General features: G+C 48.2%; 4 protein-coding genes across 5 annotated transcripts in view; 2 read left to right on the forward strand and 2 right to left on the reverse strand.

Annotated features, from left to right (window-relative positions):
* The first annotated feature begins 6,985 nt into the window (after window positions 1-6,985).
* Window positions 6,986-32,774, forward strand: LOC144941605 (signal-induced proliferation-associated 1-like protein 2). The gene is made up of 7 exons (XM_078867926.1): window positions 6,986-7,871; window positions 9,527-9,681; window positions 13,137-13,337; window positions 15,524-15,698; window positions 21,194-21,297; window positions 22,560-22,720; window positions 32,034-32,774. The coding sequence occupies exons 1-7, from the start codon at window positions 6,986-6,988 to the stop codon at window positions 32,719-32,721; spliced, it is 2,370 nt and encodes a 789-aa protein (XP_078724052.1). The 3' UTR covers window positions 32,722-32,774.
* An 8,500-nt stretch (window positions 32,775-41,274) lies between these two features.
* Window positions 41,275-55,601, forward strand: DUSP11 (dual specificity phosphatase 11). The gene is made up of 9 exons (XM_078868006.1): window positions 41,275-41,490; window positions 43,976-44,065; window positions 45,004-45,079; window positions 47,389-47,523; window positions 48,314-48,440; window positions 49,732-49,792; window positions 50,242-50,288; window positions 52,705-52,780; window positions 53,748-55,601. The coding sequence occupies exons 1-9, from the start codon at window positions 41,357-41,359 to the stop codon at window positions 54,163-54,165; spliced, it is 1,164 nt and encodes a 387-aa protein (XP_078724132.1). The 5' UTR covers window positions 41,275-41,356; the 3' UTR covers window positions 54,166-55,601.
* Window positions 55,602-59,158: 3,557 nt separating this feature from the next.
* On the reverse strand, window positions 59,159-114,499 carry LOC144941657 (cyclin-dependent kinase-like 1). Its single transcript, XM_078868015.1, has 10 exons — window positions 114,405-114,499; window positions 107,570-107,768; window positions 92,502-92,623; window positions 84,162-84,234; window positions 79,678-79,768; window positions 76,171-76,371; window positions 70,286-70,368; window positions 68,705-68,761; window positions 60,243-60,398; window positions 59,159-59,299 (listed from the first exon to the last, which is right to left on the reverse strand). Exons 2-10 carry the CDS (start codon window positions 107,735-107,737, stop codon window positions 59,159-59,161), a joined length of 1,092 nt encoding a protein of 363 aa, XP_078724141.1. The 5' UTR covers window positions 107,738-107,768; window positions 114,405-114,499.
* An 11,701-nt stretch (window positions 114,500-126,200) lies between these two features.
* Window positions 126,201-144,179, reverse strand: part of LOC144941653 (delta(14)-sterol reductase LBR-like) — a 26,835-nt gene continuing 8,856 nt past the window's right edge. Inside the window, exons 3-11 of one of the 2 annotated variants that reach the window (XM_078868008.1) lie at window positions 142,353-142,549; window positions 139,845-139,899; window positions 138,625-138,819; window positions 135,905-136,008; window positions 134,632-134,751; window positions 134,208-134,376; window positions 132,467-132,547; window positions 130,470-130,592; window positions 126,201-126,904 (exon numbers count right to left, since the gene is read on the reverse strand). In XM_078868008.1, coding sequence (XP_078724134.1) covers window positions 126,744-126,904; window positions 130,470-130,592; window positions 132,467-132,547; window positions 134,208-134,376; window positions 134,632-134,751; window positions 135,905-136,008; window positions 138,625-138,819; window positions 139,845-139,899; window positions 142,353-142,549 — 1,205 coding nt within the window. In that variant the 3' untranslated portion in view covers window positions 126,201-126,743. The remainder of the gene's footprint in view (window positions 126,905-130,469; window positions 130,593-132,466; window positions 132,548-134,207; window positions 134,377-134,631; window positions 134,752-135,904; window positions 136,009-138,624; window positions 138,820-139,844; window positions 139,900-142,352; window positions 142,550-144,179) is intronic. The other variant, XM_078868007.1, reaches the window with a different exon arrangement.

Here is a 144,179-nt window from a genome sequence, read left to right on the forward strand (position 1 = left end):
TGGCGGAACAGCGTGGGAAGAAGAAGAAGTGAATATCTCGATTTAAAGCTTTCCTGACTGCAGGGATTCATCTTCTTGGTTCTTTCAGCAAAAGTCACGTAGAATGGAAATAATAAAATAATAAAAATAAAACATAGTCAAATTATTATTTAATTATGTGTTAATAATTATTTTATTGTGTTTTATTATTATTTTATTATTTCCATTCTACGTGACTTTACCGAAAGAACCAAGAAGAAGTGAATATCTGTCGTGATGATGTCCGACACTGCTTAGGACTCAGCCACTCGCCCCGGGTCCATCAGCTGCGGGTTGGATGCCTCGAGCGCATGGAGGCATCTCACGAGGGCATAATGTGGTGAAGGGGTTTCTGTAAAGACGATAATTCTAATCGCCACGTGCCAGTGGGAGAGCGAGCGACCCGTAGTTGGAACGCTGCGAGTTCAAATCCGAGCTGTTGGGGGGTTGACTCAGCTCATCCCTCCTTCCCTCCGGGGTCGATAAAACAGGCACCACTTTATGGGGAAGTCAACAGTGGTTGTCCCTCAGATAGACTCGCCCCATCATAGGAATGTGGAATTACCACCGCTGGCTCTGCAGGGCTGTGAGCAGGTGATGAGCACCAATGCCCCAATGCTCATTCGAGCAGGGAATCACCAATTTTGACCGAATTTTTGTTTGTGAGAGTAACTCGCATTTTAAATACTCAAGTCTGTGTGTGTGTGTTAATTGCTTTGCATATTCATTTCACGCGTCACATGCCGCGTACGATGTCAGCTATCCTGGTGAACCACACAGGTTAGTAGGCATTGCATCACCCCGCATAGAATCCCAAAAAAGAATCAACTGATACGTGACGTCACCCGAGGAGTGACAAACACACGCAGCCGTCGCGTTTCATGAGCATTGTAACATTTGACAGTTATTGGAAGTGCCCAAAGCACCGCCACAGTAGACACGCGTTGAACAACATCCCGTCCCCCCCCCGTGGCACAATATGCCCGTGCGTGGACTTCCTCGTTGCGCAACGGCGAGCAGGGCATCTGTTCCCTGCAGGCCACGGTCGATCCATTCACGCCCTGTGGGGGGGTGGGGGGTGCAATAACACACGAGAGGCTGCACAGGAGGGCAACCTTGGCTCGGACAGAGGGCACCGTCAACGCACGCGTGGAGGGACGCTGAAAACGTGCGTATTCGCAGGACCACTCACTAATGCGTTCAGCACAGGGGGGGGGGGGGGTCTAGGGGGGGGGGCTCTTGAAGGAAGCGGCTTCCTCTTCGTGACGCTCTTGAGGACTAACCGCCGTCTCGCGTTCGCCCACAGTGCATTGCGGCTCTTGAAATATTGAGGGGGTTTTTTGAAAATGTTATTGAACCGAATAGGGTGAAAGAATACAAATGATCTTTCTTGTTATTCTGGTTACCGGCAGCCCCCCCCTCACCCCCTGCATTAGGCCCATCGGCTCACATGTCTGGCCACAATGTAGGAGCCAGCCGTGTTCACAGCCACGCATCCAATTGGACCCTCTCAACACACCAATAACAGCCCTGCACACCCCCCATGAACTGTGCTGCGAATAATAAATTAAAGATTGACACATTGGTGACCCATATACTCACATAGAGACCCAGAGACTCACACAGAGACCCAGAGATTGACAGGGTCAGACTCACACAGAGACTCACAGAGACAGACTCACACAGAGACCCAGAGACTCACAGAGACACTCACACAGAGACCCAGAGACTCACAGAGACACTCACACAGAGACCCAGAGACTCACAGAGACAGACTCACACAAAGACCCAGATACTCACAGAGTCAGACTCACACAGAAACCCAGAGACTCACAGAGACAGACTCACATAGAGACCCAGAGACTCACAGAGACTGACTCACATAGAGACCCAGAGACTCACAGAGTCAGACTCACACAGAGACCCAGAGACTCACAGAGTCAGACTCACACAGAGACCCAGAGACTTACAGAGACAGACTCACATAGACACCCAGAGACTCACAGAGACAGACTCACACAGAGACCCAGAGACTCACATAGAGACCCAGAGACTCACAGAGACTGACTCACACAGAGACCCAGACTTACAAAGAGACACATAGACTCGCGTTGAGTCAACACTCACATAGAGACAAATAGGCTTACAATCGAATTATTGATGTTTGTTAAACGTGTAGATACTGTGCATATGATGATCGTGTGTTGTGTTGTTTTGCGTTCAGTGCTAACAAGCGGTGTTAATTCTTTCGCCCCTTCTCCCCCACCAAACTCTTAGAATAATAACAACTCTGCTCAATTCAAGAAACGTGTTGTGACTCGTATCGGTTTCAACTTTGATAATAGTGCTGCTTGCGGCTGCCCGCTCGACGTTTTGGGCCACTTGGGCTTGTGCTCAGCGACTGTGTTGAAAATAAATAAAAAATATACGAGATATTTATTTAATATAAAGTGCTGTACCATGGTGTTGCATGCTGTAGATATAATTTGTCTATTGATGCCAAATGAATGAGTGACCGTGACATGCATGGGACGGCACAGTAAACCACTCCAGGCCGCCTTTGTCTCCCCCTGTGTTGATGTTTACGCACACCTCGCCAGGTACCCGTTTAAGGCTGAGCCGACGTTAACGAGGCCCAGGACCGGCTCAAATATCCTCCAGGCGTTATCGGTGGTGAGCGGGAACCGGACCCGGGTGGTCGGGCTTCCGTTGCAGTGCGCTAACCACTTACGCCACCGCCCCCCTAGGCGCGCACATCATCTGTGCGCGCACCTGGGCAAATGTTTTCTTAATTTGTACTGCAGTCCCTCGGGTGGTGAACAAAAAGCATCATCGCTGGGCGCGCGAGAGTGCATCGCTTAAAGCAGTGGTTCTAAACCTTCACTGCAGCCTTTGCTACCCCATTTTTTTCTCAATCGTAAAAGAAAATATATCTATGTGTATGTAAGTCCATATGTGTGTGCGTGTAAGTCGATGTCTGTCTGTATGAGTCCATATGTGTGTGTGTGTGTAAGTTGATGTCTGTCTGTGTGAGTCCATATGTATGTGTGTGCGTGTAAGTTGATGTCTGTCTGTGTAAGTCCATGTGTGTGTGTGCGTGTGCGTGTAAGTCGATGTCTGTCTGTGTGAGTCCATATGTGTGTGTGCGTGTGTAAGTCGATGTCTGTCTGTGTGAGTCCATATGTGTGTGTGTGTGCGTGTAAGTTGATGTCTGTCTGTGTGAGTCCATATGTGTGTGTGTGCGTGTAAGTCGATGTGTTTCTGTGTGTGGGTCGATGTCTGTGTGTAAGTCGATGTGTGTGTCTGTATTTTTCGCCCGGGCAATGCCGGGTACTTACCGCTAGTTGCTGATAAATACGTGGGGTTTGATGAAACTAAGTAAGTTGTATTCGCGTGCCCGTGCGTAATTTGTGTTTTCGATGATTTACCTTCTGAAGAAAATCTGCCCACGTCTCGCACCCCTCCAGAAAGGGCATCTCACGCCCCCAGGTGAAGAAGCACTGCTGCCTAATCGATACACGGCCAGATGGCTTAGAGGTCAGAGCACAGGTGCTAAGATGTTCGTAATCCAAATTTAAACCTTTTGCATGGAATCAGGTCTGCATTCACCACACACAGTACTTGTAGTGAACATCAACGCCGTAGCCATGGAGTCAACATTGGGGGGGACCAAAACCCAGAAAAATATCTAAATTTGAAAAGTCAATTTCCTGCCTAAAATATAAAAAAATCACTAACACATGGGATGGACTTTTTTTTTTACAACAATGTCTAATAGTATATTATATTACATTGCTGTTTTTACTTTTTTTTACCATTTCTTGTTTCACTGTATGTAATGGCAGAGATTAGGGATTCATAAAGTACAACCATAACCACAATCATATAAACAGAAATCTACGCATTAATTTATATGAAGACAAGTTCAGATATTGTGGCCAAGGTTTAGCAAATTGTTGTTTTTATTTACATAGCATAGCAATTTCGATTTAAAGCTTTCGTGACTGCAGGGATTCATCTTCTTGGTTCTTTCGGTAAAGTCACGTAGAAGGGAAATAATAAAATAATAAAAATAAAACGTAATAAAATACAATTCTCACGACGTTTCGGCCACAATGCAAGCAGCCGTCCTCAGGTGAAGAACAGGTCTGTCGAAAAGACAGCGTCTGAATGAAAAAGCATAGCAATTATTTTTATAGCAATATATTGGGGGGGGGGAGAGGGGACATTTTGACCAATATATATTATAATTACGGCCTTGGTGGAGATGCAAAGAGAACACAAATTGTCTTGGACCGTGATCGGCCGTCACCGTGCGCAGCCAACCGTGTTCATCGGGGGAAAGACAACAAACTAAACACACAAGAAGGTCCCGTGAGGGGCCGTCCATAAATGACGTCATGCACCTGGGGGGGGGGGGGTCAGACATTTGTGACGATGTGTGACGATGGGGGGGGTTGAGAAATGTGACGTCACGTCAAAATGCGCAACTTTAAATAATATAGACGACACGTTCTGCTTAATTAAATATACTTTTTATAAATGTTTTCTCCTACAACATCAGAGTGCAGCGCCACATTAAATACGCACTACAATGACAATAGTTTAAAGCGATTTGAAGCATGTTTTATTTTCAAAATAAAAATATGGTTTTCGGGGGGGGTGGGCAGAGCTTTGTGACGTCATATTTGAGGGGGGGTCTGACTTTTTGTCACGCCGTGTAACGAGAGTGGGGGGGGGTCAAAAATCGTCCAAAATCGCGTGACGTCATTTATGGACGTCCCCGATGATGCAGCTGCTCCCCCGAGCTCTAAATGCTCTGTCACGTGGCATTGCCCTGGTGCTGTTCGTCTTGTGGCGTTCTCTGGTGTAGGCCAATCAGCTTCAAATACAAAGCCACTTATTATCACGGCATGTTTGTGTTTGCATGTCCAGCACGCGTGCGTGTGGTTAATGCGGACATGGTTCCTTGCAAGAGGAATCTATTTGGTGTTTGAACATCTTAACACCCGTTTCATTGCCAGAGAGGGTAAATCTTGATTTCAAGCTTTCGTGACTGCAGGTTCTTTCGCTAAAGTGTCTGTGTTTGTCTCACCTGATGACAGTTGCTTGCAGAGCCGGCCCAGCCACTAAGCGACCCTTGCAATTGCAAAGGGCCCCGTGGCCAGCAGAGGGCCCCCTAGAGTCACTGCTAGCTAGTGGGTAAAAAAAATCATACGTCAAAGGAGCCTCAAACCAAATTTTGCTTAGGGCCCCCAAAGGTCTAGGGCCGGCTCTGGTTGCTTGCGTTGCGATCGAAACGTCGTGATCTATTGATTTTCTATCTACTTTACTGAAAGAACCGAAAAGTGGAGAGAGGGTAACATCTCTTTTTATCATTGGCTTGACTTGACATGGGAGAATATATTGGCAGAGTGTAGGAAGATGAACGCCCAACTGTCTACAGGGGTCAAAAGGTCACTTGAAGGAGGTCCCGTGAAACATCTTTGACAGCCATTCTCCGATACAGCGCCTTGCCACGTAATTCTTTCATCAACAAAGCAACTTTGGGGTGCGTGTCAGAGGTAGGTCCGCCCACCCGCGATCGCAGATTTATTTTCCGTTCCGGATTAAGTTCAGTCACAGAGTTAGAAGCGAGCCGCTTCTCCACCGAGCCGCACTTGAACTCCGAGAGCCACGCGCGACTCGTGAGCCACGGTCTGGCCACCTCTGCCCGATACGCCAACAAGCGTGCCAACGTCGCAGCAACGTTGGCATGTGATTGGAACCGATGGGCCAACGGTATCCCAACGTTGGCCCAGCGATTCTGTGTTTAAACTTGATTTGAAGCTTTCGTGACTGCAGGAATTAATCTGTGGTTCTTTCGGTAAAGTCGCGTAGGTAGAAATAGAATAATATAAAACAAAGCATGACGTTTCGATCGCAACACAAGCAATCTTCATCAGGTGGGGACACCACAGCAAGAAGAAAAATGTTGAAGTGGGCGAGAGAGCTGCCGTGGCAAGAGGTGCGTCATTACTTTCTGGAGCGTGGTATATTCTGGTGTACCGACGGTCAAATATTCCTCGGGGATATTTTACCTTCAGTATTTTCTTTCTTGCGACCTATTCAAACACTGATATTCAGTCAATTGCATATGTGGGCTTTCACGATCAATATCATGTTTCCTTATTAGTTTGTTTTTGGTTCGATAGACCATCGTGTAGAGTATGATGTATTTATTTTTTACTATAACCCTCCACCACCTTCCCCCACACCTCCGATTAGCATGGTTGGCTACCTAGAAATTCAACATACGTTCAGAACCAATCAAATCAAGCTGGCACGTATGTCCCAAAGCGGTCGTATTTTTCAACAAATAACGCAACTTTGAAAAGCAATAAAAATCGTGTATTGTTCTTCACCTACCGACCCGATCGAACACAACAGAAGCGAGTTCCACGGATCCTCTCTGCAGTTAACTTTAACGCTGACCGTGCGATCTCGTCCCTTGTAGAGGCGCGCAAAGCGAGGTGACGACGCAGGGAGAATCGACACCCGGAGTGAGAGATCGTCACGGCGGGCGCCAGGTCGTGCCAACCCGCAGCAGCAGCAGCAGGAGCTACTGGCAGCAGCAGCACCAGCAGCAGCAGGAGCTACTGGCAGCAGGGTCGCCGCCGCCGCCGCCGAGGACTGGCATCACAAGCTTCTCAATCTCCCGCGATACCATCCAGCAGCGAGAGACGTGGCCACAGGCCTCGATTGCAAACGGAATATTCGTTTCGGACAAAGTCATCCACGGCTTTTGTTCGTCAATTACGGCTTTCGAAACCGCGACAGAAAATCGAGGGCAAGCCTGAAAATGTATCCTGCAATATTATAGTCTACGTGTCTGAAAAGCCTTGTTTGGGACACTATCTCTGTCCGTTATAGCGCTTGCTGTTTTATCGTCGATTATGACTGTACATCGCCTCTTAAGACTCCCAAGATGAATGAACACGCTCCGCTCAAGAGCTCCTCTCCCGCCAAGAAGGGGCTGCACCTCGGGCGATCGCTCAAAGGAAGCCTTGCCCAGGCTGCGTGCCCTCGCGACGCACCCGACGGCGCTCAGCACTCGGCGATCGCCTTCCCCGAACCGCAGAGTCCCAAAGCGCGCTCCAGCCTCTCCGCGTGGCCTCCGGGCAAGGAGCCGCGGGCGAACGATAAATCGACAAAGACTCGCCTGAGCAAGTACAACTCGGACCCGAGCCACAATGCGGCCTTTCGGACAAAGCACATGCAGATCTCGCTCAAGAAAAAGGCCCACGACTGCGGCTCCAAGTCGACGGAGAGCTCGCACAGGTCGGGCGCCGTCGAGTGCCAGGGGTCGGCCTCCGACGACAGGGTCGGAGTCTCGCCCGGAGCCTCCGGGCGATGCTTTGCCCACTACGACGTGCAGAGCATCCTGTTCAGGGCGGACGAGGACGCGGACATGTCGTTCGGCCTGGCGGCGAGTCAGAACGTGACGACGGGAGCCTCGGCGGCATCTCAGCCGAGTAGCCCGCTCCTCAACAACAGGGAGCCCAACGCCACGTTCCCCCCCGCCGAGGAGGACGATGGCGGTGACGGCAAGAGCAACGACCTCCTCCTGAGCTGCACGAATTTTCTCAACGAGATCGGCCCCGAGGAGGAGAGGTGCGTTCATCTGTGCGGCGGCGGCGATGCGTCGTCGACGGCGCATCGCCCCGGGTCGTGGCGCACGAACGCGAGCGTGGCGGTGCTGGAGCCCGAGACGCGGTCCGGTCAGGAGCCCGAGCCAGAGCCGGAGTTGTCGTTCTGCATCGAGCACGAGGACGTGGGCGCCCGCTATTACAGGAAGTTCTTCTACCAAAAAGGTGCCGCCGGGGAGGGCAGTTTTCTCGGCTTTTTTTGTGTTACTCGCTTTTACTTAACTCACTCTGTCTGCTGTTGTTGTTGTCGTTGTTGTCGTTGTGTATCCTCAAATCTTGTAACTCAATTTTAACCCACTTCCCAATGTGGTATCGACTGCAAACTTGGTATACTTATGTCATACTGATGACAATTCCATATTCTATCATAAAAAATAAAAATAATATTTTTTAACAATCTTTTTTTACACGCTTTCTATTAACTCACTCTGTCTGTTGTTGTTGCCGTATCCTCAAAATCTTGTAGCTCAATTTTAACCCACTTCCCAATATGGTATCGACTGCAAACTTGGTTTAATTATGTCACACTGATGACAATACTATATTCTTTCATTAAAAATGGAAAAATATGTTTAGCCTTGAGTATGAGTATGGATTCCTGCAGTCACGAAAGCTTCAAATCAAGATTACTTATTTTGTTATCGGATTCGTGACGACCTTCTCCCATCCCGAGCAATTCACCGCCAGGTGGATTTGTCTTGGGCTCTGTTGCTCCAGGCGGACGTAAACAAAGCAAAACCACAATAGATGATGGGTTTTTTTTGGGGGGGTGGGGGTGGGTTAAATCGCGTAAATATATAAATGTGTCGTTAAACCCGCCACCACCCGACACGGCCAATTAGTAAGGTTTGTCACGTAAACAGAACGTGCCAATTCGTCACTAGTTGAGCACTAACCGGTCGTGTGCTAGAGAGTAAACCCACTCCAACATTGACAATTCGAGTGCCGTGACGTCTCACTGGGCATTCCCAACCAGCCTCATCGGGCGACGGCCAGATGTGTGGGGACATCCTCCTGCTTCGGAGGATTCGCTTTGCTCACGTGACAACCCTGACTAGTTGGCCGTAGTGGCGGGTTCTAACGGCACGTCGCATATCTACGCAAATAAACCCCTCACTTGCGGACAATATTGGTCGCGAAAGCCTCCTGCTACGACGTGTTACATCAACACGTTGAGAGCCCCATGCAGCTCAAGGGGGACATGGATTCATGACCAAAAAACCCACTAAAGGAGTCCACCAAATATCATCTCGGTCTATAATTCCCCCCCAAAAACAACCACGTGGTGCCCCGCTCACGCTTCTGGGCAGTGTGAAGTCGTTCTCATTGTAATCAGCCAGTGCGCTTAAGCCTCGTAGAGTTGGCAGGGACACGAACTGCGCACATTGCTGACCTCCTCCAGGAGCAATAAAGACACCGTCTCTGCGCGTCTCGAACTGAGACGCGCTTCTGCGGCCGTCGGGAACGTTCTGCTATCCGATATTAGTCAGCCGCTGAGAGCTGCGCGCTTTGAAATCGTCACCTCGATTGAAAACTCATTTGTACCGAACTGATTTGTGTGTGTGTAGTTTGTTGGCCTTACCCCCCCCGCCCACCTCCGATCATCACGTTTGGCTACGTACGGCGCCAAAGAAGTTCACTGTCAATACGGGGGGGGGGGGCAGATCTCGCACAGTTGACAAGCGTGTTGGTGACACTGAGCCTCCGTGATGTCTCACAGCCACGCACGTCAAACGCCACGCATTGCCCCCGTGTAGCCTCGCTGTCTGACACTTGTGCTGATGCCCCCCCCCCCGCCCCACGTGTTGTGGGTCCTTCAGAGCACCAGAACTACGTGGGGCTCACCGATCGCCTGGGCCCCGTGGTCGTGAGTCTGCTGCGTGAGCTGCGTGAGGCTCACGGCAGCGGGGAGGATGCGAGCAGCGGGCAGGCGACAGCGCAGTTCCTCTACCGCGTCATCGTCAGGAGGAGCCAGGTGAGGTCGCCGTGCGGTTATACCTTCGTGTGTGTGTGTAGCAGAGGTGGGACAAAGTCATTGTTATGCAAGTCCAAGTCGAGTCGCAAGTCATCAAATTCATGACTCGAGTCTGACTCGAGTCCAAGTCACATGACTCGAGTCCACATCTCATAGGTGGGACAAAGTCATTGTTATGCAAGTCCAAGTCGAGTCGCAAGTCATCAAATTCATGACTCGAGTCTGACTCGAGTCCAAGTCACATGACTCGAGTCCACACCTCTGGTGTGTAGTGTGTGTGTAGTGTGTGTGTGTGGTGTGTGTGGTGTGTGTGTAGTGTGTGTGTGGTGTGTGTGTGTAGTGTGTGTGTGTAGTGTGTGTGTGGTGTGTGTGTGTAGTGTGTGTGTGTGTATAGTGTGTGTGTAGTGTGTGTGTGGTGTGTGTGTGTAGTGTGTGTGTGTGTAGTGTGTGTGTAGTGTGTGTGCATAGTGTGTGTGTAGTGTGTGTGTGTATAGTGTGTGTGTGTGTAGTGTGTGTGTGTAGTGTGTGTGTAGTGTGTGTGTGTATAGTGTGTGTGTGTAGTGTGTGTGTATAGTGTGTGTGTAGTGTGTGTGTGTGGTGTGTGTGCATAGTGTGTGTGTAGTGTGTGTGTGTAGTGTGTGTAGTGTGTGTGTGTAGTGTGTGTGTGTAGTGTGTGTGTGTAGTGTGTGTGTAGTGTGTGTGTGTATAGTGTGTGTGTGTAGTGTGTATGTATAGTGTGTGTGTAGTGTGTGTGTGTAGTGTGTGTGTGTGTAGTGTGTGTGTATAGTGTGTGTGTATAGTGTGTGTGTAGTGTGTGTGCATAGTGTGTGTATAGTGTGTGTGTGTTCATAGTGTGTGTAGTGTGTGTGTAGTGTGTGTGCGCATAGTGTGTGTGTGCATAGTGTGTGTGTGCGTAGTATGTGTGTGCATAGTGTGTGTGTGTATAGTGTGTGTGTGCATAGTGTGTGTGTAGTGTGTGTGTGTATAGTGTGTGTGTGTGGTGTGTGTGTGTAGTGTGTGTGTAGTGTGTGTGTGTATAGTGTGTGTGTGTAGTGTGTGTGTATAGTGTGTGTGTAGTGTGTGTGTGTAGTGTGTGTGCATAGTGTGTGTGTAGTGTGTGTGTGTAGTGTGTGTAGTGTGTGTGTGTAGTGTGTGTGTGTAGTGTGTGTGTGTAGTGTGTGTGTAGTGTGTGTGTATAGTGTGTGTGTGTAGTGTGTATGTATAGTGTGTGTGTAGTGTGTGTGTGTAGTGTGTGTGTGTGTAGTGTGTGTGTATAGTGTGTGTGTATAGTGTGTGTGTAGTGTGTGTGCATAGTGTGTGTATAGTGTGTGTGCGTTCATAGTGTGTGTAGTGTGTGTGTAGTGTGTGTGCGCATAGTGTGTGTGTGCATAGTGTGTGTGTGCGTAGTATGTGTGTGCATAGTGTGTGTGTGTATAGTGTGTGTGTGTATAGTGTGTGTGTATAGTGTGTGTGTAGTGTGTGTGTGTAGTGTGTGTGCATAGTGTGTGTGTAGTGTGTGTGTGTATAGTGTGTGTGTGTAGTGTGTGTGTGTAGTGTGTGTGTGTGTAGTGTGTGTGTAGTGTGTGTGTGTATAGTGTGTGTGTGTAGTGTGTGTGTATAGTGTGTGTGTGTAGTGTGTGTAGTGTGTGTGTGTGTAGTGTGTGTGTATAGTGTGTGTATAGTGTGTGTGCATAGTGTGTGTGCATAGTGTGTGTATAGTGTGTGTGTGTTCATAGTGTGTGTAGTGTGTGTGTAGTGTGTGTGCGCATAGTGTGTGTGTGCATAGTGTGTGTGTGCGTAGTATGTGTGTGCATAGTGTGTGTGTATAGTGTGTGTATAGTGTGTGTGTATAGTGTGTGTGTGTAGTGTGTGTGTGTTCATAGTGTGTGTGTGCATATTGTGTGTGGTTGCATAGTGTGTGTGTGCATATTGTGTGTGTGTTCATAGTGTGTATGTGTTCATAGTGTGTGTGAATAGTGTGTGTGTGCATAGTGTGTGTGTGTGCATAGTGTGTGCATAGTGTGTGTATAGTGTGTGTGTGTAGTGTGTGTGCATAGTGTGTGTGTGCATAGTGTGTGTGTGTGTGCATAGTGTGTGTGTGCATAGTGTATGTGTATAGTGTGTGTGTATAGTGTATGTGTGCATAGTGTGTGTGTATATAGTGTGTGTGTGTATAGTGTGTGTGCATAGTGTGTGTGTGTATAGTGTGTGTGTGTGCATAGTGTGTGTGTGCATATAGTGTGTGTGTATAGTGTGTGTATAGTGTGTGTGTAAAATCAATGAAAATGGGGTATGCCGATAGCATAAAATGAGATGTGATAGAGCAAATCTGAGATCAGATTTGGAATCAGCACCCTGAAATTAGTCTAAAACAGCTGCAAAAGTACAGGGCAGAAAAAAAAAATTGTTGACCAGTGTAATTGGTTTTTTACCCTTTTTTCTGGCAACAAAACTGACACCTTTTTTACAAGGAGTCATGTTTGCATAGACCACAATACCTGCAGTCGAAATGCAAACAAAAAACACAACTCTGATAACACTGGTCAACAAAAAAAAAAATTTCTGGCCTGGACTTTTGCAGCTGTTTTAGACTAATTTCAGGGTGCTGATTCCAAATCTGATCTCAGATTTGCTCTATCACATCATTTTTATGCTATCGGCATACCCCATTTTCATTGATTTTACCCGAAATTAACTCTGTCACTTATGATTGTAAGTTGTTGCGAGTCAGTGACTGCTTTAGTGTTAAAATATGGTGCTGTATTTTTAGGATAGGGTGTTTATAATATAGTTTTATGTAGATATCCACATTTATTTAATATTTTTCTTCTGCAGTTTTTATTGAAAATGCAATATTTGATATCTCAAAAACCTGATGTGATAGACAAAAACTGATGCCAGATTTGGAATCAGCACCACAAAATTACCTTAAAACCATTGGAATACCTTATGCCAGAAAAAGTGTGTTGACCAGTGTAATGTATGCACTGTTCTTGAAGTTGATTGGTCCACACCCGAGACAGCTTTCCTTAGAGCCTAGTCTCACATGGTGTTGGACCAGATGACGCCAAAAGGCACACAACTCAAAGACAATGCACCATCAGAGTATGAGAGCTCCGGGTAAGCATTTACACCATTAGAACCTCATTTGCCAGTAGCAAAATATGAGTTGTGCGCCTTTTGGCGTCATCTGGTCCAACACCATGTGAGACTAGGCTCTAAGAAAAGCTGTCTCGGGTGTCGACCAATCAATTTCAAGGACAGTGCATAAATTATCAGAGTTATGTTTTTTGTTTGCATTACGACTGCAGGTATTGCGGTCAATGCAAACATGACTCCTTGTAAAAAAGGTGTCAGTTTTGTTGCCAGATTAAAGGGTAAAAAACCAATTATCATATTTTTCTACTGCCAAATGAGGTTCCAAAGACGCACTAATTGCCCCCCCCCCCCCCCAGCTGCACACGCTGCGCGGCTCGGTGATGGAGGAGGCGGTGGCCAGCGCTGCGCGGCACGGCACGGCACGCGGACTGCCCGGCCGCGATGTCCTCGAGGCGGCGCTGCCCGAGCTGCAGGCCCAGCAAGGCCTGCGGGGCCTCAAGCTCGCGGCCAACACGCACAAGCTGGCCGACAGCCTGCTGCGCATCGACGAGCAGGAGGTGAGTTACAGGGCGAGGAAGGTGGCCCTGGAGGGGAAACGTCCGACCAGCAGCGTGGGCATCTTCTGCGCTCTGGTCGGAGCCCCCAGGGTGTGTGGGCTGGAGTTCCGCCATGCGCGGCTGACCCACGCCGTGCCGGCCTTCAAGGAGCAGTGGGCGATGGAGGAGGCCGTGTGCTCGGTGGCAGATGACGGGGAGCTCTGCATGCAGTTATGAGCTACCCGTCGGAGGCCGTTGGACTGCGATAAGGGCTGCGTGCAGAACGAGAGAGAGTGAGCGAGAGAGTGAGCGAGAAGTGGGGGTTTACATAAAGCAAAGTTATTTAAAAAACATTTTACGAAATGATGAACGAAGCAAAGTGCCGACTATACCGAGCATCTTCTTGTTTCCACTGATCGTAAAAAAAAAGAGAGAGGTGGGGTGGTGGGAATGGTCTCTCTCGCTGTGTGTGTCCTCGCTCTATGATTTCATGCATTCACGAAAGCTCCAAATCTCTCATTGGCATGCTGATTTCTCTACCCTCCCCCCCTCTCTCTCTCTCTGTCCCCTTCTCTCTCTATTCAAGGCATCGACACAGAGGCGTTTTTTTCTCTGTGTGCCTATGTGTGTGTCTCTCTCTGTGTGTCTCTGTGTTTTTGTTATATTTGCTGGTTTATTCCAGGATGTTTGTGTTGTGCGTCGTCGCTTTGTAATGTTCTGTGTTCATATTTTGTTAGTTGCGGTTGCACCCGACTTAAGAGCCGCATGGCTCACAGGGCTATACCTAAGAAATGAAACTTGAAACTTGTGTTATCTCTATCTGTGTCTGTCTATGTGTCTCCGTGTCTGTGTTTTGTCTCTCTCACATTTAGCAATCTTTGGAAGAACGTAATCAACCAGGTGGGGTGTTGACTGTTGTGTTAGCCGACTCTCTGTGTTGTTTTGCATTATATTTCTAAATTTACTAGGTTAGTTTTCTCTTTCATTTGTACCTGATGATGGTTGCTTGTGTTGCGATCGAAACGTCGTATGACATTATTTAATTTATTTTTTCTTTCTACGTGACTTTAACGAAAGAGCCAAAGAGTAAGACTCAAAGCTACGAACTGTTTTGGGGTGATGGAACATCACTACATCATGGGACCTCCTTTGCCACAGTACCAAAATATGAGAATAAGTTTTCCCCTTTTATCTGGCAACAAAACAGGGGTTAAGATGTTAAAACACCAAACTGAAACCTTTAACAAGGAATCATGTCTGCATTAACCACAATGCTTGTGGCAGGAACCCTACTAGTTTGGCTGCGTCTGGCGGTGGCGGGTTTGACGACACATTTATAGTCACGCGATCTAACCTAACGAAAAAATACCTGTATTGTGAATATTGGTCGCGAAAGCCTCCGTGTCTAAACTTAAAACTAAAGGAGTTTCACACGAAGTAGGCTTTGGTGACCAATATTATATATGATGGAGAGGTTTTTTTGCGGAGTTAGATCGCGTAAATATACAATGTGCCATAAAACCCGCCACAACGGCCAATTAGCAGAGGTGTGGACTCGAGTCATGTGACTTGGACTCGAGTCAGACTCGAGTCATGAATTTGATGACTTGCGACTCGACTTGGACTTGCATAACAATGACTTTGTCCCACCTATGAGATGTGGACTCGAGTCATGTGACTTGGACTCGAGTCAGACTCGAGTCATGAATTTGATGACTTGCGACTCGACTTGGACTTGCATAACAATGACTTTGTCCCACCTCTGCCAATTAGTAAGGGTTGTCGGAGCTACATATGTAGTAGCTACATATGTAGTAGCTACTTATGTAGTAGCTACTACTTATGTAGCTGCTACATATGTAGCTACTACATATGTAGTAGCTACATATGTAGTAGCTACATATGTAAATGCTTTCAAGCTATCAATTCCGGTTCGGTGATTCTGCACTTGCTCTATTACTATAGTACTATACCGCCTTCAACTTTCATGAACAATTGGGTGTTTAAGGTTAGCGATTTGTCGTATTAACTGGCTGAAAAGCAAATGAAACAATACAATTACTTTACTATGCAAGTAAACAATGTGTGTTTTAATATTTACGTGTTGTTTTTATTTAGGGCCCCTTTATAACAAACGCTACAGGCCCCACACTAGCCCAGTCCGGCACTGCGCGTGTGGTCACCTTCGCTCTTTCGTCTTCACCCAGCTGTGCTCGCAGCTCAAGGTGGGCATCATGTACTGCCGGGCCGGGCAGAGCAGCGAGGACGAGATGTACAACAACGAGGAGGCCGGCCCCGCGCTCACCGAGTTCCTGCACCTGCTGGGGGACCACGTCCGTCTCAAGGGCTTCGCCAAGTTCCGAGCCCAGCTCGACAACAAGAGTAAGACGGACGGGCGGACGGACAGAGACACCTTACAAGAATAGGCGTTACCCTCTCTAAAAATAAAACAGGAGGTGTGAAGTACGCCTTTTGGCGTCCTCTGGTCTAACATCGTTTGAGACGAGGCTCAAAAGAAAGCTGTCTCTGGTGTGGACCAATCAGTTTGAAGGGCAATGCCTATGTTATCAGAGTATTTTTTGGTTTGCATTCTGACCACAAGCATTGTGGTTAATACAGACATGATTCCTTGCAAAAAGGTTTCAGTTTTGCTGCCAGAAAAAAGGGGAAAACTTATTCTTATAGGTGGTAAGATGTTAAAACACCAAATAGAAACCTTTTTGCGAGGAATCATGTCTGCATTAACCGCACATACTTTGTGGTGAACATGCAAACAAAAACATGCCGTGATAATAAGTGGCATTGTATTTGAAACTGATTGGTCCACACCAGAGACAGCTTTCTTTAGAGCCGAGTCTCAAACGGTGTTAGACCAGAGGACGCCAACAGGCGTACAGCACAATGACAATGCCACTATCAGGGCATTTTTCGCTCGGGGTGAGCCGCTACATCATGGGACCAATTATTATATTTTGATACTGGCAAGAACGGTCCCATGAGAGACGCCTTAACGCGCACAACGAATTTTTTTTAGACGGATGACGTTACGAACCCAAACGTCATCGACTCCTCTTGTTCTCTCTCTCTGGATCGCGTTGTCTTAAGTGAAGTGCACGTCGTACGTTTTCATTGCTGTATTTTGGTGAATGACACACGTTCATTAGCACCGCATTCATGCGATCTGAGCCAAACAAAAAGAAATCAATCGCGTGACTCGCGGGTGGAGACGCGTGCCTTTGCCTGCAGCGTCGTTACGGCGCCACTCAGTAAAAAAAAAGGTCCTGTGATCTGTGTCAATATCAAGTCAATACTCATGCCTCCATCACCTCCCGAATCGATCCGCGCAGCACACACGCTCGGCTCACCGCCACTCCTCTTACCCGCTTACGGTGATCCTCGTAACGGCAGCTCTGGTCAAAACCCTCGCAGCGGCAGCGAGCGGCTTGTGGCTGGCCATCGAACAAAGGTGGTCATCGCATCGCGCGCTTTCAGATGCGCTTCTGCGGCCGTCTGGAACGCTCCTCCTTCTCGTAATAAGGAAGCTACTGGAACTGTGCACTTTTTAATAATCTAGATTGAAAACATTTCTGTAGAACTGCTTTTAGTTATTTTAGTTTGTTGTCCTTCCCTCGCACCTCCGATCAGCCCAGCTGGCTACGTATGGTGCGAAAGAAGTTCAACTTACACACGACGAGTCCTGCTGTCGTCCGTGTCAAAAATGCCAACGAGTCGCCCAGAGGTGGCAGAAAAGACATCGTGTTCGTGTGCCATAGACAAATAACGGGGTCGAGTGGAAAATAAATCTGATTTTTTATTTGTGTTACACCGTGGATACTGGTGATGTTGTAGCTGACAAGGGTGTTTATGATGATGGTTGCCATCATACTGTTGCTGCTGCTGCTGCACGTAGGGGATGACAGTACAGCAAGTTGGTTTTGTAGCCCGTTAAGTAATAATCTCCGTAGTTACGCTAAATGGGAGATGGCCCACAGTGGTCATCGTATGGGTAGAGGAGGCCGTGCCGTTGGTAATGTGGACATCCGTGGCGGACTGTTAATGTGTACACAACTCTTGTCTCAATGCGGTGGCTTCCTGAAAAGTCTGAGTGAGGCTCTCCTGGAATACATTATTGTCAGCACTCGTGGTCATCACCATCATTCGCATCATCATCAGCAACCTTATTATCTAAATAATCATGGGACCTTTTTTTGGCAGTATCAAAGTGTGAAAAATAAGAATCGGTTTTCCCTTTTCTGACAATAAAACAGGAGGTGTTAAGATGGTCAAACACAAAATAGAAACTTTATTCGAGTAATCAAGTCCACATTAACCACACGTACTTGTGGTGAACGTGCGAACAAACATGATCTGATAATACATGTGTAGTGGGTTGAATAACTAGAAGAGAGCTTCTCTGAGGCAACACCGTTTTTATTTAACAATGGTTCCTTCACACAGAGGGGTAGCGGCCCCTCACACCGGATACACTAAGGAGGTAGTCCCTTCAGACTAATACTCCTCTCGCTGGCTAATCTACGAGTCCTCCTTGAGTGAAGCTTGGGTCTTCACTGGTTATCGCTAGAGCCAGGTCTAGCCAGGGATACGGCTCTGCCCTTGGGGCAATTCTCTTCAGGCGGCTTCTTGTCTTTAGCTGGACGATGACTGCCTGGGACCGTTCAGAGGTCCGGCTTTTACCCAGGGCCGTGGCTCGCTCCGCCCCGGCCCCGCCTTCCTTCCAGAACCTTCTAGCAGGGCCTGGAGGTGATGTCATTCCCCAGCCCCCTCCTGGGGTCTGGGGTCTGTGTACCGTTCCATAGGGGTGACCGTTGAGCCCTGTGGGCCATAGTCCTTGAACACTGGGGCCCAGCCCCTCTTCTGCCCCCTATTGGCACGTGACCGGTACTACTGGCTAACTGCATGAGATAGCGCATCTACGTCTTATAATACCTATACACATGCATTGTCTTTGCAACTGATTGGCCTGCGCCAGAGACAGCCATTCACAGCGATTCTCACAACACTGCTCATAAACGCCATCATCATCATCATCGTCGTCGCTGTCCAAGTCACTTCCGCCGTCGGCATTTTCAATCTCCCGTCGTACGGGACACCGCCTTGCCGCATTTGACCCCTGACCCCTTACCCCCCCAAATGTTCTGCGAGCTAAAATATTCTGAAAAACGCTCGGCGAATATATTCCAGGAATCATACTCTTAGGTTTTTTCGGTAAAGTCACGTTGGTAAAAAATAAAATTAAAATTAATAAAAGTAATAATATAAATAAAATAAAATAATAAACCACGACGTTTCGGAGGCAACACAAGCTTCCGTCTTCAGGTGGAACAGTCACAGCACGGGACAGTCACAGCACGATTGCTGTATCAAGTACAGCAATCGTGCTGTGACTGTTCCACCTGAAGACGGAAGCTTGTGTTGCCTCCGAAACGTCGTGGTTAATTATTTTATTTTATTTCTATTATTACTTTTATTAATTTTAATTTAATTTTTTACCTACGTGACTTTACCGAAAAAACCTAAGAGTATGAATCCTTGCAGTCACGAAAGCTTCAAATCTAGAATATTCCAGGAAGCCAGCGGAAAATCTGCAGGCCACGGGGCAAAGCCGCAGCAGCCTCGTCGCTCAGCTTCGGGCCACAGGAGAAGCCCGATTCATCGTAAAAAATGTTTTAGTTAGAACCACGTAACGCCGAAAGACCCCCAAAAAACTAAAATCTATTTATTTCTAATAATTGGCTGCGGGAAGAAAAAAAAACCGAAGTCGAGGTACCGTTCCTGGGGTGATCGGGCTTCTGTCAGTGCAGCTCCAAGACTATGGAACGTGTTGACCTCCGACAATCAGCCCCTGGAAACTCACCTTTCTAAAGTGACCTTCCCTCCCCTACCCCCCATTGATTCGGTCGTCTTACCGCTGACTCTGTCTTTTTTCCCTGTGTTCCATACACGGCGCCATCGGAATCCTTGGATTGAAATGCGCCTTACGAACGTAAATCATTATTCTGATGGCGAGGAGAGTCTGTCTATCTTGCACAAAGGCGGGAGCTCAGTTACCACCACGGCTACTGCTACACGATGGCTTGTGTGGTGCACGATGGAGTCGGCTCCGTTTTAGTCGATGGTGTCCCGGCACGATCAGCACGGTTGGCCACTGCGTACGGTGCGAAAGAAGTTCAACATACATAGACGCGGGGCAAGATGCACAGAGTGAACACGGCGAGTTTAAAAAATACACGAGATAATCAGTTATACATTTCAAATTGTGACGTGCCACAGAGTATCCGCTCGCTCTCGTAGAGAGAGAGAGAGAATGACTGATAGGCATGAGGAGGAGTCACCGATAACAAGCCGCGTGGGGTGAGGATCGATTTTAAACTCTGTAATGGTGACCGGTAGCCAAGAGATGGGATTCAAAGAGAATCAGCAGGATTTGTCTACCGTTTACACACACCCACACACACACACAAACTGCTTATCCATCGCAATTTACAAATATTGTTTTGGCAATAACATCCCACCAAAACATGTATTATTCTTCCGTGCATTGCGTGTTACATTAGCCCAACATGAAGTTATAATTCTCAGTTCCTGTTGTGGAGACTCCCCATGAACTATCGGCGTGTTCCTGGAAGTCGCGCGGGACAGGAAATGACTCTAACGTGTAGCACTTTTTATAGAGCGTGTGTGTGTGTGGGGCCTGCAGAGGCGAGGGTGCCACCCTCTTCATCTGCAAGAGGAAAAAAACCATCTCGTGACGTGTCACTGGCCTAATATTGCACACGAAACAAGTAGAATTGTTTTCATCGCATTGTAAATAGGAGTTCAAACAGGAGGATGTCTGCACAAATCTGGCTGTTGCCTGATGAAGCTGGTTGTAATTACTGACAAAACGTCGTACTCAGATTGTAAATGTTGTGGCTTGGCTCTCCAACACACCGGTGTGCTGTACTAGCGACGAATTGGCACGTTCTGTTTACGTGACAAACCCTTACTCATTGGCCGTGTCGGGTGGTGACGGGTTTAACGTCACATTTATATATTTATGCGATCTAACCCAAAAAAAGCCTCTAATATGGAGGAGTTAAAAGCATGGTTACGTTTGAATTTTAGCATCATTTACAAACTCAGTCACATGCTCTTCTGCAGCATGTGTCGTGTTAGCTGGACAGTGGTGGCTATGCACGTGGCCTGCAATCCAACACTGTGGAGGCGAGGGTTGGTGGATCACGCGAATGTTGTGAAACTCCCTTGTCATTGGCGTCGAGCAAGGGTCGTAGAAGGCTGCTTCTGGTGTAGGCCAATTAGTCTCAAAGACAGTGCGTCTATTATCAGAGCGCGTTTTGTGTTCATGTTCACCGCAAGTGCTGTGTGTGGTTAATGCAGCCTTGATTCCTTGGTGTTTGAACGTCTTAACATGTTTTATTGCCAGAAAGGATAACACCTATTATTATTTTTCATAATGTCATTCCCTGGCTCGTCAGGAGATGGCCGTACAGCAAACGATGTGGACTCCACCTGTTTCGTCTGTCCGGGATAGAGTGTTTCCCCCTCGCACGCATGAGTTTTCTCCAGGTGCTCCGGTTTCGACCCACGTGTGACCACTCTTCAATTGGCCGATAACATCTCAATGTATAGAGGACCGCAGATCTTGGGCAATTGTTGGTGCCTGCTCACCGCGCGACCGCTGCTGCCTTCCCGCTCGTCTGCGGTGCCTCCTCGCGCCTCCGAGTCGTTCTCTCTCTACGACAGCGAGCGAGCGCTTCGCGGCGCATTGCAAGTTGAACTTTGTTCGCTGTTATCTCGACGGGATTTACTTAACAGCGTGTTCTCTTTTTCACTCCGTGCATCTTGTCCTCGTTCAGTGGACTCGACGGGAACGCACTCGCTCTACACCGCCTTCCAGGGCTACGAGATCATGTTCCACGTGTCCACCATGCTGCCGTACATGCCCAACGACCGTCAGCAGGTACGGGGAACGAGAGACGCGCAGAGACAGTGGGCAGCAGTTGTGCCACTTGGGGTTGCCGCAACTTTAATCGGTTTTACGACACGAAATCGAGTTTCACGAATATGACGATTAACGCGATGTCAGTGTCACGATGTAATCTCCGGCGAAACGTGGCGCAAAATTGGCAACATTTTGCATGAATTTCAGCACTCTGGTGTGCTGATAAACCAAATCAATTGGCATATTTCCCCACGTGACAAATGGATTTGATTGGCACTGTCGGATGCTGGAGGGTTATTATAAAAAAAAAATGTGTTTATGCCTACACGACCTAACCCCCAAGAAATTAATTATGAATCATGTATTTTTCGATTTAAAGCTTTCGTGACTGCAGGGATTCATATTCTTGGTTTTTTCGGTAAAGTCACGTAGAAGGGAAGTAATAAAATAATAAAAATAAAACATAATAAAATAATTCTCACGACGTTTCGGCTACAACGCAAGCAGCCGTCTTCAGGTGAAGAATGAGACACTGCCAAGCTAGGAGCTTATATATAAGCTGAGTTGGGGGTGTAAGAAGAGCGCCTTAACAAAATAATCTTGTGTTCTCCACAGGGAATGCATTATTTGCTCCGCTGCGGGTCTCCTGCCACCGCTCTCCCATTCACATGTTTCATTGCTTCTACAAACTATTAACATTCCCTCCCTTTGTTAATGCTACCCCCTGCCCCCTCCCTTTGGTGCTTTTGGTCCTGCATAATGCATGGGCATAGTATGACTTTGAAACCCCCCCGCCCACCTCCTACGCATTTCCCATGAATATGCTAAATTCCTCTTGATATGCACATTCTTTTGTTAAGGCGCTCTTCTTACACCCCCAACTCAGCTTATATATAAGCTCCTAGCTTGGCAGTGTCTCATTCTTCACCTGAAGACGGCTGCTTGCGTTGTAGCCGAAACGTCGTGAGAATTATTTTATTATGTTTTATTTTTATTATTTTATTACTTCCCTTCTACGTGACTTTACCGAAAAAACCAAGAAGATGAATCATGTATTTCACACTTTTATATTATTATTATTGCGCGCTTTGCTGTATGTTCGATATGACAAAAAAACAAAATGACATCAGAGTTCTTCAACCGCAAGTCACTGGAGCCGGCCACACTAAAGTGCCGCTGTAAAACGACGTCCTCCAGAAAGCCCCTTGAGCCCGATCGCCGCGCTTGAGCGTTGCCCGCCAATCTCGCCTGACGACGATCGCTGTTCGGCCCGCACGCAGGTGCTCAGGAAGCGGCACATCGGCAACGACATCGTCACCGTCATCTTCCAGGAGCCCGGCTCCCTGCCCTTCACGGCGCGCTGCGTCCGCTCCCAGTTCCAGCACGTGTTCATCGTGGTGCGAGTCGTGGCGGAGCCCGGCGAGCCGGCCGTCTCGTACAGGTGCTGCCTCCCACACCATCCCCACCACCACCACCATGACCACCACCATCACCACCACCATCACCATCACCACCATGACTATCACCACCATCACCACCACCAACACAACCACCATCACCACCACCATCATCACCACCACCATCACCACCACCATCACCACCCTCACCACCACCACCATCACCACCACCATCACCAACATCATGACTACCACCATGACTACCACCATCACCACCATCGTCACCACCACCATCACCACCACCATCACCATCACCAGCACCATCACCACCACCATCACCACCACCACCATGACTATCACCACCATCACCACCACCAACACAACCACCATCACCACCACCATCATCACCACCACCATCACCACCACCATCACCACCATCACCACCACCACCATCACCACCATCACCACCACCATCACCAACATCATGACTACCACCATGACTACCACCATCACCACCATCGTCACCACCACCATCACCACCACCATCACCACCATCACCACCATGACTACCACCATCACCACCATCACCACCACCATCACCACCATCATCACCACCATCACCACCAACACCACCACCACCATGACTACCACCATCACCACCACCATCACCACCATCACCACCACCATCACCACCACCATCACCACCATCACCACCACCACCACCACCATCACCACCACCATCACCACCATCACCACCACCATCACCAACAACAACAACAACCGCCATTCGCCACTAAGTGGCGGTGACGTCACCACGACGCTTGTGCCAGGCCATGTGCACCCTGAGGCCACGTGAAGTGTCGAACGCCCGCTGGCAGGAGGTCACGGGGCAGACCCAGGTGCCACGGGTCGACTGACCGAGATGACCGAGATGACTGGCTGATGCACCACCTGTGCCCCCTACTGTGCCGACTTGCTGTGCTTTAGCCACCCGGCGCTCCGCTCGTTGTAGTGAGCGTCGCTCCTCCGCCCTCCGTTGTTGTTGGAGGGCGACTGCCTCCAACTGCCCAGTAGCGTCCTTCACGAGCCTCCTCCACTGAGGCCGATCTTGACACCGCTGGTACCAGTCATCGGCAAGTCCACTCAGCTCCACGTCCTCCTGTACCACATCACTCCATCTCTTCTCTAGCCCGTGCCGCGCCCGTTTAGCCCCCTCGATCCGGCCAAACAAAAGCTGTTTAGGCATGCGGTGGCTGGGCATGCGGGCTACATGACCCAGCCAACGCAGCCTTGCCTGCCGGAGGAGCTCACTGATGGGACTTTGCCCAGATCTTTCAAGGACTTGTGAGCTCCTCACACAATCCAGCCTGGTTAAACCCAGGATGGATCGTAGGCAGGCCAGCCTAAATGTTTCCAACCGGCGAAGATGCTCCACTAGGGGGGTCCATGTTTCGCAAGCGTAGAGAAGGGAGGGAATGACCGTGGCCGAGAAGACCTGAAGCTTCGTGCGGAGCGACAGACCAGGTAGCTTCCACACAGCGTTACGCAACCGATGAAAAGATATTGCCGCTCGACTGATTCGGAGTGAGACCTCTGCTGATAAACTGGAGCCGGTCATGAGCACACTGCCCAGGTATGGGAAACTCTCCACTCTCTCCACAACTGCCCCATCACCGATTGGGAGTTGTGGGGGTGGAGTGCCCGATGGTACAAAATACCCAGGCAGGTGCTTAGTTTTGGTGGGGCTGATGGTAAGGCCCCACCTCTTAGTGGCACGCTCCAGTCTCAGCAGCAGCGTCTCCAACTCCTCTTCTGAATGAGCAGCTATTACCAAATCATCGGCATACATAACGTGGTTGACCAATAGGGAGCCATCCCTTGATCGCACCCGGGCGTCGATCAGCCTCCCATTATATCTGTACCAAATGGTAATTCCCCCAGTACAGCTATTGAAGGCTTCACGAACTACGCAGTCGAAATAGATGTTAAATAATGTGGGAGCCAGAGGACATCCCTGTCGCACCCCAAGGTGTACAGGGAAAGGCTCCGACTCCCGGCCACGTAGTTTTACCCGGGCCCGCTCACCATCATGAAGGTCCTTAATGATCGTGAGCAGAGGGTCAGGGACTCCGAAAGCACGAAGAACAACCCAGAGCCCAGTCCTACTGATGGTATCATAGGCCTTGACCAGGTCAATAAAGCAGAGATGTAGGTCTTTTTGGAATTCCCTACACCTCTGCTGGAGCAGACGGACAGAAAATATGGCATCTGTGCAGGACCGCCCTTTCCTGAAACCGCATTGGGGCTCCGCAAGCCTCTCCTCAGCATGCCTAGCAAGGCGATGTTGAATAATCCTTGCCAGGACCTTACCCGGCACATTGAGGAGTGAGATGCCCCTGTAGTTGTTACAGTCGGTACGGTCCCCCTTCTTAAAGAGGGGGACCACCAGGGCATCCTTCCAGTCCTGCGGAACCCGTCCAGTGGTCCAGACTGTTGTTATGATGTCATATAGGGCAGTCTGTGCACAAACGCCACCCTCCCTCAGCATTTCGCTTGGGAGATCATCTCTGCCCGGTGCCTTCCCTGGTCTCAGACTCCAGATCGCCCTCAGTACTTCCTCAACAGCTGGCACCTCAGCCAGCCACTCACAGGGGGTGACCTCTTCCAATATTTGAGGCACCGCAGCCTCAGCAGGGTTATCCCCACTTTGTGCCATGATGTTTTCCTGGCTGAGAGATTTTCCCTCCCCCAGGACCTCGCAGAAATGCTCAGCAAATCTGCAAACTTGTTCCTGGGGGTCGGAGATTGGATCACCGTTTTTTCCTCTAATGATGGTAATAGGTGTGGCGCTGCAGGTTACTTTTTTGATGGAATTAAATAGTGATTTGTGATCGCGGGCCACTGAGGCAGACTCCATCTCCTCAGCAACCTGCGACCACCACCTATCCTTACAGCGCCTTACGGCTCTCCGAACCTCCGAGCGAAGGCTGCGGTAAACCTCCTCATTCTCCGACGTGGGATGCTGTAGGCGATGAGAGTGGGCCTGTCGCTTTTTCTCAATTAACCTGAACACCTCCTCTGTCAGCCAGGGTTTCTGGGGAGGTCTGGACCGCGTACCCAAAGCAGCCATTGCAGCTGCATGAGTCACAGTCTTAAACCTCGCCCATTTACCCTCGACATCAGGTGGAGTGGGGGACGATGCCAACCCCAGCTGCAAGCGATGATGAAATTCTCGCTTGCAACTTTCATCAGCTAACTTAGACCAGGCCACTTTTGGTTGGAATGGGATCCTGGGTGTACACCCACCACCGGAGTGGAAGAATGGCAGGCGCATCTTACAGATGACTAGTCGATGGTCAGAGGGCAGATCAGCTCCACGGTAGGTCCTGGTGTCAAGGACATGGGCTCGCATCCGCTGGTCCGTCACTACGTAGTCCAGCAGATGTTCTTGCTTGGACCCGGCATGCATCCATGATGTTGTGTGGATGCGCCGATGCCGGAAGAGCGTGTTGGTAATTACAAGCCCATGGGCTGCACAGAAATCTAGCAGCCTCCTACCGTTATTATTGAGCTGATCTGGCCCATGCCTTCCAATCACTCCAGACCAGGTGCCACCATCACCACCACCACCATCACCACCACCACCATCACCACCACCATGACTACCACCACCACCATCACCACCACCACCATCACCACCACCACCATCACCACCACCATCACCACCACCACCATCACCACCATCACCACCACTATCACCACCACCACCATCACCACCATCACCACCACCACCATCACCACTACCATCATCACCACCACCACCATCACCATCACCACCACCACCACCACCATCACCACCACCACCACCATCACCAACACCATCACCACCACCACCACCACCATCACTACCACCACCACCATCACCACCATCACCACCACCACCATCACCACCACCATCACCACCACCATCACCACCATCACCACCACCATGACTACCACCACCACCATCACCATCACCACCACCATCACCAACATCACCACCACCATCACCACCATCACCACCACCACCATCACCACCACCACCATCAATATCACCACCACCACCATCACCACCACCATCACAACCACCACCATGACTACCACCACCACCATCACCACCACCATCACCACCACCATCACCACCACCATTACCACCATCACCACCACCATCACCACCACCACCACCATCACCACCATCACCACCACCACCATCACCACCACCACCATCACCACCACCATCACCATCACCACCATCACCACCACCATCACCACCACCATCACCATCACCACCACCACCATCACCACCACCATCACCATCACCACCACCATCACCACCACCACCATCACCACCACCACCACCACCACCACCATCACCACCACCACCATCATCACCACCACCACCATCACCACCACCACCATCACCACCATCACCACCATCACCACCATCACCACCATTAGCACGACCATCACCACCACCACCATCACCACCACCACCATCACCACCACCACCATCACCACCACCATGACTAGCACCACCACCACCATCACCACCATCACCACCACCATCGCCACCATCGCCACCACCGCCACCACCGCCATCACCACCACCATCACCATCACCACCACCATCACCACCACCATCACCACCACCATCACCACCACCAACACCACCACCACCATCACCATCACCACCACCATCACCATCACCACTACCATCACCACCACCATCACCACCACCACTACCATCACCACCACCACCACCACCATCAATATCACCACCACCACCTTCACCACCACCATCAATATCACCACCACCACCATCACCACCACCATCACAACCACCACCATGACTACCACCACCACCATCACCACCACCATCACCACCACCATCACCACCACCATTACCACCATCACCACCACCATCACCACCACCATCACCACCATCACCACCACCACCATCACCACCACCACCATCACCACCACCATCACCACCACCACCATCACCACCACCATCACCACCACCATCACCATCACCACCACCACCATCACCACCACCATCACCATCACCACCACCATCACCACCACCACCATCACCACCACCACCACCACCACCACCACCATCATCACCACCACCACCATCACCACCACCACCATCACCACCATCACCACCACCACCACCATCACCACCATCACCACCATTAGCACGACCATCACCACCACCACCATCACCACCACCACCATCACCACCACCACCATCACCACCACCATGACTACCACCACCATCACCACCATCACCACCACCATCGCCACCATCGCCACCACCGCCACCACCGCCATCACCACCACCACCATCACCACCACCATCACCACCACCATCACCACCACCATCACCACCACCAACACCACCACCACCATCACCATCACCACCACCATCACCATCACCACTACCATCACCACCACCATCACCACCACCACTACCATCACCACCACCACCATGACTATCACCACCATCACCACCACCAACATAACCACCATCACCACCACCATCATCACCACCACCATCACCACCACCATCACCACCATCACCACCACCACCATCACCACCATCACCACCACCACCACCAACATCACCACCACCATCACCATCACCACCACCATCACCACCACCATCACCACCACCATCACCATCACCACCACCACCATCACCATCACCACCACCATCACCATCACCACCACCACCACCATCACCACCACCACTACCATCACCACCATCATCACCACCACCATCACCACCACCACCATCACCACCACCACCACCATCACCACCACCACCATCATCACCACCATCACCACCACCATCACCATCACCACCACCATCACCACCATCACCACGACCATCACCACCACCACCATCACCACCACCACCATCACCACCACCATGACTACCACCACCATCACCACCACCATGACTACCACCACCACCATCACCACCACCATCACCACCATCACCACCACCATCACCACCATCACCACCATCACCACCACCATCACCACCACCACCATCACCACCACCATCACCACCACCATCACCACCACCATCACCATCACCACCACCATCACCACCACCATCACCACCACCACCACCACCATCACCACCACCATCACCACCACCACCATCACCACCACCAACACCACCACCATCACCACCATCACCACCACCACCATCACCACCATCACCACCATCACCACGACCATCACCACCACCATCACCACCACCACCACCATCACCACCACCATGACTACCACCACCACCATCACCACCACCATGACTACCACCACCACCATCACCACCACCATCACCGCCATCACCACCACCATCACCATCACCACCATCGCCACCACCGCCACCACCGCCATCACCACCACCACCACCATCACCATCACCACCACCACCATCACCACCACCATGACTACCACCACCACCATCACCACCACCATCACCACCATCACCACCACCATCACCACCATCACCACCATCACCACCACCATCACCACCACCACCACCATCACCACCACCATCACCACCACCATCACCACCACCATCACCATCACCACCACCACCACCATCACCACCACCACCACCATCACCACCACCATCACCACCACCACCATCACCACGACCATCACCACCACCATCACCACCACCACCATCACCACCACCATGACTACCACCACCACCATCACCACCACCATGACTACCACCACCACCATCACCACCACCATCACCGCCATCACCACCACCATCACCATCACCACCATCGCCACCACCGCCACCACCGCCATCACCACCACCATCACCATCACCACCATCACCACCACCACTACCATCACCACCACCATCACCACCACCACCATCACCACCACTACCATCACCACCACCATCACCACCACCATCACCATCACCACCACCACCATCACTACCACCATCACCATCACCACCACCACCACCATCACCACCACCATCACCACCACCACCATCACCACCACCACCATCATCACCACCACCATCACCACCACCATCACCACCACCATCACCATCACCACCACCATCACCATCACCACCACCATCACCATCATCACCACCATCACCACGACCATCACCACCACCATCACCACCACCACCACCACCATCACCACCACCACCATCACCACCACCATGACTACCACCACCATCATCACCACCACCATGACTACCACCACCACCATCACCACCACCATCACCACCATCACCACCACCATCACCACCATCACCACCACCACCACCATCACCACCACCACCACCACCATCACCACCATCACCACCATCACCACCACCACCATCACCACCACCATCACCACCATCACCATCACCACCACCACCATCACCACCACCATCACCATCACCACCACCATCACCACCACCACATTCACCACCACCACCACCATCACCACCACCATCACCACCACCACCACCATCACCACCACCATCACCACCATCACCACCACCACCAACACCACCACCATCACCACCATCACCACCACCACCATCACCACCATCACCACCATCACCACGACCATCACCACCACCACCATCACCACCATCACCACCACCACCATCACCACCACCATGACTACCACCACCACCATCACCACCACCATGACTACCACCATCACCATCACCACCACCATCACCACCATCACCACCACCATCACCACCACCATCGCCACCATCGCCACCACCGCCACCACCGCCACCACCGCCACCACCGCCATCACCACCACCATCACCACCACCACCATCACCACCACCACCATCACCACCATCACCACCACCATCACCACCACCAACACCACCACCACCATCACCATCACCACCACCATCACCATCACCGCCACCGCCACCGCCACCGCCACCATCACCATCACCACCACCACCACCATCACCACCACCACCATCACCATCACCACCACCATCACCACCACCATCACCACCACCATCACCATCACCACCACCACCATCACCACCACCACCATCACCACCACCACCATCACCATCACCACCACCATCACCACCACCATCACCATCACCACCACCACCACCACCACTACCATCACCACCACCATCACCACCACCATCACCATCACCACCACCACCACCACCATCACCACCACCATCACCATCACCACCACCACCACCACTACCATCACCACCACCATCACCACCACCATCACCACCACCACCACCATCACCACCATCACCACCACCATCACCACCATCACCATCACCACCACCATCACCACCACCATCACCACCACCACCACCATCACTACTACCACCACCATCACCACCACCATCACCATCACCACCACCACCATCACCACTACCACCACCACCACCACCACCACCATCACCACCACCATCACCACCACCATCACCATCACCACCACCACCATCACCACCACCATCACCATCACCACCACCATCACCATCACCACCACCATCACCACCACCACTACCATCACTATCATCACCATCACCACCACCATCACCACCACCATCACCACCACCACCATCATCACCACCATCACCACCACCATCACCATCACCACCACCACCATCACCACCACCATCACCATCACCACCACCACCACCAACACCACGACCATCACCACCACCATCACCACCATCACCACCACCATCACCACCACCATGACTACCACCACCACCATCACCACCACCATGACTACCACCACCACCCCCATCACCACCACCATCACCACCACCACCATCACCACCATCACCACCACCACCATCACCACCATCACCACCACCATCACCACCACCACCATCACCATCACCACCACCACCACCACCATCACCACCACCATCACCACCACCACCGCCACCATCACCACCACCACACGTTTATTGTTCATTCCTGGCTAGCGTTGTGGAATGCATTATTTAATTGAACCTAACATTATTACATGGCGAAAGAGTTAGCGTTCGTTGCGAAAGCACGGTTTTCATAAAATCTGCGCGATGGCAAAAAATGTCTTTCCTCCCAACCCAGTTGGAACCTCCCACCCCGAACTTCAGTGGCAACCACCAAGGCCTGGAACACCGCAGCGTCCTGCATTCCCCAGCCACTGAAACCTCGAACCCTCGCTCCGGCGGGGAAATCCCACGATTGGGTTACCGTCGAAAGCTATACCGCTCTCTCTCTCCTCTCCCCTCTCTCTCTGCGTCGCTCGTTACCCACCCCCCCCCCCCCTCAGGGTCGCCGTCTCCCGCTCGAAGGGCGTCCCCGCGTTCGGTCCGCAGCTGCCCCGCGACGGCTCGTTCCGCGACCCGTCCGCCTTCCGCGCCTTCCTCCTCACCAAGATCGTCAACGCGGAGAAGGCGGCGCACAAGTGCGACAAGTTCCACGCCATGGCGACGCGCGCCCGGCACGAGAGCCTTCGCGAGCTGGCCGAGAAGTCGGTGACGACGACGGCGCTGGACGCCAACACTCGCTTCGCCTTCCCGCTCAACCCGTGGCGCAAAGAGAAGCTGGTGCCCAGGCCCCGTGCCGAGCTGCTCAGCAGAGGGGCCCTGGTGTGGGACGTCCTCGCGCGAGATTTCTGCTCCTCGTCCGCCGCCGCCGACGACGCCGCCGACGACGACGACGACACCGACGACGGCAATGCCGACACCGACGTGCCGTGCTTCCTGGCACTGTCCGCCTCGAGCCTGGTGCTGGTGGAGAAGGCGTCCGGGCTGGTGGTGTTCCACCGTGCCATCGACCAAGTGCTGGGTTGGACCCCTGGCCGGCGCTCGCTCAGGATCGAGTTCGAGGAAGGGGGGTCTCTGTGCTTGACCGGCTCGCAGAAGTACTGCGATGAGATGCCGGGAATCGTTCAAAGGCTGGAGGTTTGGTGCACTCCCCTGAGGTCCCACGGCAACCAGTCCGTACAGCAAGGGTGAATGAACGATGCGGATTCGTGCGGCTACTCAGTTACTCGGTTCACCTGCTCATAACCAATTCCCCCTCCCCCCCATATTAAATCACATTTTTACATCGCATTTTAAAATACATGTTGCATATTCCACAACTATTTTTGTCGTAATAATAATCACAATTTCAAAGCTGTGCACAGTGATAACCGTACAGGGATTAAACCTTCGAAACGGTGCTTTGCGTTTGCTTTGGTAATGTGTAGAGGAGCTCTGGACAGTGAAACTCAACAGGCACAGGAGCCGAGTGTAGCTGATGAACGTCGCTCCGTTCTAGAGTTCCAAATGCAATGTCACGATCGGTACATTTCTCAACCGCCTACGATGGCTTATGCATCCTGAATGAGTGGTTAAAGTAAACGTTTGTAATTGTATTTATCAGAAAGATATTGTGCAGCCTAACCCGACAATACTGTATTTTTTTGTATAACAATATAATTTTGGGAGAATATGTATCGCCGTCTATTTAACCCATTTACGCCTCGCAATTTATAACGTCCCTATGTCAGGGGAACTCTTCTGGTGAATAAAGCAATTTTATCAAAGCGTGCACAGTAAAATTCCATTACTCCGCAAACTCCCGTACAAGAAGCGTGCATGTGCAATTGCAACATCGGTAACTTTGTAACACGTCGGCTTTCGCGACCAACGTTATGATTCACGATTGATTATTGGGTCAGATAGTCCGCACCCAATTGTTAAAGTGGCTCTCCAATAGGACGGCGTGCGTAACAATCATAAAACGGCACGTTTGTTCACGCGGCGACTTTATTTATTTGACCGTGTCGGGCGGAGGAGGGCGTACGACACACATCGGCGTGTCACTCGCGCGGCGGTCTGCCCCGACAATGTGTGTGTGCGTTGAACTTCTTTCGCATCGCTCGCAGCCAACGGCGCTCATCGGAGGTGCGGGGGAAGGGCAGCAAACTAAACGCGCAAAAAAAGATGCGAGTGCCTTGGTCAGAGGTCGCAAACGGGTTTTGATTCCTTACCCGTACCCGGCCGCACCAGGGTCGCAAATGGGTACCCGTACCCGGCGTACCCGTTCCCTACCCGTACCCGTACCCTACCCGAAATGAGTGACAAACGGTTACTCACCAGTGACTCACGGCCTACCCGTACCCGGCCGCACCAGGGTCGCAAACGGCTACCCGTACCCGGCGGGGTACGGGTAGCCGGGTATCGGGTAGGGTACGGGTATCGGGTAGGGTACGGGTATCGGGTACCCGGTTGCGACCTCTGGCCTTGGTGTCGTTGGCTGCAGCACGGCGCAGCAGAGATGCCCGGGTGAAAGCCCACGTGGCATCGCAGACGCAGAGGGTATGAGACGTGCCCCCCCCCCCCCCCCCCGCTGGTAAAATGCAGCGATTGATTAGTAAACAGAACTTCCATGCGATCCCCACAGGAGTGGCGAAGTGAACACTAATGACACGTCTGTCATCTGGGCACGGGAGACTAATTTTTTTCATCTGTCCCACGTGCAGCTGTGGGTGGCATGAACTTAACTTTGTTCATTAAATCTTGATTTGAAGCTTTCGTGACTGCAGGAATCCATACTCTTTGGTTTTTTCGGTAAAGTCACGTGGGTAGAAAAATAAAATAAATCACGACGTTTCGGGCGCAACACAAGCGTCCGTCATTTATTTTATTTCATACCTACGTGACTTTACCGAAAGAACCAAAGAGTATCGGTTATTAAAGCTGCATCTGTTGGTACGATGCCTCCATGAATGTGTATGCGTGTATGACGCACACAGGGACGTGATTTCTGACTGACTTGTTACGCGAAGCAGTGGTAGTTTCTGCGACCCACATTCTGACCCAAACAGAAGACACCACACACGTGCTGGCAAGAGAGATATTTCTCATACAATTCGAGTTACGACGTTCCTCTGCATGGTGTTTACTACAATCAGCTTCGTCGAGGTGATTAGCCAGAAGCGTGAAGAATGTGGTGCCATCACTGTGAGCCTATCACATGCAGAGACTAGATTGGGGTTCAATCTTAATTTTTGGAGCTTTCGTGACTGCAGGAATTATTCTTTGGTTCTTTCGGTTAAGTCACGTCTAAAGAAAAAATAATGAATTAAAATAATAGCGACGTTTCGATTGCAACACAAGCAATCATCATCAGGCATAAGAGAAATAGCAACAAAAATATAACTAGAAAACTATAGACAGACATACAAGCAGACAGACATCACAAGGACACACGGAGAGAGGACACATATCGGCACAGAGAGAGGGGTCGTTTCTGTGACGGTCCCTTAAATATAGGGAGGGGGGGCGGGGACGGAGAGAGGACGGCAACGTGTTGCTGCTGCGCAAGTAAGATGACGACGTGGCACGGCACGCAAGCTTGAAAATTAGGAGAAAGACACACTAAAATTAAATAACCTCGCAAAATATCGAAATGTGATGTAATGCAACACAGAGAGTCGGTCAACACACAATTAACGCATAGCCTGGTTGATTACGTATTTCAAAGATTGCTAAGTTAGAATTTAAGTGTGAAAATTCCAAAGAGAGGACACAGGCAGAGAGAACAAATAGCCAGAGAGAGAAAAAAGATAAGCTACGGGGAAGTTTTAAGCTTATCTTTTTTCTCTCTCTGGCTATTTGTTCTCTCTGCCTGTGTCCTCTCTTTGGAATTTTCACACTTAAATTCTAACTTAGCAATCTTTGAAATACGTAATCAACCAGGCTATGCGTTGTGTGTTGACCGACTCTCTGTGTTGCATTACATCACATTTCGATATTTTGCGAGGTTATTTAACTTTAGTGTGTCTTTCTCCTAATTTTCAAGCTTGCGTGCCGTGCCACGTCGTCATCTTACTTGCGCAGCAGCAACACGTTGCCGTCCTCTCTCCGTCCCCGCCCCCCCCTCCCTATATTTAAGGGACCGTCACAGAAACGACCCCTCTCTCTGTGCCGATATGTGTCCTCTCTCTGTGTCCTTGTGATGTCTGTCTGCTTGTATGTCTGTCTATAGTTTTCTAGTTATATTTTTGTTGCTATTTCTCTTATGCCTGATGATGATTGCTTGTGTTGCAATCGAAACGTCGCTATTATTTTAATTCATTATTTTATCTTTAGACGTGACTTAACCGAAAGAACCAAAGAATAACTAGATTGGGGGTCAATATAGTCACGTTATTGACTATGGATCATTGTTCAGCTGAGAATATCTGGATTCCCTCTATGCGTTGAAATGAACATGTCACCATGCATGCGACGGACTGATGTAAGCGTAGAGACTGCAGATGGGCAAGGGGCCGTCCATAAATGACGTCACGCACCTAGGGGGGGGAGGTCAGACATTTGTGACGATGTGTGACGATGGGGGAGGGGGGTTTAGAAATGTGACGTCACATCAAAATGCGCAACTTTAAATAAATATAGACAACGTTCTACTTTATTAAACAGATTTTTTTTTTAATGTTTTCTCCTACAACATCAGAGTGCAGCGCCACAATAAATACGCACTACAATGACAATAGTTTAAAGCGATTTGAAGCATGTTTTATTTTTTTGGTGGGGGCAGAGCTTTGTGACGTCATATTTGAGGGGGGAGTCTGACTTTTTGTGACGCCGTGTGACGAAGAGGGGGGTCAAAAATCGTCTAAAATCGCGTGACGTCATTTATGGACGGCCCTCAAGGCCTGCGGATCGTCTGACAGCTCGAGGTAAACGTGTGTTGATCGTGAATCCTCTCGTCTTTAACAGCCAAGAGGACTTCTCCTCTTCACAGCACAGTGCAGCATTATTCGCGAATGTTCTCCGTGATAACGAGGGCTTCGTTTCAGCCGGCTCTCTCTGGGTCAGCGACTTGAAGAATCTCTACGCAGCTGAGACACCAAAACCAGAACACATTTTACTTTGGCTGCGGCTGCGAGCAGCATGCCACCTCCTCCCCATCTACCAGCGGGCCGGAAAATATTCCGTGACAAATGAAGTCCCATCTTGATTTGAAGCTTTCGTGACTGCAGGTATCCATACTCGTTGGTTCTTTCGGTAAAGTCACGTAGGTAGAAAATAAAATAAACCACGACGTTTCGGGCGCAACACAAGCGTCCGTCATCAGGTGGGAAAGCGTGGTCTGCTGCTGAGGCAGACTGTTTTAAAAGGTGACTTTAGCAAAAGAACCAAAGAGTAATGAAGTCCCCGGCAAAACGTCGCCTTTTGGTGTTGATGTTTACCAACAAGAACAAATGCTGGGCTTTGTTCGGTGCTTTGTGGCTATTATATCATGTTGTATTATTAAACAAAAGGCCGTGCGTTGGTTGGTGTAACGTTACCCTTCACGAGCACAGAGGATGTTGCAAGTTGAAATTTTGAAATAAAAACTGGTAAAACAATTCTTACCATAGCCGTGTCAGTGTATGATACCATGATTATGCACGCGTGTACGTTGAACTTCTTTCGCACCGTACGTAGTCAACCGTGCTAATTAATCAGAGGTGCGGGGGAAGGACAAGAAACTAAACACAAACAGCAGTTTTAAAGAAACTAGTTTTCAATCTAGATGTATAAGTGCGTAACCTCCAGTGGCTTCCTAATGTCGGAAGAGCGTTCCAGACGGCCGCAGAAGCGCATCCAAAAGCGCACGATGGGGTGATCACATCTACCCTTCACGCTGCCGAACTGATGCACTCCCAGAAAGACCATTGCGGCAGATTCGTAGCGCAAGACGGACTTGCGAAGGAGACATTTGTTTGCTTCTGTTCTTATCCTCCGTGGGTCCATTTCTCCCAACATCCACGAGTTTTCCGATATTTTGGTTTGATATTTACAACGTGCTATGATGACCAACTCACGTTTGGTGCCGTTGACGTGGCCGCATTAACACGCTTCAACTAACATCGTTCTCTACCTTGCTCACTGGAAAGCTTCAAGTATGTTCGTTCTTGCCATGTCTCATGACCTTGCAAGTTCACATATTTCAGTCGACCCATTGCCTGGACAATGAAGCTTCCAAAAATGTCAAACGAAACTTTTAATGCGACTAGGTAAGGGCTCACTGAGCTATGCAACTCTTATTCAGAAGCAGCCTGGCCACAAATCATAGGGGCCCTCCATAAATGACGTCACGCGATTTTGGCCGATTTTTGACCCCCCCTCCCATTGAGAAGCAAAATGCTCCTTCATGGAATAAATAAAAGGTGACCTTAGTAAATTTAAATAATCAAATAGTTAGTAATGAAAATTAATCAAAATTAGTGTTGTTATAACATTTCTATTTAATTAAGTAGAACGTGTTGTTTATATTCATTTCAAGTTGCGCATTTTAAGGTGACGTCACATTTCTCAAACCCCCCACGTCTCCCCCTCGTCTCAAATTCCGTTACACCACTCCGGCCGTTCACGCTCACACGGATCGCCTCCTCTCTCTCGACCACGTTGCCGTACAGCCCGACCCAGACACAACCCTGTCCGCGTTGCACCGACGGCGTCGACCGAGACCGCCAACAACTGTGCGGCCGCGCAATGATCGGGCGAAGGCGGTGACGACGATGAGACGAGTCCACTTCCAGAACCGGCAGCCGGTCGCTCTCCGCTGCTTTTATTCTTCTCAGCGCGGCCTGGCTCCACCCTGGCCGCGCCTCCCTTCTGGAACCCACCAGAGGGTTCCAGGGGCCTCCCAGTGAGGCTTTCCGTGGCCCTTGCCCCAGTTCCTCCGCCCTGCCGGCACACACAGCCATGTATATGCTGGACGGCAGCGTGTGCGCTCACTGTCCACCGCAGTTGCCGCTGCTGTACAGCAGTCGGCGCTGTGTCACTACGCACACACAATGTGTACACACAATGTGCACACACAATGTGCACACACAATGTGCACACACAATGTGCACACACAATGTGCACACACAATGTGCATACAAAAATGTACAATAAAACATGTGCACACAAAATCTACAGACACAATGCACGTAAAAAATGTGCGCACATAAAGTGCATATGCAATGAAAATACGTAATGTGCATTCGTAATATACACAAAATGTGCATAAAGAATGTGCTAACACGTTGCGTATACATATAATACCTGCAAATTGTGCATGCGTAAATTTCGATTTAAAGCTTTCGTGACTGCAGGGATTAATCATGGTTCTTTCGGTAAAGTCACGTAGAAGGGAAGTAATAAAATAATAAAAATAAAACAAATAAACAATAAAATAATTTGCATATCATAGGAATTTGGCATATTCATGGGAAATGCAGTATGTGATTAGTACTACTTGTGAAATGTGTAGGAGGAGGGCGGGGGGTTTCAAAGTCATTATGCCCGTGCATTATGCAGGATTAGCAGCATCAAAGGGAGGGGATAGGAGTAGCATGACTCCTTGTAAAAAGGTGTCAGTTTTGTTGCCAGATAGAAGGGTAAAAAAACAATTATTATGTAGTTTATACTTTAGTTTTTTACGTGGTTGTTTAGTTACTGCAGCTACATACTATTTATTAATGCTACCCCTATCCCCTCCCTTTGATGCTGCTAATCCTGCATGATGCACAGGCATACTATGACTTTGAAACCCCCCCGCCAACCTCCTACGCATTTCACAAGTAGTACTAATCACATACCTGCATTTCCCATAAATATGCTAAATTCCTCTTGATATGCAAATTATTTTGTCAAGGCGCCCTTCCCCCCTTCCAACCCAGCTTAAATATACGCTCCAAGCGTGGTGTTGTTTCATTCAGACGCTGTCTCCCCAACAGACCTGATCTTCACCTGAGGACGGCTGCTTGCGTTGTGGCCGAAACGTGGTGAGAATTATTTTATTATGTTTTATTTTTATTATTTTATTACTTCCCTTCCACGTGACTTTACCGAAAGAACCAAGAAGATGTGCATGCGTAATTTACATACACAATTTACATATATTCATACATACTGCACATACGCCATATATATACAGTCATACCTCGGTATACGTCGAATTTAGTATACGTCGTGTTTTGACGAGAAAAAAATGTCTTGGGATACGGCGTCTTGCTTGGGATATTTCGCGCTTGCTAGAACTTGTATGGGTCGGGATGAGTCACCGTGTCCAGTACCCGCGTACACAATACTGTTATGGCTCTAACAAGCCGTACCAGTATTGTGTGGAATGACCAGACAATGTCACAGTTCAGGAACATTCTTAGAAGAAGGCAAAAACGAACTTCAATGGACAAGTTTTTAGTAAAACTCAAACCTGATGAGCCTCAACCAGGTCCAAGTCAAGAAAAAATACAGAAAAGAGAAAGAGAAAAAAACCCAGAATTTCAGCTTCCTGAAGTTTTAATGGAAGGGGGCTAAATGGAAGGGTACTATATTCACTTAATACAGCAAATCTGGCTGTGACGGTCCCACCTGATGACGGGGACTTGAGTTGCCTCCGAAACGTCGGGATTTTTATTATTTTATTTTTTATTAATTTTAATTTATTTTTCTACCTACGTGACTTTACCGGAAAAACTAAGAGTATGAATCCTTGCAGTCACAAAAGCTTCAAATCTAGAATGGAAGGGGACTCTCCTTCCAAAAAATAACATCTCCTCCTCCTCCCCTTCCTCACCACCATCCTCGTGGGCTATCAACTCCTCTCAGCAAAGTAAAGTGATGTTACATTTAATTTTGATTTTTATTCATTTATTTATGCATTTATTTAAATTTATGTATGTATTTTAGTAATAAGTAGTGTCTACATTATTTTATACAACCCCATTAATGTATAATATGCCAAATAAAATATCATTTCTTATACTCTGGAACGGATTATTTCCTTTTCCTTTATTTCTTATGGGAAAAATCCGTTTGGTATACGTCATTTTCGGTATAAGTACTACCTTCTGGAACGAATTAACGCCGTATAACCGAGGTACCACTGTGCATTACGCATGACCAGCAAGTTTCGACTCCACGTGCTCCGCTGTATCGATCCCACACTTTCGAAATCGATTTCGGACTTACACTATGGGAACCTCAGTTGCCAGTAAAAATATGATAATTGGTTTTTTACCCTTCTATCTGGTATTATGACTGCAGGTATTGCGGTCTATGCAAACATGACTCCTTGTAAAAAGGTGTCAGTTTTGTTGCCAGATAGAAGGGTAAAAAACCAATTGTCATATTTTTACTGGCAAATGAGGTTCCCATAGTGTAGATTCTTGCCCCGAGCTCTCATACTCTGATGGTGCATTGTCTTTGAGTTGTGCGCCTTTTGGCGTCATCTGGTCCAACCCATGTGAGACTAGGCTCTAAGGAAAGCTGTCTCGGGTGTGGACCAATCAACTTCAAGGACAGTGCACATTATCAGAGTTATGTTCTTTTGTTTGTATTATGACTGCAGGTATTGCGGTCTATGCAAACATGACTCCTTGTAAAAAGGTGTCAGTTTTGTTGCCAGATAGAAGGGTAAAAAACCAATTATCTGATTTCGGACTTTTTACGAATCGAATCCGGAACTATCGGAATCGAATCGCGTTCCGTAATCGTCGCGTCTGGCGGCGTCGCCCCGCGGGGGGAATCGATTCCGTCATCACCCCGGAAGTTCGACTCGGCGTGACTTTCACTCGGCGTGGGCTCCTCTTCACCGACAAACCTCCACGCGCGATCACCGATGCCGCTCCTTGCTGGCGCCAAGTCGCACGAAGACTCCTCGTACCACGCGGGCGAGCAGCAGGGGACCTCGCGGGCAAGTCCGCGGGCCGAGAGCGCCAGGTCGTCGCCCTCCCCTCGGCAGGGAGCGATCAGGCAAGTCGCAGGCTGCGCGCGGCCTACCCGCGGTGCCGTTCTCAACAACGACGTCAAAGCCGCCGCCGTCCTGCTCTGTGTAGAATACGATGCGTTTACAAGTCTTTATGACTTGTGCTATAGCCCGTAATTGATAGGAAGTAATGCGTGTGGCATTGTGGTGACCGTATGACTAAACGTAACTTAGCGTGGCTGGGTGGGATAGACAATGGCTTGTGTTGATATCTTACTCGTGTAGAGCGTGTATCGTTATACAGCAACACCTTCACTCACGAGATGCCACAGTGCTCATGCTGTTTGTAATAAATACTATTATAATGTAAACACAGCCCTTTGCTGATCCACTGCTAGATGAGTGTCCCGCACACCGTGTCGTGCATCTTCACTGGTTCACCAATACTCCACCAATACTCCACCACGAGTTGGTAGAGGCAGCAGTCGCCCAGGGCCAGGTTAAGGTATCACTCGCCTCTGATGTTAGCCGTGGCGGGAGTGGAACTCTGCCCTTTGGGTTCATAGCAGAGTTGTTAAAATATGTTTTGTTTGCATTACCGGTAACCGTGTTGGAAGGAAAACTATTACCGGTTTACCAGGCATGGGAATGTCTGGTAACAAACACCACATGGGCGTATCGGCGGTACACCGGTGCACCATAACAGAAGTCTGAAATAAAAATGTGTATCGATAAATCTCTTTATAATTCTTTAATTGACCTTGTCGCCAAGTTTGACGCTATTCGAATGTTTATTCAGTCTACTGAGGCTAAAATAAAGGTCGATGTTGACTGTTGATTTGGGTCCGGGGCACAGGATGCTGTTGTCGGCTAAAGGCCGACCGAAAATTCGGTTTCGGCGCCGAAAGTTGGAAAATCGCCTTTTTCGGCAGACTTTCTGTTTCGGCCGAAGCCAAAAAGTTTACTTTCGGTTTCGGTCGAAAGTCAACTTGTAACTTTAGTAATCATTCATAATCAACGTTTTTGGGTTTAGATTGCGTTATTTATAAATGTGTCGTAACCCTCCACCCGACACGGCCAATCAATAAAAAGTGTCACGTTGACAAAAGACAAATAGTTCACTCCTTTAGCCCACCGGTGTGTTGAAGCGTGATTGCATCCAGCATCATCGGGCAATTCGCCAGAATGGTCACGAAAGCCTACGTGTTAAACTTTTAACTTTCGGCCGAAACCAGAAATTCAGTTTTGGTCGGCCTCTACTGTTGACCACCACCAGGTAAAGATGAGGCCCGAACTGACGATGGCGCTGCTACCCTCGAGTGAGCTGCAGATTCTCCATTAGAAGTTGCCTCAGATTCAGCAGCTGCTTTCCCATTCGAACGTGTGACACCACGAGTTGCGTCATATTTTGTTGCCACCGTCTGCCGACCAAGTCTCGGGCAACGAGAAATCAAATCTGCCTTTGGAACACGGAGCAGCCAATCGTCACCAGGCTGGGTGCTGCTATACGGCAACAGGCTGTGTGAAGCCTCTTCGTGTTCAGCTGCTCAAACACCGCTTCGACATAACATCAACTGATTTTTACGTCTTTCGGTAAAGTCACGTCGGTATCAAATAAATCACGACGTTGCGCCCGAAACGTCGTGATTTATTTTCTACCTACGTGACTTTACCGAAAGAACCAAAGAGTATGGATTCCTGCAGTCACGAAAGCTTCAAATCAAGATTGATTTTGATGTACCATCACCATCCTGCAGGATTTTCTGACCGGGGTTGTGAATAATTGACAAAAATGTGCTTAAAGTTTTATACAGCGTACCACCACCGGTGTACCGCCAATACGTTCCAATGTATGTGTTTTAACTCGCAAACAAATGCAACTGCCTCGGTTTAATATTTCGCACGCTGTAGCCGTCCAGAGATTACCGGTCCGACTCGAACTCTCTGCTCAGCAGTTGAAACAACGGGAAAAATGTCCTCAATCGTCCCCCCCCCCCCCATTTTCTCTGTCCACCCCGCAGTATAAATGGGTTATACCGCGGTCGATCGGCAGGTTGCGTGTGGTGGGGTAAAGTGTGAGAAACTCTCACCTCCGAGACACTTGGTCAGCTTGGAAGAGACGATGTAATGCCCGATCCACAAATAGGAAGGAGAAATGACAGCGATAACACTCCGCTGCTCCTCACGTAGTTATATGGTTTGACCACCTGAATGTGAAATTGTAGCTGTTGCTCTGCAGCTACATCAGCCGTATGAAAGAAGAAGCATGGAAGAGGATAGCAAATATCACCAAACATGCCAAAATCGTAGCCTTAATTAAGACGCAACCTCTGGTCACCATGATAACTATTAAACTTGTTTTATTTTAGCAGGTACGGCCCACTGAGCTATTAAGCTCTTTCAGATGTGTCCTGGCAACAAATGATAGCTCAGTTCAGTGGCTTATCATGTAGAAATGTATATCAGCCAAATACTCTAAACAGTTGTCTGTATACATAATAACACAGTATTGTGCTGTTATCTCACCCACAGACCCGAGCAAATGATCCGTGGTGGGATCGCCTTGCACCGCGGATTGAGTAGAAGCCACGCCATGGGCAGGAAGAACACCGTCCCAGATCGGTGAGACTCTCTCCCGCAGCCCTCGCACTTGGTCAATGCATGAGAGCGGCCGATCGGTGGCATGGGCTGTTGGGTGTACGGTGTGTTTACGTTTTCTGTCCTTAAACGTCATTTAAAATTAATGGTGCTGTTTGCCTTATTGTTATATACTTAGAGCTGAGCGCTGTACGTTTGCGTGGTAGGGTGGACGTGACGCAATGAGTGTGTTGAAAACATCCAATTTTGTTGCTTCTTGAAATATGATCGCAAGACTCAGTTTAACTTGATATATGATCAAATGGCAAATTCTATCACAAGTGCCATTACATATAAGGCTTTTTTGTCGTTGAATTACCTTTACTGCAGCTGTTGCTTGCACACAAGGTTTAGCTATTTTACACTGGCGTATGCCCATGATAAAAAAAATACACGTGTGATTTATCCAATAATGTCCCGGAGAAGAAGGGTGGCAAACGTAACGTTATAGAATGTAGAGTGAATGTTCCAAAAACAACGTCTTATAATCCTAGGAATTTGGCATTGATGGAATTGGCTTTATCATGGCAGTAACCTTGTGAACTATACCCGTTGCCAATGAAGTTTTACAAATCTGGTCACACAAGTGATAGCGGTTAAGGCTACGTACCACATTATAAAACGCACTCCCAACTTTTATTTAAAATTACATTATATAAAGTTTGTCTTATAATCAGAAGAATACGGTATACGTGGTGTTACACGCACTGTATTTGTTCGCGATGCCACACTAATTACAACAGTCAAAGGCGGCAAAGGTTTGTCGGCTGTGACTTGTGGTTTTGGAGGCACAGCATGCCTTTCTTCCTTTTGTTTCTGTGGGTCTTAGATGTCAAAAAAAGTTAATTTTATAAGTGTTTGTTTTCATGTTACATTCGTTTGTTTTACAAAAGGACTAATTTTGACCAATTTTGTCCCATCAGGTGGGAGAATTATGTTCCTGTAGGAAAAAGGGTGAAAGGAACTCGCTTCATCTCATTTAAAGTGCCTCTGAGACAGGCAAGTGCTGGACGTTTTGAATCATGATGATTGCATTTCCACGTTTGTAATTGTATCTTGATTTTGTGTCCCAAGATTTAGCAAGCAAATTTGCCACAGACCTGCATCCAAAAAAACTAAATTATCAGTGCAATCCCCGACTGCAGGCAATTACAGAACTGGCCCAGTATAATCACACCATCACCCCCCCCCCCCCCTCTTTACTCCTAATTTATTAGTTCCAGTTCAGTACCCTGGGCTTGGTGGACAATTGCTGAAAATAATCTCTGCAATTTAACAAGATGGCCCTTCACAGCTTGGGCAAAACTTGTATTTTGAGAGAATGTAAAAAGACATGTCGAAAAGCTCTTAATTATATTTAGTGAACGTCTGTATTGATAAACAAAGGATCCAATTAATGTACAGTTTTTCACGTTTTTTCACAATTATAGCATTCAAATTATGTCATAATATAGGTTTTTTTGGGTTAGATTGCATAAATATAAATGTGTCATTAAACCCGCCACCACCCGACACACCCAATTAGTAAGGTTTGTTACATAAACAGAACATGCCAATTCGTTACTAGTACAGCACACCAGTGTGTTGGAGAGCAAATCCACAATATTTATAATCTGAGTACGACGTTTTGCCAGTAATTACAGCTAGCTTCATCAGGCTACAGCAGGGTTTAACGACCAGGTTATGTGAACTAACCCAAAACCTATATTATGGATGATATTGGTCGCGAAAGCCGATGTGTTAAACATTAAATTTCTTGTTAAAATTTGGAATAGATAAAATGCTGCAGAATGGAAGGACCGTATATGCTCATGAATTGGTGTGACGGTGGAGCACCATGCACTCCGGACTCCTCCACACAACCCACACCCCAAAAGCATAATTGTTCAATGATGAGAAGGTTCCAGCTATCTGTGGAAACATTCCACCATCATTGGCTCCATCCTAACGCCGATCAAGCGCTGCAGTTGTGCTATGAGTAATGTAATGTTTAGATTATATGGTGCCGTTCATACAAATCGCTTCTCACCATCCCAGAGGGACCACGAATAAGTGGGAAGACAGCACGTTGAGGTTACATGTAGGGGTCATGCAGGGGACACGGGAATCACACCCGCGGAAAATAATGAAAGGAAGGCGCCTGGAAGAAAGATGCCCAAACGGAGATAGAGGATTGTGGAAAAAACCTAAAAGATATATATTGGCACGAAAGAAGGAAAGAGGGGGAGAGAGTAGTTAACGTTCTGTAGGGTGAAGGCTTGGTTGGGTGCTTTGGGGGAAGAGAGGCTGAAAGTCACCGACTGCCCTCCAAGTGTTTGTGTTGATGCTGACAGAACCATGAAGTTCCCTTTCCAGGATGACTCATGTAGACTCCCTTTCACGTGTAGCAAGGAACCGGAGCACTCGGAGAAAACCCACATTTGAAAGGGGGTAATGCTCTCCCGTGCAGAATGGCCAGATAATATTAGTCCTCACTTTGCTTTCCTGCCTTCTCCTGGCAAGCCTTCATACCCATGGGAAGAGAGCTTTGCAACATTTGTACGATCCACCAACCCTTGCTTTTCACGGTTATGGATTACGGGCGTGCTTGGCCATCACCGCCCAGCTAAGATGACACACGCTACACAAGGACATTTGTTTGAGTTTGAAAATGATGCTGACATTCAAACTTAACCATTAATTTACAATATATTTGTTGTGGGGGTGGGGGTTGTATTTCAGAAAGGTAAAATTGGTCGATAATTTGAGTTATGATAAAAAAAATCCACTTGTCTACAACTATCTTACGTGCAGTGTCAGGTCACCGATAAGTCATACGATGATGCAAGTTTCCTGTTGCAGACCCACACATTCTATAAACAATGCTACACATTTAAAATTATTTCCTGTATGACAGCTTCCAGGAATATACCAACAGCTTTTGGGGAATCCACAACAGGAACTACGAATATTTATTTTAAAGATGTGCGCCACCACCATCTGAGTAGTGGCAGAATGCGTGCATTTTTGTGTACGGACTTGGCCGTACAGAAACTGCTGCTTGGTGAATGGGGACAGTTCTTAAGCCAAACTGCCCATTAAACAGGGGCTGCATGAATCGGGCAGAACACCCTATAAAACAGACCATTTTTCCCACCAATGAATGTATTCCTTGTCATGTCCTATAGCTATCCTCTGTGTCGTGAAAGAGAGGGATCTGAGTGGCCACGTTGCCCAGCGATATTAGGCACGGTGCTGAAATGGTGTAGCGTAGTCGTGTGCGTAATACCAGTGTTTAATTGGTGTGTAACTTTACTGTGTCATGTCAGGCCATCTTGGATCGTCTTGAAGCAGAGGTCACTCAGATGAGCCCATCGGGACTCCTAGAGAACATATCAAGGCAAAACGAAAGCCTAGGCTTGGTTATTGACCTTACAAACACCACACGCTACTATGATCCAAAGGTAAGTAGTGTGGCCTTGCTGAAGCACAGAATGTGATTGTTTCTTTCAGAAGTACTATTGTGAAAATGACAAAGGATGAATTACACAGGAGCATGAACCCATAATGATCTAATTCACCACACCGCTTTGAACCGCTCTATCCAATACATGTTTGGAGCTTGCAATGACGTTCTAGGCATATAAAATAGCCTGAAAGTTGTTCCAGTCGTATGGTCTCCCACTGAATTACAGTGTGTGGTTCTGCTATCACAATGCATTATTGAAAGTGTCAAAACAGCCTTGCGTAATGTTTCATTCAATGTTTATTTATTACATGGACGTCCCATTTAGCCGTTTCCCAGCTCATTTGCAAGGGAGGTCCGTGGTGCATCAGCACAGAACGAGTACAACAACATGAACATTATACGTAGGGAGGAACAGGCAGCAAACAGAACGCATTGGAGTTATATTGCTTAAAGAACAAAATTAACAATAAAGTGTGTAATAAGATCGAGGTAATGGAGAGCAGTTGAGCACGTGGTGATGAAGCAAACATGATATTTGGTTACTTACAATAGTTTTTTAAAAGTAAACATTTAATTTCAAAGCTCATGACAATCTCAATGTAACACGTTGTAGAGTTGTTTGAAATGTAAGTTATATTTCAGCAGGAATCATGTGTGTGGACCAGCTTCTGTATGTGCTAATTCTTTTTTTTCTAACTTGTTAAATTGTAAAATATAACATTATGTAAATCTACTTTGTGATCACTGAAATACTGAGCTTAGAAATTTGTCTTTTTGTTGTTTAGGAACTGACAAAAGCGGGCATCAAGTATGAGAAAATATTCACAATGGGCCATGAGGTGCCGAATGACAAAACCATCGCCCATTTTAAAGAAACCATCAAGACCTTCATTGGAGATAACGCCGGAAACGGTGGGTGACGAACGCTTGCTTGCAATACGTTTTCATTGTCAGGAGGTTTCAGCATAGAAATGGAAAAGACAAGGTGGAATTGCACCATGAAATTTCATGATCGGAGAAGGAGATTGAGTTACTGCTTCCTTGAAATAATACTATTGACGAACAAATAATACTATTGACTAACAAATAATACTATTGACTAACAAATAATACTATAGACTAACAAATAATACTATTGACTAACAAATAATAATATAGACTAACAAATAATACTATTGACGAACAAATAATACTATTGACTAACAAATAATACTATTGACTAACAAATACTACTATTGACTAACAAATCATACTATAGACTAACAAATAATACTATAGACTAACAAATAATACTATAGACTAACAAATAATACTATAGACTAACAAATAATACTATTGACCAGGGGGCCCCAGGGCCGCGGACCGGTACCGGCCCGTGGCCTGTTAGGAACCGGGCCGCACAGCAGCAGGAGGTGAGAGCGGTGAGTCCGCGCGTGGGCCGCCCCCATTGTTTTATTATTCACCACTTCCATCCGTGCCTCTCTCCCGCACTGCGCACTCGTCACGGTGTTGGAAAGCCCGCAAGCTCTAACCCCTAGTAGCCAAAATGAGTAAGAAACAAACGTCGCTGGAGAGCTTCTTTAAAAAGGGGGAAAGACCCAATGATGACCCCCCCGCCCGCCCCCCGGTCCGTGAAAAAATTGTCTTCCACGAAGCCGGTCCCTGGGGCCACAAAGGTTGGGGACCGCTGCTACAGACGAACAAAAACATCAATGGCTGCAGCTTTTGGACAGTTTTTTTCCACCACAGCCACGAGCGCAGTAAGACCATTGTGTGTGCGTCATCGTCGTCATCGTACTGCTAGTTCATTGGCATATAGTTTTTTTCCAAATCTGAAAGTGTAATGGCAGACTTCTCTCATGGAATCAACGGTAGTATGATTACAGGTGGTTTTGTTACGGTCACCGAGGACGGCTGCTAAGAGAGGCCTATTCCACGTGAAGGAAATGCAGATGGCAAAGGGGCAATGGTGAGATGCACATCATGCGAGAGAGAGAGATTGGAAAAAAAACTGATCAATACTTCTTTTTCAATGAAATCAATAGAGAGACGCAAGGAACCAGGGGGTTTAAATGCGTGTTAGTTAGCTTCATTAAGAGTTTAATGCATTGAGGCAGTGCGAGACTCGAAACGATCGTTCTCTCCATGTGATTGTGAGCTTCTCGTAGGGCACATTTCTGACAGGTGGCATTGTATGTTTCAGACAAGCTGATCGGCGTGCATTGTACTCATGGAGTGAACCGGACTGGGTACCTGGTGTGTCGGTAAGTTCAATTGCACATTTTCTGTAAGTGTCTTCTCACATGTATTTGTAAGTAATTATAAAGGATACTGGTCCTGAGTTTGTCACGTTTATGCAATTGTTTGCTTAACATCAACCTGGAAGACCGTTACATCAACGGTCTAAAATGTATTTTTCAATTATATGGCGATAGATCATAGAAGTGATGTATTTATGAGCTGGAATGCTTTACTCAAGCCCATTGGTTAGATTTCATCCGTATAATTATTGTTAGGATAATTAGTCTTTAGAGGTATAAAGGTGACCCCATTAAATAGAGCTCTGATTGGAGGAGCCATGACATGTTACTGTGGGAAAAATCCTCTCCACTGTTAATTGGAACTGGATTATTAAAGTTAATCATGAATGCCTAAGCATGATGCGGAGAGTATTGAGTTTAGTACCACAACTGTACGTTCTGTGTGTTAACAGGTATCTTATCGATTGTGAACAAATGGACCCAGACAAAGCGATACAAGGTGCGTCGGTCCACATAAACGAAGATGTTTAATTTTTTTAAGTCCACGAATAATGACAGTCGATCGTCACGCGTCGTTTGGCGAAGGACCGTTTCGTCAAACCTGTCGCCTCTTGCGACAGCACCCGCAAAAAAGACAGCTTTTGCTGCCATCCTGCACGGGTGTCTTGAGGAATTTGTTTGATCCACATCTCATGGAGGCAGCGACATTCTTTAAAGGGTCACGGTTCACTTAGAATGTCGACCGCCAACTGAAGTGAGCAATTTACTAGAGTTTGCGCATCAAGACGGGGTGACGGAATCCACAGAGTGACCGCCATCTCCTCCCTCGAACTGAGCTCACTTATATTTTTGGTTCTTTTGGTAAAGTCACTTAGAAGGGAAACAATAAAATAATAAAAATATAAAACAATATTTTTAAAAGAATAAAAATATAAAACAATATTTTTATTATTTTATTGTTTCCCTTCTACGTGACTTTACCGAAAGAACCAAGAATATGAATCCCTGCAGTCACGAAAGCTTTAAATCAAAATTTGAGCTCGCTTAATCGCTAGAAGACCGTTCGTAGATCAAATGGTGACATTTCTGACACAGTCGACCCGTCAGACGCCGAGAAGGCATCTCTGGCATTGCGTGTGGAAGGACTTCCACCGATCCAACTCATAATATAAGAATAGGTTTTACCCCTTCCTGGCATTAAAACAAATGTTAAGATGTTTAAACACCAAACAGAAACCTTTTGCAAGGAATCATGTATGCATTCAGCACATGTAAACAAACAACATGCTCTGATAGTATATCCCTTGTCTTTGAAACTGATTGGTCCACACCAGAGACAGCTTCCTTTAGAGCAGGGGTGGGGAACCTTTTTTCTGCCAAGCGCCATTTGGATATCTATAACATCATTCGCGGGCCATACACAATTATCAACTTAAAAATTTGCCTGTTATATTTGGTCAAACATTTTATTAACTCACCCCTAATGTGATGGCTGGAACTGCTTCTCTTTGGCGAGGCGTGTGATGTTAGCTGGTATTGATAATGTTGCTACTCGCAACTGCTTTTTCAGGTTTGCTCCTAGATTCATTGAATTTCTAGTCCTGCCTGCAGTTGCCTTGGCAGGGCCACACCAAATGATTCCGTGGGCCTTACATGGCCCGCGGGCCGGACGTTCCCCACCCCTGCTTTAGAGCCTAGTCTCAAACAATGTTAGACCAGAGGACGCCAAATGGAAAACAGCACATAGACAGTGCCACTGTCAGGGCATTGAGAGCTCGGGGTGAGCAGCTACATCATGGGACCTCCCTTGCCCGTATCAGAATATAGGAATAGGTTTTACCCTTTGTGGCAAATCATCTTGAAGCATTGTCCAGGCCTCTGCACCGTTCAACGAAACTGACGAAACACACAGCACTGGTGGACACTCGGTTTCATATTCTTAGGGTTTTTTCGGTAAAGTCACGTAGGTAAAAACATTTTAATTAATAAAAGTAAAATTAAAATAAAAATCACGACGTTTCGGAGGCAACACAAGCTTCCGTCTTTCAGGTGACTTTACCGAAAAAACCTAAGAATATGAATCCTTGCAGTCACGAAAGCTTCAAATCTAAACACTCGGTTTGGTTCCCAGACTTTTTTGGGGCCCAATGCCGTTCCGACCGTTTATGATTTCTGAGGCCAGGCCAATTCGGCGCACGACATCAGGGGTCGACTTTGTCCGTCGGCGTTCTGTGCGGATCCCAGGTAGGCAAATTCCCCCCTGGCTCTGACAGTGTTGCCCTTGATTACACTGGGTGAAAACAAAAGTCCACTGTTGTCCACGTATTACCATTGAATTGTCGGTAATTGAACGTGATACATGGACGCCCGTCCAGCAGAGTGGCGCTAAATGAAAGGAATGTGAACTTTGCCATCCCTGTAAAAATGTTTTATTGAAAGATCACAGCTAACGCTCTTCATGGGAGTGTGATTTATTTTTCCTGTGTCATAGTGTTGGTGTTGCTTGTCGCGTTTATATAACAGTTTGACGTTATATTTAACTGAATTGTCATTGCATTGAATATATATCATTTGAACCTCATTTGCCAGTAGAAAAATATGATAATTGGTTTTTTACCCTTTTATCTGGCAACCCTGATGGTGCATTGTCTTTGAGTTGTGCGCCTTTTGGCGTCATCTGGTCCAACCCATGGAGACTAGGCTCTAAGGAAAGCTGTCTCGGGTGTGGACCAATCAACTGCAAGGACAGTGCATACATTATCAGAGTTATGTTTTTTGTTTGCATTATGACTGCATGTATTGTGGTCTATGCAAACATGACTCCTCGTAAAAAAGGTGTCAGTTTTGAATATATTTTTTTCAATGATTACCAAATAGCTGTACTTGGTAATAAAAGTGTTGCGTGTGGTTGTCAGCCTTTAACAGTGCTCGAGGTCATTCGATTGAGAGGGAAAATTACCTCAAAGATTTGAAAACGAGGGATTATTCAAGGTAAGAGTTGAGTTTATCTTTCCATGTGTTTATTGCAATACGGCAGGCTCTCAAATCATCCCTCATCGGCCATCTGTGCATGCGAACATGTAGCAATCGTTTCTCACCCACCTTTGTCACATGAGGTCTTACCTCTAGATTTGAAGCTTTCGTGACTGCAAGAATTCATACTCTTTGGGGTTTTTTTCGGTAAAGTCACGTAGGTGAAAAATAAAATCAAATACATTTTTTTGTAGAAAATCAAATCAAATAATTACATTTTTTATTAGATTTTTTTTACCTACGTGACTTTACCGGAAAAAAAAACAAAGAGTATGAGAGGTCTTACCTCCTTTCCCGCGAGTGTTTTGCAATACAGTGAAGCCTTAATATTCCCAGGTTTTTTTAAGCGTTTTTTTTTGCGTATCGACGATACTTTTATCGTGATAGTTTTTTTTTTATCGTCTGGGGGTTGTACCTTGAAACATTTGCGGCCGTAGCGCGCTAACTAACGGACGAGAAAGTGGCGAGGCGCCCCCCCCCCCCCCTCTCGGCCTGCCGCTTGTCTCTGCCGCACCGTTTACACGCGGGTGCTTTCCCTCGACACATTTCTTTTAAATATCACGTACTCTGCAATGTTCACTTGCTCGTTTGATATTTGCACTTTTATAGGTAGGTTTATGTTCGTCATTATTAAAGGCGAGTTAAATAACACAGTGATATTATACGTTCATGTTTATGCCCCCTAACCCTATTTTCCTCACGAACTTGAAGTATTAATATCCGCGCCGTTCTCCAGGAACATATCCCCCGGCAATATTCATGATTTACTGTCGTGATTTCAGATCGATATTTTTTTAACATAAACCTTTCTGTACCCGCTTGACGCAACAATTACTTGAGGTGGTACTGAGCTTAGTCTAATGATTAAAGAAAGAAAGAAAGACGATGCTGTTATTAAGCTCTTGCGTTTTCTTTATTGTCGAAGGCGCTCGAGTACAACTTCGTGTCCTGCGCGGGCCTCTTCCTCCAGCGTTTGTGACCCGTCTCATAGTGGTCAAGAGAAGATGGCCTCGAGGAAGATCCTGACAAGGTTGGACCACAGAATTGACCATAGAGCAAGTGTCTACCCACGGCCTCCGAGTCGCAGATTTCACCAAATGCCACCACAAGACACACACATGGATTGGTGGTCTCAAACGCCAGCAGTGGGAGGTTATCAACAGGACTATTTTCACTATCCTGAAGGAGGATATGTGCAGCAAAATTACAGCCAGAGTTTGAATTATCAGCCATGCTGGCAAATGCAGCCACCAATACCGTTTCACCAGCAGAGGTTCCAAGCTCAAAGTTTTGACCAGCAAGATGAAAGACTGTGGTGGCAGAGGGCAGAAAATCAACAATGAGAAGATTGTGTGGAAATCAATGGCACAGTGCTTGGCTGGAATGTGATACATATTTTATTGGCCACGTTCATTAAAACTGATCACTCAGTGGGTCTGATTCTCATTTTAACAAATGATAATTTTATAAGATTTTTTGCAACAAGCATTTGCCCATGACTCCATCGTTACAAATGGACAAATCATTACAAAAAATTGTGTTTGGCCCTTTCTTCAAGGTGGGAGTTTGACTCAATATTTGGAACTGTTCTGGAGAGAATGTGGAATATTGTTAACCTTTATGTAGAAGGGTCTACCCTTGAAAATATAGTATTTAAACATTTTCACAATCGACATTTTTCATTGAGACTGTAAAAGGCGGATTATAAACGTCGTAGATTCTACTTTAGTATCGTAATGAACGATGTACCGACAGGAACGCATTACGAATGGATGATATTACTCAGTTGTCTAATAGTTTGTCTGGATTTATATAAGTCTACAAAACTATTTTTGCTACTTAAATTTGACATGGAATAATTTCAGAAAGTGGTGTACGGTTTAACGTGAAAACACTTTCGCAATTATTCTAGAACAATGTGTTGCCGCTGGAGCTGGGAAATATTCCTGCCGGAATGGCATTGGATTCCAAGGATCTCCCCCATGGCCAATTCCTGGAGTTGCCCGTTTGAAGGAATTCACGATTCGGCTAAGCCCACGATCCAATTCGAGATCGTATCCGTGAGGATTCGTATATAAACCGCATCGCAGGCAAAGGTGTTTCTGAGACTCCCAGCTCTATTCGACACCATTGTGACAAGTTTGCTTTGTCTTTTATTCTTTGAGAAGTGTTTTGGAATAGTTTTTTTTTCACTTTACACACAATGTGCATGTGCAATTTATTTTAAGAAATATTAAATTACAGCTCGTTTGTCAGATATTTGGGTTTGATCAATTCATTAAATTGGCATATTTGTTCACGTGTGGCAACTTTATATATTGGCCGTGTCGGGTGGAGGAGGGCGTATGACACGCATTCTACTTATCTGAGCTAAACATCTGATATTGATTCGCCTGGAAAGCCGGCGTTTCAAATTTACAGCCCATTTTCTGCATCTATTTTATTCTGCAAATGGCACCACAGCAGTGGTTTCTTACACCGAGTTGTGTAATATACTTTGTGAAACTATCCGTAGTGCATTTACATTGTCTTTGTTATGGTGCGACAGTGTTCGTACTTAAATGTGGGCTTCTGGCACGGTATTAACACCTGCAGGAATGGTCTGCCATTTGGTTGAGAGCTCCGTGCTTTTGGCCTTTGTTATACAGCTATGGGTTACGACTGCACCGTGTGGTTCTACTTGGACCCCCCAAAGTTGGTAACGGTGACATTTTAGTCCGTGCTCGCAACTAAAAACATGTTTGTTGGTATGATGACATAATAAACATTTTTGCTGCTTTGGATTTTTTTGTGGAGACTAAACCTTGACGTTGAAGAGTTGAACGACGGTGTGCCGCATCGGCCATGACCTTCGCAGAATGGGGCACGATACATTTAATCGTTCTCCGTGCATAATTTAAGGTTTACGATTATTTCCACGATAGTCCTCTTTTAACCAGGATCTTTGAATTCCTTTCAATAATTATTATTGATGCGAAATTGCAATGGCGTCTGTGGCCAAAGTGAAATTTTCACTTCCCCCTACCATGCCGCCAGTCACCAATTAATCGATGTAAAATATGTCGATGCGTGTACATTCAATGATAGACATTTGTGCTGAAGTGTCCCCAATGTTAGTGTCACTTGCACTTGGTGTACAACTCATTCCTTTAGAACTGCTTCTTAGAATGTAAAATAAGAATAGGTCTTACCTCTTTCTGGCAATAAAACAGATGTTAAGATGTTCAAACGCCTTTTGCAAGGAATTAAGTCTGCGCTAACCACAACTGCTTTTGGTGAGCATGAAAACAATACATGCTCTAATTACACTGGTCAACACACTTTTTCTGGCATAAGGTATTCCAACGGTTTTAATGTTATTTGGGGTGCTGATTCCAAATCTGGCATCAGTTTTTGTCTATCACATCAGGTTTTTGAGATATCAAATATTGCATTTTCAATAAAAACTGCAGAAGAAAAATATTAAATAAATGGATATCTACATAAAATTATATAATAAACACACTATCCTAAGAATACAGCACCATATTTTAACACTAAAGCAGTCACTACCTCGCAACAACTTGTAATCATAAGTGACAGAGTTAATTTCGGGTGCAATCAATGAAAATGGGGTATGCCGATAGCATAAAAATTAGATGTGATAGAGCAAATCTGAGATCAGATTTGGAATCCGCACCCTGAAATTAGTCTACAACAGCTGCAAAAGTCCAGTCCAGAAAACAATGTATTTTTTTTGTTGACCAGTGTAATATTTGCATTGTCTTAGAAACTGAATGGCCTACACCAGAGACAGCCTTCGATATGGCTTCGTCTCTGTACCAGTGTCAGCAGAGAACTCCACAAGGCGAACAGCACGAGAGCAATGCCACGTGACAGAATTTAGAGCTCGGGGTGAGCAGCTACATCAGGGGCCGTCCATAAATGACGTTACGCGATTTTGGACGATTTGACCCCCCCCCCCCTCGTCACACGGCGTCACAAAAAGTCAGACCCCCCCCTCAAATATGACGTCACAAAGCTCTGCCCCCCCCCTCCCCCAAATTATAACATGCTTCAAATCGCTTTAAACTATTGTCATTGTAGTGCGTATTTAATGTGGCGCTGCACTCTGATGTGGAGAAATCATTTCTTAAAAAGTCTATTTAATTACGTATAACGTGTTGTTTATATTCATTTAAAGTTGCGCATTTTTACGTGACTGTCACTTCACAAATGTCTGACCCCCCCCCCCCCCCATAGGTGCGTGACGTCATTTATGGACGGTCCCTCACGGGACATTCTTGTGTCTAGTTTGTCCTTCCCCCGGCACCTCCGATTAGCACGGTTGGCTACGCACGGTGCGAAAGAAGTTATACACGGACATTGTCAACATCTTCAAGTGATTCATAATTAACTTTTTTGGGTTTAGATCATGTTATTTATAAATGTGTCGTAACCCTCCACCACCCGACACGGCCAATCAGTTAAAAAAGTGTCACGTTGACAGAAGACAAATAGTTCACTGCTTTAGCCCACCGGTGTGTTGAAGCGTGAAACCACAACATTTACACATTTTTTTTGTTGTGGTTTCACGCTTCAACACACCGGTGGGCTAAAGTAGTAAACTATTTGTCCTTTGTCAACGTGACACTTTTTTACTGATTGGCCGTGTCGGGTGGTGGAGGGTTACGACACATTTATAAATAACGCGATCTAAACCCAAAAACGTTTATTATGAATAATATTGGTCGCGAAAGCATGCCACGTGTTAATCTTCAAGTGAACAGTTGGTGCAGCCTTCCGGATAACCGCCTCCCCATTGCTCTCCGCGAGTCTTCTAGACGGTCCGGGCTGAGTCTTGTTGAGGTCTTGGTAGTAGTATCGGCAAGTCTCCGTAGGCTGGCATTTGGAACGCCATGGTAAAGTTGATTGAAGTTCAATATTCGTTTGCTATTTTGCAACCACGTGTAGCCTCGTTAAATAATGATGTCACACAGTTTTGCTATGAATACTATTTTTTAAAGTGAAAATCGATGGAAAATCCTTGGGATGTGTGTGTATCAAACTCATGCGAAAGAATGACGTAACTCAAGACTTTTCAAACCAACTCTGGTCTGAAGCCGACCTGAGCAGTTGTGAATGATTCCACGATTTTTACTTTAAAGGATGTGTTTCTATATATTCCTTTTGAGGCCAAAGTGTTATTGACCAACATGTTGAGTTTTTTGTTAGAACGCAGCAGCACCAAATTATTGAGAACACATACACAATGTATTCATAGAGTATCTGTTTAATTACATGGGCGTACATAGTAAACGGTTGTAGTAAAACCACATAAATCAAAAATCGATAATATACAATAGCGACACGGCCACTTCCTAGGTATCAACCCAAATGGGAACACTTTTAGCGCAATGAGGAATGCCTCCGTTATAAAGCAGAACGCCTCCGTTATAAAGCAGAACGCCTCCGTTATAAAGCAGAATGCCTCCGTTATAAATCAGAACACCTCCGTTATAAATCAGAACGCCTCCGTTATATAGCAGAATGCCTCCGTTAAAACGCAGAATGCCTCCGTTATAAATCAGTATGCCTTCGTTATAAAGCAGAATGCCTCCGTTATAAAGCGGAATGCCTCCGTTATAAAGCAGAATGCCTCCATTATAAAGCGGAATGCCTCCGTTATAAAGCAGAATGCCTCCATTATAAAGCGGAATGCCTCCGTTATAAATCAGAACGCCTCCGTTATAAAGCAGAATGCCTCCGTTATAAATCAGAATGCCTCCGTCAGTCTTTTTGAGACAGAGGCGGTGTTGTGGGTGGTTCATATTCATCCCCGGCCGTCACTCGGACGAATAAATGGATCACATCGCGAAGAATCGTTTCTATTGCTTATGGCTCTGAGCTGGCAACAAACCAAAATTCGCTCTGTTGTGGCACCGCATTTAACGTCAAAATATTCAACCTTTGAACCTTAGAAGAGGTCAGCTGCTCCGTGTGTGTGATTATCGTCACCATTGATTAGACTCAATCATAGATCACACTGCAGATGCTAGATTCATTTGGTTAGATAAAGTCTGATTTCAATCAGGAGCACATCTATACAATATTAGAGTACGTACGTCATCTCGGCAATACAAGAGCACAATTATAAAAATGCAAATTCATACTTTGAATGGACGCTCACCAGTCTTGTAATGTTTTTCTGGTCATTGGTAATCCAAATAATGGGGAAATATAATGCGGACATAAATCTCTTCGAATGACCATAGCTCCTTTTAATCAAATAGGAGGGGCCGTTTGTTTATGGGGAGGTTTACTCTCTTGGCAAATCATTATTTAGAACTTTTAGAGTTAACGCAGCCCACCGAAATGGCCGTCTCTGTAGGGCGCGCCGATGTTGGGAAGGTGGTTGTACTTGGAGCGGAAATATTTGCGACTTTCTGGCACGGGTAAGACAGGATTGTTTCCCATCAGCTGTGGTAGAGGCTGTATCTGAAATGCAAATTTACAAAAATCATGCAGAAAAACATTTATTTGTCAATGTTAAAAAAGCGTGTATTGAGGACACCTTTTCCTGTAAGATAATAAAATGTTGTTTGAAGGATCAATGACTTAAAAATGCAATTTTTTTTAAGGTGCTTTTTTGACATGGCGTGAATTCTGATTGTAAGTGCCATGTTAAAGACGCTGGACCATATTCATGGCTTGGTGGATAAGCACAAACTGGGCATTTAGGTGGGGTAGAGGCCAGGGTGTGAAGATGATTCCTGGTCAGTCGTGAGATTCGGGCTCATGGATGTTGGGCCTCGGAGGAGAGGCAAGCTTTCGTACTTACTTGAATGAAAACATCGTGTTTGATGACACCATTATTGCTCATTGCTCTGGCACAATATTGCCAATGGGTGGGGGGTGTGGGGGATGTGAGTGGAGGGGTGTCATGGTGGCAGATACTCATGGGGAAATGTAGGTAGTCATTCGTGATTAATTGCAATTATGGGAGAGGTAGCGGTCACACACACACGTACGTTGTAATGTTTTAAAATCGCTTGTATTTTGGCGTTTCACAATTCAAATAACACTCGCTGGAGCATCTTAATATTCAATCGCGACATCGACGAACATACTTTGACGTCAACCTCTTAAAACGCGTCACGTTTGCGACGTGTAGTGCCATCGAGATGGCGCGGTAGCGCATGGCGCCACACAGCACGACCGCAGTCGCTCCGATCGTGGCGTTGTTTCGTACCATTTGTTCTTGCAACCTTCTAACCCCCCTACTGGACATCTGTTACAAAAAAAGCTTCATAGCTCATCGGATTCTTCCTCCAGTGTGTATATATACGTGTGTGCACCCGATTCAAGAGCCGAATGGCTCACAGGGCTATACCTAATAAATGAACTTGAACGAATATTCAAAATTGCAAATTGTGCTCACCGCGGGCCCCCGGCGCGTGGCCCGGTCTCCCTTGTGGTTCGCTCGCTCCGCCTCGTCCCTGGCCCTGTCCGTGTCCTCACGGAAGCCGTCGAAGTACGGCTGCTCCAGCAGGCCCGCGGTCGTCAGCCGTGCCGCGGGGTCCATTTTCAGGCAGCTCTGTTGCAAGGTCAAGAAATGTTGCTTAGATCCAAATGTAGATAACAAAAAAAAGCTACGTGTTGCAGCGTTTGCTTATACGAGTAGGGGATTTTTACCCTGTCTGGCAACAAAACAGCTGTGTTAAGATGTTAAAACACCAAACTGAAACCTTTTGCAAGGAATCATGCCTGCATTAACCACATATGCTTGTGGTGAGCATGCAAACAAAAAACATGGTGGGGAGGGGCTGGGTGGGGAGGGGAGGGTGGGGAGGGGAGGGTGGGGAGGGCCTGGGTGGGGAGGGGAAGGTGGGGAGGGGCTGGGTGGGGAGGTGGGGGTTGGGAGGGGTGGGGCTGGGTGGGGAGGGGCTGGTCACCCCGTGGTGCCCTTATAAAACTCAACGTTTAACCTACTCACACCGGCTTGTGCCCGCCCTCACAGTCGGCCATATTTGCGGAATACACCACGCCGCCATTGACCCTGGCCATTGATGCATTGTCTTTGAAACTGATTGGTTTCTCTGGTCTAATACTGTTTGAGACTAGGCTCTAAAGAAAACTGTCTGGTGTAGACCAATCAGTTTCAAAGACAATGCATCATGTACTACCAGACCATGTTTTTTGTTTGCATGTTCACAAGCATATATGGTTAATGCAGACATGATTCCTTGCAAAAGGTTTCAGTTAGGTGTTTTAGCATCTCAACACAGCTGTTTTATTGCCAGAAAGGGTCAAACATATTCTTGTATTTTGATCCTGGCAAGGGAGTTCCCATGATACAGCATTTACGATTTGTTGATGTGTAATAATTCTCCGGAGACGGATTCGGAATCAGTCCTCTTTATTTTCACTTGACGGTACACTTGCTCCCACACGCTCCGTTGCTGGCAGACAACGTAGCGTCAGCGGACTCCCACCAGCTCCCACCGCGCACGTGGCACCCGGAGCCCCGTACGCGCGTGGCTCTCGCCCCCGTTCAGTTCCCAGACTCCTCCTCGATCCTTCCTCTCTCTCCCTCTTAATCCCTTCGTCACGTGGTCCTCCCAGCTAATCCTCCATGGACAATCTCGACCGTTCTCGATGGTTCCCTGTCAATCCCGGGACCACGCCTCTTACCCGGGTCCCCATTGGCTGGGGTCCCAATTGGCTGGGCCAATCACTCCTGCTGACATGCCGTGATCACGCCGGCCCCACACTCCCTATCTCAACCCTTATTGGCTACAAGCAGGACCCGCAAGCCAATCCCCCACGTGAACCCACGATAGCTGTTATTACATCACCCCCCCCCCCGGTGAAAAAAATAGCCGTCTCGGCTGGGAAAGGGTGATAAACCAATTCCGAAACATATTATTAGGGCACCGAGGTGCGTTTAACGATATAAGGGTGAACCGGCGTCCCTGCGCCTACAACATATAAAAAGTCACCCATACAACAAAAAAAACGACATACATTAGGGCGCCCCTGCAGCGCAGTAACAACAGGGAATAAAACAACCGACAAAACGTTAACGAAACGGGAGAGATTTCGACCGCGTACGCGACGCGGGACCCCCTCCGCTCCCAGCGCCTGATCCCTTTGCTTCCGGATGGACAGGAGGTGGTAGGCTTGAAGAAGAAGTAGGTTGTGGATGCTTGGTCACGTCCAGGTCAGGTCTCCTTGGAGGGGGGGCGGCTGGGGCCACCTCAGCCCTCAGAACCTGTTCATCTGTAGGAGGCACAACACAGTCCCCCTTGGGATCAATGGGTGTGACAAGCGGCGTGGTCGGCTCGACGGAACCCGGCAGGTCAACTAATGGGGATGAAGGGCCGACACGCGCGTCAACATAGGGTTTGAGCCGTGAGGAGTGGACATACCACCGCCGATTTTCATACTGAACACGGATACTCTGCAAGTTCCGAACATCTATTAGTGTTACAGGCCCCCGCCACGGCCTGTGCAGTTTGGGGGATGTGCCCGCCGGTACCTGGGGGCAGTGGAGCCACGCTCGGTCCCCCACTGACCAAGACATGTGCGTATGCGATCGACGCGCATAACGTTCGTTCCTCGCCTGAGCACGGGCTGTCGCACACCGGGCAGCCTCTCGCGCCTCCGTCACTCGTTTAAGCGAGTCACGCACGTGGTCAGGCAAGGAACGGGACGGCCGTTTGCCTGGCTCACCCAATTGCACGTCGATGGGTGGAACATTTTCACGGCCATACATCAAAAAGAATGGTGAGTATCCCGTGGATGTGTGCGGAACCATGCGGTAAGCCGCTAAGACGCCTGGTATGTGCAGGTCCCAATCGGTTTGCTTTTCACTGACCGTCTGACAAAGCATAGCCGAGAGGGTGCGGTTAAATCGTTCCACCATACCATCTGTTTGTGGGTGGTAAGGAGAAGTGCGAATTTTCTTCGTACCCAACGCGTCACAAACTTCCTTAAGCAATTTGGAAGAGAAATTCCGCCCCTGATCTGTGAGCAACCTTTCAGGTGCCCCCTTGTCCATGACATACCCGTTCAAGAAAGCGTCGGTAATGGATGCTGCCGTCTGGTCGGGTAGGGGCCAGGCCATCGGCCATCGAGAAAAATATTCCACCCCGACGAGAAGGTATTTATTGCCCCTCGCCGACGGGGGAAACGGGCCCAGAATATCGAGCGCGACCAATTCGTTAATGCGGGACACCTCAATGGAACGTAACGGTGGTACATAGGGGTTACGAGGCGGCTTCCTCTTTGCACAGTCCTGGCATGAGCGAATAAAATCATTGACGTCTGTTGTCATACCGGCCCAAAAGAAATCCTTCTGCAGTGCGGCCAAAGTCTTTTGGACGCCGAGGTGCATCAATTTATCAGCGTGCAAAGCACGAAGCAGGTCGTAGCGAAGTGAAGTAGGCACGACCAAGCGTGGCCGATCAGACAACCCGTCAGTACACATTAACAATCCCGACTTGCCTCGGATCATCTGCCATTTCCAACCCGCCAATCGAGATTTTTGTTTCCCTATCAATTTCCATAGTGGAGACAGCGAGGCATCAGCCTCCTGCTCACGTAGCCAAACCGCGTGCGGTAACCGCAAGATATCATCCGTGTCCACCGACCCTTGCTGGTCGTCCTCCTTCGCTTCCGCCCCTGCCTCGTCATCCGCTATCGCCCCCATAACCGGACAAGGCGAAGCGGCCGGTGCCGCACAGCGGTGCGTGCCCGTCAGGCAAGCGCACGGAGGAAGGAGCGGCAGCCTTGAGAGCGCGTCAGCGTTCGCATGACGGGCCCCCTTTCTGTATGTAATATCAAAGGAAAATTCTTGTAACGATTCCAGCCACCTGGCCAATTGGCCTGACGGTTGATCTAATTTCAAGGAGTATTGTAAAGCCGCATGATCCGAGCGAACTAGGAATTTCCGTCCATACAGGTACGGCCGGTACAAACGGACAAAGTGAACAATTGCCAAAAGTTCCCGTCTTGTCACGCAATAGCGTGTTTCCGCAGGGGACAAAACCCGGCTGCCGTACGCCACTACTCGCTCTACCCCGTCCTTACGTTGCGACAAAACGGCCCCAATGCCGATATCACTAGCGTCCGTATCGAGGATGAACGGCTGTGAGAAATCTGGGTAATCCAGCGTTGGCGCCGTGGCGAGGTGGTCCCGAAGTGCCATAAAAGATTTTTCCTCTTCCGCTCCCCATTGAAACCTTTGATTTTTGCCAGTCAGAACATGTAATGGCTTTGCCAACGTCGCAAAATTTTTAACGAAGCGGCGATAATAGGAAGCGAAGCCAATAAACCGCCGAACATCTCCCACCGAAGTGGGTGTGGGCCACTCTCGTACGCATTTCGTTTTCAGCGGGTCAGTGGATACGCCGTCCGAACTGACGATATGACCCAAGTAGCGGACAGAGTGTTGCAGAAGGTGGCATTTTTTAGGTTTAAATTTAAGGTCAGCCGTACGCATTCTTTGAAAAACCGCCTCTAGACGTTGGAGGTGTTCTTCGAACGTGCGGCTGAAAACAATTATATCATCAAGATATATGAGGCACGTTTCCCACTGCAGTCCAGTCAGCACCAATTCCATGAGCCGCTGAAACGTCGCCGGTGCCGCATTCAAGCCCATAGGCAACCGATTAAATTCAAAGAGACCTTGCGGCGTGCGGAATGCCGTTTTTGCCTTCGACTCATCGTCGAGGGGAAGCTGCCAGAACCCCGAGGACAAGTCAAGGGTAGAAAAAAACTTAGCACCCGATAAAGCGTCCAACGAATCATCCATCCTCGGTAAGGTGTATGCATCCGCCACCGAAATTTTGTTTAACCGGCGGAAATCAACACAAAATCTTGTACCGCCATCTTTCTTCTTTACCAGAACGACGGGCGCGGCCCAGGGGCTGTTGGACGGCGAAATGATGTCCGCCGCCAACAATTCATTTACCGCTCCGCGCACGTGATCCCTTTCCGCCGGGCTCATGCGATGAGGGTGCATAGAGATGGGAGGCGTCGCACCGGTGTCAATATGGTGCGACAAAAGCGACGTGCGTCCGAGGTCCAAATCATTTTTACTGAAAACATCAGTGTACTGTATCAACAATGAACGCAGGGCGTTCCTTTGTTCGTTCGACAAGGAAGAATTTTCTCCGCACAAATCTGCGATCCAACGTTCTTGAGAGCGATCGTGTGGGGGCCTACCAGCGGGCATTCGTGCGCGCGGCGCTGCGTCGCAAGAGGCGAAGTCGGTAGTGGCGTGAGCCAACACCGACCCCTCTGGAACAATAACGCGGTCAGGTCCCCCATTTAACACCTGTATAAAAGGTGCTTGACCCGGTCGTACGATCGTTTGCGCCGCCGCTAAAGAAAATGATTTAGATGCCGAATTAGATGGGGATAGCAGCACGCCTTCTGCACCCTTCCCCATTCGAAGGGGTTTACGGTAACGCAACGGTATCAACATCTGTGCTCCCGGCGGTACTTCTACCGTAGCAGCAACAACGGCAGTGACTGCGTTACCTGTAGGCGCGCTGGCCAACAAGGAAGGCAGGAACGCCATACGACGACCCCCCGGCATTTCTAAACAGTCCTGGTCGACTCGTATTTTCAGCGGCATCCGACGCAGGAAATCAGTACCGAGTAAGCATGGAACAGCTAGCGAGCGAGAGATTAACACAGGTCCTGCGGCGGTAATATTACCGATAGCGATGCTCACAACCACCTGGCCACAGATACCCATGCTTCCCCCATTCGCGGCGACACACGCATCATTAACCCTACGTATCTGCGACGCAGGGATGGACAACAGATGGAAAATAACATCAGAAATGATGGTGGCCGACGCGCCCGTGTCCACTAAGATGCGCACATCAACGCCGTCGATGGTACCTCGTACCGTCGACGAGCCCGAAGCCGCAGCTACCACCCTGCGAGCCAATTTTTTCCACTGCGTAGCAGAGCGCGTAACTGTAGCGGGGGAAGTAAATTTTTCCCGAGGAGTGTGAGAATGAGTGCGAATGGATGGGTGATGTGACAGGACCTGCCGGGTGTCCGATGTGTGCCGACTCGCCCGAGGTTGTTGCAGCTCCGCGGCAGGTGGAGGAGATGGAGGTCCCCTCGTCGAAGGAGGCGACAGCAGAGGCCGACAGCGGCAGTCACGGGCGAAATGGCCCCGTCTGCCGCACTTGAAGCAAGCCGCCGACGTCGGCCGGCGGTCGGACGACCCGGCCCTTGCACGCGGACGGCCCATGTAGTTGCCACGCTGGTCGCGCAGCCGCCGTCCCGGACTCTCGTGCTGAACAGCAGCAGCCAGCATGTCGTCGTCGCCCGAGTCGTCGGAGCAGTGGACCACTAGTCGTGGAGACCACCCCAAAGGTGGCCCGTCGATCTCCGGCTTCCCCGTCCACGCCGCCATCTGGTCCCAACGCCTGATATTAAATTTTGCGTCCAGGCAACGCGCCACCCATCGCGATGTAAGTGGTTCGTGGCCGCACACTGGCAGCGAAATCTTGAGTTCCTGAGCCAACTCCAGCATACGGGAGAGGATGAGAGGATCCAAATGGTCGGCCATCGCGTCGGGGTAGGCAGCCATGGCCAGCGCCATCAATGCCCCCCGATAGGCCAAGGGCGATTCCTCCGATGCTCGGCGACGTAACATAAATTTTCTGGTGGCTGACATCGGTGGGTCATAGAATTCCGCCATCTCCACGAACGCGTCCCGCAGTGTCTTCTTCTTGGCCGCCGGAATGGAACGGAAGACCCCCAGAGAAACATCGTCGAGCAGTGTAGGTAGCGCTCCCAGTGCTTCCTCCTCCGTCCAATTGACAGATCTAAAAGCTGATTCAAAGCGCCATGTGAAAGCACTCCAATCACCTCCGGCGATGAATTCTTTGATTTGTGGAAGGCGATGTCCGCGGTGGCAAGCGCGCGCCGCGGGCGTCTCCGACTGGCGTTCCCGCTCTCCACCCGTATCAGACAAAATGGCGGCCGGCGGCCGCGTGGCGGTAGGCGCGCCCAAAATGGCGGCCGACGGCTCTGGCGCAGCTGCCCCACCCAAAACGACGGCGTCCTCCCGCGTAGCAGAAGGAATGGCGGACGCAGGTTCCTTCACCGGACTCCTTCCCACGGCGTCCAGTTGATCGGCAATCTGGCGGCCCGCGGCTGGTGAGGATGCCACGGCGGTCACCAGACTAAGCAGAATGGCTGTTAATGATTCGATCTGCTCCGCCATCAGCCGCCACTCGTCTTTTGTTCCTGCAGCGGTTGCATCTGCCGTCGGTCGACGCTGAGAGACGTCGAGAGGTACATCTTCAACAGGCGGCATAGGGGCTGTAGCTCCCAACAGCTCATCTTCATCCGTCTCGACTTCCTCCTCCGATAGAGGCACAGGCAGGTTCTTTTTTCTGGGGTGCTTGGACATCTTGACGATCGTCCAAACAGTCGCAGAAGTACTTCTGACACCAATGTAATAATTCTCCGGAGACGGATTCGGAATCAGTCCTCTTTATTTTCACTTGACGGTACACTTGCTCCCACACGCTCCGTTGCTGGCAGACAACGTAGCGTCAGCGGACTCCCACCAGCTCCCACCGTGCACGTGGCACCCGGAGCCCCGTACGCGCGTGGCTCTCGCCCCCGTTCAGTTCCCAGACTCCTCCTCGATCCTTCCTCTCTCTCCCTCTTAATCCCTTCGTCACGTGGTCCTCCCAGCCAATCCTCCATGGACAATCTCGACCGTTCTCGATGGTTCCCTGTCAATCCCGGGACCACGCCTCTTACCCGGGTCCCCATTGGCTGGGGTCCCAATTGGCTGGGCCAATCACTCCTGCTGACATGCCGTGATCACGCCGGCCCCACACTCCCTATCTCAACCCTTATTGGCTACAAGCAGGACCGGCAAGCCAATCCCCCACGTGAACCCACGATAGCTGTTATTACAGATGCAAGAACTTCTCGCCACGGTGGCGAGATGTTCACTCTCACCTCGCCTACAGCAGCATAACTGGTGAACCCCAGCTATGCATGCTCTGACACGTGCATTGTCCTTGTGCTGTTCGTCTTTTGTCGTTCTCTGGTCTGACACTGGTGAGACGAGGCAATGGAGAAGGCTGCCTCTGGTGTAGGCCAATCAGTTTCAAAGACAATGCAAATATTATATTATCAGAGCAAGTACGTGTGGTTAATGCAGACTTGATGTCTTACAAAAGGTTTCTATTTGCTGTTTGAACATCTGAGAATTTTTATTGTTTCATATTTATATTATTTTCCTTCTATGTGACTTTACCGAAAGAACCAAGAACATCTTCACACCTCCTGTTTTATTGCCAGAAAGGCAACAACCTATTATTAGTTTTCATACTTTTGTAGTGGTATAGCGCTGGCTGCTGGCGGAAAATGGTAACTGCGGTGTACGGCAGTACTCACGTCAGCAGGCCACGATAAACGCGAGAGGGACATCGAGGGGATACGTCACAGAGGGGCCCATCGGGGGGCCACGGGAACCCGCTCGTAGGTTCTAGAAGGGGGGCGTAGCCCAGGCAGGGCCACGCTGGGAGTATAAGAGGGGGCCCTGTGGGGCGCCTCGTGGCAACGCCCAGCCCAAACATTGCGCTAAAAGTGTTCCCAAATATAAAAAATCGTGATGAGGACTTACTGTAATGGTAAATGTAGAATGGCAATAAATGTTCCAGTTCGCTACCTTAAAACTGATTCCTTTCAATGGAGCACACCACATTACAGGCACCACATACTGCAACTATGTCCATGATCCCTTTTGCTGTCTCCTGAAAACACACACGATGTGCCGCTTACTCTTGAACCCCTTGACCTTTGGAGGGAGTAATTAATTATGGAAAACAACCCGTGCTGGCTGACCTTCATGAGGCTAAGGCTGGGTGCAGAAATCCGTGGGAATCTCTCCTCGAGAGGCTCCTGCAACGGTAAGAACAAGAACACCCGGCGTGCAATTAAGTGCGAATCAACCTGCGGCGTTCGTAACAATGTCACAGCATAGCCCAGCGCTCTCTCGCAGCTCCAAATAGTCACTTTGCACACTTCAAATAGCTGTACGTGCGTCCAGTTACATTCGTGCCATGTCCTGGTATCCGTTGACTTATTATTAACAATGATCACGTTCGACTGTGAGCGCTTCGCTTCCCGCAGAGCGTCCGCTCGCTCGGTCGCTCTCGTAGAGAGAGAACGACGACTCGGAGGCACGAGGAGGAACCACGGACGAGCGGGGAGGCAGCAGCGGCCACGCGGTGATCCGGCACCATTGGCGCAGTTTATGCGTGGGGGCCACGGTGGGGGGGGGGGGCAACGTCCACCCCAAACTGGACACATTTATTAAAGTATTTTCAGTAGTTGGCAATTAAGATAATACATCAATTATATTCACTCACGATTCCTAATGTGAGGGTTAAAGCGAACCCCTCCACACCCCCCAAAATATAGCAGTCAAACTCTGCCTATGGCCGGCACCAACAAGTGCCCAAGCTCTGCGTTCCTCTGCATATGAAGGTGTTATTTGCCAATTAATGAGTGGTCACATGTGGGAGGAGCCCCTGAAGAAAACCCAGGCGTGCGAGGGAGAAACGCTCTATCCCGTCCACAGTTTTGCTGTACCTAGCGGACCAGGGTACAGCACCTCCCTGACGGCCACGGGAAGGGAGTTTGGCAACATTTTCGCGATCAACCAACCCTCGCCTCCAGTTTGATTATAGGCGTGCGCCACCAACACTCCGAAATGGAATGTTTAAAAGAATGCTTAAAATAAATGTCCCCATGAGCAATGGTTACGAAAGTCTAACTTCAACAGCGCAGATAACCTGCAGGCCAAAAACCTCATATCTATTTTAATGGAACAGCAGCAGAGAAAATTGCAGTCGATCGCATCACAGAGAATGGCTTCGGGCGATTGCGACCCATGTTTAGTTTGTTGTCCTTCCCCCGCACCTCCAATTAGCACGGTTGTCTACGTACGGTGTGAAAGAAGTTCAACATGTATACATACATGCACAGAAACACATAGCCTGCCACAGCTCACAGTCTACACCACCACCAGTCAGACACGAGCATGAACCGGCCAGGCACAAGTCACGGACGGAGTACACATGCCATTCTCTCCGCCAGTCGTCATTCGCCTTCAAGGGTGGACTAAAGTTCAATTGAAAAGGTTATAATTTCTATCAACTTGAACATTTGTCGAGCTATGCATGGAATAAGAGCCTTGATGGCACTGTTAATGTCGGACCGATTGCGTGCGTGCGCGGAACGACGGACGTCGCGCCAGACAACGTGCGGCAATGTCCAACACGCATCGGAGAGCCACCTGGCATGCAGCACCTGCATCGGCACGACCTCATGTCCACCGCGATTAACAATTCAGCTCCTTAAATCACACGCAACAGTTAAGTAATCGCACCGTCCACAAATAACCACAAAAGAGGGCCTCACCAATTTGATGGGATCAGGAATGGAGACCCCGCTGAAAAACTGGTTCGACATGAAGACTTGCTTATGCCATGGTATGAGGTCTCCTAAACAACGGATGACATGTGTTATATATTGAACACGTAGGCTTTCGCGAAAAGTGTTATTCACGATAAAAGTTCCTTTGGGGTTAGATCACAGTTCCAATAAAATTCGCCCGATGAGGCTGGTTGCTGTAATTAATAGCGGAATGTCAGTACAGTACTGGAATTGTAAATGTCGTGGGTTTACTCTCCAACACACCGGTGTGCTGAGGTAGTAACTCACTGCCACGCTTTGTTTACGTGGCGGGTTAACGACACGATCTATATTTACGCGATCTCATCCAAAATAACTTTTATCATGAAGACATTTTCAAACAAACTTGTGCTTCCATCATTCATATTTCATATCGCTGTATTTCGTGGGATTTAAACACAAAGAAAAGCTCTTAGGTGCAATATGTGTGTATTAAAAAAAATGTACCATGAAACATCTTATTGAGTCTCAAGACTCCTTTTCAGGGGGTCCTGTAAACCTATTGCGAGATGTCTTCAAGTTGAGGGGGGGGGGTCCCATTCACCGCTGAATCTCGCGGAATGCGCAAGCAGTCAGCGTTAATCTTAGAGAGGCGTAGCGCCATTGTTATTAAAGACATTGTTACTCACCGCAGAGAACTGTAGCGACACGACCACACTCTACAATAGCTGGCACGAAACTGTGCCACGCCCTGCCGCATGGCCTTGCGGGAGCCTCGATACCGATAAGGTTATTTTATTGGTTCTTACGGTAGAGTCACGTAGAAGGTAAATAATAAAATAATAAAAAATAAAACAATTAAATAAAATTCTCACGACGTTTCGGCCACAACGCAAGCAGCCGTCCTCAGGTGAAGAAACAGAGCTCTGTTTTACCGAAATGCTTTAGAGTGGACCATGAAGATAAATAAACACTTTGACGTCATTTGCGACTGGCAAAAGGTCTCATAGATTTGTGGTAATTGATATATTTACCTGTGTTTTTGACCTTCCATGCATTACTGTCGAAATAATTGAATCGTTGGATTTGTGACGCTTCACTTAGATTAGTATCATTGAACGCCGAACTGATCGCTTCTGAAAATGTTTCAGCTTCTTCCTGCTGTAAAGGCCGTTAAACCTGGCATGTATTTACGTCACACGTAACATTTACAGGGTTCAATACCACTCCTCAATTGTAAACAGCATTTAAATTCATTGTTTTTTTCGGTAAAGTCACGTATGTAGAAATAACATAAAATTTAAATAAATAACATTGTGTTGTTGGCCGACTGGTTTGCATCACGTGATGTTTCTAAGGTCTGTTGAGTTTCTCGTCTCTCATCTTCTTGTTACATTGCCGCTCTCCATGTGCTATGTGCGTGGTGTGTTCCCTCGCTATGTGTTTCACCCCATTTTCACCTGATGAGCGCTTGTGTTGCGTTCGAAACGTCGTGATTTATTTTAATTGTATTTATTTAAATTTTATTTTATTTCTACACACGTGACTTTACCGAAAAAAACAATCAGGATAATGTGTGCAGTCACGAAAGCTTCAATCCTAGAGCATTTCAATTCTCATTTGTTGTTTCATTTACACTTATCCGTTACAGTAAATAAAACGTTAAAGTCGAGCCACGGCACAGTTGTGGTGGATGCAACCCAAACTATGGAGCATCTAGCAAACCGCTGTATTCAACAGAGGAACGGAACCTCCGATTATCACAGTTGGCAACGTCTGGCGCCAAAGAAGTTCAACAAACAAAACGACACAAACTCTCTCCTGAAGCCCTCCCGCGGCTAGCAGACCCCGGCATTTAGCTGATGCACATATAACTGTGCGCAAGTCCAGAATCGCGTGTGCCCTAACATGTAAAAGCCGCGTGAATAATGCGTGACGTGGCTCATTCTTTAGGCTCCCTGATGGACGCACACGTGAAGCAGTACACCTGGCAGATTCTGCAGGCCGCAAACTACTGCCACGCGCACAGTGTAAGCACCGTCGAGCGCAACGCGTGTTGTATGCCCTCCTCCACCCGACACGGTCAACCGCAGATGAATCGCGGAACCACACACCGGCTCTCCCCGCGGCATCTTCAGAGCCGCTTGTCGCGTTTAGTCTGTTGTCCTTACCCACCGCACCTCCGATTAGCGGTGGTTACGCACGGTGCGAAAGGAGTTCAACGACATACCCTACACTATACACTCCACTACTGTACACTACACTATACACTACACTATACACTACACTATACACTACACTATACACTACATACTACACTATACACTACACTATACACTACACTATACACTACACTATACACTACACTATACACTACACTACACTATACACTACATACTACACTATACACTACACTATACACTACATACTACACTATACACTACATACTACACTATACACTACATACTACACTATACACTACACACTACACTACATACTACACTATACACTACACACTACACTACATACTACACTATACACTACACTACACCACTATACACTACACTATACACTACACTATACACTACATACTACACTATACACTACATACTACACTACATACTACACTATACACTACACTACACCACTATACACTACACTATACACTACAATATACACTACATACTACACTATACACCAGAGGTGTGGACTCGAGTCATGTGACTTGGACTCGAGTCAGACTCGAGTCATGAATTTGATGACTTGCGACTCGACTTGGACTTGCATAACAATGACTTTGTCCCACCTATGAGATGTGGACTCGAGTCATGTGACTTGGACTCGAGTCAGACTCGAGTCATGAATTTGATGACTTGCGACTCGACTTGGACTTGCATAACAATGACTTTGTCCCACCTCTGCTATACACTACACCACTATACACTACACCACTATACACTACACCACTATACACTACACCACTATACACTACATACTACACTATACACTACACCACTATACACTACACCACTATACACTACACCACTATACACTACACAATACACTACATACTACACTATACACTACACCACTATACACTACACCACTATACACTACACCACTATACACTACACCACTATACACACTACACCACTATACACCACACCACTATACACTACACCACTATACACTACTTCTAGATTTGAAGCTTTCGTGACTGCAAGGAATCATCTTCTTAGGTTTTTTCGGTAAAGTCACGTAGAAAGTAAAATAAAATAAAAACAAAAATCACGACGTTTCGGAGGCAACACAAGTCTCCGTCATCAAGATACAGCTAATCTGGCTGTGACGGTCCCACCTGATGACGGAGACTTGTGTTGCCTCCGAAACGTCGTGATTTTTGTTTTTATTTTACTTTCTACGTGACTTTACCGAAAAAACCTAAGAACACTATACACTACACCACTATACACTACACCACTATACCACTATACACTACACCACTATACACTACACCACTATACACCACACCACTATACACTACACTACTATACACTACACCACTATACACCACACCACTATACACTACACCACTATACACTACACCACTATACACTACACCACTATACACTACACCACTATACACTAAACCACTAAACACTACACCACTATACACTACACCACTATACACTACACCACTATACACACTACACCACTAAACACTACACCACTATACACCACACCACTATACACTACACCACTATACACTACACCACTATACACACTACATCACTATACACTACACCACTACACCACTATACACTACACCACTATACACCACACCACTATACACTACACCACTAAACACTACACCACTATACACTACACCACTATACACTACACCACTATACACACTACACCACTAAACACTACACCACTATACACCACACCACTATACACTACACCACTATACACTACACCACTATACACACTACACCACTAAACACTACACCACTATACACCACACCACTATACACTACACCACTATACACACTACACCACTATACACTACACCACTATACACTACACCACTATGCACTACACCACTATACACTACACCACTATACACACTACACCACTATACACTACACCACTATACACTACACCACTATACACCACACCACTATACACACTACACCACTATACACTACACCACTATACACTACACCACTATACACTACACCACTATACACCACACCACTATACACTACACCACTAAATACTACACCACTATACACTACACCACTATACACCACACCACTATACACTACACCACTATACACTACACCACTATACACTACACCACTATACACTACACCACTATACACTACACCACGATACACTACACCACTATACACTATACACTACACCACTATACACTACACCACTATACACTACACCACTAAACACTACACCACTAAATACTACACCACACCACTATACACTACACCACTATACACTACACCACTATACACTACACCACTATACACTACACCACTATACACTACACCACTATACACTACACCACTATACACTACACCACTATACACTACACCACTATACACCACACCACTATACACCACACCACTATACACTACACCACTATACACTACACCACTATACACTACACCACTATACACTACACCACTATACACCACACCACTATACACTACACCACTAAATACTACACCACTATACACTACACCACTATACACCACACCACTATACACTACACCACTATACACTACACCACTATACACTACACCACTATACACTACACCACTATACACTACACCACGATACACTACACCACTATACACTATACACTACACCACTATACACTACACCACTATACACTACACCACTAAACACTACACCACTAAATACTACACCACACCACTATACACTACACCACTATACACTACACCACTATACACTACACCACTATACACTACACCACTATACACTACACCACTATACACTACACCACTATACACCACACCACTATACACCACACCACTATACACCACACCACTATACACTACACCACTATACACTACACCACTATACACTACACCACTATACACACTACACCACTATACACTACACCACTATACACTACACCACTAAACACTACACCACTATACACTACACCACTATACACTACACCACTATACACTACACCACTAAACACTACACCACTATACACTACACCACTATACACTACACCACTATACACTACACCACTATACACTACACCACTATACACACTACACCACTATACATTACACCACTATACACTACACCACTAAACACTACACCACTATACACTACACCATACACTACACTATACACTACACTATACACTACTATACACTACACTATACACTTCACCACTATACACTACACCACTATTCTAGATTGACAACTCATTTCTTTAGAACTGCTTGAGGTGTTTAGTTTGTTGTCCTTCCCCCGCACTTCCTATTAGCGCGGTTACGTACGGTGCGAAAGAAGTTCCAACATGCGTACACATATATATATATACCATCACCACCATCAGCACCTCATCGCCATCACCACCTTCTCATCGCCATCGCCACCTCATCATCAAGCCACTGGAGCTATGCACATTGAAATCTGCTGTGGATGATTGAAAACTCATTTTCTTCAGAGCTGCTTCTTGTTGCGTTTACTTTGCCGTCCTTCCGATGAGCGCGGTTGACTACGTGCGGCGGCGCTTGAAGAACGTCAAACGTGTCCACACATCGAGCCACGTCGCCCCGCCGCCAATTCGCGAGCCGCCGCGTGAGCGCGACGGACGCAATCACCCAGGGTCTTGGTGATGAGGTGCAGCTGGTGCAGGTCCGAGTTGCCGGGCCACAGGGCGTTTCCGCACAGCATCTCGGCGAAGACGCACCCGGCGGCCCACACGTCGACGGCCGGGCCGTACTGCGTGTCCCCGACCAGCAGCTCCGGCGCGCGGTACCAGCGCGTGGCCACGTAGTCCGTGTAGCGGTCCTCCTGGCCCGCTGGGGAAACACAGTGGGCGCACGAGCGGGGTTGGTGCGGCTGGAGGGACTCGGTCGAGGGTGCGCGCGGTGCAACGCGGCACGTTGGGAGACGCCGTTGTTTGCACGCGCGAATGTTGTGTGTGCAGTGCCGGAGTTAAAGCTAGTACGGGGCAGAGGTCGCAACCGGGTACCCGATACCCGTACCCTACCCGATATCCGGCTACCCGTACCCGGCCGGGTACGGGTACGGGTAGCCGTTTGCGACCCTGGTGCGGCCGGGTATGGGTACGGGTAAGGAATCAAAACCCGTTTGCGACCTCTGGTACGGGGCCTGTGGCGTGTGTTATAAAGGGGCCCTAAATTAAAACAAAAAAGACACGCAAATATTCAAACACGAAGTTTTAACTTGCATAGTAAAGTAATTGTATTTTTTCATTTGCTATACAGCCAGTTAATACGACAAATCGCTAACCTCAAACACCCAATCGTTCATAAAAGTTTAAGGCGGTATAGTACTATAGTCATAGAGCAAGTGCAGCATCACTGAACCGGAATTGATAGCTTGAAAACATTTAGCGCGGGGGCCTTGAAAGTGCGGGGCCTGTAGCTACTACTACATATGTAGTAGCTACTTGTGCTACTGGGATAATTCGGCAATGCGTGTGTTTGTTGGTCTTCTTTCGCACCGTACGTAGCCAACCGTGCTGCATATCAGCACCATCGTCACCCCCTTCAACCTGTTTAATGTTTCGCTCGCTCAGTTGTGTCATTCGTGCTGCGTTTAATCTGCCCATTCGCGCTGCAGGCTATGAGGGTTACAGCATTTACAATTACTCACGGTGCGACTCTGTTGTTTATGTTCGCGTTTTTATTTAATTTGTTTTTGCTGTTGCCATTTTTGGTGGGGCAGGTTCACGCTTGCAAATGAGGCTCTGTCCTGGTCTCTTGGGTTCTCACAACTGGTGACACTTGAGCATTAAACGATGGCATGGCTTCGGAAAGCATGTCAATAGGTCTATACATTTTAGTCTAGAATGACAAGGGAGGCTTTCAACCCACGCAGGCCTCTTTTAACCCACTTTCATACGTACATTTACAATGCATAAGTAATATACATACGCATTGCAAATATATAGATGTTTAGCAACTGATTATTTTGGTACATGGAGGTAACATCATCTCTCTATAAGACTACATGTTCTGCATGATCCTTGATAATAATTCAAATTGTTAGGAACACAATTTAAGAACGCAAATATGCGCTCTGCTCACAGCCAGCTCAGGGTGCCGGTGATTCCTGAATTGCTGTTACTCCGATGTTTAAGCATCTATTTCATTGCATTCAGGTTTGGTTGCCTGGATTGCTGCGATATCACCGGCGTAGCAATTGAACGTGGCGGTGGTTCTGCAGGTTGTCGATTGAGGTCGTGCAGTAACACGTGCGCCGCTCACACCGACTCCGAGCGTCTGTCAATAAAGCAGCCGTGGAAAGGAAGTTTCATCAAAACTGTCTCAAATGCTGCGCGGCGGTGCCGGTGGCTATGCACGTGGCCTGTAATCCAGCACCGTGGAGGTAGCGAGGGTTGGTGCATCGCACACGTGTTGCGAAACTCCCTTCCTGTGGGCGTTGAGGTGTTATACCCTGGCTTGCCAGGAGGAGGCAGTACAGCGAAACTCTGGATTCTACTGTTTCATCCGTACGGGATAGAGTGTTTCCCCTCGCACGCGTGGGTTTCCTCCCACGTGTAAACACTAATTAATTATAACAGCTTCATATACAGTGGACCGCAGAGCTTGGCCATCGTGTGGCTGCCTTTCAACTTGTCTGGTTATTCATCTACGAGAGAAAGTAAAGACTGTTCGGCATTTTACAAGTTGAAATGATTTCTTATTGTTAATGCGATTTGCCCAGGTGGCGTAATTGCACACCCACAAAGACACAGGTTATGCCGTGATGATGTATGTCTTCGATTTAACCTGTTCTCAGTAGAATCCTATTTATTCGTAACTGGTGTACAGCACCGTCAGATAACAGCCTGCTTCATGGGAGCTGTTTCTGAAATCCGTTCAAGTGAGTTTGTCTCTACTTGCACGAGGTCGGTGGTTGTCAGTGTGGTCCCAGGTACCACCAGGTGATGCGGACAATCATGACGATGTTCATACCTTTTGTTTCGGACGTGAATTTATATTTTACTTGTGATATTTAATTTTAAAATGAGGTTAGTTAAACTACCCTGATTAAACTACCTAACCCTGACATCTAAATGATCCCCCTCCCCCCAACCCCGCCTAACAAAACCCTTAAAGCTGTGTAAAAAAATATATTTGTATGGTTAGGTAATATTAATGATTTAGCATGACTGGTACGGAGAGATACGTGAATGCGTTTTGTCACCAGGAGTGGGGGGCTGGGTGGTGGCTTGCGGAAATGTTCGCATCGGCTGAGTAGTCCGTGGGTGAAAAGTAGTTTGAGAAACACCGCTCTCGGACGGATACGTTACCACAGTGCTGCGCTGGCAGGGAAATGTAAAGTCAACCCCAATGCATCTTAGTTTTTGTCCGAACTGAAACGAAAGCCCGAGAAACCAGTTTCATCGCGGGTGGCAGCAACCCAGATTCAAACTGGGGCCCTCAGCGATTCTGGTTCAAGATCCTCGACTCTCTAGCCAGCAGGCGACCTCCTCCCACACGGACGTAACGGGACCGGTCACGAACCGTTGTGTTCGTCGCACTTTGTGCTTTTCTTATATTTTCTGCAAGTGAAGATGGCGTTGGCGTAAATTTAATTTCTGTAATGCGTTTAGTTTTGGCCGGGTGGGCCCTCTGGGTAGTTGCAATAAGCTCACAGTTGAAAGTTTGGGGTTAATTCGGCCTATCATCCTTTTGAAGTCGTTTAAAATTAGTACCACTTTGTGGGAGGTGAAGGATGGTCACCCTGCACCCCCAGATATGTCCCTGCAGTGAAGTTAAAATATCCGGCAGCCGTGGAACCACATCCCAGGACTGTTCTTGAAAGTCTATTTAAAGTCAAATGTTCTCTCATAAAGGTTCAAACTTTTGTGTGGAGCGTCCAGGACACGTGTTGAAGTGTAAACGGTGCCGAAGTTCAACCCCACGCATGTTAAACTTCTTACGTACGGTGCGAAAGAAATCCAACATATATACGTGCGATGTTCAATATTTAGTTTTTTTTCTCATACAGGTACACATTTAGAAGTAAATTTTTGAGTGTTGACTTGCATACAATTTCCAAAAACATTTCAATGCCGTTACTCTTTTTGTTGATGAACATATGGATGTTATCCGCACTTGAGATCTACTTACTCAGCAATCTGGCAAATCCAAAGTCACACAGCTTGACGACGCCGTGTTTAGTGATGAGAATGTTCTCCGGTTTCACGTCTCTGTGGATGCACTGGGGGAACAGGGGACAACATCAACCATCACCGAAAGTCATCACGAAGAATGGAAATAATAAAATAATGAAAATAAAACATAATCAAATAATTCTCACGACGTTTCGGCCACAACGCAAACAGCCGTCCTCAGGTGAAGAACAGGTCTGTCGAGAAGACAGAGTCTGAATGACCTCGACAGACCTGTTCTTCACCTGAGGACGGCTGCTTGCGTTGTGGCCGAAACGTCGTGAGAATTATTGTATAATGTTTTATTTTATTATTTTATTATTTCCATTCTACGTGACTTTTCCGAAAGAACCAAGAATATGAATCCCTGCAATCACGAAAGCTTTAAATCGAAATTTAAAGTCATCACGAAGTTACTGTACGCTGGGTCCAATAATTATTAAAGAGGCTGCGTTCTCTCTCTGTATCGCGGCTCGAGGTGTTTGCGAGGTTTGTGTGCTGAGGTGCAGCGGAGTGCGGCATTTTCTTTGACTGCTTGAGAACTCGAATCCGCTGGAACGTAGGCGACCAATCACGGATCTCCTATGATTCGTGGGGCTATCCGCGATCTTCAAGTTTCATTTATTAGGTGCTAGCTTTACTACCCGGCTTCGCCCGGGACTTGGATTAACCACGCCCGGCCGCCTTTGTCTCCCCAGTGGCGATGTTCACACACCACACCAGTTACTCGTTTCAGGCTGAGTCGACCTAGGGGAGGGCCCAGGAGCGGTTAAAATAATCGTCACCGGTGGTGGCCGTGAGCGGGAATCGAACTCGGGTCGCCGGGTTCGTCGCGCGGCGTAGCGCTAACCACTACACTACAATGCGTTACGCTTCCACGTGCGCGGGTCACGTGACAGATGTGACGTCACAGCTCACTTGCCGTGCAAAATATATCTGCATTATTGAGCTCCCCCCCCCTAAAAAAAAACCCACAAAAGTGTATTTTTATCATTTGTGCATGGTGTACAGTCTGGAAAGTACCCACATGGCAAATTTCCAGTTTGTTGCATGTCGGGAAGTACGCTAAACATTTTGAACAGACACACATAATCACACATTTGCCTTTTATATGTATGGAGATAGCCCTGTGAGACATGCGGCTCTTGAGTCGGGTGCAACCGCAACAAACAACATATGAACATCTTAAAGCGACGACGCGCAACAGAAACATCCTGGATAAACCAGCAAATCTTCCAGAAAAACACCGTATTACAACGCTGCGTGCAATAATCCCAGTGTGATGCAAGTCAAACAATAACAACACATAAGACAATTTAGATTAACCACAAGTTTTCGAAATCACAAAAATAAAGCTATGAAAACAATGTAACAACAGTAATTGTAGGAACTGTGATTCAAATTTAACAATAAACGATATACATAAAATGTACGTATACACGGAGGGGGGGGATAGATGTTGCATTGCAGGGCGAATGTGCAGGGCCACTCCTCTGGATCACCAACACATTCGCGGACAATAAGGAAGACATTCTGCAAAGCAGGATGGGAAAATCCGCAGAAGATTGCGGATTATAATAGGAATAGAGGCGCGTATTATAGTTCCCAGTACAGCTCCTGCGGATAGTAGAAGTCGCAAAATATATGGTTGCAAATCAGAGGAGTTCTGCGTTGGAACACAATGGTACTGCCTGAATGAACTTGGGTTAACATCGCGCACCATAGCCCGCAAGCCCGAACGTGCCAGTGGTGATCACAGCCTCCATGTTGCTTGAGTAAACGCATTTCCCTTTTAAGAGTGCATAACTTTCGTAACACTTGGGCGAAACGCAGCACTGTGCAAATTCGTCGTTAACTTTATTGTAGAATCTCATTCACGACAACAACAACAACAGAAAAGCTTTCCGACTATATTGCTTAAATTAAATAAGTTTGGTCTCACACATAGGGCGGGCTACTAAGAGGCCTACGTGGGGTCAAAAACTTTTTTGTTTTGGTGCTCATAGAAGTGAGGTCATCCAGGCACGGTCAGCTTGAGGTGCAGATGAGAGGCACTCCTCCCATCTGCACCTGAACCTGACCCTCCTCCAGAGGCCCTGCTGCTTCTGAGCGCCGGGACAAAGACGGCGTTTAACCCACGGTGGCCTCTTTTAACCCACTTGCATACATGCATTTACAGTGCATAAGTAGTTTATGCATTGCAAATATATGCTTAGCAATTTATTATTTTAAATGCAGGTAACATCATCTGTCAATAAGACTACTGCCTCTCAGCATGTTCTGCGTAATCCTCTAAAATATTGTGTAATGGCGACAATAATTCCAATTGTTAGGAACACGATTTAAGAACGCAAATATGCGCACTGCTCACAGCCAGCTCATGGTGGAGGTGATTCCTTAATTGCTGTTACTCTGATGGTTCGGAGCAGCCTCCAAATGCGAGCGGATAATTGTTTTATTTCCAAATTTTTAACTGCTTTTTATTTTTACGAAAGAGGACACGTTTCATCGACAGATCGTAACGTATTCCTGAAATTACATTTGCGATCAGTTTAGTTTGTTTTCAATCGTGGGTTGCATCGTTAGCATATCTCGCGTACGCAGTCCCACCAAAGTGTGTGGCGTGTGTGTGTGTGCATCACGTGAACTGTTGGCAAGACCAACGATGTAATAACTCCGTGCCCTAACTTGCATCGGCAGTATTTGCACGGTTTATCGTCTCGCTTTTAACTCACGCCGTGCTCACAGCCAAGTTTACTCCGTCACGGCAGTCATCGGCAAACATCATAACTGGTCAAATGTATTTATAGCTAACCCTTCACGCCTATGCCTGGTCACTACCCGTCTTGTTTACGCCACTCAAACGGTTCACTGCAACACGACACACGGGGAGGGGGGGGGGTCGTATGTTGACGTTGCCATAATGAAATAGAAGAACAACGGGGAGGCACCGAAGGTAAGTTAAATAGCGGCGTAAGAAAGGTTCGGCATAAATCAATTAAAGAATACACTTAACATGATACATTTACTTCCACGGGTTCCAGTATCTTTCCAAATTAAATTTCCTGTGTGAGGAGGGGAGAGGGGGGCAGGTGTTGTAAGGAGGATGGCCCTCGGTTACCGGCAACGAAGCGTAATAAATGAAAATCGTTCACCTAAAATAAAGAAAAGCGATATCCGATGACCAACGCCTCCTGGCACGATTGGCAGCTGTTGGGGGAACGAACGCCCATCCACTCCGCGTACTCTTTATGACATCGCTAAGGTAGCGAGAGTGGAAAGAGGATTACTTTCACGATGGTGGGTGGGGTGGTGGGGGGGCGGCCAGGTGCTCTCGGAATACAGATTACTAATGCATGCGGCAGCGGTGAGAAGCAAGGCGTGGCTGCTCCTGGCTCGAGAACGACGACGATGATGATGATGATTAGCAGCACGAGGAGCAGCAGCAGGAGCAGCAGCACGAGGAGGAGGAGCAGGAAGGACGCCGCACCACACAACGAGGGGGGTGCAATAACTCATTCGCCTGACAGGCCAAGGGAGGCGGGGCTGATGAAAGCTGTCGTCCGTTGTCGAAGGCTGCGAGACGACTCACGATCACGGAGCTCCGCAGTGTAACGCCGTCGCTTGCCACCCTTGGAGTTGGTTTTGGATATTCTTAGGTTTTTTCGGTAAAGTCACGTAGGTAAAAAATTAAAATTAATAAAAGTAAAATAAAATAAAAAATAAAATAAAAATCACTGATTTTTATTTTATTTTTATTTTACTTTCAGATTAATTTTAATTTTTTAGCTACGTGACTTTACCGAAAAAACCTAAGAATATGAATCCTTGCAGTCACGAAAGCGTCAAATCTAGAATTGTTTTTTGGAATTGAAGACTTTTCTCCGAGACATATTTCGTAATTTGTTATTTTTCATCACCGTCGTCGTCGTCGTCAGCATCGCCATTAACAGCCGTTGAGGTTCACGGCTCGAATCGAGAAATAAAAAAGCCGCCGCCGGTTAATAGTGCGCGAGTGTGTCAACCACAAAACATGCACGACGGTGGCTGAGCGAAGAGGAGGTCATTTGTGTGATGGCAAGAAGCACTTTGAGATTTCTCGCGACGCGCGTAAACCTGACGGGACCCTCCTGAGGCCATCGTGTTCACGCGTCAACCTCGTGAACGTCACAGAGAGAGCAAGAGAGAGAGAGGTGTGCGAACGTTGTAATTCGTAATACACTGTTAGGGTCAGATCGCTTCAGTAAAATGTGTGTCGCATAGCCCTCCTCCACCCGCTACGGCCAATTAATCACGTTCGTTCACGTGGCAGCTTTATTAATTGGCCGTGTCGGTTTGGAGGAGGGTAAACGACACACTGCACACGCGATCGGATCCAAACATCCATCGTGGATCATGATTTTGGCCGCGGGAGCACCACTACGCGTGTGCGATGGTACTTACGTTGTGCTTGTGGCAGTAGTTCACAGCCTGCAGAATCTGCCAGGTGTACTTCCTCACGTGTGCGTCAGGGAGCCTGCAGAAAGAGCCACGTCGCAGGTTATTCACGTCGAGGTCTGCTCGCCACGGGGAGGGCTTCGGGAGAAAGTTCGTGGAGTTTCCCCGTTCCTCCTGCTCCGTTGGAGGAGCACGAACCGCAGTGGGCTTACTGCACGGTCCACAGTTTGGGTCGCATGGCCGAATTCGCACTGCTGCTGTGGCTTTTCGCACTCAGTGATTGAAATTCCATCATGCGCAAAAAGAGCTTCGTAGCCCATCGGATTTCTCCAAGATAGACAAACAAAACTAATCCTGATCCCGAACACTGTCTTGCGAAACCAACAGATTTTAGTTTGTTTTTGTTTCTAAACAGGCCGCGTGACGCCGCGTGAGACGGTGCTTGTCACACGGCCCGGTTGGTGCAATCTGACCACGACCCTCTCTCAGAGGGGCTGGGGCTGAGGGGGGGGGGGGGGTCAACAACACGAGTAGCGCGTGCTGTTAGACGACGCTCAGTGACGCACACGCTCGTGGAATATTTCCTCACCGTGACCCACGCGGCATGCAATCAAAACGGCAGCGATAGCCCCAGCAACGTCACACCGCTGATGCACATCGACCGAGTGAATCGTGGCAAGATGACGAGTAGGAAAGCAGGTGCGCTTCGTCATGGAAAAATGACACCTTTCCCCCCCACAAACATTCAACACTTTCAGAGTTGATGCCACAATTTTAATTGCCAAACGAACAAAGGAAAAATTGCCAATTAAAGAAAAATCCTAATAGAGTTTTCATGGGTTAGATCGCGTAAATATAAATGCGTTGTTAAACTCGCCACCACCTGATACAGCCAATTAGTAAGGTTTGTTACGTAAACAACACGTGCCAAGTAGTTGCTAGTTCAGCACATCCGTGTGTTGGAGAGTAAACCCACAACATTCATAATTCGAGTACGACGTTTTGCTGGTAATTGCAACCAGCTTCAATGTTGGCTGTCGCCTGATGAAGCTGGTTGTACTTAACAACGGAACGATAACACTGGTCGCGAAAGCCATCGTGTCAAACTTTCTAATAACGCTCGTTTTCCCGGAATGATCAAACGATGTAACAGAGTCGGACTTATTCCACAGGCCGGTTTGTCCAGAACTGGAGGGCATATTGAGGCTCACAGAGACCCGCACCGACGCAAACCAACGACCGACGATGCATTGCCCCGCATACACGGCAAACGTGCTCCGGCACGCACGTCTTCCGACAGAACGCTTGTAAAACAAACAACTTTGAGTTCAGCGATGACGACACCGCCGTGTCAGAGAGTTCACACGTGCCTGGTGGGCGGGCGCGTGGCCCTGCGTTGCCCGGAGTCTTCGTCGCGTCGTCCGGAAAATACCAACGCGCGGCAGAGCGACACTAGGCATCGACATTGCCCCCCGTGATGTGGAAATGAGTCAGCGCGCGTCCGCGGGGCACGGTTCGGCCTCACACTGAATGAGACGTGACCTCGGGTGCATTGACTCTTTTTGGCCGCGACTCCACCACGGGGCCCGGCTCCCAGCCCTCACGGTGGTGGCTGGTGTCCTGCCCAGACCACGCGCAACTCGGCGGTCGATCGCGTGACGTCTCGAACTTGCATCCGCTCCGTGAGCCGTGTGCTCTCGGTGTGATTCCTGGCGCTGCGTGCATTTGTCCGTGCTTCTTTGAGCAATTTACAGCCGTCCTTTGGCAGTGTCCGTGTTTCTGATATGTGTCGTGGCCAGGTCTTACGCATTGATCAACAAACGTTACTCCTTGGGGCAAATTGGTTTGCTGCTGTAATGCGTGGGAGAGAATATCAACCACCTGAGATTGTACTTGACGCTCGTACGTCATTCTATAACTCCCGGCCAACAGAAAAGAATTACAGTATCCCACGGGATTTGACCGAAGAAGTGAAATATAAGACTGCAACATTTCAGAGCTCAAAGATAATTTATGAGGCAACTAAAAGTGCTGTGTCTCTCTTTGTCTCGATGTGTCCCATGTCCTTTCTCAACGATGACAGTAAGCATGGCCTTCCTTCCACTTCGCTCTGTCGATGATATTACTCAAGAACGTGTTAGTCTGTGTGCAGTGTTAGTCTATGGGCAATGTTAGTCTATAGGCAGTGTTAGTCTATAGGCAGTGTTAGTCTATGGGCAATGTTAGTCTATGGGTAATGTAAGTCTATGGGCAATGTTAGTCTATGGGTAGTGTTAGTCTATGGGCAGTGTTAGTCTATGGGCAGTGTTAGTCTATGGGCAATGTTAGTCTATGGGCAATGTAAGTCTATGGGCAATGTTAGTCTATGGGCAATGTTAGTCTATGGGCAGTGTTAGTCTATGGGCAATGTTAGTCTATGGGTAATGTAAGTCTATGGGCAATGTTAGACTATGGGCAATGTTAGTTTATGGGCAACGTTGGTCTATGGGCAATGTTAGTCTATGGGCAATGTTAGTCTATGGGCAGTGTGAGTCTATGGGCAATGTAAGTCTATGGGCAACGTTGGTCTATGGGTAATGTTAGTCTATGGGCAGTGTTAGTCTATGGGCAATGTTAGTCTATGGGTAATGTAAGTCTATGGGTAATGTTAGTCTATGGGCAATGTTAGTCTATGGATAATGTTAGTCTATGGTTAATGTTAGTCTATGGGCAATGTTAGTCTATGGGCAGTGTTAGTCTATGGGCAATGTTAGTCTATGGGTACTGTAAGTCTATGGGCAATGTTAGTCTATGGGTAGTGTTAGTCTATGGGCAGTGTTAGTCTATGGGCAGTGTTAGTCTATGGGCAATGTTAGTCTATGGGCAATGTAAGTCTATGGGCAATGTTAGTCTATGGGCAATGTTAGTCTATGGGCAGTGTTAGTCTATGGGCAATGTTAGTCTATGGGTAATGTAAGTCTATGGGCAATGTTAGTCTATGGGCAATGTTAGTTTATGGGCAACGTTGGTCTATGGGCAATGTTAGTCTATGGGCAATGTTAGTCTATGGGCAGTGTGAGTCTATGGGCAATGTAAGTCTATGGGCAACGTTGGTCTATGGGTAATGTTAGTCTATGGGCAGTGTTAGTCTATGGGCAATGTTAGTCTATGGGCAATGTTAGTCTATGGGCAGTGTGAGTCTATGGGCAATGTAAGTCTATGGGCAACGTTGGTCTATGGGTAATGTTAGTCTATGGGCAGTGTTAATCTATGGGCAATGTTAGTCTATGGGTAATGTAAGTCTATGGGTAATGTTAGTCTATGGGTAATGTAAGTCTATGGGTAATGTAAGTCTATGGGTAATGTTAGTCTATGGGTAATGTTAGTCTATGGGCAATGTTAGTCTATGGGCAATGTTAGTCTATGGGTAATGTTAGTCTATGGGCAATGCTAGTCTATGGGCAATGTTAGTCTATGGGCAATGTTAGTCTATGGGCAATGTTAGTTTATGGGCAGTATTAGTCTATGGGCAATGTTAGTCTATGGGTAATGTAAGTTTATGGGCAATGCTAGTCTATGGGCAACGTTAGTCTATGGGCAATGTTAGTCTATGGGCAGTGTTAGTCTATGGACAGTGTTAGTCTATGGGCAGTGTTAATCTATGGATAATGTTAGTCTATGGGTAATGTAAGTCTATGGGCAATGTTAGTCTATGGGCAATGTTAGTTTATGGGCAACGTTGGTCTATGGGCAATGTTAGTCTATGTGCAATGTTAGTCTATGGGCAGTGTAAGTCTATGGGCAATGTAAGTCTATGGGCAACGTTGGTCTATGGGTAATGTTAGTCTATGGGCAGTGTTAGTCTATGGGCAATGTTAGTCTATGGGCAATGTTAGTCTATGGGCAGTGTGAGTCTATGGGCAATGTAAGTCTATGGGCAACGTTGGTCTATGGGTAATGTTAGTCTATGGGCAGTGTTAGTCTATGGGCAATGTTAGTCTATGGGTAATGTAAGTCTATGGGTAATGTTAGTCTATGGGTAATGTAAGTCTATGGGTAATGTAAGTCTATGGGCAATGTTCGTCTATGGATAATGTTAGTCTATGGTTAATGTTTGTCTATGGGCAATGTTAGTCTATGGGCAATGTTAGTCTATGGGTAATGTTAGTCTATGGGTAATGTTAGTCTATGGGCAATGTTAGTCTATGGGCAATGTTAGTCTATGGGTAATGTAAGTCTATGGGCAATGTTAGTCTATGGATAATGTTAGTCTATGGTTAATGTTAGTGTATGGGCAATGTTAGTCTATGGGCAATGTTAGTCTATGGGTAATGTTAGTCTATGGGTAATGTTAGTCTATGGGCAATGTTAGTCTATGGGCAATGTTAGTCTATGGGCAATGTTAGTCTATGGGCAGTATTAGTCTATGGGCAATGTTAGTCTATGGGTAATGTAAGTCTATGGGCAATGTTAGTCTATGGGCAATGTTAGTCTATGGGCAATGTTAGTCTATGGGCAGTGTTAGTCTATGGGCAATGTTAGTCTATGGGTACTGTAAGTCTATGGGCAATGTTAGTCTATGGGTAGTGTTAGTCTATGGGCAGTGTTAGTCTATGGGCAGTGTTAGTCTATGGGCAATGTTAGTCTATGGGCAATGTAAGTCTATGGGCAATGTTAGTCTATGGGCAATGTTAGTCTATGGGCAGTGTTAGTCTATGGGCAATGTTAGTCTATGGGTAATGTAAGTCTATGGGCAATGTTAGTCTATGGGCAATGTTAGTTTATGGGCAACGTTGGTCTATGGGCAATGTTAGTCTATGGGCAATGTTAGTCTATGGGCAGTGTGAGTCTATGGGCAATGTAAGTCTATGGGCAACGTTGGTCTATGGGTAATGTTAGTCTATGGGCAGTGTTAGTCTATGGGCAATGTTAGTCTATGGGCAATGTTAGTCTATGGGCAGTGTGAGTCTATGGGCAATGTAAGTCTATGGGCAACGTTGGTCTATGGGTAATGTTAGTCTATGGGCAGTGTTAATCTATGGGCAATGTTAGTCTATGGGTAATGTAAGTCTATGGGTAATGTTAGTCTATGGGTAATGTAAGTCTATGGGTAATGTAAGTCTATGGGTAATGTTAGTCTATGGGTAATGTTAGTCTATGGGCAATGTTAGTCTATGGGCAATGTTAGTCTATGGGTAATGTTAGTCTATGGGCAATGCTAGTCTATGGGCAATGTTAGTCTATGGGCAATGTTAGTCTATGGGCAATGTTAGTTTATGGGCAGTATTAGTCTATGGGCAATGTTAGTCTATGGGTAATGTAAGTTTATGGGCAATGCTAGTCTATGGGCAACGTTAGTCTATGGGCAATGTTAGTCTATGGGCAGTGTTAGTCTATGGGCAGTGTTAGTCTATGGGCAGTGTTAATCTATGGATAATGTTAGTCTATGGGTAATGTAAGTCTATGGGCAATGTTAGTCTATGGGCAATGTTAGTTTATGGGCAACGTTGGTCTATGGGCAATGTTAGTCTATGTGCAATGTTAGTCTATGGGCAGTGTAAGTCTATGGGCAATGTAAGTCTATGGGCAACGTTGGTCTATGGGTAATGTTAGTCTATGGGCAGTGTTAGTCTATGGGCAATGTTAGTCTATGGGCAATGTTAGTCTATGGGCAGTGTGAGTCTATGGGCAATGTAAGTCTATGGGCAACGTTGGTCTATGGGTAATGTTAGTCTATGGGCAGTGTTAGTCTATGGGCAATGTTAGTCTATGGGTAATGTAAGTCTATGGGTAATGTTAGTCTATGGGTAATGTAAGTCTATGGGTAATGTAAGTCTATGGGCAATGTTAGTCTATGGATAATGTTAGTCTATGGTTAATGTTAGTCTATGGGCAATGTTAGTCTATGGGCAATGTTAGTCTATGGGTAATGTTAGTCTATGGGTAATGTTAGTCTATGGGCAATGTTAGTCTATGGGCAATGTTAGTCTATGGGTAATGTAAGTCTATGGGCAATGTTAGTCTATGGATAATGTTAGTCTATGGTTAATGTTAGTCTATGGGCAATGTTAGTCTATGGGCAATGTTAGTCTATGGGTAATGTTAGTCTATGGGTAATGTTAGTCTATGGGCAATGTTAGTCTATGGGCAATGTTAGTCTATGGGCAATGTTAGTCTATGGGCAGTATTAGTCTATGGGCAATGTTAGTATATGGGTAATGTAAGTCTATGGGCAATGTTAGTCTATGGGCAACGTTAGTCTTTTTGTATCATTTCTCAAATAAATTGGCTATCATGGCCTTCCTTACATTGAGCTCTGGCCTTGATTGCACCCACGACCTCTACGCTAAATACTCCTCCCAGTTGCATCCAAGTCATGTTGCTTATCATGTAACTCATGTTGCTGTCTTCCGTGGCTTCTTCTTGCGGTACCTAGAATTTTCCCATTCAAAACGCATTCATATTCAGTCTCTTGTTTGCCCATCACGTGTCCTAGAAATCTGAGCTCGCCTTTCTGTAATGATTAAAAAAAAGAACACTATGAGACCTCCTTTACCAGATGACGCCAAAAGGCGTACAACTCAAAAACCAATCAACTTCAAGGACAGTACATATCATTATCATTATCAGAGTTGTTTATTTTTGTTAGCATTTTGACTGCTTGTGTTGTGGTTATTGCAAACATGATGCCTTGTATAAAGGTGTCAGGTTTTGTACCAGTTGAAAGGGTAAAAACCTATTACTACTAAAAAAAAGAAGTCGAGTGCAAACCTAATTTCACGTCACGAAACAAAATAACCGCTGAAGGTCACGGCTACTGTAAAACACCCGCTCGCTTCACATCGAACTCTGCAGACGAGCGTAAACTCCACGGCAACATTTCCACAGCCACCGTCACGCGTTCATCGATACACGCCAGCGTCATGGGAACTCGGGTCGTGTTACCTTGCGAATAAACCCGGTCAAGCGCCGCGATGCCCAACGTCTGTGTTACAGCGTAAAATTACGTGGCGAAGCTATTTTTATAAAACACACAAACACCCAGTCTGGCTGCCGAGCGACAATTGCTTATAAATATCGCGAACAATAGAAGGGCGGTTATAGGGCTCCCAGTTTTTCCGCTGTGGAGGCCAAAAACACGACGTGTTTCTCAGTTCCGCACGCAGCTGGTTTTCGCGACCAGAATTATCCGTAATAGAGGGGGGATTTTTCGGTTAGATGGCGTAAATATAAATGTGTCGTGAAACCCGCCACCACCAGACGAAGCCAATTCGTAAGGTTTGTCGCGTAAACAAAATGTGCCGATTTGTTACTCGCAAAGCCACAAGTTGTGACTCTGGCTATCGCCTGATGAGGCCGGTTTTAATTACCGGTGAAACATCACGGTCCTCTAATTGGGGGATCTTTGTCTTAGACAACAGACACGTGTGTGGAGGTTGCATCTTCCTCTCTGGCACATCTCATCATCCCGAGGATAGAGTCCTTGTATAATTGTTTGATAACTTTCTGTGTATGGACTGCATGTGCGTTGTATCTCTCGTCAAGGAGCATAAACCATCATGCGAACGCCGCTCATCCTTGGAGCAGCGGCATCTGGCAATTACAAAGCTTATGGGAAATCGATATTGTGATAATGATCCCATTGTGAAATGTAATATTGTTTCGTGAAACATTATATTATGTTTCACTGCGTTCGCTTCTCGCTCTCGTAGAGAGAGGACGACGACTCAGAGGGGCAAAGAGGAACCACGGACGAGCGGGGAGGCGGCAGTCTCGAGATGAGCCGGTGCCAACAATTGCCCAAGCTCTGCGGTTCTCTGCATATGAAGGTGTCATCAGCCAATTAATGAGTGTTTACACGTGAGAGGAAACCGGAGCACCCGGAGAAAACCCACACGTGCGAGGGGGAAACACTCTATCTCACGAAGACGGAACAAGGTGGGGTCCACATTTTTGGCTGGGAAGGGAGTTTTGCAACATCCTCGCTGCTGCCTCCACTGTGCCGGAGTGCTTTAAAAAGTATTATTTTATTTTACCAGTTAAGGCCCACTAAACTATATAGCTATATTTCAGAAACGAACTGGCTCAACGAAGTGGCTGATCACGTGGAGATTTCGAGCAGCAGCCAAACTCTAAACGCATGACGTCGATTCTAAATGTGGAGATAAAAACCGGAGGACCCGTAGAAAAATCCACGCGACCACGGAGAAAGAGAGCAACACGCAAACTCCAAATATACAGCTGGCATCAGGATCAAACCCACGACCTCCTGCATACCAGGCGGCATAACGCCCCCTGCGGCATTGACGCTAGGGCCCAGTGGTGACGGGCGACGCTCGCGAAGAACGCCTCTGGCTGGACACTCACCCACGAGGATAGCGCTCCAGCTCGCTCAGAACGGTGTTCTCGCAAAACTCAAACACCAGGTGGATCCGGCGCTTCCTCCTGAACACCTCCAGGAGGTTCACGAGGTTCGGATGCTTGAGGGTCTGCGAAATGAATGAATAACAAATCTAGAATGAATGAATAAGCAAGAGTAATGTATGTGTGTCTGTTCAACTTCTATCGCACAGTACGTGCGTAGCCAACTGTGCTAATCGGAGGAGGAGTAAACACACAAAGCAGTTATAAAGCAACGAGTTTGTTCATCTACTCATGCAGCCAGCTATGGCCAGCTATGGCTGCATGAGTTTGGTGGTACATGTGTCATGCCGCCGCCACGAAGCCGTTCAGCAGGCGCCCCATCTAAGACCTCGCCACCACCAAGCGACGGAGCCGACCCCGCGTCCCCCTCACCTCACCTCACACGAACACACCCGCACGCATTCCCCCCCCCCCCATAGAGCTCCGTGGGGAGGTCACCTGGCCGACCGGTTTTTATCCGAGAAGCCCTTATCGGGATTAAACTTTCACGGTTTCCGGCGACCAGGGAATTGGACGACCTCCCCCGACGCTACTTTGCACCGCGGCGCTGCGACCGGCCTTAAGGTTGCAAGGTCGCAGCGAGGGGCCACTCGGCCACCGCGGGGGAAACGCATCTCACACACCCCACACACGCAAGTATCGACGGGGCAGGCAGAGGGAATAAGCATTGTGATGGAGGAGCATCATTAGAAAACACGCAGGCACCATTGTTAGGGGAGTTAAAGGATAAGGCTGTTAGTATGAGTAATCGGGAGAGCGGGGTCACGCGGGGAGCCGTGCACAAATTCCCACGGCGCACCTTTGTGACGGACGCCGCCGCATAAACTGCGATAATGGGGGGGGGGGCCTGCGTGAGAAAGGGATTGATTGGAATTTGCGCCGCGCAGGTTGAGCATTAATTAGCATATCAAAAGCGCCCGGAACGGCGGTGCGGATGCGAGAGGGTCGCGAGCCTATTGTCCAGAGTCGCATTCCCTTTGAGGTAGGGAGGGTAAATGGGGAGCGCAAAGGGGAAATCGCTCTCTTGCTCCGAGAAGCCAACGTCCAGGACTGCCCCAGCTCTGCCCTCCGGACGTCCGTGCGACGTGTCGAGGCAAGCAGCGAGGAAAACCCACGGAACGTCGAGTGCCTCAAACCGTGAGTAAGGAGGTAAAAGTGTTTCGTGAACGATAAATAGGGAATAGGTTCCGGGTTAGTAGAGTAGGCAGCCTCGTCGATTCATACTGACTCAACAACCAGTCCCACGTAGCAAACAATAAATCATTAATAGCTGATCGTGGCCTCGTGTGATCTCGTGTTATAAGTGTGAACGCGTGTGGTACTGTGTATGCGTAAGCTCGCGGCGTGCGTAATCAGCGTACCCCAGGTGCGCGATCATAACGTGAGCGGCGAGCGCGGCGCAGAGCGGCGCAAGAGTGGGTATCGCGTGTGGAGCTGTATGCGTGTGTGCGCGCACGTTCACGACGTGTATAATACAGGTGCGCGATCCTAGCGTGAGTGGTCAGGGTTGAGTGAGTGCCGCGCAGAGCTGTGTGTGGGTGTGCGCGTACGTAATTAAACATGCCTACTACGCGGACCCGCGGGGGAGGGGAATCCTGGAGCGACGGCTCTCACCCCATGGGTGAAGAACGCAGCAGCGGTTCGCCTAGCAGCGAGGGGGCGAGTAATGAGGTTAACCCGGCCGTTAGGGGTACCGAGGGAGGGATCGCGGGGGCTAGCGACCCTCACATATTGGTGTCAGAAACGGGACGATCCCCCGCACCCCCAAGGGAAAGAGGCCCCCCAACCCAGATTAAAATCAAATGCACATTTACGGGCAAAGGAATTCCATCATGGAAATCGTTTGCCCGCAGCATCAGAGGGGCTAAAAAAGTTAATGGGTGGTCAGATGAGGAGGCGTTGCAGCAGTTAGAGTTACATTTAGATGGGCGGGCAGCTGACTTTGTGGAAGCTTTGCCCGCAAGCGCACAAAATCAGTGGGAAAAATTAATGTGCGAACTCGAACGTCGCTTCGGCGCCTATGACGAGGAGGATGCGCAGGCGGCCTTAGAGGCACGCCGTCGTCAACCCGGCGAGGATCTGCGAGATTACGCCGATGATGTACGCATGTTGACCCAGCTCGCGTACCCAGAGTACGAGGCCAAAATAATTGAGGGCCTCGCTGCCGGTAAAATCCAGCGATATTTGGCACGCACCCCGTGGTGGCAGCCAAATGTAGACGGTGCACGCCTCTCCTTTAACACCCTCGTCGAGCGCGCGCGAAAATGCGAGAAACTCTCAGGTGAGCGCGCGCAGCCTCGAGGGAGGGGACGAGAGTGCGCCGTGGCGAGCCTACTCTCCGACGAGGAGGAAGAGATCGCCATCGCAGTAAGGGGACGGGCAAGGGAGCCCCAGAGACCTAGCGAGACCACCCCAGGGTGGGTAGCCGGGTTACAGGCTGGCATAGGAGATATACGCGAGGAAGCGAATAAAAATATGACCAAGCTGCAGTCCTCCGTTGAGGCCATCCAGTCCGAGATGGGGGAGCTGCGCGCCACGGTGGGAGGGCTAACGGGAAGGGTAACCCAACTAGAGGTGGAGTCCAGGCAGCGACAAACTGGGAGAGGGAGCGGGCAGGGGGCCCACTACGGAGCCGCCCCCCCTCCCCGGGCATGTTATATGTGCGATCGCCGAGGGCATCTAGTGAGGGACTGTCCTGAAATCACCCGAGCTAGGCAGACGCGGGGGTTAAACTCCAACGCCCCCTAGAGAGCGGACCAACTAGGGGTGCAATCGACGCGGTCCCGATACAAATAGACGATGATGAGAATAATGGCGAGCGAGTGATCTCCACACAGGTTCCAGCAACAACGCCCACGGAAACGGTGACTCCTGGCGACTGGCTACGGGAGCTGGTGGCAGGGATCACGGGGGCCACGTCGCTGGTGGAAGGGGAGGTAAACGGAGTGTGTACCCGAATCCTGCTGGACACGGGGGCGGTGGCCTCGCTCGTGAGCGCAGCGCACTGCAGCGCGATCGGGGTCGACGTGCGTCACCTGCAGGCACCGGACCGCGCGCTGCACACGGCGAGCGGAGCCGGAATGGGGCTGCTGGGGAGAGCCACCCTAGAGGTCCGCATAGGCAGTCAGGTGTGCACCCAGGAGTTCTACGTGTCGAGTGCGTTGTGTCACGAGTGTATCGCAGGTACCGACCTCTTAGAACGGCTAGGACTCAACGTGCAACCCCGCCAGCGATGCGCCACCATGGAGAGCAACGGCGAGCGGATACCGTTCTTGGGACGAGAACCGACGCGCCCCCGCTTCGCACCTGTGGCCGCTATCCTGGCGACGGCAGTCACCATCGGCCCGCTCACCGAGATGCTGGTGCCGGTGGCAACATCCCCCACCGACCCCACGCTCCGACCATCAGGAGAGGTAATGCTAACTCCTCACCCGGAGTTGGCAAAACGGTATGGGGTCGTGGGATCCGCCACGTTGGTAAACGCAGATGGGGACCGATTGTTTATGCGGATGTTTAACCCCCACAGTACCCCAGCGATACTGCGGCGGCGCACCCCGATAGCCACCGTACACCCCCTGCACGCACGCCACTCTAACGACTCGGTGTTCGCACTCTGGGCTGAGGACCCCGGTCGTTCTGAGGGTGACCAGGACCTGGCCTGGCGAGTCGGCCCGACTCCCCGAGCCGAGGTCATTCCCCTGCTCGACGCGTTACATGTACCATGGGCGGATTTACCTAAGGGAGAGGCCGATCGGCTGCGCGAGTTACTGCGGGAGTACGCCGACGTATTCAGTGAACACGACTCGGACGTGGGTCGGACCGATCTTGTTAAGCACCAAATTGACACCGGTGCAGCCCGACCCATCAAACTCCTTGCGTACCGAGTGGGCGCACCCGAACGCGCCCAAATAAAAGAGGCAGTTGGGGACATGCTTCGCGATAACATAATTCAGCCCTCGGCGAGCCCCTGGTCAGCCCCAGTGGTACTAGTGACGAAAAAGGATGGGTCAACCCGGTTCTGCGTCGATTACCGTAAACTAAATGCAGTCACGCTCGGCGATGCCTTCCCCATACCCCGCATCGACGACACCTTCGACAGCCTCGCTGGAGCGCGATATTTTTCCACCCTCGATCTCGCGTCCGGGTACTGGCAGGTGGAGATGGCGGAGGAGGATCGGCCGAAAACCGCATTCACCACCCCGATGGGGCTATTCGAGTTTCGAGTACTCCCGTTCGGACTCACCAATGCGCCCGCGACGTTCCAGCGGCTGATGGAGTTGGTGATGCGGGGCTTGCAATGGGAACAGTGCCTGATTTACTTGGACGATGTGATAGTGTTCAGTAGATCTTTGTCTGAGCATTGGTCCAGGCTTCGAGAGGTGTTCCAGCGACTGCGAGCGGCTCATCTCAAGCTCAAGCCACGTAAGTGTTACATCGCACAACGCGAGGTGGGGTACCTCGGGCATCGCGTCAGCGAGGCAGGTGTGCACACCGATCCGGAGAAGGTACGCGCCGTAGTGGAGTGGCCACGGCCAAGGAATCTGACGGAGATCAGATCATTTTTGGGGCTCGCCACCTATTATCGTCGATTTGTAAAGGGATTCAGCGAGATTGCACGCCCCCTCACCCAACTCACCTCCCCTAAGCACCCCTACCAGTGGACGGGGGCCTGCCAGACGGCCTTCACCACTCTCAAAGACCACCTCACCCACGCCCCCACCCTCGCTTTCCCCGATTTTACCACCGATTTTATTTTGGACACCGACGCCTGCAGCAGCGGGCTGGGCGCGGTGTTGTCACAGGTACAGGATGGGACGGAACGAGTCATCGCGTACGCCAGCCGGACCTTGAGTGGGGCCGAGCTTAACTATTGCGTGACCCGCCAAGAGTTGTACGCCGTGATTTTCGCATGTAAGCAGTTCCGGCCGTATTTGTACGGCAGGAAATGTCGCGTACGCACTGACCATTATGCTCTGCAGTTCCTTCTTACATTCAAGGAGCCGCGGGGGCAGATGGCCCGGTGGTTGGCGCAGTTGCAGGAGTACAACCTGCAAATCGAGTATCGGGCTGGCCGGACGCATGCAAACGCGGACGCCTTGTCGAGGCGACCCACGGTGGACGCCGAGACAAGGGCGGAGGAGGCCTGCCCGTGCTTCACGGGGGGACGCTGCCGGCAGGCAACGGACCCCCGAGCGGCCGCGGCCACTGACCCCCCCCCAGCGAGAGAGAGTGCAGTGTGCGCCACAGAGGCCCTCACAGGTGGCACCGAGGATCCCGTCGACCGCACGGCAAGCGCGGGACCCGCGGCTCGGGACCCGATCGGACGGATCCAGGAGGACGTCGGCTGCGCCTTCCCGGGCCTGAACGACGAGCAGCTGAGACAGACCCAGCAGCGAGATCCCGATCTGGCGGCAGTGGAGGCGGCACTGCGGGAGGAAAAGAGCGCCCTACCAGGACCCTGGAGCGGTTTGTATGCCCGGTTGTGTGTGCAGAACGGAGTGGTACGGGAGTTAACCGAGGCCGGCCAGCCGGGGTGCATCTGTGTTCCTGCCCAGGTGCGACCCCAGCTGCTTCGGCTGGTGCATGACCACCCACTCGGGGGCCACGATGGGGAACGACGCACTCGAGAAACCCTGCGTCGCCAGTATCTCTGGCCCAAATTGGCACAAGACGTGGCGGCCTGGGTACAGGGCTGCCGCGCCTGTCAGCAGTGCGGGCCGAAACCGGCACGATACCAGGTACCCCTAAGGCCGTTCCGCGTCAGCCGCACGAATCAGCTGGTCGGGATTGACCTACAGGGGCCATTCCCGCGATCCCATCGAGGCAACCGATATATCCTAGTCGCAGTAGAGTATTTCACCCGCTACCCCGTGGCAGTGGCCATCCCTGATAAAACGGCCTTGGTGGTGGCCCGGGCATTCGTGGAACACTACGTACTTAAGCACGGGATCCCAGAACGAGTCCTCACCGACCAGGGTAGCGAGTTCGAGGCCGAGTTGTTCCAGGCACTGTGCCGAGAGTTCGGAATCCAGAAGGACCGAACCACAGCGTACCACCCCCAAGCGAACGGTATGGTGGAGCGCATGAATCAGACCCTAGCGGGGAAACTCAAACGTATGGCGGCCGCAAATCAACGGGATTGGGACGAACACCTCCCCTACGCCCTTTTCGCCTACGCCACCACCGTACACACGTCGACGGGACAAACCCCGTTTTTAATGATGTTCGGCCGTGAGTCTCGTTTACCCGCAGATCTGCTATTCGGCGTCCCTTCCCCCCAGCCGGAGGAGGGAAGCCGCCCCGTGGAACACCTGTTGGAGACCCTGCGAGAAGCCCGAGGCCGAGCATACCCGCAAGGGGAAGCCGCGCATCGGCGGCAGGAACAGGGCACCCGACCCCGCATGGAACCCCCCTTTTTCCTGACAGGCGCTAAGGTGTGGCTACACACCCCTCGCGTCGGGGCCGGGCAGGTGGGGAAACTGACGACCTACTGGCGGGGACCCTGGACCGTGGTGCGACAGATCTCCCCCTGGACGGTACTAATTTATGGCGGGGAGAGGGATCGAGAGACGGTGGTCAACGTCCGCCGCTTAAAACCGTGGAAAGCGGCCCCGGCGAGAGAGAACCCCGTCACTCGAAGGCCCCGTAATCCCGGAGTACCCGCACCCCTCGTGTTGGGGGGTCTCGCACCCTACATGGGCCCCGCCGGGCCCCCGAGACGCCCCGACCCCGCCAGGGGACGGCGCGGACGACGGCCCCTAAACCCCTCTGCTTCTGAGTTTGTACCCCAGCCCGCAGGTACCGAGGTACAGGGAGAGCCGCTGGAGTGGAGGAGGAGGCCGCCGCAGGAGCTGCAGAGGACGGAGCCACCCACCCCGAGACCAGCCACGAGGGCCGGACGGACCCCCCGGACCCCGCAGCGTTTCCTCGTGGGCGCGGCTCAAGCCAGTCAACCCGGGACGGAGACCAGCACCTCAGGGGGCGATGTCATGCCGCCGCCACGAAGCCGTTCAGCAGGCGCCCCATCTAAGACCTCGCCACCACCAAGCGACGGAGCCGACCCCGCGTCCCCCTCACCTCACCTCACACGAACACACCCGCACGCATTCCCCCCCCCCATAGAGCTCCGTGGGGAGGTCACCTGGCCGACCGGTTTTTATCCGAGAAGCCCTTATCGGGATTAAACTTTCACGGTTTCCGGCGACCAGGGAATTGGACGACCTCCCCCGACGCTACTTTGCACCGCGGCGCTGCGACCGGCCTTAAGGTTGCAAGGTCGCAGCGAGGGGCCACTCGGCCACCGCGGGGGAAACGCATCTCACACACCCCACACACGCAAGTATCGACGGGGCAGGCAGAGAGAATAAGCATTGTGATGGAGGAGCATCATTAGAAAACACGCAGGCACCATTGTTAGGGGAGTTAAAGGATAAGGCTGTTAGTATGAGTAATCGGGAGAGCGGGGTCACGCGGGGAGCCGTGCACAAATTCCCACGGCGCACCTTTGTGACGGACGCCGCCGCATAAACTGCGATAATGGGGGGGGGGGCCTGCGTGAGAAAGGGATTGATTGGAATTTGCGCCGCGCAGGTTGAGCATTAATTAGCATATCAAAAGCGGATTGATTGGAATTTGCGCCGCGCAGGTTGAGCATTAAGTAGCATATCAAAAGCGCCCGGAACGGCGGTGCGGATGCGAGAGGGTCGCGAGCCTATTGTCCAGAGTCGCATTCCCTTTGAGGTAGGGAGGGTAAATGGGGAGCGCAAAGGGGAAATCGCTCTCTTGCTCCGAGAAGCCAACGTCCAGGACTGCCCCAGCTCTGCCCTCCGGACGTCCGTGCGACGTGTCGAGGCAAGCAGCGAGGAAAACCCACGGAACGTCGAGTGCCTCAAACCGTGAGTAAGGAGGTAAAAGTGTTTCGTGAACGATAAATAGGGAATAGGTTCCGGGTTAGTAGAGTAGGCAGCCTCGTCGATTCATACTGACTCAACAACCAGTCCCACGTAGCAGACAATAAATCATTAATAGCTGATCGTGGCCTCGTGTGATCTCGTGTTATAAGTGTGAACGCGTGTGGTACTGTGTATGCGTAAGCTCGCGGCGTGCGTAATCAGCGTACCCCAGGTGCGCGATCATAACGTGAGCGGCGAGCGCGGCGCAGAGCGGCGCAAGAGTGGGTATCGCGTGTGGAGCTGTATGCGTGTGTGCGCGCACGTTCACGACGTGTATAATACAGGTGCGCGATCCTAGCGTGAGTGGTCAGGGTTGAGTGAGTGCCGCGCAGAGCTGTGTGTGGGTGTGCGCGTACGTAATTAAACATGCCTACTACGCGGACCCGCGGGGGAGGGGAATCCTGGAGCGACGGCTCTCACCCCATGGGTGAAGAACGCAGCAGCGGTTCGCCTAGCAGCGAGGGGGCGAGTAATGAGGTTAACCCGGCCGTTAGGGGTACCGAGGGAGGGATCGCGGGGGCTAGCGACCCTCACACATGTTGTTGACGTCGTATATTGTGAAAATTCGGTCACAGTTCCTATGATCACTGTTTCATTGCTTTTATGGCTTTATTTTGGTGATTTTCGAAAAGTTTTTTGGTTTGGCCATGTTTGTTTGTTGTAGTACAGAGTTAGACTGATGGCCTTAATCTAAGTTGTCTTGTGGTTTTTGTTGTTGTTTGACTTGCATCCCACTGGGATTTTTGCACACAGCGTTGGTGTACGGTGCTTTTTATGCAATATTTTGCTGTCTTTTCTTGGATTTTCTGTTTGCACATAGTCACATAGTCACTTGAAGATGTTTTCTTGTTCATGTTCTTGTTTTCTGTTTGTTGCGGTTGCACCCGATTCAAGAGCCGAATGGCTCACAGGGCTCTACCTAATAAATTAACTTGAACTTGATTTAAAAGTGCATAGCTCCAGTGGCTTCTTAATGTTGAAAGAGCCTTTAAGACGGAGGCACGAGCGCATCTGAAAGCGTGCAGTGCGGTGACCGTCTGTTGTCCGATAGGCAGCCAAACCCCGCTGATGTGAGGACGGCCGGAGTTCGTGTGGTGATTTATGCTCCTTGGCGAGATCAGCAAGGTATTGTGGTTCGTTTGTGGAAAATGTACACGAGCCTATGACCAAACCATGTGCCCGATCTCATCACAACCCGCCAGGCGGCGGTGGTGGTGGCTACTCTGCTGCACGTGGCCGCCTGCAACGCAGCGCTGGGTAGGCAGCAGCAAAGGTCTGTGGATTACCGCACAGATGTCGCAGAACTCCCTTCCTGTGGGCATCGAGGTGGTGCCATGCCCTGGCTTGCCTGGTGAAGGCAGCACAGCAATCATGTGGACTCCACCTGTTCCATCTGCATGGGATAGAGTGTTTCCCCCTCGCACGCGTGGGTTTTCTCAGGATGCTCTGGTTTCCTCCGGCGTCTAAGCACACACTCATCGGCGGAAAACTCCTTGATATATAAAGAGGACCGCAATCATTGGCGTGGATGCCTTCCTGCTTGTCTGTGGTTCCTCACGTCTCTGAGTCTGTCTGTGTGAGAATGAGTGAATACCGTGCAGCAGTGCATTACAAGTTTACATTACTAGTAGATGATCATTGTCATCGAGCTCAGAAGATAAGTAGGGGCTGAGCTCAGAATGATGACCATCATGCGCAAAAGATGGGTGCCGCGGGCAGCAGAGGGTGGTGTAAGTGAACTCTATTGTTGCTCTGCACACCTCTCACCTTCCACTGACCCGCACTGACCAGCGTGGTGAAGTATGGTCAAAATAACACATCATGGCCCTGCTAGGCGTGGGGGGAGAAGGCCTTCGACCAGCAGTGGATTAACAACACACGTGCAGGTAGGTACACAATACAGGCAGTCCTCTACTTACGATGGAGATGCGTTACGACGACCCCATCGTAAGTCGAAAATATTGTAAGTCGAAGATGGCCTAGCCTCCCCAGGAGTCTAAAAGAATAGTGATAATTTAGCAAAACAGAGCAATTTACAGTACCGTACTGTACAAACTATATGCTGTATGTATTTATTAATTACAATACTGTATTGCACAGTAAAATGTAAAGTAAAAAACAAGGTAAATTCTTAGCCTACCTATATGAACTGCAATTTATAGAAAGTTTTTTCAGGAAACAATCCTATCTGCTATAAAAAAAACTTTTAACATGCATTGAACGTATCGTATCGTGGTAACCCTAAAAAGAAATCGCTAAAGCTACGTATCGTACATGCATTGAACGTATCGTAACGTATCATATTGTACTGTACTCACCAAGATTATGTCCGTCGTCTGCATACTTGAACGATGTTAGGTTGTTGATGGCAATTTTGTCGTATCACTATCGCCATCGTAAGATCGAAATATCGTAAGTCGGACCCCATCGTAACTCGGGGACTACCTGTAGTTTAGCATGGATATGTCAACGATGGGATTTTGTTTTCAGAGATTTGCAAAAATGCATGAGGTCATGGAGTTCATGGGAAGCGACATCTTATGAGTGCTCCAGTCCGGCAGCACCTCTGTCTCTGTGTACGTTGACCTTCTTTTGCCCCCGAACGTAGCCACCCAAACTAATCATGTGTTAGTTAGCGCGGGGCAGTGCTCCTCTCTGTTGGCAGCCCTGAGCGGTGGCATTTCTACGTTTCTATAACAGGGGTTCAGTATATCCCTACATTGGCCATTGATGACTTACACTGGTCAACAACAACAAAAATTTCTGGACAGGACTTTTGAAGCTGTTTTAGACTAATTTCAGGGTGCTGATTCCAAATCTAATCTCAGATTCGCTCTATCACATCTCATTTTTATGCTATCGGCATACCCCATTTTCATTGATTTTACCCGAAATTAACTCTGTCACTTATGATTGCAAGTTGTTGCGAGTCAGTGACTGCTTTAGTGTTAAAATATGGTGCTGTATTTTTAGGATAGTGTGTTTATAATATCATTTTATGTAGATATTCACATTTATTTAATCTTTTTCTTCTGAAATTTTTATTGAAAATGCAATATTTGATATCTCAAAAACCTGATGTGATAGACAAAAACTGATGCCAGATTTGGAATCAGCACCCCAAAATTACATTAAAACCGTTGGAATACCTTATGCCAGAAAAAGTGTGTTGACCAGTGTAATCAGAGTGTTGATCATTGCAAGGCCACCACGGGCCACTAAGGACCTTTAGTGCGGCCCCCGACAATACACAAAGAGTGAAGACACCCCTCATCATCATCATCATCGTGCCGCTGTGGCGGCCCTCACACTGATGATGTCTCACCGGCGATCGTGCCCTCCCCCCTCTGAAAATGAGTGAAGAACACCAAACTTATCACAAGACAGGAACTGACTTGATGTTTCATCCCCGTGGATGATGGGCTAAGTGTGAACCCATGACCAGGATTTTAAACTCACGGCCTTCCGATTGTGTGATTAACCTCGGAGCATGGCTGGGCACAGCGTTAGTCGTGATTGGGTGGTGGCTGCGATGAGACACTGACAGATGAAATGTGCCCCTAGTCCAGTGCCTGGACAGCGTGTTTCTGAGTTCACCGCGTGGAGCTGAAGCTCCTGCTAAAGCTCCCAGCAACGTGGAGCGAAACGTCAGACATCGCGCCGGACAGCATTCGGTACAACACGGGGAAAAAATGGAGAGCACGGTCTAAAGAACTAAGTTGGCAGGCGATGTCTCCTTCACATATCCGTCTCTCCACATAAAAGCAAAGCATCTTGCCATAACCCAATCAACCACACGGACTTCTGGAAGTGCATCAATGCCTGTCGAAACTGGTCCAAAGTTTGCTGTTTCTGAAGCAATGCTGCCGAAATTCCGCGCTCCCAGAAGGCCGTGCACAGCTGATGGATTGCACGAGGAACAGCATAACAACGAGCACTTACACCGGTGTGTTCTTCACTCATTATCGGCCACTTTCACCAATACGACATCATGAATGTGTGATGGCTGCCACACATTTGAAACCATTGGGTTTTGTGTATTAAATTAACAACTAACTTATTCTACCAGGTAAGACCCACTGAGCTATATTACTCTTTTTCATAAGCGGCCTGGCCACAAATGATAGCTCAACAAAAGTCGGGGAGAACAAGCAAATTCTAAATATACAGCAGGCGTCAGGGTTGGGATCGAACCCACGACATCCTGTATACCACGCGAAGTAGTTAACATCTCAGTCACATATTCACTTTAAGATGTTTTTTGTTCATGTTTTTGTTTTTTGTTTGTTGCGGTTGCACCCGATTCAAGAGCCAAATGGCTCACAGGGCTATACCTAATAAATGAACTTGAACTTGAAATGAACTTGAACAACGTATTGTGGGAGGCCGCATATCAGGAGGGCTTTCAATGAAGAACACAGCTGTAGTGCCACTGACCTGCGCATGATTTATCGACCTTTGAGTTACTATTTTAGGATGATTTATCAGGGCTCCCACTGCTTTGTTGCGGGCATCTCAGCGGCCTTTGTGAGGCGCATCATCTCCCTTCCCTGTGGTGAAGCAAGCAATGGCAAGTGAGCCGCTCGAGTTTCAGTGGCAGCCGTTGCTGCATTACGTGAGTTCAAGCACTTCGTGCTGTTGTGTTGTTGTTCCACTTGTTTCTCGCAGGGGGTTATTTCGTTCGCGAAGCGCATCGTCGCCTGCCACTGGTTCAAGGATTCCCCCGTGGGATTTTCCCCCCGACGAAAAATGTCAATTGTAAGAAATTATTATTATTTACTTCCATACGGAGCTACCGTAACAGTAACAAAACCTACTAAACGCGTTTGTCAATAATACTGTGGCTTTAAAAATATATTATCGGTGACGTTTTTTACAATTGGCCTTTGTTAATTTAAACCATAAATGATAAGGTATTTACTCATAAAAATACACGGTTAACCATTTTTTTACATCCAGTGTGACAAAAATTCCTCGCAGCATCACAGATGTTCTCTGTGCAATCAGCAGGTGATTTTTCTCTGGAATGTCAGCCAGCAACCAGCCTCTGTAAAAATGCCGCTGTGATGAGATATTAAACACCTCACCTGGTATACAGAAGGTCGTGGGTTCGATCCCGACCCTGTGACGCCTGGATATTTGGAGTCTGCGTGTCTCTCTCCCCGTGGTGGCATGGATTTTTCACGGGGGAAAAATGAAGAGCACGGTCTAAAGAACTAAGTTGGCAGGCGATGTCTCCTTCACATATCCGTCTCTCCACATAAAAGCAAAACATCTTGCCATAACCCAATCAACCACACGGACTTCTGGAAGTGCATCAATGCCTGTCGAAACTGGTCCAAAGTTTGCTGTTTCTGAAGCAATGCTGCCGAAATTCCGCGCTCCCAGAAGGCCGTGCACAGCTGATGGATTGCACGAGGAACAGCATAACAACGAGCACTTACACCGGTGTGTTCTTCACTCATTATCGGCCACTTTCACCAATACGACATCATGAATGTGTGATGGCTGCCACACATTTGAAACCATTGGGTTTTGTGTATTAAATTAACAACTAACTTATTCTACCAGGTAAGACCCACTGAGCTATATCACTCTTTTTCATAAGCGGCCTGGCCACAAATGATAGCTCAACAAAAGTCGGGGAGAACAAGCAAATTCTAAATATACAGCAGGCGTCAGGGTTGGGATCGAACCCACGACATCCTGTATACCACGCGAAGTAGTTAACATCTCAGTCACATATTCACTTTAAGATGTTTTTTGTTCATGTTTTTGTTTTTTGTTTGTTGCGGTTGCACCCGATACAAGAGCCAAATGGCTCACAGGGCTATACCTAATAAATTAACTTGAACTTGAAATGAACTTGAACAACGTATTGTGGAAGGCCGCATATCAGGAGGGCTTTCAATGAAGAACACAGCTGTAGTGCCACTGACCTGCGCATGATTTATAGACCTTTGAGTTACTATTTTAGGATGATTTATCAGGGCTCCCACTGCTTTGTTGTGGGCATCTCAGCGGCCTTTGTGAGGCGCATCGTCTCCCTTCCCTGTGGTGAAGCAAGCAATGGCAAGTGAGCTGCTCGAGTTTCAGTGGCAGCCGTTGCTGCATTACGTGAGTTCAAGCACTTCGTGCTGTTGTGTTGTTGTTCCACTTGTTTCTCGCAGGGGGTTATTTCGTTCGCAAAGCGCATCGTCGCCTGCCACTGGTTCAAGGATGCCTCCGTGGGATTTTCCACCCGACGAAAAATGTCAATTGTAAGAAATTATTATTATTTACTTCCATACGGAGCTACCGTAACAATAACAAAACCTACTAAACGCGTTTGTCAATAATGCTGTGGCTTTAAAATATATAATCGGTGACGTTTTGACATTTAAACCATAAATGTCAGGGTATTTACTCATAAAATTACACAGTTAAACGTTTTTTTACATCCAGTGTGACAAAAATTCCAAGCAGCATCACAAATGTTCTCTGTGCAAACAGCAGGTGATTTTTTTCTGGAATGTCAGCCAGCAACCAGCCTCTGTAAATAATGCCACTGTGATGAGATATTAAACACCTCGCCTGGTATACAGAAGGTCGTGGGTTCGATCCCGACCCTGACGCCTGAATATTTGGAGTCTGCGTGTCTCTCTCCCCGTGGTGGCGTGGATTTTTCTCTGGGTCCTCTGGTTTTTCCCTCCAGATTTAAAATTAAAATGCGTTCAGAGTATTTGGCTGCTATAAATTTCCACACAATAAGCCACTTCGTTGTGCTATCATATGTGGCCAGGTCACTTATGAAGAAGAACTACATAGCTCAGTTGGCCTGACCTGGTAAAAGAAAACATTTTAGCTTAGTTTTAATTGACCGATAACATCTTTATAAATAGAGGTCTGCAGAGCTTTAGCAATTGCTGGCGCCGGCTCATCGCGTGGCTGCCGCCTTCCCGCTCGTCCTGCGGTTCCTCTTGAGTCGTCGCTTTCTCTACGACAGCGAGCGAACGCCTGCCCGGCGACGTCTGGGCAGGCGTTACACGAGTTGAAACTCGTTCCACGATCGACACTCGCCTTCAGCATCCTGATCTCCCGTATCGCGATCTTGCGGATGACCAAATCGTCGTCCGACTCCATGAACCTCTTGACGGCGACCAGCTGCTGCGTGTCCCGTTGCCGGCACTTGAACACCACGCCGTAGGAGCCCTCTCCCACCTTGCCCAGCTTCTCGTACTTGTCCATGGCTCCGCGAATGTCTCCCCCGTCCCGCGACCTGCATCGCAGCCATCGCGATAATGAGAAGCGTCGTCACGGTCACCGCGGGGGCCAGGAACGGTCAAGGCTCAGACGGCACATAGGTGTGTGTACAGTATGTAAAACTTATTTCGCAGCGTACGGAGTCAACTGGGTTAATTTGGAGGTGCTCGGGAAATACAACAAAACTAAACACTAAAAGCAGTTCTAAAGAAATGTGTTTTGAATCTAGTGCGTAGCTCCAGTGGCTTTCTAATATCGGAATGGCATTGCAGATGGCCGCGGAAGCACATCTGAGAAGTAGATGCACGTGTAAGTTCAACACGTAGGCTGTCACGACCTTTATTATTCATAATAATAAAGGTTTTTTGGGGGGTGAGATCGCGTAAGTATAAATGTGTCGCTTACCCATCACCACCCGACACAGCCAATCAGTAAGGTTTGTCACGTAAAGAACACGTGCCAATGAGTCACTACTTCAGTGTGTTGGAGAGTAAACCCACAACATTTACATTTCGAGAACGACGTTTCTCTGGTGATTACAACAACCAGCCTCATAAGGCGGTTTGCTCGTGTGATGTAAGAGAATAAAGTTTAGATGGAAGCATATTATATAATTTTACGACGTAGAATTGTAATGTATTACTTGCTGCTAGTAACTCAGCTTATTGTAGAGTATAGTAAGTATACTGATGGTGCTATGCAGTTTATACTTTAGTTTTTAATGTAGTTTATACTTTAGTTTTCTACGTGGTTGTTTAGTAACTGCAGCTACATACTATTAACATTCCTTTCCTTTGTTAATGCTACTCCCTGCACCCTCCCTTGGTGCTGCTGATCCTGCATAATGCATGGGCATAATATGACTATGAAACCCCCCCCACCCACCTCCTACGCATTTCCCATGAATATGCTAAATTCCTCTTCATATGCACATTCTTTTTGTTAAGGCGCTCTTCCACCTCCAACCCAGCTTATATATAAGCTTCTAGCTTGGTAGTGTCTCATGCTTCACCTGAAGACGGCTGCTTGCGTTGTAGCCGAAACGTCGTGAGAATTATTTTATTTTATTATGTTTTATTTTTATTATTTTATTACTTCCCTTCTACATGACTTTACCGAAAGAACCAAGAAGATGAATCCCTGCAGTCACGAAAGCTTTAAATCGAAATTTAATTCCAAAGAAGTTTGGGCCTTGAATTAAGGCGTGAAGGTGATGGCATCACGGAGAGCCTAGGGGCCGTCCATAAATGACGTCACGCACCTGGGGGGGGGGGGGGGGTCAGGCATTTGTGACGATGTGTGACGAGGTGGGGGGGGGGGGTTTGAGAAATGTGACGTCACATCAAAATGCGCAACTTTAAATAAATATAGACAACACGTTCTACTTAATTAAACAGACTTTTTAATAAATGTTTCTCCTACAACATCAGAGTGCAGCGCCACATTAAATACGCACTACAATGACAATAGTTTAAAGCGATTTGAAGCATGTTTTATTTGCGGGGGGGGAGGCAGAGTTTTGTGACGTCATATTTGAGGTAGGGTCTGACGTTTTGTGACGCCGTGTGACGAGGGGGGGGGGGGTCAAAAATCGTCCAAAATAGCGTAATTTGATGTGACGTCACATTTTTATGTGACGTCACATTTCTCACCCCCCCCCCTCGTCATACATCATTACAAATGTCTGACCCCACCCCGCAGGTGCGTGACGTCATTTATGGACGGCCCCCTACCATCATGCGCATGCATCGAATGGAACATTCGGGGCTACCGTTCACACCGTTGATTGTGCAGACCTTGAGTTTTGAACTTCGGGTTGGTGCGTCTGTGGTGGGATTCTCCGAGACACAGTTGCGGTTGGGGCTACGTACGGTGCGAAGGAAGTTCGACGTGCATCCACGAGCGTACCCTTTAAGTCTGTGGGTCACGTGTCCCGTGCGGCTGAAGGGGACATGGGGGCAAGATGAGGAGGATCGCAATGGCCCCCGGCTTCTCTCAGACACCGTGTCCCTTTGGCTCTGTCTCCTCTCACCACCCTCGCCCGCCCGAGGAACCTGCCTGGCCTTGTCAACAGCACCGTGCCTCTCGCAAATATCTCCGCTGCTGGAAACCTCCATCAACGGCGCTTCGGGTGGCAGGTTTGCATAGCCGTCAACCCACACGGTTTAGCCCGTAGACTTGTGCAGGGAAATTGAGTTTTCAGGTCCGTACGGCGTACACAGCCGTTTCAATACGGGCACAAAAAAAACGTTAATTTGTGTCTATTTGTTTGTGTTTCTCCCTTGTAACGGGACTTTGTAGGATGAACGCTGAGATTTATAAGGGCGCGGGGTGACCAATAAGGTCTGAATTGGTCTGTGATAAGGTAGGGCACTGATAAGGGGTTGCCAGCTATGGATTTGTGCCAGATAAGGAGCGCCACGTGGTTTTTAAGCGAACTCAACTTGACGTTTTGACGACTGTGAGTGCATCTCCCTCCTCCGAAAGCCTTAAAGCCATAGGCCGAGTTTGACTTATATACTTTGGGGGTGCGGGGCAGGGATTCGGGTTATCCCTCACATTACACATCGCGCCCACATATAATCTATTCATTTGTACTCTTAATTGTAAACTTCTGAAAATGAATTAATGAAGTTGTCCAGTTTGGGAGGGGCATTGCACCCCTCCCCCGGCCCGTGCCCCCCCCTTCCCCACAAGTTCCGCCCATGCTTGAAACCGTAACATTGTGACGTGTTGTGACGTGTGTAGTGACGTGTTGTAGTGACGTGTAGTAGTGACGTGTAGTAGGGGGCACGCCCCTCACTCGCTCACTCGTGTCTGTGAAGGGTCGACTGAACACGGATCCACAAATGCCCCACCACGGCCTATTAATAAATAACACTGTAACACATTTTTTTTGTTCCTGGGTAGTAAGTGTTATTTCCTAATTGCGTATGCCTCAAAAGTGCAGAAAATAGCTATTTTTCCCCACAAACATTGCTTTGAAATGTACCTATTTTCAATGAGAAAACGTGGTGTGCATTTGTGTATTTCGTTCACATAAAGTCCTGGTCATAAAAGCAACGTTTGTGGAGAATAATAGCCATTTCCTATTGCTTGTGTAAGTGTATTGTTGTGACCTGCGGCGTGGTGAGTGGGTGAGTGAGAGAGTGAGGGAGTGATTGAGTGAGTGGATGGCTAAGTGACTGGGTGAAACGGTGAGTGGATGGGTGAGTGGGTGAGTGAGTTAGCGAGTGCATGGGTTATTAAGTAATTGTGTAAGTGTATTGTTGTCACCTGCGGCGTGGTGGGTGAGTGAATAAGTGAAAGGGTGAGTGAGGTGGTGAGTGCGTTAGCGGGTGGGTGGGTGAGTGATCGTGTAAGTATTTTGCTGTGACCTGCAGCGTGGTGAGTAGGTGATGGAGTGAGTGGGTGAGTGAAAGGGTGAGTGATTGAGTGGCTGAATGATTTAGTGAGTGGGTGAGTAAGTGAGCGACTGTGTACGTGTTTTGCTGTAACCTGCAATATTGTTTGTTGGTAGTGGTGGTTGTTACACAGTGTGGACCAGATGAATCAGAATCTGGTGGACCAACTCCGACCCATGCGCAGAAGAATCGATGAGTGCAGCTCACTGGGAGAGCAGTAACCACGCCAGTAGTCGCGATACGCGTCACGCTCTGGAATTTCTATTGGAAACCATCGCTGAATGTCCATATTCCATCACGTGATACACTGTCTAAAGACAAACTGATAAAGCCCACTGAGCAACGTAGCGCTTTTTCAGAAGCGACCTGGCTATGACAAATGATAGCTCAACGAAGTGGCTTATCTCGTGGACATTTATAGCAGAAGCCCCACACTCTAAACGCGTGCTTGTTGATTCTAAATGTGGAGGGGAAACCCAGAGGACCCGGAATCCACACGGCCACGGAGAGAGAGAGACACGCAAACTCCAAATATACAGCAACAGGCGTCAGTGTCAGAATCGAACCCACGACCTCCTGCACACCAGGCGAGGGAGTTAACATCTCATCACCGCAACGCCCCCGCGTACCACGTAATAAAACACAACCTCTTGAGCATCCCTCCTCCTCTCCCTCCCACCAGCCTGTCTGTCGACTGGCCCCCAGATTGCGCGAATAAAACTGTCACGAGACCAAGGCGCCTTGATGCCTCTCTTGAGTTTGAAGTGAAACACTGATAACCACGCGGTGCGCCATCAGACGCGATACTGAAACCCGTGCCAATGCGTCAACCCACGGGGCTCAACGCTAAAGGGGACGTGGAGACTCGCCCCCACCCTGTGATACCCACACTGTGTATACGCACCCTGCTGTTAAAATACATGAAGTGTGAAAGCCGTACTGTGTATTCAAGATGTTGCATTTCCCTGTTTGGCCAATTTAAAATATATATTGCTAAGGTGGGAGACGCATGGACATCCAGACACTCCACCAGCTCGCAGGAGATAACTCAGTAAGGTGGGAGACGCATGGACATCCAGACACTCCACCAGCTCGCAGGAGATGACTCAGTAAGGTGGGAGACGCATGGACATCCAGACACTCCACCAGCTCGCAGGAGATGACTCAGTAAGGTGGGAGACGCATGGACATCCAGACACTCCACCAGCTCGCAGGAGATAACTCAGTAAGGTGGGAGACGCATGGACATCCAGACACTCCACCAGCTCGCAGGAGATGACTCAGTAAGGTGGGAGACGCATGGACATCCAGACACTCCACCAGCTCGCAGGAGATGACTCAGTAAGGTGGGAGACGCATGGACATCCAGACACTCCACCAGCTCGCAGGAGATGACTCAGTACGGTGGGAGACGCATGGACATCCAGACACACCACCAGATCGCAGGAGATGACTCAGTAAGGTGGGAGACGCATGGACATCCAGACACTCCACCAGCTCGCAGGAGATAACTCAGTAAGGTGGGAGACGCATGGACATCCAGACACTCCACCAGCTCGCAGGAGATGACTCAGTAAGGTGGGAGACGCAGCAACATCCAGACACTCCACCAGCTCGCAGGAGATGACTCAGTAAGGTGGGAGACGCTGCAACATCCAGACACTCCACCAGCTCGCAGGAGATAACTCAGTAAGGTGGGAGACGCAGCAACATCCAGACACTCCACCAGCTCGCAGGAGATAACTCAGTAAGCCATCCGCATTGGTCAGCAACCTGCTTGGCATATTGCGATTCACTCACCGCCTCTTTACTCCCTTCCCTGTAGCTTGTGTCACGATGTGGGCGCTGGCGGTGGCGAGATGTTAACTGCGTCGCCTACTATACAGGAGGTCGTGGGTTTGATCACGACCCTGAGGCATGTATATTTGGAATTTGCGTGTCTTTCTCTCTCTCCCCGTGGTCGCATGGATTTTTCTCCGGGGCCTCCGGTTTTACCCTCCACATTTAGGATCAAAATGCGTTCAGAGTATTTGACGTGATAAGCCACTTCGTTGAGCTATCATTTTCGATAGCCAGTTCGCTTCTGAAAAAGAGCTATGCAGTTCAGTGGGCCATAGGTAGTCAAATGTAAAAATATATCGTAATAGCAGTGATCTCTACACTATTCCACAACCTCACGCTCTTCATACAAGAACTCACTTAACGTACAAATACTTTTGCTCAGGATCATGCACGTGAAGATGGATCAACTGTGTGAACATACGGCCACGGAACACACACCAACAACTCAATGCCCGATTCACATATGCGGAGGAGGGATCACCACCACCACCACAGTGATCCACTACTCGCGACGCAATCATCCTGCGCATTAACCACCTCAATGTAAAGTTACAGCCGTTCGTCGACATCAACATCGGCCATCCGAAGAAGACAGAGATCTATAGATTCACACTGAGACCCATAGATTGGCATACAGAACCACAGACTCACACAGAGATCCATAGATTTACACGGAAAACCCATAGACTCACATAGCGACCACAGACTCACACAGAGATCCATAGATTCACACAGAGACCCATAGACTCACGTAGCGACCACAGACTCACACAGCGATCTATAGATTCACACGGAAACTCATAGACTCACATAGCGACCACAGACTCACATAGATCTATAGATTCACACAGACCCACAGACTGGCATAGAGACCCATAGACTAATACAGAGATCTATAGATTCACACAGAGACCCATAGACTGGCATACAGACTCATGGACTCACATAGAGACCCACAGACTCACACATATATCTTTATAATCACACTGAGACCCATAGATTGACATACAGACCCATGGACTCACACAGAGATCTATATATTCACACTGAAACCCATAGACTCACATAGCGACCACAGACTCACACAGATAACTAAAGATTCACACTGAGACCCATAGACTCACACAGAGATCTAAAGATGAACATCAGCCAAACGAAGAAGACGCTGTGAACCCCACAGAGAAAATACGGCAACCCCCCAGATTAATGTAAGACGCACCCCAAACTCCGCGGCCCAAGTGTCAATGATACACTTAGAGAAATCTGGTACACGCACGTTCACAACAAGCACAACGATTGGATTATAGGACGCACCTTCAAACCTTTTCTTTAAAATACAGAAGAGGGGGAGGGCAAGTGCCTCGTGTAATCCGGGGGACACGGTCACAATCCCACGTTCTGCTCACCGTGTCGGCGTGATGTTGTGTGGCGTCTCCCTTCAACCACGCTGCATCACCTCTCCGGGTGGTGATGCTCCCTGCTTCATCGGCTGCGTGGTGGGGCCGCTGTGTCAGCCCTCACTTGAGAGTCACCTCTGGCTTGAGTCGACTGTGGCTTGGATCAAACCTTGCTTGAGTCAGCCTTGGCTTGAGTCAGCCTTGGCCTGAGTCAGCCCTCAGTTGATCCACCGCTGGCTTGAGTCACCCGTGGCTTGAGTGGACCCTGTAGGCTTGTGTGTGTGTTTTGGCTGCTTGTCCCAAACGCTCAGCGTGCCCAGGTGACCGCGTCGATGCTACCTGCTTGGCCACCACCTGTGCGTGTGCGTGGTGTGTGCGCCTGATTGTTACTCGTGATTACTCAGGGTGGGGTGGTGAAAGAAGAGGCAGGAGGAGGTAGCGGGGAGGTGGGTGCTGGGCAAGAGAAGCATTGTGGAGAGAGGGGGGCGGGGGTGGGTGAAGGGTTACACGAGAGGATGATGAGGATCATGATGAGTGGCAGCTCGCTTTTCTCAACGCTCTGGGAAACTGGCAAGCAGCTCGTGGACGCGTTGGTTTTACTATTCGAGGGCGTCACATCTGTCTGTCGATCAGAACTATGCTACTGCTAATTATCACACGTGTTCTTTATTTGTAAACTATTGCCCAACGCTGTGCACGGCGTCAATCGTTATACAGAGCTGGTCTCGCACCAAAGACAAAGATCTCCCGTAAAGCCTTTACAGCCTGTTGGGGCAAGTGCTGTTAGCGAGCACCTATTAAGGCCGACACGGCACACGAGGAGGTGGCTAGCCACCTTTGTCTCCCCCCAGTGCTGTTTACACACCGCTACACCAGGTTCATCATTTAAGGCTGAGTCGACCTAGGATAGGCCCATGACCGGTTCAGGTAATCGTCACCGCTGTTAGCCGGGGTTTTGGAGCGCAGCGTAGCGCTAACCGCTGCACCACCGCTCCCCCGCACCGCACGCACACAGGCGCACATTTACACAATGATAAAACTCACCACTCACTGACTGTTAAAGCACAGAGGGTGGTGGGGGGTTGTGTTTTATAATAATCGCTAGAGCACGATATAAGCGTTAAGCAACGATGTAATTGTTGGCGTTGTGTGTCTTGTGAACACGTGTTTAAACTTCAAGGCAACTTTACACGCAATACCGTACGCGCCTCTGGCAACAGCAAACAATTAGAACCATTGCGTGGTTTTCGGATTAACCGTCTCTCTCATTCGGCGGCGACTCTGTTGTTGTTATCGCTGTTGGCACGGCGCTATTATAAACCGCGAGCACCATCAACGCGGGCCCGTCTCTCTTGTTCCATCCCCCCCCCCCGCCCCATTCATCCATGTGTTGTCATTCCTCCCCGCCGCCACCACGACATCCCCAACACCCACCACGACACCCCCAACACCCCCAACCCCCCCAACACCCCCAACACCCACCACGACCCCCCCCAACACCCACCACGACACCCCCAACACCCACCACGACACCCCCAACACCCCCAACCCCCCCAACACCCCCAACACCCACCACGACCCCCCCAACACCCACCACGACACCCCCAACACCCAACACGACACCCCCAACACCCACAACACCCACCACGACACCCCCAACACCCACCACGACCCCCCCAACACCCCCAACACCCCCAAACACCCACAACACCCACCACGACACCCCCAACACCCACCACGATACCCCCATCACCCACAACACCCCCAACACCCACCACGACCCCCCCAACACCCCCAACACCCACCACGACACCCCCAACACCCCCAACACCCACCACGACACCCACCACGACCCTCCCAACACCCCCAACACCCCCAACACCCACCACGACACCCCCAACACCCACCACGACACCCCCAACACCCCCGACACACCCAACACCCACCACGACACCCCAACACACCCAACACCCACCACGACACCCCCAACACCCACCACGACACCCCCAACACCCCCAACACCCACCACGACACCCCCAACACCCCCGACACACCCAACACCCACCACGACACCCCCAACACCCACCACGAGACCCCAACACCCCCAACACCCACCGCGACACCCCCAACACCCACCACAACACCCCCAACACCCCCACACCCACCACGACACCCCCAACTCGTGCCCGGCTACAGTGCCGGATTATCCCAGTAGCCAGCACCACGCCCGGCCGCCTTTGTCCCCCCAGCGGTGATGTTTTTTACACACCGCACCAGGTACTCATTTGAGGCCGAGTCAACCTAGGGGAGGCCCAGTACCCGTTGAGACAAGACGCATTTCACGACTCAATGCCCGAATTCGCAAACACGACAGAGGAGGCATCACCCCAGCCGCTCCCTCGCCCACATAATCCGGCACAAGCACCTCCATGTAACGTCAAAGCCGTCGCTCCGCGTCAACACCTGTGTATGATGAACTTCTTTAGCACCGTACGTAGCCAAACGTGCTAATCGGATGTCTTGCTGGGGAAGGACAACAAACTAAACACAACAAGCCGATTTAAAGAAGTGAGTTTGTCAATCAAGATGATGATTTTAAAGTGCGTAGCTCCAGCGGGTTCGTGATATCGGGAGGAGCGTTCCAGACGGCCGCAGAAGCGCAGCTGACAGCGCGCGAAGCAGTGACCGTCTTTGTCGTCATCATCTTAAATCATCTTTGTCGTCATCATCATCATCACCCATCTTTGTCGTCATCATCATCATCACCCATCGTGTCATCATCATCACCCATCGTGTCATCATCATCATCATCATCACCCATCTTTGTCATCATCATCAACCGTCTTTGTCGTCAACATCATCACCCATCTTGACGTCATCATCATCATCACCCATCGTGTCATCATCATCAACCGTCTTTATTATCATCATCACTCATCTTGTCATCATCATCACCCATCTTGTCGTCATCACCATCAGCCACACGATGACGAAGAAGCTCCCAGCACTTGCCCCAACTACCTGCCAAGGCTATACCGGTGGAGGAGTAGCCGGGGGGGGGGGGGGGGTGTGGAGTCTTTGTCTTTGGTGCGACCAACGCACGGAGTGTGGCTGAGGAGGAGGAGGAGGGGGGGTGCTACGGATGCTGGGTGACTGTGTTTGTGTTGTGCAGCGCCTTTCAATGGCCTCTTGGCTCACTCGGACCGCCACGCTGTTTGCTTAGCGCCCACAAAAGTTGCACGCGCGAACAAACACGAGGGCGAGTTTATGCTCTTCTCTCAGTCGTTATGTGAAGCCCCCCCCCCCACCACCACCCCCCCACCACCACCACACCACCACCACCCCCCTCTGTGACCCACACGGGTTCCCTTAGCGCCCCTGACAATGCACCACACCGACTCACTGGAGCCGACTCATGCGCAAACATTATCACGCCAAAGTCCTTTTGGGTGGATGGGAGAGAAAGAAAACATCGTGATTTCATCAATGTTGAGAATAGGTTTTCACCTTTTTTTCTGGCAACAAAACCGGTGTTAAGATGTTAAAAACCTATTCGCATATTTTGATACTGACAAAGAAGGTCCCATGATTCATCAATGTTTTTTTTTATAGTTTTAACTGCCCCGTAAAGAGGCATGCCGATACACGCAATTGGGTTGGTCTGTGTATTTATCTGCGGTGGTGCGTTGATATTTTGCTGCTGCTGCTGCTGATAAAGCCACGATTCGTTTCATGGAGGTGCTTGGAATTTAGTCACGGACATTTTTCGTTTGTGAAAATAATCACGATCTGTTTTAAAAATGTTGAAGCGGGAATATTTGATCAGTCTCGGACCGCCACACATCGCACTACTTTTCATACCAGTTTAAATGTCAACATTTAAGGTCGAGGTGTCAAAATCATCGAGCAGTTGAGAGGATTCCAAACCTTTTAATAAACTAGAGATAAGGACAATGAGTCGCTAACGATGAGGATTTTTCCACCTTTATTGGGAATAAACTGGATCAGCGGTCGGCAACATTACCCATAGACTAGACTCACATTGCCCATAGACTAACATTGCCCATAGACCAACATTGCCCATATATACTAACATTGCCCAAAGACTCACATTGCCCATAGACTAACATTGCACATAGACCAACATTGCCCATATATACTAACATTGCCCAAAGACTCACATTGCCCATAGACTAACATTGCTCATAGACCAACATTGCCCATAGACTAACATTGCCCATATATACTAACATTGCCCATAGACTAACATTGCCCATAGACCAACATTGCCCATAGACTAACATTGCCCATATATTCTAACATTGCCCATAGACTAACATTGCCCATGGACTAACACTGCCCATAGACTAACACTTCCCACAGACTAACATTGCCCATAGACTAACACTGCCCATAGACTAATATTGCCCATAGAATAACATTGCCCATAGACTAACACTGCCCACAGACTAACACTGCCCACAGACTAACATTGCCCATAGACTAACACTGCCCACAGACTAACATTACCCATAGACTAACATTGCCCATAGACCAGGGGCGGTTTCTTCATTAGGGCGATTGGGCGACGCACCACCAATGTCATTCAACCACAGAGTCACGCTAGCCGTCACTGTGCCTCTGGATATAGTCCAATCAGCGTCATGTCACGTTCTGTGGAGTACCGCCTCTTTTTGGGCGATTTCCCTCCAGCTGAGAATCGCCCCGAGTGGTCCCATAGACTTACATTCAAAGATCAGTTTAACACGTAGGCTTTCGCGACCAATATTGTTCATAATCAACGATTTTTGGGTTTAGATCGCGTTATTTATAAATGTGTCGTAACCCTCCACCACCCGACACGGCCAATCAGTAAAAAAAAAGTGTCACGTTGACAAAAGACAAATAGTTCACTGCTTTAGCCCACCGGTGTGTTGAAGCGTGAAACCACAACATTTACAATTTGAGTACGACGTTTCGCTGGTAATTGCATCCAGCATCATCGGGCAATTCGCCAGAATGGTGAGGCTCTGCTGTGTCTCCCGTTCTTATATAGAGCAGCAGCAGGGTGACGTCATCATTAACTCATTAACTCATCAGGTGCAAAGATTTGAGGGGGGGGGGGTTATTGTAATTATATACTTGATTAGTAATAAGGCTATTGTTACGATGCGAGTTGTAGATTAGTAATCATTTGGAATGTGTTCTATTGTGATTATGCTACATTAATAATCAGTTAGTGCTTTTTTCCCCTTATAAGGAATTGTAATGCATCTTATTTAATAATACGCTTCCAGGCCGCACTAAGCCTGTAGCTGTCTGAGCGATTAAAGTTATTTCTGTTTCTCTCAATCTCAATGGATTCTCTAATTAGTCTTTGCCAGTAGTAACTAGTTTTACACAACACTTCAACGTTGTCAAAATCAATTGAGTGTCCCTGTTGGCAAGCATGTTCTGCCACTGCCGACAGTTGTGTTTGCGATAGTTTAATATTTCTCTGGTGTTCTTTTAGTCTTACACTAACGTTACGCCCTGTCTGTCCAATATAGCATCTGCCACATACACAATTAATCCGATATACACCTTCTGTTGATAATTTAGGTAATTCGTCTTTAGTGCACGTTATTAAAACAGATTATTAAAACAATAAAAATACCATTTATCTCAGGAGTAACTGACAAATTAGCCCGTGTTTTGCAAAAGCAAAACATTACAGTAAGATTTGGTACAGTACACAAAATTCAACAACTAGTAACGTGCACTAAAGACGAATTACCTAAATTATCAACAGAAGGTGTATATCGGATTAATTGTGTATGTGGCAGATGCTATATTGGACAGACAGGGCGTAACGTTAGTGTAAGACTAAAAGAACACCAGAGAAATATTAAACTATCGCAAACACAACTGTCGGCAGTGGCAGAACATGCTTGCCAACAGGGACACTCAATTGATTTTGACAACGTTGAAGTGTTGTGTAAAACTAGTTACTACTGGCAAAGACTAATTAGAGAATCCATTGAGATTGAGAGAAACAGAAATAACTTTAATCGCTCAGACAGCTACAGGCTTAGTGCGGCCTGGAAGCGTATTATTAAATAAGATGCATTACAATTCCTTATAAGGGAAAAAAAGCACTAACTGATTATTAATGTAGCATAATCACAATAGAACACATTCCAAATGATTACTAATCTACAACTCGCATCGTAACAATAGCCTTATTACTAATCAAGTATATAATTACAATAACCCCCCCCCTCAAATCTTTGCACCTGATGAGTTAATGAGTTAATGATGACGTCACCCTGCTGCTGCTCTATATAAGAACGGGAGACACAGCAGAGCCTCACCATTCTGGCGAATTGCCCGATGATGCTGGATGCAATTACCAGCGAAACGTCGTACTCAAATTGTAAATGTTGTGGTTTCACGCTTCAACACACCGGTGGGCTAAAGCAGTGAACTATTTGTCTTTTGTCAACGTGACACTTTTTTTTTTTACTGATTGGCCGTGTCGGGTGGTGGAGGGTTACGACACATTTATAAATAACGCGATCTAAACCCAAAAATCGTTGATTATGTACATTCAAAGATGTTTTTTTTCGAACGGGGGCGCTGCAATGCATTCTCTATGGCTTCCGGGAGGGCTCGCCCTAACGTGCTTACGTCATCATACGTAAGCACGTTTCATCCAACAATATAATTTGTCGCCACCTAGTGGAATCTTTAATAAAATAAACTTGAGTGGATTGTATTAATAGTGAGTATAGAAACAAACAAGATGTATTGTAAGATTCACTTTATTTTTCATTAATATTAAAGAAGTAAAGTTGCCTTTACATGCTTAAGCTGTTAATTTATCCATTGCATGGGTGGACCTTATCCTTATCAATCATCCAGACATTTGCCCCCCCTGAGAGATTTTGCAGGAGCCGCCACTGCCATAGACTAACATTGCCCACAGACTAACACTGCCCATAGACTAACATTGCCCACAGACTAACATTGCCCACAGACTAACATTACCCAACGTCCACGCAACGCAGAAACGACGTCTCGAGACATTCACGAATGGGACCGAAGCGCCACGAGCGAGCGAGCGGGTTTATTCACAGACGGCGGCAAGTACGAGCGGGAGCTCCCCCCCGCCCCTCCCCCCCGCTTGCCCTCGAACGCCCATTGCCGTCAGTGGCGACGTTAACGTCGAACGAGGAATAACAGCCTCGAGACGATCCCGCAGCGTGCGGCCGCCGTGCCCTCCTCTGTCTGTTGTAGCACGGAGTTCGACTGATGGCTTTAATCAAAGTTCATCTTCTTGGTTCTTTCGGTAAAGTCACGTAGAGTGGAAATAATAAAATAATAAAAATAATAAACTAATTCTCACGACGTTATGTTTTCTTTTTATTATTTTATTATTTCCATTCTACGTGACTTTACCGAAAGAACCAAGAAGATGAACCCCTGCAGTCACGAAAGCTTTAAATCGAAATTTAATCAAAGTTGTCTTGTGGTTGTTGTTGTTGTTTGACTTGCATCCCACTGGGATGTTTGCACACAGCTTTGGTGTACGGTGCTTTTTCTGGAAGATTCAGTTGCTGTTTTTTTCCTGGATTTTTCTGTTTGTGCATAGTCACTTTAAGATGTTTTCTTGTTCATATTTATGTTTGTTGTGGTTGCACCCGATTCAAGAGCCGAATGGCTCACAGGGCTATACCTAATAAATGAGACTGAAAACTGAATGAAACTGAAACTCTTCTTTGCCTTCGCTTCTGAGCGAGCAATTGAAATCACTCGACTCGTTTGGGTCTTTCGGTAAAGTCACGTAGGTATAAAATAAACTAAGTTAAATCACGACGTATCGATCGCTTGTGTTGCGCCCGAAACGTCGTGATCTAATTTATGTTATTTTCTACCTACGTGACTTTACCGAAAGAACCAAAGAATATGGATTCCTGCAGTCACGAAAACTTTAAGTCAAAATTTTACTGAAATCACCTCCCTGGCGATGTGAAGACGCTGCTTGTTGTGACGATGTGAAGACGTTACTCTTTGTGATGATATAAAAACGATCTTTGTAATCATGTGAAGACGGTACCGGATGTGAGCCATACATTTTTGCATGAACAGGATCTGCTCACAATTGCACGCATGCCAGTGTATTGCAAGCACCATCTCTCCACGGGACCCTCTATGCTGGCATGAATGTGATGATACATTAATAGGATTCGCCCTTTCCGGCAAGCGCACAGGAGGTGTTCAGATCTTCAACCAACAACAAATACACGTGTTGTTGCAAGGCATCACGTCTGCATTAACCACACGTGCTTTGTGCTCTGATTACAATGTATGCATTGTCCTGGAAACTGACTGGCCTACGCCAAAAAGGATGAACCATATTCTTTTTTAAATGCGCGTGTAACAGTTGTTTTCGTATGTATGTTAACGTTACGTAAATTATATGGTTACGATGACGGGGGCAGAGCCAACTTTACAAACGATGACGTACAAATGCAAACGAGCTCCTCAAAACAAAATGAAGAGTAGATTTGTTTTGTAATACTCAATCATTGCCCTAAAATGTGACGAATGATCGAATCCCCAGCAGGGGGTGGATGGAGGCCTACGGGGGATTAGAGCGGTGGGTCTCACTGTGAGTCTCAGGGTGGGTCTCTCTGTGGGTCTCACTGTGAGTCTCAGGGTGGGTCTCACTGTGGGTCTCTCTGTGGGTCTCTCTGTGAATCTCACTGTGGGTCTCACGGTGGGTCTCTCTGTGGGTCTCACTGTGAGTCTCACTGTGGGTCTCAGGGTGGGTCTCTCTGTGAGTCTCACTGTGGGTCTCTCTGTGAGTCTCTCTGTGAGTCTCACTGTGGGTCTCACTGTGGGTCTCAGGGTGGGTCTCACTGTGAGTCTCAGGGTGGGTCTCACTGTGGGTCTCACTGTGAGTCTCACTGTGGGTCTCACTGTGGGTATCTCTGTGGGTCTCACTGTGGGTCTCACTGTGAGTCTCACTGTGAGTTCCAGGGTGGGTCTCACTGTGAGTCTCTCTGTGGGTCTCAGGGTAGGTCTCAGGGTGGGTCTCACTGTGGGTCTTACTGTGGGTCTCTCTGTGAGTCTCACTGTGGATCTCACGGTGGGTCTCTCTGTGGGTCTCACTGTGGGTCTCAGGGTGGGTCTCAGTGTGGGTCTCACTGTGGGTCTCAGGGTGGGTCTCACTGTGGGTCTCACTGTGGGTCTCAGGGTGGGTCTCAGGGTGGGTCTCACTGTGGGTCTCAGGGTGGGTCTCACTGTGGGTCTCACTGTGAGTCTCACTGTGAGTCTCACTGTGGGTCTCACTGTGGGTCTCACTGTGGGTCTCTCTGTGGGTCTCACTGTGAGTCTCACTGTGGGTCTCACGGTGGGTCTCACTGTGGGTCTCTCTGTGGGTCTCACGGTGGGTCTCACTGTGGGTCTCACTGTGGGTCTCACTGTGGGTCTCTCTGTGGGTCTCACTGTGGGTCTCACTGTGGGTCTCTCTGTGGGTCTCACTGTGGGTCTCACTGTGGGTCTCACTGTGGGTCTCTCTGTGGGTCTCACTGTGGGTCTCACTGTGAGTCTCACTGTGGGTCTCAGGGTGGGTCTCACTGTGGGTCTCACGGTGGGTCTCTCTGTGGGTCTCACTGTGGGTCTCACTGTGGGTCTCACTGTGAGTCTCACTGTGGGTCTCAGGGTGCGTCTCAGGGTGGGTCTCACTGTGGGTCTCACAGTGGGTCTCACTGTGGGTCTCACTGTGGGTCTCACTGTGGGTCTCACTGTGGGTCTCAGGGTGGGTCTCACTGTGGGTCTCACTGTGGGTCTCACTGTGGGTCTCAGGGTGGGTCTCACTGTGGGTCTCACTGTGGGTCTCACTGTGGGTCTCTCTGTAGGTTTCACGGTGGGTCTCACTGTGGGTCTCACTGTGGGTATCTCTGTGGGTCTCACTGTGGGTCTCACTGTGAGTCTCACTGTGAGTTTCAGGGTGGGTCTCACTGTGAGTCTCTCTGTGGGTCTCAGGGTGGGTCTCAGGGTGGGTCTCACTGTGGGTCTCACTGTGGGTCTCTCTGTGAGTCTCACTGTGGGTCTCACGGTGGGTCTCTCTGTGAGTCTCACTGTGGGTCTCTCTGTGGGTCTCACTGTGGGTCTCAGGGTGGGTCTCACTGTGGGTCTCAGGGTGCGTCTCAGGGTGGGTCTCACTGTGGGTCTCACGGTGGGTCTCACAGTGGGTCTCACTGTGGGTCTCACTGTGGGTCTCACTGTGGGTCTCACTGTGGGTCTCAGGGTGGGTCTCACTGTGGGTCTCACTGTGGGTCTCACTGTGGGTCTCAGGGTGGGTCTCACTGTGGGTCTCACTGTGGGTCTCACTGTGGGTCTCTCTGTAGGTTTCACGGTGGGTCTCACTGTGGGTATCACTGTGGGTCCCCGGTACCACCAAGCGGTCCGCACCGGTCCTCCAGGTGTGCTACAAACGCAGCTTGATCCGGAAATAATGACAATGCTCAAACCTTTTGTTTCGGACATTAATATTTCACTTATATTTAATTTTAAAAAATTAAGTTAGATAAACTACCATGATTCAACTACCCCTACCCCTACGCTCTAAATGCCCCCCTCCCCACCCATAAAAATAAAACATTATAGCTGCGTTTAAACAAAAAGGTTCCGGTATCATGAATCATCTCGTATTACTTGTGCAGTATTTAGAGAGAGAAGTGAATACGTTTTGTCACCAGGGGGATGGGGGGGGTCTGGGTGGTGGTCCGTGGAAATGTTTGCATCGACCAAAGTTTGAGAGCCACTGGGCTCGAGAAACGCACACGTGGCGGTTGTGAACGTCACTGCCATTGACCGTTAAGTTGATGCTACCCAGTAGCACCCGTTACACACAAAGTGCTTGCCACAAATAAGCCACAATAACTTGCCAATCTCGTCAAGGAGCATAAACCATCACCACGCGAACTCCGCTCATCCTCTCAGCAGCAGCGGCTTGTGGCTGGCCATCGAACAAAGATTGTGGCCACCGCATCGCGCGCTTCCAGATGCACTTCTGTGGCCGTATGGAACGCTCTTCCAGTATTAGGAAGTCACCGGAGCTAGGCGCTTTTAAATCTAGATTGAAAGCTAATATCATTAGAGGTGCTTTTTGTGTTTGCTGTCCTTCCCCGCAGCTCTGATTAGCACGGTTGGCTATGTACGATGCAAAAGAAGTTCAACAAGCGTACGTAGGGAGCGATGAGCATGGCGATGAAGATCGGTGAAAAAAAATACTCCTGCCGAGGACACGTCCACACATTCAACGCTCGCAAGTCTGAGACTCACCACGCAAACCGCCACCAGCTGTGCTTCTCCTATTTACCCAGAATGCCATGGCACGCCGTAGACTCCTATAGGCCCTTCTCCTCAAACGGAGCTGTAATGCGCTGTGCGTGTATTTTATAGCGAAACATCAAATCTGATGCTCAGCTTTGGCGTGGACTGTTTTTCGGATGTACCGGTTTGCCGAAATCAACATCAGTTGGCACGTGGTGTTCACGTGATATACACTTGTTTGGCTGTGTCAGGTGGAGGATATACCACACCATTTGGCTTTATACTTATGCAATCAAACCCAATTTATATTTATGAATCGTACGTGTTTAAAAATCTGCAATCAAACCCAAAGATCCTCCACGTATTCCAATCTCCTCCCAGCAATTTTTTTTTGTAAATATCTTTCTTAGAATGCTCAACAAATGTATTATTATTTTTCTCTTCCCTTAAGGAACTATTTTTTTTAAGTCCTGTGGCAAGTGAGAGATTGAAAATTTGGTTTATTCAAAAGTTGAACAGGGAGGAACTACAAAAACAGTAACATCGCCGAGAAACCTCGGCCAGCAGAAAAGTAGTGTTCTCCAAAAGGAATAAATTAATGCTCAAGAGCAGAAGCAAGTAAGTTGTGAATTTACTAAAACATCAGTAAGCAGCCTGACGAACTGCCTAATACAACGCTGCTTAGGTTTCGCAGCAAGCGACGAGTAGATTCCTTCATTCAGTAGTTTTCACCTTTCAAGATATGTGACGAGCGTTAAGACAGGAGACTGAAGCTCCTCAAATGGAGGTCATGTAAAGCCTCGCAGTAGCAAATGGACCGTGTGTGTGTAAACTGTAAGCATCCACTGCTATTGTTTCCGGGGAAAAAAATAAACCCGATTTGGACATTAACAAAAATAACCGAGGCCCTGTCGCACAGGCTAAAGTTACCATACATATTTTTTTGTAAAAACCAATCAGGTAGAATTTATTACAACACGTGCGATTCCACGGACGTTACTGAGAGACCACACAAACGAGTCGTCAATAAATGTATGGGAAGATGCGATATTTCACGCGGTTGCAATAATCTTCCCACGCAGCTCCGTACTTCTTGCCACACTGGTTGGCATCCCGAGCCTCGCGGTGGACCAGCAGACCCAGGAAGTAGAGTACGTAGAAGTAGGGCAGGATGTGAGAAAAGCCTGTAAGAGAAGAAAACACAAATGGGTTACGGATGCCGTTCCACAGAGCGATGCACTTAATCCATAATAGTTTTTTTTTTGGGTTAGATCGTGTAAATAAAAATGTGTCATTAAACCCGCCGCCACCACCCCACATAGCCAACTAGTAGGGTTTGTCACGTAAACAGAACGTGCCAATTCACATGCACATCGCCTTTCCCATTTGTCCCATTGGCGGTTATAGACATCCACAGTCTGCCTCAGCAGCAGAACATGCTTTCCCACCTGATGATGGACGCTTGTGTTGCGCCCGAAACGTCGTGATTTGTTTCATGTTATACCCTACGTGACTTTACCGAAAGAACCAAAAAGTATCCACGGGCGTTTAACACGTCGGCCTTTCGTGAGCCAATATCATCCAGAATAGAGCCTCATCAGGTTGGTTGTAATTACCAACGGAACTTCACGGTACTCGAATTGTGAATATTGTGGGGTGGGTTTACTCTCCAACACACAACCGGTTAGTGCTGTACTCGTAACGAATCGGCACGTTTTGTATACGTGACGAACCTTACTAATTGGCAGAGGTGGGACAAAGTCATTGTTATGCAAGTCCAAGTCGAGTCGCAAGTCATCAAATTCATGACTCGAGTCTGACTCGAGTCCAAGTCACATGACTCGAGTCCACATCTCATAGGTGGGACAAAGTCATTGTTATGCAAGTCCAAGTCGAGTCGCAAGTCATCAAATTCATGACTCGAGTCTGACTCGAGTCCAAGTCACATGACTCGAGTCCACACCTCTGCTAATTGGCTATGTCGGGTGGTGGTGGTGGCGGGTTTAAAGCCACATTTATATTTACGTGACCTAACCCAAAAAATAATTAGTCACGAAAGCCTCCTGCGAGTTCAACGCTTCACTTCAGTTTGTGTCTCGTGTTTGTTCGTTTTGGTTTTGAGGCAGCGCAGCGATGGGCGCGTGATTTGGAACTATTCCTCAAGATTACGTGTTACACTAATACTGTGCATGGAAAGCAGCAAACAAAAACAGAACCAGGGCATCTGACCAAACTAGAGAGAATAAGGGCAATTTGAAGGGATGGGTTTTCAAAGCAGACTTACTGTCTTTCCGACAGACCTGTTCTTCACCTGAGGACGGCTGCTTGCGTTGTGGCCGAAACGTCGTGAGAATTATTTTATTGTTTTAATTTTATTATTTCCCTTCTACGTGACTTTACCGAAAGAACCAAGAAGATGAATCCCTGCAGTCACAAATGCTTTAAATCGAAATTTAGACTTACATTTATTTAACTGCTGATAAAGGAACTAAACGTGATTACACTTCTAATCGAACTACTTCATCTGACAGTGGTGTAGTAAACAAAAACTAAAATGTTCCTCATGGGCAACTGGCTGTGAGGAATGACAGATAATGTAAAGTAAAAACTAAGCCCATATTGATTTTAAATAATAAATTTCAACACATTACCACTAAATCCCATTTTCAATATAAGTAAGTCCTATTTAAACTAAACTATTTTTACTTTAGCAGGTAAGGCCCCACTGAGCTATGCAGCTCTTTTTCAGAAGCGACCTGGCTACAACTGACAGCTCAACGAAGTGGCTTATCGCGTGGACATGTATTGCAGCTAAATACTCTAAACGCGTGACGTTGATTCTAAATGTGGAGGGAAAAACCGTAGGACCCGGAGAAAAATCCATGCGACCACAAAGAGTGAGACACGCAAACTCCAAATATACAGCAGCAGGTGTCAGGGTCGGGATCGAATCCACGACCTCCTGCATACCAGGCGAGGTAGTCAACATCTCCTAGCCACTGTGGCGCCCAGTGATTCGCAATATTTGCTAATCAGCTGGGGGACAAGACTTCTGCAGTATGAAAGTTGACTACGAAACATCAACATTCTATTCTTGTGTGTGGCCACAACACAAGCAGCCGTCCTCAGGTGAAGAACAGGTCTGTCGGAAAGACAGCATCTGAATGCTTTAAATCGAAATTTGATAGAGGAGTTGTTAGGAAGTAAGGAGTTGTCCCTTGCTTTTTATTCGACGCGTGTGCGGCGATGGAGCAGCCATCGATCGAGGGTCGAATTCGAACCGCGTTGTGTGATCGGCATCGCGCTCGCTGAAGGTGTTTGCCTTCAGGGAAGTCGTGTCCTTTACACGCAACTGCGCACAATTCTGAGTCACTTATAACTTACTTATTGCCAATTATGGACTCGGACTATTGTCCTATCATCTCATAGAGTCCCTGGCACGTAACAATATGCTACACAGCGGCAGTGGGGGTCACAAAATGCTGATTTATTACTAATAAACCCCAATGATCCGATCGAAATTAGGGATTTCGATCAGATCATTGGGGGGGGGGGGGGGGTGGCACGTGCCCCACCCCGCCAGTGACACCCCACTATCCAGGCCCAGCTCGATCCGCTAGGGATCTGCGATCTTGTCACAGGCTCTTCTCACTTTGTTACGTGGGTCCACAACATCCCCAGGAGCCTGCGGAGGCCAAAGGGCAATCTGGGGCAATGGACGGGCACGTGCTAGAAGAAGCTCAACAACTCAGTTGGACTCACTACACATACACTAGCATAGCTGTCAACCCCTTGTCAGTGCCTACCTTAGTACAGACCAACTCAGACCTTATTGGTCACCCCGTGCCCTCATAAATCTCAACGTTCATCCCATAAAGTCCCATCACAAGGGAGAAACACAACACAAATAGACAAAACTAATGTTGCCCGTATTGAAACGGCTGTACGCCATATGGACCTGACAACTCAATTGCCCTGTTCACGAATACGGCTAAACCGTGTGGGTTGACAGGTGTGTGCACGTGTTGGAGCAAGAGGAGGCTGTCACGTGGCTCTGTGGCTACGTGGGCTGACGTTCGCTCACGTAACAATGACAAACACACGCGTTTATCTTTCTTGCGTATCTGGTGCTCTAATTGTACGACAGTCACGTGTAAAAGCATTCAATAATAATAACAAACAAAAACACAATTGATAACTAAACGTCTTGTACATCTGCCCATTTTCAGAAGGCACCTTCCTAATTTTGACAAGTTTCCAGAGGGGGAGGCGGGCGCCTGGGGGGCGCCTGGGGGGAACTCGCAACGTTCACTGCGAAACAGACGGCGCACGGCGCATGGTGGCACGATTACGGTTGTTACGCACTGCAGCAGTAGTACCCAGGGCGGCCGCTGGATTCGAACCGCTGTGCCGCTGTGCCGTGTAAGTAAGCGTGGCGAGTGGTAGCGACGCTGTACGTAAGAGTGGGGGTAAATTACCGTCCGCTCTCCTATAATGCGGCAGGAGCAGCTGCACTCCTGAAGAACACCGCGTTCAGCATCCAGCAGCATTCCTACTCTCTCGACTTAGTTACCCATCCACTCGATCGCGTTGCGGATCCAATTCGCGTCCGCGTTGTGAAAAAATAATGCGCTCCCCAATTAGATTCACCGTCGCATTACTATCCCATTCGCGTGTCATGACAAGCCGCGCTGGGGGAGAACGGTCCATGAAACAGCAGAAGTGTAAGCGGAGGGCGAAGCTACTGACCGCACGGCAGCGACCAGGACAGGGCCATGACGAGGTCTCCCAGGTAGTTGGGGTGCCTGACGAGGCCCCACCAGCCCGACACGAGCAGCCGCTTGCCACTTGCCGTGGGGATGCTCTTCAGGTCTGAAGCGCAGAAGCGAACAGAGGTGAGGTGGGGGGTGAAACGGTCGCGTTGCCACGACCCCTCGCTCAAACCAGCAACACGGCGGTGCACATCAATACTGACTGCCCCCCAGAAGTCGCAATCGGGTACCCGATACCCGTACCCTACCCGATACCCGGCTACCTGTACCCGGTCGGGTACAGGTAGCCGTTTGCGACCCTGGTGTGGCCGGGTAAGGAATCAAAACCCGTTTGCGACCTCTGCTGCCCCCCCCCGTCCCCCCCGAGCTCGCAAGTGGAAATTCCACATTCCTAAGGATGGTGCACCAGTCTCTATTATGTGACAGCTGTTGAAACTGTCAAGGTGCATCCCTGAAATTTCCTTGTTCCTGCCGCTACTCATCAGAATTTTTACCAGACTCTTTCCTTCTGCTGGAGGAATCCGATTAGCTATAAAGCTCTTCATCACAGATGTCCAGTCGTGAAGGACCCCTCCAACTAATAAGAGCTCTGGAGAGCCCCTGCCGAAGGGCATTTGTGGCCGACAAGGATGTCTTATCCATAAGAGGTTTTCTTTTTCGGTGAGATCGGGCTTCAGGAGAGAGTTCGTGCTGTTGGCTGTTCCTCCTCCTCCTCCGTTTAAGCAGCGCAGACTACAGAGGGTTTACTAGGTGGTCCATGGTTTGGGTTGGCATGGCCACAACCGCACTGCTACTGTGGCCTGTCTTTCTTGTCCATAATAAAGGTTTTTGGGTGAGATCGCGTAAGTTGAAATGTTAGTGCGCCTTTTGGCGTCATCTGGTCGAACACCATATGAGACTAGGCTCTAAAAAAAGCTGTCTCTGGTGTGGACCAATCAGTTTGAAAAACAATGCATACATTATCAGAGTATCGTTTTTGTTTGCATTTGACTGCAAGTATTGTGGTTAATGTAAGCATGATTCCTTGCAAAAGGTGTCAGTTTTGTTGCCAGAAAAAAGGGGAAAAACCCTATTAGTTGAAATGTTTTGTAAAACGCCGCCACCACTCGACGCAGTCAATTAGTAAGGTTTGTCACGTAAACAGAACGTGCGAATTCGTGACTAGCACAGCACTAACCGGCTGTGTGTTGGAGAGTGAACCCACATGTGCACCACGCGGTGACTTAGGCAGCTGCTGGTCAATCAGAGCAGTACGCGCCATGTGGTCTGTACGTTCGCGCGTGCCAATTGGTGCGTTTCGTCGCTCAAATTCTACTTGAATCGGTTGCTGATTTTTTTAGAATTATCATGTATTTATGTTCAGTATGTTGAACTTCTTTTGCACCGTACATAGCCAACCGTGCTACTCAATAGGTGCGGGGCAAGGACTACAAACGCAACACTATAAGCAGTTTGAAAGAAATGCGTTTTCAATCTAGATGATGATTTAACAGTACATAGCTCCGAGTGGCTTCCTCGTTTCGTAAGGAAGAGCGTTCCAGACGGCCGCAGGAGCGCATCTGAAAGTGGGCGATGCAGTGGCCATTGTCTTTGTTCGATGGCCAGCCACAAGCCGCCGCTGAGAGGATGAGCGGAGTTTTCTTGATAATTTACGCTCCTTGGTGAGATCAGCGGGGTATCGTGGTTCTACTGGAATCGGTTGCTGATTTGTAACTTTCAGAATTAGCATGTATGGATGTTGAACTTCGTTCTTAACGTACGTAGTCAACCGCACTATTAGATAGGTGCGGGGGAAGGACAACAGACTAAAATTAAAAAGCAGTTCTCAAGAAATGAGTTTTCAAATCCAGCAAATCTAGAAAGAAAACAAATGTCTCTAGAGACAATCTTGATTTGACTTGCTAGTTTACCAACAACAGTCTAAGAACCGCCAGTGGGCGCTCGTGAAAAGGCTCGACCGATAAAACCGCTTACGTGAGACGGCGTGGTCGTTAGGGTTCCTCCGGAAGGCATTTTTCTGCGAGTTCGCTCCCCGGAAAATGACGTAGCCAACACCTGAAACGACCACGGCAGGTTGACAAGGAGACACAGCCGTATGCGCGGCAGGCAGTGTGCTGGTATAACGCGGCGTTTGCATTCCGGTTTAGGACAGAAGAGTAAAGAAATGCGTAGTGAATGAGTCTCGAACGGAGAAGAACATCAAATGAATTGACACTGAAGATAGAAGGTTATAAGCATCGTGTGAGTCTGGCGCACAGGTGCAATGTTAGTTATCCGATTGATTCTTGTGAGCAAAGAGGTGTTTACCTCCATTACTCTTCTTTGAACTTCCTTGTGTGTAACACGGGGAACTTATTTATATATAACGTCACATCTAAAATGTCGTTTTTCTTCTCCTTGCTACTCCATTTAATGTTAAACTAACGTAATAAAAGTGTATTATTCTCTTTGTGGTATCGAAGGCCACTTTGGAGATGTTCCTAATTATCTGTGTCATCCCAGGATGTAATTTTGATTTGAATACACTATTTCCCCCTCTGTGCAATTTTTCCATTGTCATTAATTCCAACTTGCCTGGTGTTTGTGTCCTCTTAAGTGTATTCCACTACCTCCGTGTCAACTCCTAACATTAACTGCAGTTTGTGTTTCTGCTATTTTCCATCTGCTAGAGCTTCTTGTAAAAACAAGTGAATAATGAACGGGACAGATGAAACTTCACGGACAAGGGAATGCGACTGGGCCTCACTCCTTCACTTCCATCCGTCTCAGGGCTCGGCAACCAAAACAACAAGAAGAGACAATTTCTTCGAATTTGGTAAAAAAACAACCAAACATTTCGAGAGGCGCAATGCACGTAAATTTCGAGATGGTACTTAATAACGTGAAACCATATTTTATAATCACAATTTGAAGAACAGCACACGGGCGAAGATTTGTAATGCTCCATTACAAGTCATTACAAGTCATTTTTGACCTTTTAGACGTTCACCGTTTATCAAAAACAATGAGGGTTTTTTTTTGTACTTTGCAATTACAGGTGCCTGGAGCCACGAAGTGGTCCTCAAAGAGCCGCATGCAACTCCGGAGCCGTGGGTTGCCGACCCATGATCTCTGTCTGGATATTCCAATTCAATTATCGTATTTTTTGTGTTCCCAGTATACATTGCTAACAAGGTGTGCTTCTTAACAGAGAGGACGAAACGTCGTGAGAATGTATTTTATTATGTTTTATTTTTATTATTTTATTATTTCCATTCTACGTGACTTTACCGAAAGAACCAAGAAGACAGAGGGGACTTGTTCGCCTGTGGCCGCACCTACGGCATTAAAGCATCTTGCACATAACCAATGCCATGTTTCCGTGACCTACAAATCAACAGTGAAGTTCAACCTGTGGACCCCATCCCTTCCCCTTTAGGCCCCTCCCCTTCCTCTGTAGGCTCCACCCCTTCTTCACCCTCCCCCCCACCCCTTCCCACGCAGAGTAAGTGATGGTGAGGGTTGTGGAAGTGGGGCAGGGGGGGGCAGCAGTGGTAGTAGTGGGCAGGGCCAGTAGCATTAGGGGGTGCGGCAGCTTCACGACTACAGCCAGAATCACTCAGAGCAGCAGGATAATGATAGATGTCTACTCTACTCAGCAGCACCTGGTTCTTGTTGACAACAGCAACAAACCGAGAGGCAAACTGGTTGCAAATAAAGCCACGGCGACACTTACCCTTCACGACACAAATGAGAGCGGCCGAGGCGTAGCTGATGCTCTGAGGGTGGCTGACGAGGTAGTTGGCCTGCAGGCTATAGACGAACGGCACCCAGGCTAAATCTCCACACACGAGCATGAAGCCAAATCCATCGTGCACGATGTCCATCGTGGTCAGGATGCACTCCTGAGAGGTACGGACACCCGTGGTTGTTAAGCACCCCTCGCAATTCAACGACACTTGCCTTGGCTTTATTTTTATCCCGCTAAATTATAAAGAATAAAACATTGCGCAGGTTTTTAATCCGGCTGGGTGGCAACTTTGTGCGAGACTCGCCGTCTCAAAGTTCACAAATTCGAATTCCGGCTGGAACCGACTCAAGTTTAATGTCAATAAAATGAGTACCAAAAAAAAATGCAATCAACATTTAAATATTCTCACCTCATTCCATAAAGCATCCGCTACGTATATGAACTGAAATATGATGACGAGTATGAGTGGCAGTGAAGGGCCAGTGCCCTGTTGAATTTCCTTGTGTAGCATGGCCAGGTTAATGACCATCTGCAAACAGAAGAGAAGGTGGCTGCTTAAACAGAAAAGATAAACAACAGCGAGGAATCTTCTTGGTTCTTTCGGTAAAGTCACGTAGAAGGGAAATAATTAAATAATAACAATAAAACATAATAAAATAATTCTCAGACGCTGTCTCCCCGACAGACCTGGTCTTCACCTGAGGACAGCTGCTTGCGTTGTGGCCGAAACGTCGTGAGAATTATTTTATTATGTTTTATTTGTATTATTTTATTACTTCCCTTCTACGTGACTTTACCGAAAGAACCAAGAAGATGAATCCCTGCAGTCACGAAAGCTTTAAATCGAAATTTAACAGCGAGGAAGATGACCCCGTTCAGCCTGTAACAGACTGTTGGGGCACGTGCTGTTAGCGAGCAGCACCTGTGAAGACCGGCATGGCACATGAGAGGGCGTTGGCGGCCAACACCACGGCCGACCGTCTTTGTCTCCCCATTACTGATGTTTACACACCATACAAGGTACTCATTTGAAGCTGAGTAGAGCTAGGGGAAGCCCACGACTAGTTCAAATAACGTATAGGCAACGTTTCAGCCAATAGCCCTTGTTCACAGCAGATGGATTATGACATTGCGGTGTTATTACAGAATGTGTTGAGTTTTATATTCTTAGGTTTTTTCGGTAAAGTCACGTAAGTAAAAAATAAAAATTAATAAAAGTAAAATAAAAATATAATAAAAATCACGACGTTTCGGAGGCAACACAAGCCTTCAGATGCGCGCTTGCAGATGCGCTTCTGCGGCCAGTCTGGAATGCTCTTCCATCCGATATTAGGAAGTCACTGGGAGCTATGCACTTGTAAATCATCATCTAGGTTGAAAACTCATTGCTTTAGAACTGATTTTTGTGTTTAGTTTATTGTCCTTCCCCCGGAGGTCCAATCAGCACGGTTGGTTACGTATGGTGCAAATGAAGGTCGACATACATACAATTCTGCAGCAGCACCATATACAGTAGCTCATTTACAGGGACAGGTGTCTTTAGGAAGTAGGCATGTTGGCCAAAACATCAGGAATATCTCAGCAACAGTAAACAAAAAGCAAGTCAACATTTTTGCTTAACATGTTATTATTTTACGCAAATCACTGTTTTAACTCTGCGATTAAGACGAGAAAACACTTACCCAGCCTATCAGTCCTGGGCGAAGTTCACAGAAATATTTGAAGTCAAAACTGCCGATTCGTGGATTTAATTCGTGACCCATGAAAAAATCGTAAATAAAAAATCCTGCAAAAGAGGCGACGTGAGGTCGTGCACATTAGTCGATGAAGCCACGTGCTGAGAAACACAGAGACATTTGTAAACACAGTACAGTCATATTTGTTTGGTGCAGAATCTGATCGTCACAAAGACATCGTCTCTGTCTCTCTTCCAACACTTGCTCACAATGTTCTTTCAAACTGCGTGAAGCTACGAGGAGAACGCCTGGCCCGATCTTGTTTAGTCTTTCTGATTGGTTTTGAATACATGGGTGTGAGATGGGGTAGAGGTAAATATTCATATTTAGGGCGCCGCGGTGGTGAGATGTTAACTGCCTCGCCTGGTATACAGGAGGTCGTGCGTTCGATCCCGACGCCTGCTGTATATTTGGAGTTGGCGTGTCTCTCTCCCTGTGGTCTTGTGGATTTTTATCAAGATCCTCCGGTTGTTCTCTCCACATTTAGAATCAACGTTGCGCATTTAGAGTATTTGGCATCGATAAATTTCCACGTGATAAGCCACTTCATTGAGCTATCATCTGTGGCCAGGTCGCTTCTGAAAAAAAAGCAATATCGCTCAGTGGGCCTTACCTGGTAAAATAAAAACAATACATAGCTTCGTTTATCATGGGACCTTATTTGCCAGTATCAAAGCATGCAAATAAGCAAAGGTTTTACCCTTTCTGGTAATGCAGACTTCATTCCTTGCAAAAGGAATCTATTTGGTGTTTGAACACCTTAACACCCGTTTCACTGCCAGAAAGGGTAAAACCTATTCTGTTTTTTCATGGCCAGCCCAGTATCAGCAATGCAATTCAATAATTTGTGAATTGCTGTGCCATGCATACGTTGCTAATGGAGAGCCTGGGGGAACACTCGAGTTATTTATGAAATGGATCTTATCTCTGAGCTAATTCCAAGAAGGGTGTGCCGAGCGCATTGTATATGCGCACAGGCTGTGGCATTTGTGAACCTCACGAATGTCACCTGCTCCAGCACGGACACTTCCCCACTTTCTGGCTTGTGCGGGGCTGAACTCAAAATCGCGGTGACAGGGGGTGACCCCGAGCCAGAATCCGAGCCAGCCATGAGGGATTGCAGAAAACCATTTTGAGCGCGTGGCTCTTTGTGAGAAGTATCTGCGACCGGGCCACCCTGAGGTCAGCCCAGTTCGAGAGATTTGCAAAACGGAGATCTCCTTTGCATCCCCCAAACTGAAGTTGAAACCATGAGCAGACTGGGGCCTTCTCGTCCGTGTCACCTGGATTGGGGGAATCTCTGCCGAGGGCAGTCGGGGGGGAGTCCGGTTCCGTTGGGGCCTTTAAGCTCCACCTAAATTAATTCCTCTTTCAGAAAGCGTATCCTATTTTTAACTCGGCCACTTCTTACCTATCCCACTGTCCCATCGTCATTGTATTTACGACAAGCGCCTTGAGATTTCATCATGAAAGGCATCACGGTGGTGAGATGTTAACTACCTCGCCTGGTATACAGGAGGTTGTGGGTTCGATCCCGACCCTGACAATGCCTGTATAATTGGAGTTTGCGTGTTCTCTCCGTGGTCGTGTACTTTTTCTCCGGTTCCTCAAGTTTTTCTCTCCACATTTAAAATCAACGTCCGTTTAGAGCAGGGGTGGGGAACGTCTGGCCCGCGGACCGTACAAGGCCCGCGAAATCATTTGGTGTGGCCCTGCCAAGGCAACCGCAGGCGGGACTCGAAATTCAATAAATCTAGGAGCGAACCTGGAAAAGCAGTTTCAAGTAGCGACATCATCAATACCAGCTAACATCACACGCCTCGCCAAAGAGAAGCAGTTCCAGCCATCACATTAGGGGTGAGTTAATTAAAAGTTTGACCAAATATAACGGACTCATTTTTAAGTTGTTTATTTTTGTATGGCCCACGAATGATGTTATAGATATCCAAATGGCCCTTGGCAGAAAAAAGGTTCCCCACCCCTGGTTTAGAGTATATGGCTGCAATACATCTCTACATGATAAGCCACTTCGTTGAGCTATCATTTGTGGCCAGGTCACTCTGAAAAAGAGCTGCATAGCTCAGTGGGCCTTATCTGGTCAAATAAGAAAAGTTTGTATACTCTTTGGCTCTTTCGGTAAAGTCATGTAGGTAGACAAATGCTTACCCCGAGCTCTCATACTCTGATGATGCATTGTCTTTGAATTATACGCCTTTTAGCGTCATCTGGTCCAACACCATGTGAGACTAGGCTCTAAGAAAAGCTGTCTCGGGTGTGAACCAATCAATTTCAAGGACAGTGCATACATTATCAGTTGTGTTTTTTTGTTTGCATTCCGACCTCAGGTATTGTGGTCAATGCAAACATGACTCCTTGTAAAAAGGTGTCAGTTTTGTTGCCAGATAAAAGGGTAAACAAACCAATTATCAATAGATCGCAACACAAGCAATTGACGATTGCTTGTGTTGCGATCGAAACGTCATGATCTATTAATTTTCTACCTACGTGACTTTACCGAAAGAACCAAAGAGTATGGATTCCTGCAGTCACGAAAGCTTCAAATCAAGAACAAAAGTTTGGTTTAGTTTTTTAGCTTAAATAAACGGCAATTATTATTAAATTTGTACGTGAATAGCTGTGTGCATATCGTGTAGTTATATGCTTACCTGAATTCCCAGCAGTTGCCAGCTCTGACTCGGGCTTATTCAATGAGCGGGCGTACAGGTAAGCGCTGAGCAGTAACGAAATCAGTATGGCTGAGAATGCAAACTGCAGCAGCCGGTCATGAATGTACGAAAGGTCCAATCCGTAATACACAGCCAGGCCAAGAGTTGCCAGAGTAATGATGAAGGCTTGAAAGGCTGATGAGAGAGGACACAAAATACGTGAATGCCGACACACTCAAGTAAAAGAACGCAAGGCTGGATGCGGTGTAATAGCACGAATCTAAGACCTCGCCATTTTCAAGATTATACTCCATCATCACAGAAAATGATAGCGTAGGCGAACCTTCTTGAGGCAAATGGCTCACGCAGTTGGCTGTTCTTTAGTTTACTCCAGAGTTTACGAGAGTTTACTCGAAATAATGGCCACTGCGTGGATCGTTAGCCTCCATACCACGCATAAACAGATACAGCAGAACCCCTCTGAGCGACGGTAATTGGTCCCACGAAACCGTCGTTCAGTCATTTGGTCATTAAGCGAATTTAGGAAATACACGTTAACGGCTTAATTAATTACGTTAGCATCAAAAGTTACCCTTTTCACCCAAAAGACTTATAAAATTTTAACAATGGATATTATTATATAAAGATACTAATAGCATTATAAACACATACTATTAAAAGAAACATGGTGAATCAATGCATTCATTGATATTTACTATACCTACAACAGCCCGTCGTTAACAAGGGAATGGTCGGTAAGGGAACACATTGAGCGCTATGGAGGCACTATATTACTATACACTACATTATACACTACACTATACACTACTATAAACTACACTATACACTACACTGTACACTACACTATAACTACATTATACACTACATTATACACTACACTAATATACACTACACTACTATACACTACACTATACACTACTATACACTACATTACATTATACACTACATTATACACTACTATACACTACACTACATTATACACTATACACTACACTATACACTACTCTACACTACACTATACACTACTATACACTACACTACTATAAACTACATTATACACTACTATACATTACACATTGGGCTACATGGAGACCCGTGGTTAAGTGATTAGTCGTCAACAGGGATGCTCGTTAAGAGGAGTTCTACTTTATAAACACAACGAGTTTTATGCGAGTACTGCAAAATATATAATTACTTACCGTTTATTTTATATTTAAGCTTCTTCCCATTCTTCAGAGACAATCCTTCTGCAACCTGTGAACGATGCACGATGAACATTAAAACATTGCCATGCAATGTGCTCGCATTCTGCTCACAAGGAATGTACCCACGAAATCATTTTAGCCTCGAGGGCTGGCTTACATAAGCGGTTGCATTATAATGGAGATATATCAACACACGTGCCGTGTCCTTTCTCAGAGACATTCACGATCGTGGCCTTTTTCCCTTCCTTCTATTTAGCTCTGTCGTGAACTTTGTATCACCAGAGTCAGTAGACACTACGTACACGAGTCAGAGGATACTACTGACTCTATTGTATGTAGGGTGTGTAGGTGTGTATAGAGTCAGTAGGTAGTAGATACTACTGACTCTATTGTATGTAGGGTGTGTAGGTGTGTATGGAGTCAGTAGGTAGTAGATACTACTGACTCTATTGTATGTAGGGTGTGTAGGTGTGTATGGAGTCAGTAGATACTACAGACTCTATTGTATGTAGGGTGTGTAGGTGTGTCTAGAGTCAGTAGATACTACAGACTCTATTGTATGTAGGGTGTGTAGGTGTGTATGGAGTCAGTAGGTAGTAGATACTACTGACTCTATTGTATGTAGGGTGTGTAGGTGTGTATAGAGTCAGTAGATACTACTGACTCTATTGTATGTAGGGTGTGTAGGTGTGTATAGAGTCAGTAGGTAGTAGATACTACAGACTCTATTGTATGTAGGGTGTGTAGGTGTGTATGGAGTCAGTAGGTAGTAGATACTACAGACTCTATTGTATGTAGGGTGTGTAGGTATGTATGGAGTCAGTAGATACTACTGACTCTATTGTATGTAGGGTGTGTAGGTGTAGAGTCAGTAGGTAGTAGATACAACTATGCCTACAAAGTAAATACATTTTATTTGGAGGGGTGGGTCAACAATTGTTGTAAACCTGTTGGATCAACTTTATACCCCCACATTTAGGGGGGGGGGGGCTCCACTTTCTCTAACTTGTTGATTCAGGCCTTCTGAAAGGCTCTCTCATAATTTAGTTGATGGACTGATGGACAAACGGAACGCCGGGATTTTACAATTTACAAGAGATCCTCCCAGTTGCAACGGGCTGCTCATATTGCTTTGGTATTTAATTTGATTGTCAAAATAACGGTGAACTTTTGTTACTTTTACATACAATTGCCCAGAATTTGATTATCATAAACAATGTTACGTGTATCACTCAAATGACACTTCTAGAAACACCACACGAGATGAATTTGTTCTCAGAAACGATGCCATCTTCTTTGTAACGCTCTTCCATACAGGCGAGAGAGAGTGTGTCGCAGTGATTCCGACAGGAAGAGATGCCGTCTGTAACCCAACTTAATCAGCTTGGAAGCAGACCACACGACACACGCACACGGCAATGCCCCGATCAAGGCACCGGCCTTAAAAAATATAAAACAGGAGTCGTAACCTTTTAAAATTGAAAGGTACGGAAGAAACATGGTTAAACGTTTGCACCTGGCACCATTCTTAGGTACCATCGGCGTTTCTAGAGCCATCGCTCCCCTGCCGCGATTGTGCCTGTGGGTTGTTGGGCAGAACAGCATTCCTTTCAAACTGGTTTCTCCACAGATAGGAGAAAATTGACGCAGCTGAGAGAAGTGAAGGGTCAGTGCTAGCAATGTGATTTAACAATACTGCGCTAGCTGCGGGAAGGAAACAGAGAGTAAAATTAAATATTAAAAAATACTATTTTTTTAAACATGCTTTAATGAAATGTACTGTCCTAGCTGCCCCTCTCCATGCCCCTTCCCCCATCCCCCACCCCTCGGCGTGGCTCCTAAAGGCTTGTCGTGACGTCAGGGACCACGTGGTGATTTACAGGCAACGTGAGTTGAGCGTCGACAATTAGAGCCGTAAAAAAGATTGTTTAAAAATATATTTTAAATTTTAAATGATAGAAATAGTATTGTCATCAGTTTGACACACCTACACCAAGTTTACAGTCGATACGACATTGGGAATACGGTTGAAATTGAGTTACAAGATTTTAGGATACGACAACACACAGAGTAAGTTAAATAAAAGCGTGTAAAATGTAAAAAAATATGTTTTGGATTTTTTATGATAGAATATAGTATTGTCATCAGTATGACATAGCTATTTCAAGTTAGCAGTCGATAGCACATTGGGAAGTGGGTAAAAATTGAGTTACAAGATTTCTTTTTTGAGGATACGACAACAGACGGAGTGAGTTAAATAAAAGCGTGTAAAACCACACGGCCTAAGACCATCGCGGTTGTGCCGTGCCGCTCTCTCTCCGATACGTTTTCAGATCGCGCCACGGGAGGCGTTCCGACGTTTCGCTCCGGCTCCTCTTTCAGTGGCACTCGACGCAAGCTGATAACCCACTGGGGTGGGTGGGGGGGGAGGAACTAAAGACGGCGCAGCGGTTTCTGCCCCCGAACGGCGCGAGAGTGTGTGGGCCCCGGTCGGGCACTCACATGTCCGACGGGCAGCGTGTAGAGCAGCGCCTGGAAGAGCATCCACGCCACGCAGATGCCGAACACCTGCGCGTCCCACAGCCGGGCGAGGCCGCCGGGCAGCGCGGGCACGGACAGCACGCCGCTGTCCTGGGACCCGCACAGCAGGATGAGGTACAGGGTGGTGCACGGCAGCAGCACCAGCAGCGCCACGGAGCCTGCGGGGACACGGGCAGAGGCACCGCGGGATGATGCGGCGGCGTCGACGGCGGCGGCGGCTGACGGCCGGTTGAGCGCCGGGCGCGGCGTCACGAGTTCGTGCTCTGCACGGGGTTCGGGTTTCCTGCGCTTTGTCAGTCTCGGAGACGAGTCGGTTCCACCGGCGTTTGAAATGCAACGCTCTGACCGCGTGCCCTGTGAACACGAGCTTTGTGGCTCGTCGGATTGCTCCAGTGTAAAGATGCTAATTCGGATTCAATATCCCGATTCGATATTGGAATGGTGTGCCCAAACAGTATGGGAATCGTTGATGAGTTTTTAAGCTTTAATGTTTTCTTAATTGCACTTTTTTAAATCATCGTTTCTTAAATGTATGCAATTGGTTGTTGTGGGAGTGACGTCATCACATCTATCCCTCTGTTTAAGGAACGAAACAGGAGGATTTCTCCACAACTCTGGCTGTCGCCTGATGAAGCTGGTTGTAATTACTGGTGAAACGTCATACTCAGATTGTCAATGTTGTAAATTTGCTCTCCAACACACCAGTTAGTGCTGTACTAGTGACGAATTGGCCACGTTCTGTTTACGTGACAAACCTCGCTAATTGGCCGTGTCGGGTGGTGGCGGGTTAAACGACACAATTATATTTACGCGATCTAACCCCAAAAGAAACCTATATCGTGGATGAACATAAATGTCTCAATTTGTGCGCCAGATCCTTGCCCAATCCTGGCAAGCCGGCTCAAAGCGCTCAAGAAACCAATGTACATCCTGCCACCGGTAAAACCGAATCCATCTCATTCCGGTTATAGTGGACCTGGAACATTGAACGTTATCTTGTTGGTCTTGTTCACATTATCTAAATACTGTACTGGCCAAAAAGAAGATAACCAATATGAATGATTTGCATCCATTTGGACAAAATAACAATGCAAAGGTCAAGGGCGGCAGCGATATAAAATCGTTAAATAATCTCATAAATCACTCATAAAAACGATGTCATATAGGTTATATGATCCTTATGGCGTTACCCCGGGGTACCAAATAATACGAAATGGCCGACTCAATTAAATATTGTATTTCAGGGACACTATTTTTTCAAGAGGTGTACTTAACTCCGCGACTGGGGTACCAATCAATTTGAAATCAGTGCCACACTCAGCGATGTCGAAACGCAGCGAGGGCGATTGCGCTGAGACCCTGAACGCTCGTACGCACCGTGGTGGTGCATCGTGTACAGCCCGTCGAGATGAGTCGATTGCCGCATCACTGACCATCAACAGACTAACAGTGACTGCATCACGGACATAGTGCGAGAGCCGGGGATCGATGGTAACCCCGGGGTACCGCCATATCCATCACCCACCCAGCAAGTGTAAATGCGGCACGTGGATTTTACAATGTATATCTAATGTGGTAGGTGTGGTAGGTCCCGTGTCGTGATTTCCTTAAAGTGTCTGGAAGCAGTGCAATAACGAATTCTGAATGTGCAGCATGACACAGCCAAGTGGCTGAGCTCAGAGTGTGTGTGTGTGTGTCTGTGTGCCTGTGTGTGTGTGTGCACTGGGGAGCGGTAGTGTAGCGGTTAGCGCGCTGCGCTATGAACCCGGGGACCCGAGTTCGATTCCC

Source organism: Lampetra fluviatilis, chromosome 25 (assembly GCF_964198595.1).
Source record: "Lampetra fluviatilis chromosome 25, kcLamFluv1.1, whole genome shotgun sequence".
NCBI lineage: Eukaryota > Metazoa > Chordata > Hyperoartia > Petromyzontiformes > Petromyzontidae > Lampetra > Lampetra fluviatilis.

Excerpts from the sequence above, each read along its gene's own strand:
- LOC144941605 (XM_078867926.1), top strand. The coding sequence starts at position 6,986 with ATGAATGAACACGCTCCGCTCAAGAGCTCCTCTCCCGCCAAGAAGGGG. Across the intron at positions 15,699-21,193 it reads AGCCCAGCTCGACAACAAGA|TGGACTCGACGGGAACGCAC; the intron begins GTAAGACGGACG and ends GTCCTCGTTCAG. Across the intron at positions 22,721-32,033 it reads GAGCCGGCCGTCTCGTACAG|GGTCGCCGTCTCCCGCTCGA; the intron begins GTGCTGCCTCCC and ends CCCCCCCCTCAG.
- DUSP11 (XM_078868006.1), top strand. The coding sequence starts at position 41,357 with ATGCCGCTCCTTGCTGGCGCCAAGTCGCACGAAGACTCCTCGTACCAC. Across the intron at positions 41,491-43,975 it reads CCTCGGCAGGGAGCGATCAG|ACCCGAGCAAATGATCCGTG; the intron begins GCAAGTCGCAGG and ends TCTCACCCACAG. Across the intron at positions 49,793-50,241 it reads ACTGGGTACCTGGTGTGTCG|GTATCTTATCGATTGTGAAC; the intron begins GTAAGTTCAATT and ends GTGTGTTAACAG.
- LOC144941657 (XM_078868015.1), bottom strand. The coding sequence starts at position 107,737 with ATGGACAAGTACGAGAAGCTGGGCAAGGTGGGAGAGGGCTCCTACGGC. Across the intron at positions 76,372-79,677 it reads TGGATTTGCCAGATTGCTGA|CGGGCCAGGAGGACCGCTAC; the intron begins GTAAGTAGATCT and ends GTGTTTCCCCAG. Across the intron at positions 68,762-70,285 it reads TTCCTGATCCCATCAAATTG|GAGCCTCTCGAGGAGAGATT; the intron begins GTGAGGCCCTCT and ends TTACCGTTGCAG.